The sequence below is a fragment of the Hyla sarda genome, chromosome 5 (assembly GCF_029499605.1).
Source record: "Hyla sarda isolate aHylSar1 chromosome 5, aHylSar1.hap1, whole genome shotgun sequence".
NCBI lineage: Eukaryota > Metazoa > Chordata > Amphibia > Anura > Hylidae > Hyla > Hyla sarda.
In genome coordinates, this window is record NC_079193.1 from 71809006 (window position 1) to 71953184 (window position 144179).

The 144179-nt window shown below is 43.5% G+C and overlaps 1 long non-coding RNA gene across 1 annotated transcript; it reads left to right on the forward strand.

The window, feature by feature from the left end:
- Positions 1–22594: 22594 nt before the first annotated feature.
- On the forward strand, positions 22595–94065 carry LOC130273229 (uncharacterized). Its single transcript, XR_008843919.1, has 3 exons — positions 22595–22707; positions 90569–90674; positions 90854–94065. It is a non-coding gene; the product is annotated as an uncharacterized LOC130273229 (long non-coding RNA).
- The last annotated feature ends 50114 nt before the right edge of the window (positions 94066–144179 follow it).

Sequence of the window (144179 nt, forward strand, 5' to 3'; positions counted from 1 at the left end):
AAAATTTGCCAACTAATACACATTGTTAGCTGATCACTGTGTCTATTATATAGGGCACGCGTTCTATAATTACACGTCTAATGCAATCCTTACTGACCCCAATAACAGAGATAGGCTTAGACCATTAGAGTGGTTATTCAGGAATAGAAAAACAGAGCTAATTTCTTTCAAAAACAGCTCCACACCTGTCCCCAGGTTGTGTGTGGTATTACTCCATTCACTTCAATGGAACTGAGCTGCAGAACCACACCCAACCTGGAGACAGATGGGGATTGGTTTTTGAGAGAAATTTTCTATTCCTGGAAACCCCTTTAAGGGGCCCATATACTTTATACTAAAGCGTACCATACGGTGTATGGGGACCTACTGACTCTCCCCATGTTGGATTTTAAACTCTTCTTCTGGAAGGGATAAGTCGGTGCCAGAGCTGTCTGGCTGCAGTTTATCCCTCAGTCGGTGATTGGCTGAGTGGCAATTGATGTATTGGTTGCAGCTTAAGGAAGCAAATTTCAGTGGAGACTGGGCACCGTGATACTAGAGGCTACAGGGAGTAAGGGAGGTAAGTACAGGATTTTTTTTCTCTTTTTTTTTATTTAACTCAGTACATAGAAATGATGTGAACTCAGAGCATGCAGAAGGCTTAGTACTTGTACCTTTCATAGTGTTTCTGCATATTTTATATTTTAACACTTCTATTGTTGTTTTACATTATAAACCGTGCAAAATGAATAACACTGAACAAACAAAATACAAAATAACCTATTCAGAAGGCGAATTTCTGGGAAAATCCTTTACAGTACACATGACTCAGAGGTTTATTTTTACCTTGCATATATTTTTCCTGAAACTCAGTTCTTCTTAAAATAAACTAGGTCACTGTTTGATTTTTTTTGGTAATGTTTGGAATATTTCAACAGAATATTTTTCCTTTACCTTGCTGGGAGGTGATCTTGCTTATTACAAGGGTATCTGAGATGAGAATCTTATCTACAATCTTCCTGATTGATTTTCTAAGCAGCAGTTAGTGATTAAAAAGAAATTAAAACAGATATCAGGAAATTGTGAAGTAATAAATTAGCAAATAAATTAAGAATTTTATGAATTAATTGATTCATTATTAATATCAGCTGCGGGTTGGACCAACTTTATTCGAATGCATGTGACCAAATTTAAAGGTCTTGTTCAAATCTTATGAAAACTGCAACTTCTGTTGAAAAAATTTCCACTTTTACTTGCCCTGTTAACTTATGGTTTAGAGACGACATATCAGAAGGAAGCCCACTAGTGAAATAGCAAAGTGTTCCATGGGCATTATAAATTAAAGCGAACCACCGCAGGCAGCAATAACAGGGACAGGCAGTGGGATGCTAACGCACTACAATTTACTCTGCAATGCTTGAACATGTCAGAGAAATCATAGCTTATAAATGCTACCAAGACCAGGGTAAGTAGTCCTTTGGGTGAGTCCCGGCATCTGCTTTCTGCCCAGCCAGCACTGATCCACAGATAGGGAAAGGCACCTCAATCAGGGCTGGTAGAGAGCAGCTGCAGTGAACTCCCCCCAGTCCCCGTCCCCCCCGTCCCCCCCCCCATGTGACTACTTACCCAGAGGCATTTTGGGACTTATCTGCGGTTTGGGCAGCATAAACATGGTGACATGTTTCCTTTAAAGACAGCCTACTGTGCTCTGAACAGAGAGTGCCCATTCCAGGTTGGTCTTCACAAATGTGCCAAATTAGGGTCTGTGTATTCTGCGCCGATTAGATGCGCAGGATTTATAACTGCAGATTAGAAGCTGTGCTCAGTCTTTTAGTTTACATTGAGATCTGCAGCAGAAAATCCTGCAAATCAAATCTGCGCAGGACACCGTACGTGTGAATGTACCCTTAAGGAGATATGTCATGCATAAAAACGTATCCCCTATCCAAAGGAAAGGGTATAATATCTAAAACCTATCCCCTATACTTTGGATAGGGGATACGTTTTTATGCATGATACTTCTACATTATATACTCTTTTTTATCCTTTTATGTCCCCTAATTCCAGGGTATATGTTAGTCACACTGCATGCAGTTCACTAAGGAGGAGGGGATGTTCACTTGGGCAAGCCTGACACTTGCCCTTAAAGCTCATGTGGGAACTTCCTCCTTTACTCTGCAATTTGCTGCTCTGTGCACTGAGGCTCTGTGACATGCCTTCTGCCCACAGAGCAGGATGATTGACATGCCAGGTACATGCACAGAGCCCTGCTTGTCCCGCCCACATTTCCTGTATTTTGTCTTGGCACAGAGACATACAGGTAATAGCTGCAGGGACAAGACCGTGTGCTGGATATTGGAGTTACCTCTAGCGGTAATAAGTATGGAGCATTTTTTCACCAAAAAATATACACATTTTTAACCAATGAATGCCCATGTAACATACAGATAATTTATTAATTTATGGGGGGAATTTATTAACTGGTGTGCACTTCAAAATTGCCTGAATAGTGTGTTTTTATTTTGCCCCAAAATATCATAAATTTGGCATTACTTTTATGTTGCTTTTCTGGTTTCCTCATTTTCCTTGTTGTGTGCTTCCAGTACAGCCGGTTAGCAGATGCACTGGTTAATGCGCTGAATTAATTGCTTTTGCACAATTATTTTGCACAAACGTACTCCAGTGACCAGCTGTAGGTAGGATGTGTGTGACCTTTTTTTACGCTTATTTGCACTATCCAGTGGCTTCTTGTCATTCGCACAAATTTACATACACAACATAAGAAATTTTACATACACAACACAAGAAATTTTGCATAGCAATTGGGAAAATGACACAAAACTGTGCCCTATAGATACATTTTCCCTAAAGTGTTCTATGAAAAAAAACCTTAAATGTCAGCTAAAGGGAAATACTTGGGGGAAAACTGTTGCTAAAAAATGGACCATTTCTCTGTATTGGTTAGCCAGGGGCTTCCCATCTGAGCAAAAGGGAGAAGTAATCTGATTATTTAAAGGAAAACAATTAATATACGGTAACTATTTTTGCCTATTTTTGCATACTGACAAGTTAATGGAAGTTCTCTATCTACCATAAGTGAAGGAAATACAGGCAGCAGGTAGCCCCGGAGTATTCTCGGTGCGGGACTGGGCTAGGTGAGAATTGTATAGTGTATTTCATTAATATTTATTTATTATAATACTTATTTATCACAGAAAATCCCTTTAATGATATTTTATTAATGTTTAGCTTTATGTGGTGTCTTTATGTTACTCACACTGAAATTGAAAGAAACCAGTCTGTTGATACTTTCCTGGAAGTTGTTTTTTCTGCAGATAGTCATGGGACCTAGCAGCTGAGCTCTCAAGGTGGCCATACACCAGCAGCAGCTGATTCCCCCAATTTCAGCAAAACCAGATGACCACATCATATGCATGAGTTTTTCGACCACCCTTCGCTCAGCAGATGTCAGGAAAAAAAATTTGTGCATGTTAAATTTTAACACGCCCAATCACTTAAAAAAGAGAAGGTTTTTAAATCACCTTACACTTACATTTTATTATTTGGTTTACCTTACATTTTATTATTTGGTTGACTATCTGTAATTTTTGTAGTATAGAAAGACATATATCCGGCGCAATGTCGATAAAAACTTGTTTTTAAATTTATTGTAGAAAGACCTTAAAAAATGATTACTGATACAATCTCCTGGGTGCAAGTTTTATGTCGACGCGCTTCAAACACAGGTGTTTTTGAATTGCTGTGACCTTGACTGGCAGGTTTTCGCCCATCTGACAATTAAGAGAAAAGTTCAGAAAATAGTAAAACCAAGTAGTAATATCCCTAAAATCTCAGCAAAAGAGCGGTGTAGCAACAGAATAAAAACAGTATTGGAATCAGGAGACCCGAGGCTACAAGGTGTTATAAAACTGGCCACAGGTGTTCCTTAAGAAAAATAAATGTTGATAAGTCACAGCCAAGGGTGTCTGGCAAAGTATTATTTAATTCTCCCTAGAGAACTCATGCACCATCGGTTGAGCTCACTGTGCATGTATAAAAGGGTTTCGGGAGGAATAGATGACAGCTTAATGAGCATTCAACCGACAGCTCACAAAGGTGTATACAGCCATGTTTAGGCAAATCATTCAAGAGTTATCTGCCCCATAGACATACACACTAAAGGTGCACATACACCCTATACTAAAGTCAGCCGCAACCGTCACCTTTGGATTACTATATTAGGTGTATTAAGTAACATGAAAAGACAAAAATGGGCCATTGATGGCGCTGGTCCTGATGGAAAGAAAGTTCTATAGACCCTTCTCAGTGTCTAAAACGTGGTTTATTAGCACAGAAAGCAACGCATTTCTGGTCCGAACTGGACCCTTCGTCTGGCAACGTGCACGTTGCCAGACGAAGGGTCAGTTCGGACCAGAAACGCGTTGCTTTCTGTGCTAATAAACCACATTTTAGACACTGAGAAGGGTCTATAGAACTTTCTTTCCATCAGGACCAGCGCCATCAATGGCCCATTTTTGTCTTTTCATGTTACTTAATACTGCTGGGACATCGCTGCTGCTCCAGTGGCTGCAAACCTGAGATCTTATCTAAAGCTATCAAAGGTGTTGTGCTCTGAGCACAACGCAAATCGGTGAGTGCAACAATTTAACCTGTCTCCATCTCACCTTAAACAGCCTTCACTACGGGCGCATATCCCTGTTTTTTCTTTACCTTTTCTATATATTAGGTGTATGGCAGCCTACTGGCTAATGCCTGACAGATGATGTCACTGGAGAGTAGGATTAGGTGTGTTGGATTTTTTCAACTAGATCCTATTATTCTAAGAAGGGATTAGCTGTCACCACAGGTGTCTGGCTGCAGCTCACCCCTCCTCTGCCCATAGAGAACACATGAACGCTCACCCATGCCAAATGCTCATGTGTATGGCAGATTGGCAGATATAACTCAGGTGATGAATGTTTGGCAGATAGCTATTGAAGATGTATTGACTGCCTAATCTAAGTGACAATCGAGTCTATCAAGGCTTGTAAAACTTCTTGTTTTTTCCCAACAACAGAATTAGGGGGGCAATCAGGTCCATCTCATACCAATGAAATTGGTGGATAATTCAATTCAGCATTTCATATAGATCTATGTTTACTTTAATGAGAAATGTTGTAAAAATGTTTTTGTGCATAAGTTTTTCTTTAAAGGGCATTTCCAGTGATCTGGGCTAAGAAAAAAATAAATCAATAAAAAAAACATTCTGGGGTATGTGTCAATAAATAATAAAAATCCCTTGTCCTTTAAAGAGCAAGTATTGTGATTTGAAAGTGCCCCACATAAGGCCTATACATGTTACTGAATGCCTGTCTTTTCCCCATGTGTTTTTATGTGCTTTGTGTCACCACACATGTGAACATAGATAACAATTTATTGGATTCCTTTTAAGGGATTTTACGATGATAAAATAAACACTTTATGATAGTTCACTCGTGAATGTAAGTCATTTTGTAGTTGACATTTCATGATGTGCTCAGTTCCTGTTTCCTGGTTATATCATGTGACTGACCTTTTCATTTCTTTCTAACTTCTTCTGATGACATGTACATGGCACCCAACATGCATTGCAGGGCAGTCTACATTGCGGGGCGGTCTTATGTTGCTGTGGTGTCCCGGTACAGGACCTGGCCCTGTCCCTTTGTCTAAAGTCCCCTCAGCCAGAGTCCCTCCATGCCAATGGGGCTCTGCTGTAGGACTAACCCCTAGTCGCCTCATATAAATGGTATTTAATGTATCTATATATATATATATATATATATATATATATATATATATATATATATTTAATAGGTTATATAGGAATACCTCTGTATAGGACCTTAGAGGTCACATGCCTTTAATTTAAATTGTACTATGGTTTAAGGACCTTTGGGTCATGTGATACCCAGAGTTCACTGGGTCAGGACTGACAGGTTTTGCTGACCAATGAGCTTTGTTCCACCCCCTTAATATATAAGGAGCTGCAGCCACTAAATTCTCGCTCTTACTTTCTCATTCTCTTAGTTACGGATTATGAAGCCAAGCACATCTAATCATCTCATCAGCAGCATTCAATCAAGTTAGGCCGAAAGCCTAAGAATCCGCAGCCACTAAACATGGGTTACTCAAAGCTCAAACTACTGAATCCTGTGTGACTACTAGAAACTCAAATCTCCTAAAAATAGTAGCACAGTGGCTAGCACCAAAGCTCATTGATCCCGGAGTCCCTGCAAAACTGTGAGGAACCTGTACCGTGGTTCTCTTTCTCAAAGACTGTTGTGTTATATGCCGTTGCATAAAATATGCAGTAAAGTTACTTCAAGTTTACTTAATAAAATCTGCTGTGGACATTCCGTTATTTCTCCCTGCTGTTTGTGGGACCGTTGGCGGTAGGACCATTACATTGAGGAAACCGCGTCCTGGCATCACGACAATTAAGGGTTAACACCAAGATACCCTACACCATTACCGCAACACCCAAGACCACCACATTGCCTGACATTAGACGGTGGTGGGAAGAAAGGGCTCATCTTCCATCATCTCATACTGAGCATGCGCTGCTAGTCTATCCAGACACATACCCAGTATGAATATTGAGTTCTGGGGTTATAACAGCTTCCCGACAATGTGAATGGTTATAAATCTGTCAGTCAGGCAGAATGGAGAAGCACCCGAGCTTCAATATGTAAATGTTCACATATCTATTGAAGCTAAGAAAGGTGTCAGTCAGTCATGACAATGGCCCATGAGCTCAGATATTGTTGGGAAGTTGTCAACCATATCCACGGAACTCACTCTTCATATTGGACATGTGTCTGGCTAGACTTCCATAGCACACTCAGTATGAGTTGATGGAAGGTGACCTATTTTTCCCCTCCTTTGCAGGGTGCATTGTATATGATATCAGCTGAAGTTAAAAAAAGAAATGAAAAGTCAGATAACATAACGGGGGAATGGGGCACTCAAAGTATTATTGAAGTAGTTATTTGGACATATACATTTTCTATATTCTGCAGTCATACTCCCCTTCAAGTGTAGTGTCATCCAGTCCTCCGGTCGCCGCTCGTCTTCCTACTTTTAAGACGAACTTATTTCAGCAGGAACTGCCTGCGCAGCCAACGACAAGCCTAAGCAATGTCCAGTCTCGAAATTATTGGCTGTGTAGGCCATGACTGCCAAGACATGTCTAGGAAGTAAAAAAAATAGTGATAACCGGGGGACCAGATGAGGTAGATATTTACCACCAGGTTTGTTTTGGAGTTGTATATAAAACATCTACAAAGAAAAGAATATAAAATAACAAAAAAAATGTGTATATATATATATATATATATATATATATATATATATATATCAACAGGAGATTACAGCAGCACACTGCTAGCGCAAAGATATAGATAAAACATGAGTATATAGATACAACATGAAAAGCTATAAGGCTATGGTGTAAGAAATGGAAATATAAAATTATGAAGTTATGAAATAGTGAGATACTTAGCTTGCGATTTGGTGGCCAAATAGCTTGGACCGTCCCACCACGGTAAGGTGACCTCATTGGGACGGACCCTACACTATGAATATGCCTCTGTGTGAATATATCAGCAGGCATTGCAGGATCTGAAACATCCAAGACACCTAATATACACCTGATAGAGGTGGGTGGGGTGCAAGAGCCAACATGGAGGTAGTCACTCCCCCATATGTGTAATACAAACAAAGGATAAGTCAGCCAGCACTATTGATTCCAAACTATTACATGGACCTGGCTTACAGGTTTAGGCTGCTAGGCTAAATATACAGCAACAGGAGAATACAGCAGCACACTGCTAGCACAAAGATATAGATGAAACATGAGTATATAGATAAAACATGAGTATATAGATACAACATGAGAAGCTATACAGCTATGGTGTAATAAATGGAAATATAAAATTATGAAGTTATGAAATAGTGAGGTACTTAGCTTGCGATATATATATATATATATATATATATATATATATAATAGTCCATATAAAGCAGGACATCAAGATAAATGCAGGTGGGTGCAGGCACACTAGAACCTTGGTGCTCCGGTTTCCTCTTGACAGGCAGTAGATATAGGCAGCACACCCGATTAGTGTTAAAAGATAACTGTGTTTTTATTCCATGACATCAGATCGCCGAAACGTTGTCAACCCTGTCATGGAATAAAAACACAGTTATCTTTTAACACTAATCGGGTGTGCTGCCCATATCTATTGCCTATATATATATATATATATATATATATATATATATATATATATGTAAAATACTATTATAAAAATACAGTATGTACATTTTACTGTAGCAAAACAGAATTGCTATGATAAATGAAATCCTTGGAGATAATACTCATTGCTTGCCAGAGGGTGATGTTAATATATGGTCTCCTGTCTCTGAAAGTGATAAACAAAGCCTTCCTAAGTGTTTAGCCTTAAATTCTGCTATTTAAGATTTTTATCAGCCATTAATACTCTGCTGCATTATTTATGCTTTAGGCCTTTCGTAATAAGATTGAATGCTTTACAAAAAAAAAAAAAAAAATGGGACTCGGATCTATTAGCTCTACAAGATATTAGAACCAGTAATCTAGATTATTCTTTCCACATTTGTTCGTCTTTGTCCTACAGCTAGCTATTCATGTGCTGATGATTTAGATGATAGGACTCATTTACACTCATCATATAAAAACGTTTTTCTCTAATCTCGTAACAATCAAACTCCCTTTCACCCTGCTGATGTGTAGTTATTGCTACCTTCTGCATGTTCTGATGACTCCTCTCCAGCTGTCAATCACTTCCAGAATTGGTGACCGCACTGTCTATACACGTCTAAAACAGAAACAATCCCTGCAGTCGCTGGTTGTATTGACTGTAGTACTTTCAATAGAAGCTTGTGGGTGTGGCATAACAGCAATGCTCAGCAGGGGCAGGACCCTCTCCACAACTGGGCAACTTTTCTTAATTGTCTGAACAATACTTTCAACTGTTTCACTGGCAATGTCCCCTCTATACCTAGGCTTGCATTGTCCCCTCTATACCTAGGCTTGAGGGGGCGTGCCCATGATGTCATGAGAGGGCGTGACCGTGACATCACGAACCTCCAGCACTGCACCCGATGCTCTAAAGTTTGAGTCTAAACGTAAGCCACGTGCAGCAGGGAGATCGTTGGGGCCCTCAGCAGCGGGACCCCCCACAATCAGACATCTTGTCCTCTATCCTAGGGGCAGAGTACCCCTTTAAACAATAGCCAAGTATACCTCAGAAAAGGTTTTATCTATGGTGGTCTAGAGTAGTAAAGGGGTCAATGCCAGCATCCATGGTGGTCTGTGGCTGTGAAAGCGCCAATGTCAATATTCCAGAACCCCTTCTGGTCTAGGGCACCGAAAAGGTTAATGTCAGTATACCTGGTAGTCTAGGACAGTGTGGGAGTTAATGTGAGAATCCCTAGTCATCTGGGGCACTGAAAGGATTAATGTTAGTATACCTGGTGGTCAAGAACAGTGAGAGGTTCAATTCCTAGTGGTCTAGGAAAGTGAAGTGATGCAAGAATCCCTGGTGGTCTAAAGCAGTAATTTGGTTCATTTTAAAGACCTGTGGGTTCCCTAGCTGTTGGCCTGGTGATTCTTATAGCTTCACCACTAATGTTCCATTACCACGTTTTTATGGTAAACAAAGTTTACAGCTGAGGTCTAACAGGGTCTCAGAGTTTCTCTGGAACAATGCTGTTCAGGTAAGTAAAGCACTTGGTGTACAAAAAAATGTAGTAAATGATTTGACTAGAGTTAGACTTTAAAGTTGCTTTCCCCTTTATCTTAGGGCATATGGACACATACTAGAAGGAGATTTTCCTGGAAAAAAAAAACTATCAACAGCCTATCCACAGTATTGGCCATAGATAATTGACCGGCTGGGTGCTGACACATGGCCCTCCTGCCAATCAACTGTTTGGTCCCCGCACTATGCTGAGGACTGAACCGGAAGTAGTTGGCTCTGTGCTCTATGTAGAGGTAATGTCGGGTTACTGCAGCCTCAGTTCTTATTCACTTTAATAGGAGCTAAAGATGGAGTGCCCCAGCACTGCCACTAGCTGATAAGCAGGGATCTGAATGTTGGCACCCCATAGATATCATCTTATGATATTCTATCCTGTGGTTAGGGCACCAACAGTTTTTTTGCCTTGGGAAACCCCTTTAAAGGGGTACTCCGGTGGTTAATTTTTTTGACTATGTGGCATCTTCTTTGTAAGTTTAGTTTTTTTGCAATATACGTGTGTTATATGTTTTGGCAGCATGTGTGTGTTTTTCTTACCTGTTTGTTGGGCAGGAAGTTCTGTAGTTCAGAGGGTCTTTACTTTTACTTTTACTGTTGTCCACAGTTCTGAGTCTGTTGTGGACAAGATGTCACAGCTTTTTTTCTCTCTCTGTCTGCATGAGAGGAATAAGCCACGCCCCCTCATCCAGCTGAGTACACAGCTCCTCCCCTCCCCCTGCTCTGTATTCTAAGGACACAGGTCTGCACAGGAGAAGATAAGTGTTATCTGAAGGGGAGGATGAGAAGGTGCACGGGCTGGGGATGTATGGACTGCAGGGAATAAATCTCATACTGGGAATGATCTCTATGGGGGAGATTTATCAAAACCTGTGCAGAGGTAAACTTGCCCAGTTGCCCATAGCAACCAATCAGATTGCTTCTTTCATTTTTCGCAGGCCTTCATAAAAATAAAAGCAGAAAGCTGATTGGTTGCTATGGGCAACTGGGCAAGTTTTCCTCTGCACAGGTTTTGATAAATCTCCCCCTATATGTGAAGTGGGGGACTCCTGAATGACACATGCTGGGAGTTGTAGTCCCTGTTGTGTGTGTGTGTGTGTGTGTATGCTAGTGTTTACAAACCAGTGTGCCTCCAGCTGTTGCAATACTACAACTCCCAGCATGCCCTGACTGACTTTGGGCATGCTAGGAGTTGTATTTTTGCAACAGCTGGAGGCACACTGGTTGGGAAATAATGTTCTAGTCTATTCAGCATACACATCATGTTACACCAGTGTTTCCCAACCAGTGTGCCTCCAGCTGTTGCAAAACTACAACTCCTAGCATGCCCAAAGTCAGTCAGGGCATGCTGGTAGTTGTAGTTTTGCAACACCTGGAGGCACCCTGGTTGGGAATCACTGGTGTATGCCCTACAGAGGTGTGGTGAACTACAACCCCCAGGAGACTACAGAGGCAGCATGCTGGTGTTATACCACAGACTGAAGACTCCTGAATGACACATGCTGGGAGTTGTAGTCCCTTTTGTGTGTGTATAACAGTGTATCCCAACCAAGGCTGATTATATTAGTGTGCTGTGTATAAGAGGGCTGACCCGGGAAAATAGTAGGGTGGGTAAAGGGCTGAACAAATAAAAACAAAAAAAAGGAGCCGCCCCAAACGAGCAAGGCATGTGGCATGCTGGGATTTGTAGTTTTCAGAACAGTAAGAAACAGGAAATAGAAGCAAAGATAGGAAAACAAAGTGGGGGATAAAAAGACAACAAAGAACAGAAATAGAGTAGTCTAAACAACAAGAATAGAAATGAAACAAAACAAATAGGGTAAGTCAAAAACGGAAAAACAACTTTACCACTGGAGTACCCCTTTAAGGAGCCAGATTTGTGACATATCAGCATATTGATGATTCAGTTTGCTTAAGTGAAAGGGATTGTCCACTTGGATGTTTCTTTTATTGAACAATCCTACTATACTGATTGTAACAGAATGTAAAGTGAGCTAATAGAATGGTTTACGAAAAAAAGAGATTGTTACTTGCCTTGTTCCATGTGTCCTATAGAGAGTATATCTTATGTTAAACTGTATAAAAGAGAAAGTGACATTAGGACCGTCAGAACAAACATATTTTTTCTAGTACAAGTTAGAAAACAAACTTTTGTTTTACATTTTCTACTAACAATTCTGTAAGACATTTTCCAGAATTTAACATGCAAAGTATTTTCTTGCAATTAAAATTTTTATAAGAAATATAGAATATTCCACTATCCCTATAAAATTGTAGCCAAATTATACCGACATGAGTTATAACAATTTTTTTGTTGTTGTAGCAAATCCCAATAGGTATAAAGGGAAAAGGTTAGGAAGAATTGCTTACAAATCTTTAAGGCAATACAGCAGCTAAAAAAAATAGAAGGGTGACTATGATGACCTTTGACATAACACAAGGCATGTTGGGCAGATTTTGTTAAATACAAACAGATCAGTCCTTTAGCTCAGTAATATAGCAGCTTTCATGTATATTAATTGCTTTCCTGCTTTTCCAACAAAGCATCCCTTTGACTTGGCAGTGACCTTGTCTTCTGGAATTCAACCAGAAGAACATTACAAAACATTGGCCCATATGTAAAAAAAATCTATTTCAGACAAAAACTGCAACTGCCATCAGATTTTAGGTTAGAAAATGTATTAAAAAGTAATCTGATTGTTATCTACAACTGGTTTTATGATTTTTCCCAATGGAGAACATTTCTAAAAACATTAAACATGCCCTGTAACTTTAAAAAACATTTTGATTGGTCGGTTCTGGGTGTTTAAACCCTGATCAATTGCTAAAACAAGCCAGGAGAAATGCCTACTATGCATATTTTCTCCCAGCTGTGCGCCATGTGACCAAGACGGACTCATAATCTATGGGATGGTCTTAGTTGCGCAGAGTGGTGACTTTACTTTTTCTAGTTATCGGTCAGAGACTTCGAGTGATCAAAACTTTTCACATGGATTTACAACATGTCAAAAGTTTTTGGCCTTCACGACCCAGACAATTTTAACTTTGCATTTTTGTTTTTTTCTCCTCGCCTTCTAACCCTTTTATATTTCTTTAGACCCATATAGGGGCTTGTTTTTTGCGCGACCAATTGCACTTTGTAATGACATCACTCCTTTTAGCATAAACTGTACAGCAGATCAATAAAATATCATTTGTGTGGGAAAGTTGAAAAGAAAACCGAAATTTTACTAATTTTGAGGGGTTTTGTTTTCACGCTATACACTTACTACGGTAAAAATGACATGTGTTCTTTACTCTGTGAGTCAATATGAATAAAATGAAACCCCTGTTTACATGTTTTGTATGCAAGTTCTTTTTGGTCTATTCCACAATTGAGGCTCCTCACTGGGTCTCTTTCTTTCAGCCTTGGCTCTGGACCTGGTCATTCCATCCTCTCTACAGCCATGTTAGAAATGGACAACAGCGATCCCAATAAACATATGCTGTTTTTCAAAACCCCATAAGTCCTGTTCTTTATCATAATTAAAATACATATAAAATATACATGCTTTTTACAGTATATACAAACTATATTAACATTCTAGAGGAACACTGCCAGTTCTTATGTTTCTCCTCTCAGTTTTCGCCATGGGCTGTTTCTGCTACTCGACAGGGTCACATAACCTCCAATTTCCCTATAGGTGGGAATCCCTGAATATATGCCATAAACGTCAATTTGTCAGAATATGCCTTTTAGCCTTGCAGTTTCCGGCGTCTCTTCAGAAAAATGAGCTAAACCCTGAGCAATGACATTCCATTGTTTTTCCCTTGATCGGTTATCTAGTAAATCACATATTTAGTGATCTATCCATGTAAAATAAATATGTTCCCGTTTACCCAGAGAACATGTAACAAGCTACATTGCAACCAGTCAAGTGCGTTTGCCTATAAATTGTAGTGACACCTTTATACAGTAGAAAACAGTTGTAAATGTAGTATATTGACCCAGATATACAGTAGAATAGTAGCACAGGCTAGTGATATGAGGATGTTTCGAAACTCGTGGAATATTGTGGTGCAAAGTTCTCTTCTTGCCTGTTACATCTAAGGCTAAGTTCACATCTGCATTGGAGCTTGGGTCGGGGAGCACAATTCGTTCACATAGCGCAGAGAAAAATACTGCAAGCTGTTTTTTTTTTCCCTCCCCATAAATGGATACCAGACGAAAACCAGATTGACCCAAATAAAAGCAAATGGAATCCATTGGAATCCAGTGGTGTCCGTTGTGCAATGAACCGTCCGACTCAGTTTTTTTTTCATGAAGTCTGAGATGGAGCTGTTGAACAGAGCTCTGATGCCATTATGCACTTGTTTTAATGGCAACAACTTAGGTTGGGATCGCACAGGGCAATACCATTGTCAGGCCTCAGAATAGATCATTTAAACTTGTGTGGTGGCCCAGTACGGGATGATGTTGCCCTGTACATTTCCGGCCCTGTCAGGCAGTGTCTCTGTGTCCCCAGGGCCCCCTGTAGTTGTTTACCCATTTGTATATATGTTGGATATTAAAAGATGTGTTATACCTTTAATAAAATGTACCATGTGATTGTTACCCAGGAGGTACCAGTGACCAGCTGACCCCCAGAGTGACCTATGGGCTCCCTGCTAGTCTCCCTCATATAAACCCTGGGTGGAGCTAGCTTCTCTCTCTTGTTCCTGCTGAGGTCCAGTCAAGTCGTGCCTACAGTGTGTGTGTCTAGAGTAGTGGAGGCCTCAAGTCCTGCATCCACAAGTTAAGTGCAAGTAAGATAAAGTCACCGTCCTGTCAGTCACAAGTCAGTCAAGTCAAGTCATCTGTCTATCCAGTGTGGCCTGCACTAAATTATTCAGTCCAACTACAAGTCCGAGCAAACCTGCGAGGTCTCTGTGTCACTGGTAACCTCCTTTGGCCCTGGCTGTACTGCATAGACTGTAACAACTGTCTACCCTCAGTAAAGTTACCGTCGTCTGTAACTTGGCGTCGGTGTCTTCATTGCCCCTGCACCTAGCCCAGGATACAGCGTTATACCTTCGGGTGGTTAAGGATAAACCACGCCATGGCGTCACGAACACAAAGGGTTAATGCTATCTGCCCCTAGGGTAATTACATCTGCCTTGCACCTCACACCCTGCCATACCACACTTGTGAGGAACAGCATATACAAATTCCTTATATGTCTTGTTCCATTGTGGCTCTTTTTTCCCCCCACTTGGTATTAGTACACAGTGGATCTCATGTATACCTGTAATAAAAGAAAGTATACTAGCTGCACAAGTAAACCAAGATAACATAACAATACATAAAAATGATTTTGAGGGCTTATTGTTCAAAGTGGTTAGAACTGAAAGAATTAAAGTTGATAAGAAGTTATGAATGACTGAAATATGGAGATATGCCCATTCACAAAGTTACACCAAGGTCTTTTTTCCACTATGTTTTTGTGGTGTCCATCATACAAAAAAAATTGCCCATCATAGTTAAAAATTTTGCACTGGATCCTGCTCTATGAAAGTCAACAGAAAAACAGAAACCCAACCAAACAGAGGTCAAAATTACACTTTTCTGGTTGCTGATTGCTGTCTTTGAATACATTTTGAGATTTCCCAATTCATACGATGAAAAGATAGCACAATCATTTTATTAAAAAAGCCTAACCTGAATGACACCCTTCTAGTGGTATCTCAATGTCATGTTTGTTCTGCTGAAGCTCTCTCTCCTGATGCCCCAATGCATGTTTGTAGACGGAAAGAGTATAAAAAAAGTGTTGCCAAACACCTCTGGTGGTGGCTTATTTCCCAGAGATTGTTCTATCCCCCCCAGACATGTGCCATTGAGTTAAAGGGGTTCTCCACCATAAGGTGATTTTAGTACGAACCTGGCAGACAGTAATGGACATGCTTAGGAAGGATCTGCGCTTGTCTTGGGGATAAATGGCTATGTTGTGAGATTACCACAATACTGTGGCTAGCTTTTTGTGAACAGGTATTTCCTGTCTGACTTTTCTTTTTTGCCTACAAATCCCATAATTCCATTTTCCTCCCTCTCACACATCAGCCACCCTACCCATTGAAACATAAATGAGCTGCATCCATCAAAAGACCTGTGGTTTTCAATCAGGGTGCCTACAGCTGTTGCATTAGTTGCAGACTGATCTCTCTCCCACCAGGCGATCGCTCCACCCATTGAAGCAGAGAGGCTCCCAGTCATCAGCTGACTAGTGAGTCAGGTCTCGGTCGCATTGCAACCTGGGAAAAATCTGAGACAGCAGTAATTTTGTATGCTGTTAAAAATAAATATTGGGGTGAAAATCACATAAGAATTGTGAGAAAACCATCACACACAGGTACAGACACTATATTATGAACTACACTAACTTTACAGCCCCTGGAGCATAGTCAAATAAAAAAGATCCCTGGAATACCCCTTTAAGTTGGGATGCCATAATACATATTAGATGGCTGGTCAATCCTGCTGATAATGTGGGGTTTGGCTAACTCAAAGGGGTATCACAGTTTCAGAATAAGCAATGCATTCTGGGAATTGTAGTACTGAGCAATTGTTCAACAGGAAACACGGTAGGGGGGGAGAGAACTACATATTCACATAAAATATCTTTTTTTTATATTTTCGAACTGGGACCGACAGGTAAGCAAGGCTATATACTTCTGAATTTTTTTTTTTTTTTTACCTGACGTCAGAGTTCCCCTTTAAATATAATCGGGGAGATTTCTTAAAACCTGTCCAGAGGAAAAGTTGTTGAGTTGCCCATAGCAACCAATCAGATCACTTCTTCCATTTTTCATAGGCCTTTTCAAAAATGAAGGAAGTGATCTTTCCCTCTGGACAGATTTTGATAAATCTCCCCCTATGCGTATTGACAGCTTTTACCTTAAGATAAAACATAAGCAGTTTATAACATAACATGAAAAAAACATAACAACTGGTTGACCTGATGAAGAGAACAATCCGGTCTAGAAATGCGTTTTATGAATGTGCACTAATAAATAGGACTGCGATATGTCTACCCTGGTAAACAGCACTTCCTTTACTAGCTTTATACTCCATTACTTATCATACTGTACCATCGCTAAAAAAAACAGCTGCCTCCTTGGTTTACTTGAACTCTTCCTAGTGTTGTGTCCTAGCCTGCAAAACCTAAAGGGGGACATTTATCAATGTTTGCTTATGTATTCCTTTTTTTAGTCATTTTTTTCTTACATTTTTTTTGCTTATGTGCGACTTATTCATCAACTGCTTTCAGCCTATTGAGAAATTTCTTTCACATAAGCAATTATTTTTCTTTTTTTGCTTTGGTAGTAGCTTTTTCTGCTCCCTGTCTGAGCTGGAGTAAATTTAGTTGTTTTTTTCATGCGATGCGACTTTTTTGCAACTTTCGCACTTGATAAATCTCTGATCACTGCAAGTCAAAAATCACTTTTTGCTTTGGTAAGCAAGATTTTTATTTTTTGCTTAGGACACTGCACACTCAAAAAGTCGCAGAAAAAAAGAGAGTAGTCGCACGTGCGGCTTTTTTGTGACAATTTTAAGCAAAAAAAAATCTACTAAATGCTTTGATAAATGTCCCCCAAAGAGCCTGGCCTGTGTGTCACTACTACTATTATACCATGTATTGCTCTATGGTGCGCTCTACACCTTTTCTTCTTTGCATTACAATACTCTCCTTGTCAGTTTCTTAAAGGGGTACTCCGCTGCTCAGCGTTTGGAACAAACTGTTCCGAACGCTGGAGCTGGCGCCGGGAGCTTGTGTCGTCATAGCTCCGTCCCCTCATGATGCCAAACCCCGCCCCCTCAATGCAAGTCTATGGGAGGGGGCGTGGCGACTGCCACGCCCCCTCCCATAGACTTGCATTGAGGGGGTGGAGCTATGACATCAAGAGCTCCCAGTGCCGGCTCCAGCGTTCGGAACAGTTTGTTCCAAGCGCTGAGCAGGGGAGTACCCCTTTATGTGCCCACAGCTCTATCATACAAGACTGTAAGGATCTTGCATTGAGGGGGCCGGGCGTGAAGTCATGAGGGGGTGGGGCTATGACGTCACAAGCTCCCGGCTCCAGCGTTCGGAAGTTTGTTCCAAGCGCTGAGCAGGGGAGTACCCCTTTATGTGCCAACAGCTCTATCATACAAGACCGTAAGGATCTTGCATTGAGGGGGCCGGCTGTGAAGTCATGAGGGGGCGGGGCTATGACGTCACAAGCTCCCGGCTCCAGCGTTCTGAACAGTGTGTTCCAAATGCCGAGCAGCGGAGTACCCCTTTAAGTAAGTGACAAGTATACTATACACTATAGCATGCTTGGCTGCAGCTCAGTGAGTGTGTAAGTGGCGCTTTTAAGTTCTTTTTAAAGTGTCTTGTCTTAAGTAACCCTACAAAAACACCAAGCTTGGCAATTGTAGAATTTTTGCCGAAATGTATTCTCTGCTCTCTATCACCTCCGTGTTTTTCCCCCTACAGTACAGAGAGCACATTCCATGCAAAGGGGAAAGCAGATGTAGACACGGTGGCATAACTCCTCTGGAATGTCTGCATCATACATACTCCACATAGTCGCTGCTGCAGCTAACAATCCTGATCTGACTGTGCCACAAAAGACACAGAAGTACAAAGCGTCCTCAGAAGTGATCTCATAAACACGACTCCACTTTGTGTAGACACAATGCTAGTACACAGTACATACAGTACTCTCCTGCTGCGCTGGATCACTATGTAGAGTCCTGTTCTGCCTCTTGTAAAGATTAAATGCCTCGCTGCGCCTTTTGAAAGCGAGTTGTTTTTGTTGTTTTTTTTTTATTTTTGTTATTCTTGATCAAGTTTTTACATGAGCTGCCATATATAAAGATTATTGACATGTATGGCAGTGAATACCTCTACTGAATTGTACATAAGTAATTTAAATTGCAAGTAGAAAACCACCAATAAGGCTCCAGATGCAGTAAGACTTAACCCCTTAAGGACAGAGGGTTTTTCCGTTTTTGCATTTTCATTTTTTCCTCCTTGCCTTTACAAAAATCACAACTCTTTCAATTTTGCACCTAAAAATCCATATGATTGCTTATTTTTTGTGCCACCAATTCTACTTTGTAATGACGTCAGTCATTTTACCCAAAAATCTACGGCGAAACGGGGAAAAAAAATCATTGTGAGACAAAATTTGAAAAAAAACTTTTGGGGGCTTCCGTTTCTACACAGTACATTTTTCGGTAAAAATGACAACTTATATTTATTCTGTTGGTCCATACGATTCAAATGATTCCCTACTTATATAGGTTTGATTTTTTCGCACTTCTGGAAAAAATCATAACTACATGCAGGAAAATTTATCAGTTTAAAATTGTCATCTTCTGACCCCTATAACTTTTTTTTTTTTCTGCGTATGGGGCGGTATGAGGGCTCATTTTTTGCGTCGTGATCTAAAGTTTTTAGCGGTGCCATCGCTTTTTATTCATTTTTTCATGATATAAAAAGTGACCGAAAATGCACTATTTTGGAGTTTGGAAATTTTTTGCGCGTACGCCATTGATCGTGCGGTCTAACTAACAATATATTTTTATAATTCGGACATTTCCACACGCTGCGATACCATATATGTTTATTTTTATTTACAAAGTTTTTTTTTATGGGAAAAGGGGGGTGATTCAAACTTTTATTAGGGAAGGGGTTAAATGATCTTTATTCACTTTTTTTTTCACTTTTTTTTGCAGTGTTATAGTTCCCATAGGGACCTATAACACTGCACACACTGATCTTTTACATTGATCATTGATCACTCGTTTCTCATAAGAAACCACTGATCGATGATTCTGCCGCTTGACTGCTCATGCCTGGATCTCAGGCACTGAGCAGTCATTCGGTGATCGGACAGCGAGGAGGCAGGTAGGGACCCTCCGGCTGTCATGTAAGCTGTTCGGGATGCCACGATTTCGCTGCGGCTATCCCCAACAGCTCCCTGAGCTTACCGGCATTGTTTCACTTTCACTTTAGACGCGGCGTTCAACTTTGAACGCCGCGTCTAAAGGGTTAAAGGGGTACTCCGCCCCTGGCATCTTATCCCCTATCCAAAAGATAGGGGATAAGATGTTAGATCGCCGCTGTCCCGCTGCCGGGGACCCTGGGGATCGCCGGTGCGGCACCCCGCCATCATTACTGCACAGAGCGAGTTCACTCTGTGCGTAATGACGGGCGATACAGGGGCCGGAGCAGTGTGACGTAATGGCTCCGCCCCTCATGACATCACGGCCCATCCCCTTAATGCAAGTCTATGGCAGGGGGCGTGACGACCGCCACGCCCCCTCCCATAGACTTGTATTGACGGAGGCGGGCCATGACATCACGAGGGGCGGAGCCGTGACGTAACGATGCTCCGGCCCCTGTATTGCCCGCAATTACGTGCAGAGCAATCTCGCTCTGTGCAGTAATGATAGCAAGGTGCTGCAGCAGCGATCTCCGGGGTCCCCAGCAGCGGGACCCCGGCGATCTGACATCTTATCCCCTATCCTTTGGATAGGGGATAAGATGTCTAGGGGTGGAGTACCCCTTTAATAGCGTGCGACACCGCGATCAATGCCGCGTGCTATTAGCCATGGGTCTAGCCCGCTATGGCCCCGCGTTATAGATCAGGAGCGGACTCATGACGTACCCGTACGTCTTGGGTCCTTAAGAGCTTAAAAGGGTTATCCAGGAAAAAACTTATATATATATATATATATAGAAAACAATGGCGCAGCACTCCAAATAGCAAAAAAGTGTAAAAATGTATTCCTTCATGTCAAGATTCAAAGCGATGTTTCAGCTCCCCACTGGAGCATGATGCTTGAAAAAAGCTCCAGTCAACTGGCTCCAGAAAGTTAAACTGATTTGTAAATTACTTAAAAAATCTTAATCCTTTCAGTACTTATGAGCTGCTGAAGATGAGTTGTTCTTTTCTGTCTAAGTGCTCTCTGATGACAAGGGTTTCAGAACCCGCCCAGTTTAGAAGCAAATCCCCATAGCAAACCTCTTCTACTCTGTACAGTTCCCGACACAAGCGGAGTTGTCAGCAGACAACTCAACTTCAGCAGCTGATAATTATTGAAAGGATTAAGATTTTTTAATAGAAGTAATTTACAAATTTGTTTAACTTTCTGGAGTCAGTTGGAATACCCCATTAACTTTTAAAATGACAGTACACAATACATTACAGCAAAAATTGCAGAAGGACGAGGAAAGGATGCAGGTGAATACCTACACTAAAACCCTACCTAGATAGGAGAGGTTCCTATCACAAAGTGTGGATCAGGGATGGGGTAATCAAAACACAATGGGCCTCATTTACTAAGCTGAAACCGACCAGTTTTTGTCGGGTTATTTTGGTGCAGTATGTCTGAGACATGTCTGCGCCAGTCTGCGACAGTGTGCGCCTGGAAAATCCGACAAACCCGACATTGCACTGTGAAAAGCCAAAAAGGGGCGTGGTCTGTCGCAAAAGGAGCGTGACCAGTCCAAAAGGGGGCGTGGTTTCACAACCCGACCGATTTACTATTGAATTCACAGAAAATCCTGTGGATAAATGGCTGGAAATATCCACCTAGAAAAAGCTGGTCAGAAAATGTTCCTGACTTTTCCCAATAGTAAATAGAGAGGAAACCTGCAAGTCTGAAACAACTTTTCCCGCTAGTAAAAACCCGAAACTCTTAGTAAATGAGGCCCAATATGTGCAATATACACAATTAGTGTCAAACCTCTTTTAGTGTCAAACCTCCTAGGCGAAATGCGTTGGCAAAAGAGGTTTGCCACTAATTGTGTATATTGCACATATTGGGCCTCATTTACTAAGAGTGTTGTGTAGTTTTCTTTGTGGGTTTTGATTTCCGACTGGTATTTTCCCACTGTATTTACTAAGGTTTCCCTACATTTTGCACTTTTCCCTATGTTTTGCTTTTTTTTTTCCTGATCTGTCGGGTTTTCCTCAGCTCAAATCCACCACATATTCTGTGGAAACCTTAGTAAATATGTTGGGATTTTTCAAAACTGCCGGGGTCACGCCCCTTTTGTCGGAGCCACGCCCACAGCCTTCAGTGGCTACGCCCCCTTTCCAGTTTTTTCCCTTGTAAAATGGAGGTTTTTTTTTTTTTTTGGTCGCAAATTGTGTTGCATGGAACGTGCGACACAATTTGGGCACAAAACCCGACAAAAAAGAGTCGGGATCACGTTAGTAAATAAACCCCAGTGTGTTTTAGTTACCTCTCCCATCTAGGTAGGGTTTTAGTGCAGGTATTATTCACCTGTATCCTTTCCCCGTCTTTATGCACTTTTTGCTGTTATTTATTGTGTATTGTCATTTTATTCTTTTGAAGTAAAAGTTAACTCTTCCTGCATCTGGAGCCTCATTGGTGGTTTTATACTTGCAATTTATGTTCTATCTTCTAATCACCAAGGGACATATTTTCATATGGGTCCTGGGTTTCCTGCATCAGTTTTTCTGATATTTGTAGTACATGTACATAAGTAAGAACTGAATAATCAATGCATTATGTCTAGACAGGACATGGAATGTATGTATTGGGGACACTTTGGCTAATAATGTTGCTCACCTCTGTTTTGAAAAAGAGAACATGTTACGGGGGAGATTTATCAAAACCTGTGCAGAGGAAAACTTGCCCAGTTGCCCATAGCAACCAATCAGCTCGCTGCTTTCATTTTTATGAAGGCCTGTGAAAAATGAAAGAAGAGATCTGATTGGTTGCCATGGGCAACTGGACGGCTTTTCCTCTGCACAGGTTTTGATAAATCTCCCCCGTTGTCTCCAAACATGTCTTCAAGAAGTTCTCTAAGGCGGACTTCTAATAATAGTCCTGCGTTCTTACAATGTACAGTAGGAGGTACATTATGTAATATGGAATATAATTATATGTGTCTCATACCGCAGTCTATGATTCTTTATATAAGCAGCACCTCTGCCAACATGTCAGCCAGGGACAGACCAGGAGCAATATATGTAGAGGCATTTCGTTGTCTTGGGGAAAAAAAAGAGAAATACCTTGTACAAGTTTCCATACATTTTTGTGACTATCATTCATATTGACTGTGGTGTACCAGTCCCAAGGTGTGTCAGCTTTGGCAAGTTTAAAAGTAAAGGAATTGTGGGCAGAAATAGCTAAAGAACTGGATTCAATCAAAATCTGTTGCTTATCAGATGACTTTAATATGACTTAACCCCTTAAAGGGTACCTCTCATCAAATAAACTTTTGATATATTTTAGATTAATAAATGTTTAATAACTTTCCAATAGCATGTTAATGAAAAATATGCTTCTTTCTATTGTATTTTTCCCGATCAGTCCTGTCAGCAAGCATTTCTGACTCATGCTGGAGTCCTAAACACTCAGAGCTGCCAGCCTGCTTTGTTCACAGCCAAACAGGCTATTAACAAAGCAGGCTGGCAGCGCTGAGTGTTCTCCTTTGTGAACAAAGCAGACTGGCAGCTCGTAGTGTTTAGGACTCCAGCAAGAGTCTGAAATGCTTGCTGCCAGGACTGGTAGGGAGACCCCTAGTGGTCATTTCTTCAAAGTGGAAAATTAAATAGAAAGAAGCATATTTTTTAATAACATGCAATTGTAAAGTTATTCTGCATACACTAATCTATAATATATCAAAAGTTTTTTTGACGAGAGGTACCCTTTAAGGACTCAGGGTTTTTCCGTTTTTGCACTTTCGTTTTTTCCTCCTCACCTTTTAAAAATCATAACCCTTTCAATTTTCCACCTAAAAATCCATATTATGGCTTATACTTTGCGTCACCAATTCTACTTTGCAGTGACATCAGTCATTTTACCCAAAAATTCACGGCAAAACGGAAAAAAAAAATCATTGTGCGACAAAATCGAAAGAAAAACGCCATTTTGTAAATTTTGGGGGCTTCCGTTTCTATGCAGTGTATATTTCGGTAAAAAGGACACCTTACCTTTATTCTGTAGGTCCATACGGTTAAAATGATACCCTACATATATGTCACGATGCCGGCTGGCAGGTAGTGGACCCTCTGTGCCAGAGAGGGATTGGCGTGGACCGTGCTAGTGGACCGGTTCTAAGCCACTACTGGTTTTCACCAGAGCCCGCCGCAAAGCGGGATGGTCTTGCTGCGGCGGTAGTGACCAGGTCGTATCCACTAGCAACGGCTCACCTCTCTGGCTGCTGAAGATAGGCGCGGTACAAGGGAGTAGGCAGAAGCAAGGTCGGACGTAGCAGAAGGTCGGGGCAGGCAGCAAGGATCGTAGTCAGGGGCAACGGCAGAAGGTCTGGAAACACTGGCAAGGGACACACAAGGAACGCTTTCACTGGCACTAAGGCAACAAGATCCGGCAAGGGAGTGCAAGGGAAGTGAGGTAATATAGGGAGTGCACAGGTGATAACTCTAATTGGAACCACTGCGCCAATCAGCGGCGCAGTGGCCCTTTAAATCGCAGAGACCCGGCGCGCGCGCGCCCTAGGGAGCGGGGCCGCGCGCGCCGGGACAGAACAGACGGGGAGCGAGTCAGGTAGGAGAGCCGGGGTGCGCATCGCGAGCGGGCGCTACCCGCATCGCGAATCGCATCCCGGCTAGCAGCAGGATCGCAGCGCCCCGGGTCAGAGGACGTGACCGGGGCGCTGCAGCGGAGGAGGTGAAGCGAGCGCTCCGGGGAGGAGCGGGAACCCGGAGCGCTCGGCGTAACAGTACCCCCCCCCTTGGGTCTCCCCCTCTTCTTGGAGCCTGAGAACCTGAGGAGCAGACTTTTGTCAAGGATGTTGTCCTCAGGTTCCCAGGATCTCTCTTCAGGACCACAACCCTCCCAGTCTACTAAAAAAAAATTTTTTCCTCTGACCTTTTTGGCAGCCAAAATCTCCTTGACCGAGAAGACGTCCGAGGAGCCGGAAACAGGAGTGGGAGGAACAGATTTGGGAGAAAAACGGTTGAGGATGAGTGGTTTGAGAAGAGAGACGTGAAAGGCATTAGGGATACGAAGAGAAGGAGGAAGAAGAAGTTTATAAGAGACAGGATTAATTTGACACAGAATTTTGAAAGGACCAAGATAGCGTGGTCCCAACTTGTAGCTAGGGACACGGAAGCGGACATATTTAGCGGAGAGCCATACCTTGTCTCCAGGGGAAAAAACGGGGGGAGCTCTTCTTTTCTTATCCGCGAACCTCTTCATGCGTGAAGAAGCCTGTAAGAGAGAATTTTGGGTCTCTCTCCATATAATGGAAAGGTCACGAGAAATTTCATCCACAGCGGGCAGACCAGAGGGCAAGGGGGTAGGGAGGGGGGGAAGAGGGTGACGGCCGTACACCACGAAAAATGGGGATTTGGAGGAAGATTCAGAGACCCTGAAGTTATACGAGAATTCGGCCCATGGAAGGAGATCTGCCCAGTCATCCTGGCGGGAGGAAACAAAATGTCGCAAATAATCACCCAGGATCTGGTTAATTCTTTCTACTTGTCCATTGGACTGGGGATGATATGCAGAGGAAAAATTTAATTTAATCTTGAGTTGTTTACAGAGAGCTCTCCAGAATTTAGACACGAATTGGACCCCTCTATCCGAGACAATCTGCGTAGGCAACCCGTGAAGACGAAAAATGTGTACAAAAAATTGTTTAGCCAACTGAGGCGCAGAAGGAAGACCAGGAAGAGGAATGAAATGTGCCATTTTGGAGAATCGATCAACGACCACCCAAATAACGGTGTTGCCACGGGAAGGGGGTAAATCAGTAATAAAATCCATACCAATCAGAGACCAAGGCTGTTCGGGGACAGGCAGAGGATGAAGAAAACCAGCGGGCTTCTGGCGAGGAGTCTTATCCCGGGCACAGATAGTGCAGGCTCGCACAAAGTCCCCAACATCCGTCTCCAGAGTTGGCCACCAATAGAAGCGGGAGATGAGTTGCACAGATTTCTTGATGCCCGCATGACCTGCGAGATGGGAGGAGTGACCCCATTTGAGGATTCCGAGGCGTTGGCGTGGAGAAACAAAGGTCTTTCCTGGAGGAGTCTGTCTGATGGAGGCAGGAGAAGTGGAGATCAGGCAGTCAGGTGGAATGATGTGTTGCGGAGGGAGATCAACTTCTGAGGCATCCGAGGAACGAGAGAGAGCATCGGCTCTAATGTTCTTATCGGCAGGACGAAAGTGAATCTCAAAATTAAATCGGGCAAAGAACAGAGACCACCGGGCCTGGCGAGGATTCAGCCGTTGGGCCGACTGGAGGTAGGAGAGGTTCTTGTGGTCGGTGTAGATAATAACAGGAAATCTTGATCCCTCCAGCAGATGCCTCCATTCCTCAAGTGCTAATTTAATGGCTAGAAGTTCTCGATCCCCGATGGAGTAGTTCCTCTCCGCTGGAGAGAAGGTCCTAGAGAAAAAACCACAAGTGACAGCATGCCCGGAAGGATTTTTTTGTAGAAGAACAGCTCCAGCTCCTACTGAGGAGGCATCAACCTCCAATAGGAAGGGTTTGGAAGGGTCAGGTCTGGAGAGCACGGGAGCCGAAGAAAAGGCAGACTTGAGTTGTTTAAAGGAGTCTTCTGCTTGAGGAGGCCAGGACTTGGGATCAGCATTTTTCTTGGTTAAAGCCACGATAGGAGCCACAATGGTAGAAAAATGTGGAATAAATTGCCTGTAATAATTGGCGAACCCCAAAAAGCGTTGGATAGCACGGAGTCCGGAGGGGCGTGGCCAATTTAAGACGGCAGAGAGTTTGTCTGGATCCATCTGTAGTCCCTGGCCAGAGACCAAATATCCTAGAAAAGGAAGAGATTGGCATTCAAACAGACATTTCTCAATTTTGGCATAGAGTTGGTTGTCACGAAGTCTCTGAAGAACCATACGGACATGCCGGCGGTGTTCCTCTAGATTGGCAGAAAAAATTAGGATATCGTCCAGATATACCACAACACAGGAGTATAATAGATCACGAAAAATTTCATTGACAAAGTCTTGGAAGACGGCAGGGGCATTGCACAGTCCAAAGGGCATGACCAGATACTCAAAGTGTCCATCTCTGGTGTTAAATGCCGTTTTCCACTCGTCCCCCTCTCTGATGCGGATGAGGTTATAGGCGCCTCTTAAGTCCAATTTAGTGAAGATGTGGGCACCTTGGAGGCGATCAAAGAGTTCAGAGATGAGGGGTAAGGGGTAGCGGTTCTTAACCGTGATTTTATTAAGACCGCGGTAGTCAATGCAAGGACGTAGGGAGCCATCTTTTTTGGAGACAAAGAAAAATCCGGCTCCGGCAGGAGAGGAGGATTTACGGATAAAGCCCCTTTTTAGATTCTCCTGGACGTATTCGGACATGGCAAGAGTCTCTGGGGCAGAGAGAGGATAAATTCTGCCCCGGGGTGGAGTAGTACCCGGGAGGAGGTCGATAGGGCAATCATAAGGCCTGTGAGGAGGTAGAGTCTCAGCTTGTTTTTTGCAGAAAACATCCGCGAAGTCCATATAGGCCTTGGGGAGACCGGTTACTGGAGGAACCACAGAGTTACGGCAAGGGTTACTGGGAACCGGTTTTAGACAGTTCTTGGAACAAGAGGACCCCCAACTCTTGATCTCCCCAGTGGACCAATCCAGGGTTGGGGAATGAAGTTGAAGCCAGGGAAGTCCAAGGAGAATCTCCGAGGTGCAATTGGGGAGGACCAAAAGTTCAATCCTCTCATGATGAGATCCGATGCTCATAAGAAGGGGCTCCGTGCGGAAACGTATGGTACAGTCCAATCTTTCATTATTTACACAATTGATGTAGAGGGGTCTGGCGAGACTGGTCACTGGGATGTTGAACCTGTTGACGAGAGAGGCCAAAATAAAATTTCCTGCAGAACCAGAGTCCAAGAAGGCCACTGTAGAGAAGGAGAAGGCAGAAGCAGACATCCGCACCGGCACAGTAAGACGTGGAGAAGCAGAGTAGACATCAAGGACTGTCTCACCTTTGTGCGGAGTCAGCGTACGTCTTTCCAGGCGGGGAGGACGGATAGGACAATCCCTCAGGAAGTGTTCGGTACTAGCACAGTACAGGCAGAGGTTCTCCATACGGCGTCGTGTCCTCTCTTGAGGTGTCAGGCGAGACCGGTCGACCTGCATAGCCTCCACGGCGGGAGGCACAGGAACAGATTGCAGGGGACCAGAGGAGAGAGGAGCCGAGGAGACGAAACGCCTCGTGCGAACAGAGTCCATATCTTGGCGGAGTTCCTGACGCCTTTCAGAAAAACGCATGTCAATGCGAGTGGCTAGGTGAATAAGTTCATGTAGATTAGCAGGAATTTCTCGTGCGGCCAGAACATCTTTAATGTTGCTGGATAGGCCTTTTTTGAAGGTCGCGCAGAGGGCCTCATTATTCCAGGACAATTCTGAAGCAAGTGTACGGAATTGTACGGCATACTCGCCAACGGAAGAATTACCCTGGACCAGGTTCAACAGGGCAGTCTCAGCAGAAGAGGCTCGGGCAGGTTCCTCAAAGACACTTCGGATTTCCGAGAAGAAGGAGTGTACTGAGGCAGTGACGGGGTCATTGCGGTCCCAGAGCGGTGTGGCCCATGACAGGGCTTTTCCGGACAGAAGACTGACTACGAAAGCCACCTTAGACCTTTCAGTGGGAAACAGGTCCGACATCATCTCCAGATGCAGGGAACATTGGGAAAGGAAGCCACGGCAAAACTTAGAGTCCCCATCAAACTTATCCGGCAAGGATAAGCGTATCCCAGGAGCGGCCACTCGCTGCGGAGGAGGTGCAGGAGCTGGCGGAGGAGATGACTGCTGAAGCTGTGGTAGCAACTGTTGTAGCATAACGGTCAGTTGAGACAGCTGTTGACCTTGTTGCGCAATCTGTTGTGACTGCTGGGCGACCACCGTGGTGAGGTCAGCGACAACTGGCAGAGGAACTTCAGCGGGATCCATGGCCGGATCTACTGTCACGATGCCGGCTGGCAGGTAGTGGACCCTCTGTGCCAGAGAGGGATTGGCGTGGACCGTGCTAGTGGACCGGTTCTAAGCCACTACTGGTTTTCACCAGAGCCCGCCGCAAAGCGGGATGGTCTTGCTGCGGCGGTAGTGACCAGGTCGTATCCACTAGCAACGGCTCACCTCTCTGGCTGCTGAAGATAGGCGCGGTACAAGGGAGTAGGCAGAAGCAAGGTCGGACGTAGCAGAAGGTCGGGGCAGGCAGCAAGGATCGTAGTCAGGGGCAACGGCAGAAGGTCTGGAAACACTGGCAAGGGACACACAAGGAACGCTTTCACTGGCACTAAGGCAACAAGATCCGGCAAGGGAGTGCAAGGGAAGTGAGGTAATATAGGGAGTGCACAGGTGATAACTCTAATTGGAACCACTGCGCCAATCAGCGGCGCAGTGGCCCTTTAAATCGCAGAGACCCGGCGCGCGCGCGCCCTAGGGAGCGGGGCCGCGCGCGCCGGGACAGAACAGACGGGGAGCGAGTCAGGTAGGAGAGCCGGGGTGCGCATCGCGAGCGGGCGCTACCCGCATCGCGAATCGCATCCCGGCTAGCAGCAGGATCGCAGCGCCCCGGGTCAGAGGACGTGACCGGGGCGCTGCAGCGGAGGAGGTGAAGCGAGCGCTCCGGGGAGGAGCGGGAACCCGGAGCGCTCGGCGTAACAATATATAGGTTTGATTTTGTCATACTTCTGGAAAAAATCATAACTACATGCAGGAAAATTTATATGTTTAAAAATGTAATCTTCTGACCCCTATAACTTTTGTATTTTTCCACGTACAGGGCGGTATGAGAGCAAATTTTTTGCACCGGTATGATTTTTGTTTTGAACTGACTTTTTGATCACTTTTTATTCATTTTTTAATGGTATAAAAAGTGACCAAAAATAAGCTTTTTTGGAATTTGAATTTTTTTGCGCGTACGCCATTGACCGTGCGGTTTAATTAATAATATATTTTTAGAGTTCGGACATTTACGCACGCGGCGATACCACATATGTTTATTTTTTATTTTATTTACACTGTTTTATTTTTTTATGGGAAAAGGGGGTGATTCAGACTTTTATTAGGGAAGGGGTTAAATGACCTTTATCAACACTTTTTTTTTACTTTTTTTTTGCAGTGTTGTAGGTCCCATAAGGACCTATAACACTACACACACTGATCTCTCATGCTGATCACTGGCATGTATTAACACGCCTGTGATTAGTGTTATCGGCACTTGACTGCTCCTGCCTGGATCTCAGGCAAGGAGCAGTCATTCGTCGATCGGACACCGAGGAGGCAGGTAAGGGCCCTCCCGGTGTCCTGTAAGCTGTTCGGGACGCCGCGATTTCACCGCGGCGGTCCCGAACAGCCCGACTGAGCAGCCGGGATACTTTCACTTTGCCGTGTCTGAAGGGTTAATACAGGGCATCACCGTGATCGGTGATGTCCTGTATTAGCCGCGGGTCCTGGCCATTGATAGCCGCCGGGACCGACCCGATATGACGGGGGGACACCGTTCAGGGGTTAAAGGGGTTCTCCCGTGGAAAACTTTTTTTTTTTTTTTTAAATCAACTAGTGCCAGAAAGTTAAACAGATTTGTAAATTACTTCTACAAAATCTTAATCCTTCCAGTACTTATTCGCTGCTGAATACTACAGAGGAAATGTTTTTTTCTTTTTGGAACACAGAGCTCTCTGCTAACATCACGAGCACAGTGCTCTCTGCTGACATCTCTGACCATTTTAAGAACTGTCCATTTAAGTAGGAGAAAATCCCCATGCTGCTCTGGACAGTTCCTAAAATGGACAGAGATGTTAGCAGAGAGCACTGTGGTCATGATGTCAGCAGAGAGCTCTGTGTTCCAAAAAGTAAACCATTTCCTCTGTAGTATACAGACCCTATAAAGTACTGGAAAGATTAAGATTTTTTAATAGAAGTCATTTACAAATCTGTTTAACTTTCTGGCACCAGTTGATTAAAAAAAAAAAAAAAAGTTTTCCACTGGAGTACCCCTTTAATCTTGAGTCTATATTACAGCTGCAAGATATGGATCTCATGTGGATCTACCACTCAAAGCTATAGTGCCGTAGGTTTATCTGGAGATTTAGGCCCAATGCACACTATGGAAATTCCCCAAGAAATTTGCTCGCTGATTTCTGCCAGTGGATCCAGTTTGGATAAATTGGATAAATAAGTGAACCCCTGCAATACAGAGCCCATTGACAAGTGACTTTTTCCTAATTTCAAACAAAACAATGAACATGTAAATCCGGATCTGTGTTGGAAGTTCCGCTGTGGAGCTTCCATAGTGTGCACCGAGTGAGAGAATCCCATTGAGATCGATAGGATTCTGCTGCAAGCGGATTCTCTGAGCAGAAAATCTAAAGTGTGCATGGAACCTAAGAGAGAACCTAACACCACAAGGAAGTGTTCATTTTTTTTTCAATTTATAAATAATTATTCCCCTGTTGAATATAATAACAATGAGGGGCATTTACTAAGGGGTTTAGTCATTTTTTTCTGACTATTTTTGGCGCAAAATTGTCGCAATTGCGCCTACCCTATAAATTGTGCGACTTTCCCTAGCAAGAGCTAGAAAGTAAAAAAAAAATTTCCCGCTTAATTTACGCAAGTTTTCATTTTTGACTTGCAGTGGTCAGGAATTTATTAACTGAGACAGTCGCAGTTGCGCAATAAACTGTCGCAACGGCCATAAAAATTGACTAAATTTACTCCAGCTCCAACATGGAGCAGGAAAAGCTACTGCCGCCCGGGCTCCGACATACTTTCTCCCCGCTACCCTCACTGCGCTACCGGGACACTACAGTGATTTACATCCCCCCCTCTCACCTGCCAGCGCCACACAACTCCCATCTGTCTGCTGTTGCAAGACTACAAGTCCCAGCATGGCCTTACAGTGAGGACACGCTGGGAGTTGTAGTCTTGTAGCAGCGGGAGCTGAGCGGCGTGGGCGGGAGACAAGGGGGTGGGGGGGCAGCGGGGAGGCCGTATGAGGAGCCCGGGCGGGAGACAAGGGGGGTAGCGGGGAGACTGTATGAGGAGCCCGGGCAGCTGCACTGTAATGTCAGCCCGGGCTCCTGCCCTGAGAGCCATAGGCTTTGACTGTCAGGGCATGCTGGGTGTTGTAGTTTTGCAACAGCTGGAGGGCCACAGTTTGCAGACCACTGGTGTGTGGTCTGTAAACTGTAGTCCTCCAGCTGTTGCAAAACTAAACAGCTGAAGGGGACCGGCGAAGAAGTTCACTTACCCTTCCGAGGCTCCAGCGACGATCGCTGACGGAGATCGTCGCGCTGCAGTGTCGCGCGGCAGTGTCACGCAGCGCTGGATCCTACGGAAGCCGGTAAGTTGCGCAAGCTTCCCAACCAGGGTGCCTCCAAATGTTGCAAGACTACAACTCCCAGCATGCCTGGACACTCTTTGGCTGTCCGGGCATGCTGGGAGTTGTAGTTTTGCAACAGCTGGAGGCACCCTTGTTGGGAAACACTGGCCTAAAACAGTTGGGAAACACTGGCCTAAAACAGTGTTTCCCAACCAGGGTGCCTCCAGATGTTGCAAGACTACAACTCCCAGCATGCCTGGACAGCCTTTGACTGTCCAGGCATGCTGGGACTTGTAGTTTTGCAACATCTGGAGGAACCCTGGTTGGGAAACACTGTTTTAGGCCAGTGTTTCCCAGCCAGGTTGCCTCCAGATGTTGCAAAACTACAACTCCCAGCATGCCTAGACAGCCTTTGACTGTCCAGGCATGCTGGGACTTGTAGTTTTGCAACATCTGGAGGCACCCTGGTTGGGAAACACTGTTTTAGGCCAGTGTTTCCCAGCCAGGTTGCCTCCAGATGTTGCAAAACTACAACTCCCAGCATGCCTAGACAGCCTTTGACTGTCCAGGCATGCTGGGGCTTGTAGTTTTGCAACATCTGGAGGCACCCTGGTTGGGAAACACTGGCCTAAAACAGTGTTTCCCAACCAGGGTGCCTCCAGATGTTGCAAAACTACAAGTCCCAGGTTGGGAAACACTGTGCCCGGCCTCCGCCCCACCTTACTGTAAGGGCATGCTGGGAGTTGTAGTCCTGCAGCTGGGGGCAGGGGACAAGCTTGTCACTTGCCCACACATCTCCTGCACCACACAACTACAACTCCCAGCATGTCCTTACTGTAAGGGCATGCTGGCAGTTGTAGTCGTGCGGGGCGGGAGATATGTGAGCAGGTGATAATAAATGTACTAACCCATTTTTTTTTGTTTTCTTCTCATTTCAGATCCGTGTATCCTGTGGACTCCTTCGGATTCGGTGGACTACTTCGATGACCAGCGTTTTTCTTTGTTTGATTTTAATAAAATGGTTAACGAGGGCTTGTGGGGGAGTGTTCTTTTGTAATAAAATTTTTTTAAAACCTGTTGTGTTTTTTTCTTACTTTACTAGACAGGCTTAGTAGTGGAAGCTGTCTTATAGACAGAGTCCATTACTAACCTGGGCTTAGCGCTAGCCACAAAAACAGCTAACGCTAACCCCCTATTATTACCCCGGTACCCAACGCCACAGCGGTGCCGGGAAGAGCCGGTACCAACAGGCCTGGAGCGTCAAAAATGGCGCTCCTGGGCCTAAGCGGTAACAGGCTGGCGTTATTTAGGCTGGGGAGGGCCAGTAACAATGGTCCTCGCCCACCCTGGGAACGTCAGGCTGTTACTGTTTGGTTGGTATTTGGCTGAGAATGAAAATAGGGGGGACCCTATGCGTTTTTTTTTTAAATAAATAATTAAATATATTAAAAAAACGCATAGGGTCCCCCTATTTTTATTCTCAACCAAATACCAACCAAACAGTAACAGCCTGACGTTACCAGGGTGGGCAAGGACCATTGTTACTGGCCCTCCCCAACCTAAATAACGCCAGCCTGTTACCGCCTAGGCCCAGGAGCGCCATTTTTGACGCTCCGGGCCTGTTGGTACCGTCTCTTCCCGGCACCCCTGTGGTGTTGGGTACCGGGGTAATAATTGGGGGTTAGCGCTAGCTGTTTTTGTGGCTAACGCTAAGCCTGGCTTAGTAATGGACTCAGTCTATAAGACAGCTTCCACTACTAAGCCTGTCTAGTAAAGTAAAATAAAAATAAAACACAACAGGTTTAAAAAAAAATTTATTACAAAAAACACTCCCCCACAAGCCCTCGTTAACCATTTTATTAACATCAAGCAAAGAAAAACGCTGGTCATTGAAGTAGTCCACCGAATCCGAAGGAGTCCACAGGATACACAGATCTGTAGAAGAAGTAACCAAAAAAAAAAAAAAAAGTGTAAGTACATTTAGGGAGAAAAAAACTGTGTTAAAAAAATTTAATAAACACACACACTAAACGCCGTTTACCACTTCTGAGCCATGACTACAATTTACAGTGATCCCTCAACTTACAATGGCCTCAACATACAATAGTTTCAACATACAATGGTCTTTTCTGGACCATCGTAAGTTGAAACCAGACTCAACATACAATGCTACAGACAGTCCAGATCTGTAAAACATGTCAATGGCTGGAAGAACCAACCAATCAAAATGGGCATTCACTGGTAAAACCCCTGTATTACTGAAGTGTATGCACTGACTGGTGTCTGGTATTACAAGTTCTGTACACTTTACCTGTATCAGGGTTAGCTGCTCTTTTGGACACCAGGTGAGGGCGACTCCATTACTTGTTTGGGACATTGCCTGTACTGTACAGGACCCCTGAAGAAGCTCCTGTCCTCTACATAGACCAGTGTTTCCCAAGCAGGGTGGCCCCATCTTTTGCAAAACTACAACTCCCAGCATGCCCGGACAGCCTTTGGCTGTCCAGGCATGCTGGGAGTTATAGTTTTGCAACAGCTGGAGGCTCCCTGCTTGGGAAACACTGACATAGACAGTAATTTACAGCTCCCAGCAGATCTTTATTACTTTTATATGTAGGGATTTGCTTTATCTATATCAGTTATCTGCTTATTTTTCTTTGTCACTTTTTCCTATTTTGGATGACATTTTGGTGCCTTTAGAACCAATTACCACGTTTCCATAGAGTTATGGTCTCAACATACAATGGTTTCAACTTACAATGGTTTTCCTGGAACCAATTAATATTGTAACTTGAGGGACCACTGTAGTTATTGAATTATTTAGATGTGGTGAAAAAGCTAAAAAAAAACTCAAAAACAAAAGATCCAGAAGGAAACCAGCAGCCAAACCAATTCAGACAGCAGGAAAAAGGAACAGACTATTTTTTCTACTACATGAAGTAAATTTCCAACTTTTGCCTATGTGTGCCAAATTTATTAATGCCGTGCAGCAATTTAGTACATTTGTCGCACATAGTCAAAAAGGAAGTAGAAAAAAACAGGGTAAAAACCGGACTACATAGTAAAAGATTAGTAAATGCCCCTCAATAATAGTACGGTAGTAGTAGCAATGATAATAATAATAATTCTATATATACCTAATGAAAGTGCAAAAAAATGTATAATTTGTCGCAAACCACTTGTTAAATTTGGCGCAATTGATGCGCCTATAAAATGCACAGAATCCTGCCCCAGAATTCCAGGCAACATTTTCTGGCTGTGTTGTAGCGGCTGAAACCTGTTAATTCTCCACTTGGATTTTGCGCTGCTTCACAAAGGTAAATCTAACCCAGTTAGTTCCTTTTTCCAAGGCTTGATAAATGTTTGACTGGGATAAATGTTTCTTTTTACCTCAGCTAAACATCATTTTTGGGGTTTTTTGCTTTGTGGTCCTTTTAAACAAGCTCTTTTCTTTTTCTTTACATGGGTTAAGGTTTTTGTTTTGTATGTGAACTTGAAAGCAGCCACGTACTAAGGGGGAGATTTATCAAAACCTGTGCAGAGGAAGAGTGGTGCAGTTGCCCATAGCAACCAATCAGATTGCTTCTTTCATTTTCCACAGGCCTCTAAAGAGGCCTGTGGAAAATGAAAGAAGCAATCTGATTGGTTGCTATGGGCAACTGCACCACTCTTCCTCTGCACAGGTTTTGATAAATCTCCCCCTAAGACATTGGTAAGCCACTGTGTTTGGCCTGAGTTCTACCTTATAATGTTGTTTAGCTACTTTCTGTGTCACTTTTTTCTTGGTGCAAGTTTGCGACCTAACGGGCATGACTGCGCCCTAAAATGCGCCAAAACAAAAGTCGCAAATGATGAATTTCATACCAAGGCATGATTGTAACTGAAATCACGACTAACAAATCGAAATCAGTGATTTTGTTCTAAACCATTTGGCGCAAACATTTGTCGCAAAAAATGACATAAAGGAAAAACTGCAACAAATGACAGACAAAAAAACTGGGTAAAAAGCTTCATACATACCCCCCACTGTCTATATAGGCCATGGCCTCTCAGGCTGCTCCTGTTATGCCTAGTGCCACCCATCTTCTCATAAACCCAGGCGGATCTCTCCAGGTATTTTATCTCCTATTTAACAATGTCCCTGATGACTGGTAATTAAAGGACAACTGCAGCGGAAAACATTTATCCCCTATCCACAGGATAGGGGATGTGTTTGATCGTGGGCGGTCCGATCGCTGGGACCCTCGCAATCTCCTAAATGAGGCTCCGGCATTAGCGCTCGACGGTTACGCCCCCTCCCCATACAGTTTTCTATGGTAGAGGCGGTGTGGCAAGAACACTGTCTCCCCGCCTCTCCAATAGAGTTACATGGAGGAGGCGTTGTTCCTCCTGCACGGGAGAGCTGCGGCAGAGCCGTGGCCCCATGCAGGGGATCCTGTGGATAGGGGATAAGTGCAGATGTCCTTTAATAATTTAACAGCCGCTCTACCCTAATGTCAGGTTCTGTTCATGACTAGTGTTGAGCGGCATAGGCCATATTCGAATTCGCGAATATTCGCGAATATATGGACGAATATTCGTCATATATTCGCGAATATTCGCATATTCGTTATATCCTCGTTTTATTTTCGCATATGCGAAACTTCGCGTATGCGAAAATTTGCGGATGTGAAAATTAGCATATACAAAAGTAGCATAAGGTAAAATTCGCATATACGAAAATTCGTATATGCTAATTTTCGCATATGCGAATTTTCGCACGCCAGTCTCACACAGTAGTATTAGAGCCTTCTTTACACCACACAAGCTGGAAGCAGAGAGGGGTGATCACTGTGATGTGTACTGTGAAGAAAAAAAAAAAAAAAAAAAAAACGAATATTCGTAATTACGAATATATAGCGCTATATTCGCGAAATTCGCGAATTCGCGAATATGCGATATTCGCGAATAATATTCGAATTGCGAATATTCGCGAGCAACACTATTCATGACTACGTCTGTTCAGCTTGTGTAACAAAATGCTGAAATCTCTAGGTCATCCATTCTGAGCTATGTAGGATTACACTGCTTCCTATGTACTATAAAAAGGAGGTGTTATTGTAATTCTGATAGATTATGATTACATAGAAGTGATATCACACTTATTGTTTCTCTGTGTAGGCCCTGACATATGCAAAGAAATTAGCTGACTCTGCTAATGCTTAAAGGGGTACTCCACTGTAGAAGCATCATTTCTTTTCTGTGATATATCAGGTATGCTTTAGGGGTACTCTGGAGGGAAACAATTTTTTTCAAATCAACTGGTGCCAGAAAGTTAAACAGATTTGTATATTACTTTTATTTAAAAATCTTAATCCTTCCAGTACTTATCAGCTGCTGTACGTCCCAGAGGATGTTCTTTTCTTTTTTAATTTCTTTTCTGTCTGACCACGGTGCTCTCTGCTGACACCTCTGTCCATGTCAGGAACTGTCCAGAGCAGAAGAGGTTTTCTATGGGGATTTGCTCCTATTCTGGACAGTTCCTGACATGGAGTAGAGAGCACTGTGGTCAGACAGAATTTTTTTTATTCAGGAGCATACAGCAGCTGATAAGTAATGTAAGGGTTAAGATTTTTCAATAGAAGTAATTTGCAAATCTGTTTAACTTTCTGGCACCAGTTGATTTGAATAATTTTTTCCACCAGAGTACCCCTAAAGTATACCTGTCATATCACAGAAAAGAAATTATGCTTCTACAGTATATGTTACTTACTAGGTCATGCAGTTTTTTATATGTCTTCATGTGTCTAGCTTCTGTATTTGGCTTCCAAATGCTTCTGATCTGCTGCTCACTAAATCTAACACCCACTGCTCAGGAAGGGGCGTGTCTAAGACACACATTAAACCCACCCTCTCTGCTGTTAGACAGGATTCTGATAGACAGGACAGGAGTGAGCACAGGCATAGCATTGATTAGTGTTATCGGCACTTCACTTATACAGACTGCCATGGCTTCCTATACTCCGATCGGGCAGCACAGCGGAGGGTAAGTGATCTAATTGTTATACTAGCTGGGACCCCACAATTACCCAGTGGAAGTCCTGATGAGCTTCATCCTGCATTAAAACGGCAGGGCATAAATATATGTCCTGTTGCGTTTCTGTATTCCTGACCATGACGTAATTATATGTCCTAGGGCAGAATGGTTTAAATAGGTCTTGGTCTGTATGAAAACTGAAGATGTTATTTTTTTTTTTTGCTTCCTTGTAAAATCTGAGTTTCCCAGTAAGCGATTTGGACTTTTTCTAGAAGTTGCAAAAATCATGAAAATGTCTTCCATTGCTACGTTCATAGGCCATAGGGAACGTAACAAGCTAAAGCTGTATTCCTGTGTATAATGGATAGTGTTGAGCGGCATAGGCCATATTCGAATTCGCGAATATTCACGAAGATATGGACGAATATTCGTCATATATTCGCAAATATTCGTAATATTCTCGTTTTATTTTCGCACATGCGAAAATTCGCGTATGTGAAAATTAACATATGCGAAAATTTGCATATTCAAAAATTAGTGTAAGTGAAAATTCGCATATGCGAAATTTAGCATATGCAGAGTTTGCATATGCGAAAATGCGCACGCTAGTCTCACACAGTAGGAAGGCAAACAAGGTGAAAGCCAGCTCACCCCGCCCCAGACAGCAGAGCGAGTATCCAGGTGCTGGACGGCACCAGCCAATGACAAGAAAATGAAGGAGATCGGATCCAGCTCAATGCAGGTAAAATCAGGTTTAATCCATAGGACAAGGAAGGAACAAGTAACGCGTTTCAAGCGCTATGGGCGCTCATAGTCAGGCTGACTAAGAGTGCCCATAGCGCTTGAAACGCGTTACTTGTTCCTTCCTTGTCCTATGGATTAAACCTGATTTTACCTGCATTGAGCTGGATCCGATCTCCTTCATTTTCTAGTCTCACACAGTAGTATTAGAGCCTTCCTTACACCACACAAGCTGAAAGCAGAGAGGGATGATCACTGTGATGTGGACTGTGAAAAAAAACCAAAAAAAAAAAAACCAATATTCGGAATTACGAATATATAGTGCTATATTCGCGAATATTCGCGAATTCGCGAATATGCGAAATTCGCGAATAAAATGTGTCCATTACTAGTGTTGCTCGCGAATATTCGCAAAGCAAATATTTGCGAGCAACACTAATAATGGACACTCGTAAACAGGATATTTAGCAGTTATGGTGCTCTTTGTTCTGCTAGCCCCTTGGATTGTGTTTCTCTTGTAAAATATCAGTGGATGTGGGGTAGTTATGGGGTTAATAGTATTGAGGACATGGGAGCGCTTCTTCACAGACATGCCAATATGTGGCTGCCGCTCTATCAATGCAGACTAAGTAGTAACCCCCCCGGGGTGAATTCGGCAGAGTGAGTCAGGAGAGACAAAATACTGACTGCATTGTATGCCTGTCTCCTACAATAATGCTGTCTAAGATTATTCCAACAATATTACTCTGCATTTCTTTGTATAAACAGAAAAACTTATTGAACACTGTGATGTCTGGAATAGAGAGAGGCAAAATAAATCAATGTCTGCCGCAAAGACTGCAGGGACTCAGTATGGCTGCCTCATTTAAAAGGGAACTCCGGTGGAAATTTTTTTTTTTTAAATCAACTGGTGCAATAAAGTTAAACAGATTTGTAAATGACTTCTATTAAAAAAGACTTCCAGTACTTTTTAGCAGCTGTATGCAACAGAGGAAATTCTTTTCTTTTTTAATTTCTTTTTTGTCTTGTCCACAGTGCTCTCTGCTGACACCTCAGTCCGTGTCAGGAACTGTCCAGAGCAGCATGGGTTTGCTATGGGGATTTTCTCCTGCTCGGGACAGTTACTTATATGGGCATCAGGTGTCAGCAGAGAGCACTGTGGACAAAACAAAAAAGAAATTCAAAAAGAAAAAAATTTCCTCTGTAGCATACAGCTGCTAAAAAGTACTGGAAGGGTAAATATTTTTTAATAGAAGTATTTTACAAATCTGTTTAACTTTCTGGCACCAGTGAGGGTATGTGCACACAAGGTATTTCGATATTAATTCATTCATTTTAAAAGGCAAAATTAATCTTAAGTTGATGTTTTTTGGCGTTCAATTCAAGGAATGAACTGTAATTAGGGTTGCCACCTTTCTTTAAAAAAAATACCAGCCATGCTAATTAGCATAATTCATTATATATATATATATATATATATATATATAAATATCCAATAAGAACAGCATCTCCAGAAATGTCAAGAAAAAAAGAAATTGGGGTGCCCGCATATTCTGAACCTCGGTCCACTGGTTCCTCAATGCATACAAAAATATAGAAGCAGCACACCACAGGTAGAGTTCAAAAGAACGGTGAATTTATTCCATGATGTGAGAGACTACGTTTCTCCAGCCTCACGCTGGCTTTCTCAAGTGCTTAATGAGTGACATATATGAGGCTTAAATAAGCCAACCAATTACAGAGTTTGTGACATCATCACATAGTGATTATCATATATAAACAATGTATAAAACCATAAATTATTAAGACATCGTATACAAAATGTGTTACATAAATACAGATATATGTGTGTCCAGTGCAGATCCACACCTATTTGTCACCCGATCGTGACGTGTAATAAAGTGTCCATAAAAAAAGTCCAAAAGTCCACAAGTCAAATGATGAGGGCAAGACGGATCATCGAGAGAGAGGATGAATTGGAACCAGCTCTGGATAAAATGATTAGAAATTTTTCCCAACGTGGCTACCCCTCCAAACTTTTGGAGGAGAGCAAACAGCATGTCATGCAGATGGATAGAACAAAATTGATTCATGAATCTAGAACTAAGTCTTCTGTGCCCCGTGTCCCTTTTGTATCCACATTTGGTGATCACTCGGGATTAATCTCCAGAGTGGTCAACAAACATTGGAGATTACTGGGTGAATCTTTTCCGCAAATCCCTGAGTTTGCGAGTCCGCCCCTTATGTCTTATCGGCGACCTCGCAACCTCAGGGATAGATTGATTAAGGCTGATGTGTCTCGCCAGACCTCTACTCAGCGTTATCTTACAGTACAAAACAAGGGTTCATACCCTTGCTGCCGGTGCATTAACTGTCCCCAGATGGTCAAGGGTCCACAGTTTACGCATCCCACTAGCGGCAAGGTATATGACCTTAAGTACTATTTGACCTGTACTTCCACATTTGTTGTGTATGCCTTGGTTTGCCCATGTGGTCTCATCTATGTAGGTGAGACCACATGGGATTTTAAAACTCGGTTTAATCATCACCGGTATACGGTTAGGAAAAAACGGCTAGACCTGCCAGTGGCAAAACATTGCACTGAACATGGTCATACCGAACGGGATTTGCATTTCACTTTGATCGACCACGTACCCCAACAAAAGAGGGGAGGTGATCGGATTAGCAAATTGAAAAAATTAGAACTGAAATGGATCTTTGAACTACAGTCACTTCGCCCAAAGGGTCTCAACGTGGATTTTACTTTAACACCCCAAATATATAGTGCATAAACCCCACCTCACTGAGAACCTAAGCATCACGAATGTATAGGAAATGTGATCACTTACCAAACTTTACAATACTTTGTATTGATCTCAGTTTTTTTTCTTTTATGTTTTTCAGGTTGGCGAGAGGAGAACGTTGCAGCCACCCTATAAATTTTGTTACCTTGACACATTATTATTTAGCTCAGTGCGACCTATATTTAACTCTATTATGCTATTATTATGGTGACTCTTTTCCTTAATAAATGATCTTTTTATCTCATTTTTCTTTTCTGACTTATTTCATTTTTTTATTGCTTCTCTTATTCCTCTTTTACATTATCTCCATTATTTTTATTATTTTTCATTTTTTATTTTCACTTTTTTACATTTTTCTTCATTTTATTTCATTTTATTTTATTTCATTTTATTTAATTTTAATAATTTTTTTATTTTTTTATATTTTTTTATATTTTTTTTATATTTTCTTTTGGACACATTGAGCACTAGTCTGACAAAGTACGGATGTCTTTATGGATGCAGTGGCCACTAAAGGGGGTGACCCAACCTCATGATTTGGCCTTCCATGGTTGGCGAGATGACGTCTAATTGCGCCTTCACGTCTCCTGTGGTTGGGCTCACCTGGGTGAGGATACACCACCTTCCTGGGTGGCCCTATAATAGGCATAGAGGTATTACTATATATATAAAAAAATCTTGGCCCTGAGTGATTGATACACATGCCTGGTTAACAGACAGTAATGTGCATCTTTGTCCATTTCTATTTATTTTACATTATTCTTAATTTTATTTTATTCTTATTTTATATTTATTTTTGTTACATTTTTTTATATTTTTTTTATATATATTTTTTATATATTTCTTTTTTTATACATTACTTTAATTTTCTTTTTTACTTTCTAATTAATTTTGCATTATTTATTTAATTATTTATTCTTCATTTTCATTTCATTTATATTTCTTTATTTTTCTCCACTCTACTTATACTTTCTTCTATTACTCCACATATTTGATTTATCTTATTCCAATTTTTCTTCCACCTGTTACTTCTCAGACTCTATTCTGACCTCTTTTGCGGTCGTTGCGAACCGCACCTAGAGTCACAACGTTGGACATGCGCACATGCGCATTTGTTCCAATGTAGCCGTTCATTGTTTACATGCTGGTGCGCATGGCTGGAAGTGCGCGCGGACACGTGACGCGGTGGAGGAGGATCATGTGACTTGGCGTGTCACGTGGCCGCGCGCTCGGACGCCCATGCTGCATCGCTGGTTACACTGTATGCATGATCTGAATATAACATATAGGGTGAGTGCAACTGAACCATCCCGCCTCCCGTATTGCCATTAATTATGCAACACATGTTTGAATTTAATGATGTAATTACTGTATTATGATATTTTCGTCTGTATAACGTGGCCTTTGTAAAGTTTTTATTGTGTTTTTAACACACACGGTCCACTATGCACTTTATTATTATAGTGGTAGCTTTTACCCTATATCCTATTGCACTCTACATGGTATATACCTCTTAATTTTTTGATTAGTTTCTTTATTGATTTGTTTGTGCATTTACATATATATAGCACCCATGTGATCACTGTTTGTTGCTTGAAAAAGGCTGCATTGGCAGCAGAAACGTTGCACTTTTTGTATTGATATAGAATAAACACCTTTTTTACACTCATAACCTTGAGTGCTGCAGCCTCTTCTTGGATATATATATATATATATATATATATATATATATATATATATAAATATCCAATAAGAACAGCACCTCCAGAAATGTCAAGAAAAAAAGAAATTGGGGTGCCCGCATATTCTGAACCTTGGTCCACTGGTTCCTCAATGCATACAAAAATATAGAAGCAGCACACCACAGGTAGAGTTCAAAAGAACGGTGAATTTATTCCATGATGTGAGAGACTACGTTTCTCCAGCCTCACGCTGGCTTTCTCAAGTGCTTAATGAGTGACATATATGAGGCTTAAATAAGCCAACCAATTACAGAGTTTGTGACATCATCACATAGTGATTATCATATATAAACAATGTATAAAACCATAAATTATTAAGACATCGTATACAAAATGTGTTACATAAATACAGATATATGTGTGTCCAGTGCAGATCCACACCTATTTGTCACCCGATCGTGACGTGTAATAAAGTGTCCATAAAAAAAGTCCATATTTCTACTAAATGTAGAATACCTTCTGAGCCGCTCAAAATGCCCTACAAGAAGAAATAGAATGTTCAAAGAACAAGACTGTGGTAAATATCTCCTCACATATATTATCTGAACAACAGTTATGTCTTTTGTCTAAGGGTTTGAGTTTTTGTCCTACCTCATATAATGATTGGTTCCAACTTGAACTAGATACGGTTTGGTTTATCAGGAAACTTAAATTGAAAATTTGGTTCCACAATCGCTCTGGGGTGCGTCAGGAGGATGGTTCTGTTCCATCATGTACCACACCACAGAGCGATATGTTCACCTTTAAACAATATGAGTTACCAGGGTATAGTGAATTTCAACCACCTATAGAATCACACGCTGTTTCTACCTATTTTGATTGTATTAAGAGAGATTTTGCTACATTTAGACAAAAACAAACACGCCTCAAACATCCAAATCTGTCACATGATGAAATTCTGGCAATGCAGGAACTGATCCATGACCACAGCCTCATCATCAAATCCGCTGATAAGGGTGGTGGGGTTGTGGTCATGGATCGGAGCATGTATCTTAGGGAGGCATTGAGACAATTGGGTGACACAGAAGTTTATAAAATTTTACAGAGAGATCCGAGAGGAATAATGATGCAGAAGTTGGAACTCATTTTGGGTGAAGCTATAGAAAAGAATATAATTGACAAGAAACTTAGGGATTTTTTACTGGTAGAGTTCCCCATCACACCGGTATTATATCTCCTGCCGAAAATTCATAAGAGCCTCATTGATCCCCCTGGGAGGCCTATAGTTTCCGGCAGGGGTTCTCTTTCTAATCATGTTTCAATATTTCTTGATAAAGTATTGCGCTCACTGGCCACTAACACAAAATCGTACTTGCAGGATACAATACACTTTTTATCTGTTATCTCTAATATTATTCTCCCAGACAATTGCATTATTGCGACATTTGATATAGTCTCACTCTATACCTCGATACAACATAGTAGAGGCATGAGGGCCGTTGATAGAGGCCTTAGGAAAACTAACTTTAGCAGCAAACAAGTGGATTTTATTCTCACATTATTGGCTTTTGTCTTGGAGAATAATTATTTTACATTTAATGAGACCTTTTATCTCCAATTACGTGGGACTGCCATGGGCAGCAACGTGGCGCCCACGTACGCCAACATTGTGATGGCGGACTTCGAGGAAGAATACGTCTATGTGTCCCACCACTCCAGGAATCTCCTGGGGTGGTGGAGATACATAGATGATATCTTCCTCATTTGGAAAGGCAACATCAGTGAGCTAGAAGAATTTAAAACTTTTCTGAATAGCATTGTCCCTGACTTACAATTCACTCTAACTTTTTCAGATCAGAAAATTCACTTTCTGGATACAGAAGTTACAATTGTAGGTAACAAACTTTCTACAGATCTATATCGGAAACCAACTGACTGCAATACCTTACTTAAATTCAATTCTGCACATCCTAGACCCATGATCTCATCTCTCCCATACAGTCAGCTATTAAGAGCAAGCAGGATCACTGATTCTGACATAAAATTTGACCGAGCGATCAATCATATGGTAACACAATTTAAAGATAGGGGTTATCCAACCAGAGTAATATCACAACATGTGAACAGGGTGAAAATGGAAAGACAACGTAATCATACACCTAGCCGCAAAAAAGACCAATCCAATCGCATTCCATTCATTTCCACTTATAATGAAATCTCGGGCAACATCGCACAGTCAATTAGGAGACATTGGCATCTAATCCGGGATAGCTATCCTGACATTCCCGAGTTTAGATCGCCTCCACTAATGTCATACCGTAGGGCACGTAACCTAAAAGATTGCCTAGTGAAATCAGACATTATGGGGAGTTCTTCTAAAAAAAACTCAAAAGTACCTAACAATTCAGTCCAAGGGTTGTTTCCCCTGCAGAAGGTGTGTCAGCTGTAGGTACATACAAAAGGGTAGTGTATTTACACATCCAATGACACAACGTACCTATCCTATTACATTTTACCTCACCTGTGAAAGTGAATATATTGTGTACATATTATGGTGCCCGTGTAAACTTATATATGTTGGGGAAACGAAATGTGATCTAAGAACTAGACTCAACCAACATAGATACTCGATCAGAAAACAACGGGTTGACCTACCGGTATCCAAACACTTTTTGGATGCCGGTCATGTTGAAACGGATTTAAAATGCATGATAGTTGATCATATCCCTCCACTTAATAGAGGCGGTGACAGATTAACTCAATTACAGACAAGGGAACTTAAGTGGATTTTCTTACTTGACAGCTTAAAACCGAAAGGACTCAATGTAGAATTCACAGTTCTACCTAAAATGATGAAACGTTAACAGATTGAGCCCCTCTTGTTTGGTCAGGACTGTCCTATTGTATGTTATAAAGTGACATGTAATATGTATGTTTTTCTCTTTTTAATACTTGTTTCCATTACATTTCAGTATTCTATCGATATCTGAGCCTGCCCATGATGCCATCCTCACCGAGATGATCTTTGTAACATTAAGAAAAATCATCATTTTCAAATGGATAATTCCTGTGTCATCACCTATAGCAACCCGGTACTAAACGCCACACACTGTTTTCTATTGCTTTTGCCTGTCTTCTTCTTTTGGAGAATCGCCCTGATACCTTCTTTCATTCAAGGGGAACATTGACATTGCCATATGTATGCTTGTACTCTACGAATGCTGGGACAGTTAATTGACACTTCCCTCTAACTGTGTGGGTAAGGGATGAAAGAATATGGATGATGAGACCTGGCCTAGGCCGAAGGTATATCTCCTTTTCAATGCGGGTGTTATCCATGTCCATGATGTACACCTTTTAAGCATGTCCCTTTACACCCGTTACACAGGGGATTGCCGTGTCAAAGTCCTGAAGTGCTTGTCTAGTATGAATGATGTGGCTTAATTGTTTCCCTTGTAATGAAGTAAGTTGCTTTACCTGAGCGATGCACTCCCTGATCGGAACAGCGGTGCGCTCGACGATCCGGGACCGCTCCTGTTGCTATGGACGCCCTCGGAGGTGTTTGGCAGAATATTCCTTTCTCATCACCAGTGCGCATGCGCTGGAACACGGCCGAGTCTAAGTTACTATGGACGCTAAGCTGCACAGTATTTCTCGCTGATCGCGAGACTGGCGTGATGATTCGGAGGTTGCTATAGACGCTTGATGACGCACCTCGATCCCGGAAGCCTAATCAGCTGTAACCACGAGATATCGGCGTCCCGGAAGGATGGTGTCATGAGAGCGGCTCAGAAGGTATTCTACATTTAGTAGAAATATGGACTTTTTTTATGGACACTTTATTACACGTCACGATCGGGTGACAAATAGGTGTGGATCTGCACTGGACACACATATATCTGTATTTATGTAACACATTTTGTATACGATGTCTTAATAATTTATGGTTTTATACATTGTTTATATATGATAATCACTATGTGATGATGTCACAAACTCTGTAATTGGTTGGCTTATTTAAGCCTCATATATGTCACTCATTAAGCACTTGAGAAAGCCAGCGTGAGACTGGAGAAACGTAGTCTCTCACATCATGGAATAAATTCACCGTTCTTTTGAACTCTACCTGTGGTGTGCTGCTTCTATATTTTTGTATATATATATATATATATATATATATATATATATATATATATATATATATATATACACTTTTTTATTTCTCCTTATACGGGCCTGTATAAGGGCACATTTTTTGTGCCCAGATCTGTAGTTTTTAACAGAACCATTTTTGTTTTGATGTGGCTTTTTTATCACTTTTTTTTTAATTAAATTCGGGAGTTGCAATTAGTAACTAACTACAACTCCCAGCATGCCCTGATACAGCCCGTGGCTCAGCAGCTGCCCCAAACAAAAACTACAACTCCCAGGATGCTGGACTATATAGTAGTATATAGCATAGGTCAGTGTATCCCAACCAGGTGTGCCTCCAGCTGTTGCAAAACTACAACTCCCAGCATGCCCAGACAGCAGTTGGCATGCTGGGAGTTGTAGTTTTGCAAAAGCTGGAGGCGCTTTGGTTGGGAAACACTGGTATAGGTTATGATGCAACATTCCGGGAGTTGGAGGATTGGTTGGATAAATACCGGCCATTGAATTGCAGGTATTTTTTATCTGTCAGGGTGGCCAAAATGCCGGCCAGGTGGCAACCCTAGCTGTAAAGGCAGCAGGTAAACAGACAATTCATAAAGGTGATCTTAGGGACTATGACAAGGACCAAGTCGTAAAAGTTGTGGTAAGGGGTGTGATGTAGGGCAGATGGAATAACCCTAGGGGCAGATGGAATTAACCCCTTGTATTTGTGACGCCAGGGCATGGTTTATCCTCAATACCACCCGAAGGTATACCGCTGGATCCTGGGCTAGGCACGGGGGCAATAATGACTCCGACGCCAAGTTACTGACAATGGTAGCTTTACTGAGGTTAGACAGGTGGAAAAGTCTATACAGTTCAGCCAGGCCCACAGAGGTGACCAGGGACTCAGAGACCTTAAAGGGGTACTCCGGTGCTTAGACATCTTATCCCCTATCCAAAGGATAGGGGATAAGATGCCTGATTGCGGGAGTCCCGCCGCTGGGGACCCCCGTGATCTTGCATGCGGCATCCCGTTTGTAATCAATTCCCCGGAGTGTGTTCGCTCTGGATCTGATTACCGGCGACCACAGGGCCGACGGCGTGTGACATCACGCCTCCGCCCCCGTGTGACGTCACGCTCTGCCCTTCAATGCAAGCCTACGGGAGGGGGCATGATAGCTGTCACGCCCCCTCCCATAGACTTGCATTGAGGGGCAGAGCGTGAGGTCACACGCCGCAGGCTCCGTGATCGACAGGAATCAGACCTGGAGCAAACACGCTCCGGGGACTGATTACAAACAGAGTGCTGCGTGCAAGATCACGGGGGTCCCCAGCGGCGGGACTCCTGCGATCAGGCATCTTATCCCCTATCCTTTGGATAGGAGATAAGATGTCTAAGCACCGGAGTACCCCTTTAAGGACTTCCAGGGACTTGTAGTAGATGGGGTCACTTTAATGCAGGCCACGTTGACTTGACAAATGATGACTGTGAATGACTTGACTGGTGACTGACAAGACTGTGACTTACTTGCAGGTTTGTAGCTTGTGGCTGCAGACTGGACTTGAGGCCTTCTATGACTCTGGACACACACTTAGGCTCGACTAGACTGGACCTCAGCAGGAAACAAGAGAGAGAGAGCAGAGGCTCCACCCAGGGCTTTTATGGGGAGGCTAGCAGGGGTCCTATAGGTCACCCTTGAGTCACCTGGTCACTGATACCTCCTGGGTAACAATTACATGATAACATTCTTAAAGCCATAACACCTTTACATATGTAACATAGGGATAACACATAATGACAATAAAACAAGTGCAGGGGGGGCCCAGAGGACGCTTCAGGAGGCTGCCTGACAGGGCATCAAGGGTACAGGGTAACACCTCCCATACTGGGCCACCACAATAGCTAGTCTGGACGGCAAGCTAAGTGGCAGGTCTTGTGTGGAGAGCCCAGTGTGAGGCGGGTCATAGGAAGGACAACTGGTGAACAGCTGACAAGGTCATGGGTGCCCTGGGCTTTTTCATGTGCTTGGGAAGTGACAGACTGCCGAATTTCTTTAAAAAAAAAAAAAAAGGCTAATGAGAGACGCAGAGTGCATCTCAGCTTACTTTGTGTCTGGTCAAAGTGCAAAATATTCCTACAATGGCCATGTGAGCATCACAACTGGACCATGGAGCACTAGAAAAATGATGGCCTGGTCTAATGTGTAAGACTGGTGCATTTGTGTTACTAACCTGGGGAAGAGATGAAACCTGGATACATTATAGAAGACAAGCTGGCAGTGTGATGTCCAGGACAATGTTCTTCTGAGATACCTTGGGTCCTGACATTCATGTGGATGATACTTTGACAGATACTACTTACCTAAACATAGTTGCAGATCAAGTTCACCCCTTCATGGCAGCAGTATTTCTTAGGCTGCGTTCACACGGCCGTCTAGACCCGTCCCGTTGTTCTCCCGTCAAAGATAAAAAAACGGACTTAAAAAAACGGACAATAACGGATGGAAACGGATGTTATCCGTTTGCATCCGTTTTTGTTCAGTTAATAAACCCCAACATTTTTTTTTGTTCTGAGCATGCTCAAAAGTCAAAACGGATCAAAAAACAGATTGAAAAAATGGATGACATTAAAGGCTCATCCGTTTTCCATAGACTTCAATGTTAAATTTACTGTTTCCGTTTTTTCTTCCACTTTTTGGATGGAAATAAAAATACTACATGTGCCGTTTTTTCTGCCGTCAAAAAAAAACGGAAATTAGTGCAAACGGGTGCAAAATGATTTAAAAAAAATCCCATTCAAATGAATGGGATTTTTTTTTAACCGTTTTAAATCCGTGCTTGCAAGAAAGGAAACAAAACGGGGATAAAACAACGGGGACAGACAGCCATGTGAACGAGCCCTTAATGGCATCAGCCTCTTTTAGGCTTCATTCACATCTCGTTTTTTGGCTCAGTTTTGACACGTATCCGGTTTTGGACCGGACCTAAAACTGCAGTATACAATGGTTTTAGGTCTGGTCAGGAAACCGCATACGGGTCAAAACTGAGCCAACCGGAGTCCGATTGACTCCGGTCGGCTTATAAAAGTAAATGGAGTCATGGGCTGATCTGGCTGGGGTACGGGAGTGCCCGGTTTTCCCCTCCCCATCCGGATCCGGCACCCGTGTGTAAAAAACATTGTACACATTGTTCAGGAATGGTTTGTGGAACGTGACAAAGAGTTTAAAGGGGTATTTGGCCAAAGACACCTTATCCCCTATCCAAAGGATAGGGGATAAGATGTCTGATCGCGGGGGGCCCGCCGCCGGGACCCCCGCAATCTCCGCATTTTATGCGGGGCTGCTGCTCCAGTCTCGGAAACCACTGTGTCCCACCACATTATGGACTTAGTTGTCAATTCTCCAGAGCTAAATTCAATTAAACATCTGTGGAATATGCTGGAAAAACATAAGAATCTGAATAATAGAATGATAGCAGAATCAGAAAGTTTTAAGGTAACATCCAGGTAAGTAAGAACAAGTTTAGCTTAGTTTATATTTTGGAATATTACTACGTAGTCTACACAGAAAGTATGAGCACGTGACTCATCTTGAAGAGTTCCTTGGAAGACCACTTAATCATTCTAGAATACTCATATGTGAATCATACCTGACATTTATACATCACTCTGTGAAAGGAAACTTAAGGGTTCGTTCACACTGCAGACATTCCGCCAGTTGAATGTCCATTTGCAGCAGGCTCTGTGGATATCATGGGTGGAAGGACCACACGGAGATGCACTGTCTCATAGACCGCAATGCAGTCTGGTGGAATCCCACCCAAAGTATGCACATGTTTATTCTTTAAGCAGATGTCCATTCCGCCAGCAGAATTCCACTAAAACCAATGGGACTGTGTCCCTGTGTCAAAAGAATTGCGTCAATTAAACCTTTTACTGATTAGATGTAGGGGACATTTATCATTGCTTACTCCAGGCACACTAAATGTTGTACATGCGCCTAAGCACATTTTCATGCGACTTTTGTGGGTAGGCCTAAAGAAGCAAACACCCTCACCTAAGCTAATTTCAGTTTTCACTTTGCAATAGTCCAGGATTTATGATGTGCGAACGTCACACGTAGGCTTTTCAAAAAAGTTGCAACCCCCCCCCCAAAATAAAAAAGTAGCTAGTCAAAGCTAGGTCAGGCCTGGCTTACAAAAATGTCTTTGGAGGGCACTTTTACAAAGTCTCAAAAAAAGTCGCAACTAAGACTTTTTGTGCAGAACACTCACAGAGGAGACGAGGAATCATACAAAATGGTGTTCTGAAGAGATTTATTGTTTTTTGTTTATGTGCGCCAAATTTACCAACCCCCTCCCCCTTTATAGTCTGACAAATGTGTGACACATAAGCAAAACAAAGGAAAAAAAAATAATAACTTCAAAACTCACTTTTCCAAAGACAACAATGATAAATCTCCCACAAGGAACATGATATTTTTTTAAACTTGTTTTTATTTTCTGATTGTACATTTTTTTTATTTAGTTATTTATTTATTTTTTTGTAATGGGGATAGCCATATTGCCTAAACTTCTGCTAATGCTCTGTTATCAGCATTTAGAGAGAAGCTTTACAGCAGTTCATGGACATACAGTAGGTATCAATAGACTGAAGAGTACTCACTACCTTCTATGGGGGACATTTATCTGGTATTTAGAGAGCTTTTTTTGCCTATTCCGTGTGGGTAAGCAAAAAGTTGCCAACAACCTTGCATAAGCAATTTTCAGCTTTCACTTTACAGTGGTTACGAATTTATCATGTGCGAATGTCATATGTAGGCAAAAAAATGTCACAAACCCCTTAAAAAAAAGTTGCAAGTCTACTCCAGGTCTGACCTGGAGTACAAAACTCCTGTACGTGAGCAAATTTAAAAACGGGGCCACACCGCATCACACCAGGTCGGTCCCGGCTGCTATTCATAGCCAGGACCCTGGGCTAAAAGCGCGCGGCACCGATCGTTGTGCCGCGCGCTATTAACCCTTCAGACGTGGCGATCAAAGTTGAAAGTGAAAGTATGCGCTTCAGTCGGGCTGATCGGGACATCGCGATTTTATCGCGATATTCCGATCAGCTAGGAGGCAAGCGGAGGTCACCTTACCTGTCTCCGCTGGATCTGATCAGGGTTTGATTGCTCCAAGCCTGAGCTACAGGCTTGAGCAATCGAGCCCCTATCTCGCTTATCCATACAAAGCTATGGCTTTGCAGGGATCAGCATAAGAGATCAGTATGTGCAGTGTTATAGGTCCCTATCGGAGCTATAACACTGCAAAAAAAAAGTGGAAAAAAAGTTAACAAAGGTCATTTAACCCCTTCTCTAATAAAAGTTTGAATCACCCCCCTTTTCCCATTAAAAAAACTGTGTAAATAAAAATAAACATGTGGTATAGCCGCGTGCGGAAATGTCCGAACTATAAAAATATATTGTTAATTAAATTGCACGGTCAATGGTGCACGCGTAAAAAAATTCCAAATTCCAAAATAGCGTATTTTTGGTCACTTTTTATATCATGAACAAATGAATAAAAAGCGATCAAAAAGTCTGATAAAAACTTCAGAACACGGCACAAAAAATTAGTCCTCATACCGGCCCGTACACGGAAAAATAAAAAAGTTATAGGGGTTAGAAGATGAGAATTTTTAACATATAAATTTTCCTGCATGTAGTTATGATTTTTTTTCGAAGTACAACAATACCCAACCTATATATGTAGGGTATCATTTTAACCGTATGGACCTAAGGAATAAAGATAAGGTGTTATTTTTACCGAAAAATGTACTGCGTAGAAACGGAAGCCCCCAAAAATTACTAAATGAAATTTTTTCTTAAATTTTGTCGCACAATTAATATTTTTCTACTGCAAAGTAGAATTGGTGGCACAAAAAATAAGCCATCATATGGAATTTTATGTGCAAAATTGAAAGCGTTATGATTTTTAGAGGGGGATGAGGTAATAATGAAAATGCAAAAACGGAAAAACCCTGCGTCCTTAAGGGGTTAAATGGGTCCACAGACAGTCAGTAGTAGTGTCAGATTTGCGGACTGTCCGTGGACCAATTCAAACGAATGGTAGCGTAACTCGCAGCAGGAAACTTGCCGCTAGTTACTAGCGTGTGAACGTACCCTGAACCTGAGTTCCTGGGATCAGACTTGTAACGAAAGCTCCGCTGACTATACAGGAATGTTCAGGAAGGAAGATGCTGGGCTCCACTAGGCTTGCACATGTGCACATTTTTCTGCTGCGTTGCTACACACACACACACACACCCATAATGTGGACAAATATTTACTTATTCAATTGGTGAGTGATCATAATCCCAGACCGGGCTACAAGGAGATCTGAAGATTCTCCTCCGGGGCCACACCTATGCAGCTGAAGCCATGGGACACTTGTTATTTAAGGAGCAGGCAGCAGAGGTGTAAGGGCGGTGATCTGACATCCCCTGACTACACGGTATGTGGAAAATTGACATTCCATAAGGCAGTTCCTCAGCATCTTCCTACATTTCAGAGTTCTGACGCATGTATAACACATTGGGACCAAAATACAAGAACTTTATAGATCAGGGTCGTTTTGATGCAGCTCAACCCTTTGATAGCCAGATGGAATACATATTTCAGATTTGTCACTAGTTAGTTGTCAAATTACTTCAGAAAATGGTTACGTGATGTCATAACAACATACCTAATATTTACTCTCAAAGACAAAATGCTTTAAAGGGGTACTCCGGTGGAAAACATTTAAAAAAAAATTTTAATCAGAAAGTTAAACAAATTTGTAAATTACTTCTATTAAAAAATCTTAATCCTTCCAGTACTTATCAGCTGCTGTATGCTTCACAGGAAGATCTTAGCTTTGTTAATTTCTTTCCAGTCTGACCACAGTGCTCTCTGCTGACACCTCTGTCCATGTCAGGAACTGTCCAGAGCAGGAACAAATCCCCATAGCAAACCTCTCCTGCTCTGGACAGTTCCTGACATGGACAGAGGTGTCAGCAGAGAGCACCGTGGTGAGATAGAGAATAGAAATTAAACAAGAAAATAACTTCCTGTGGAGCATACAGTAGTACTGGAGGGGTTAAGATTTTTTAAATCAAAGTAATTTTACAAATCCGTATAACTTTCTGGCACCAGTTGATTTAAAAAAAAAAAATAAAATCCCACCGGAGTTCCCCTTTAACCCCTTAAAGGGTAGCTCCCACCATTTTTTTTCTGTCCCTGCCTATTGCCCATCTGTCCCTGCTTGAAATTATTTTTTTTACTATATTAAAATACCTTTTTGTCTGCCTGGTAGTGTGCTCACTACCAGGCAGACTTCCCCAGCAGGCACCACGTCACTGATGCCTGCTGGGGGGGACTTCCGCCCTTACTTAATCTATACAGGGTGCCTCCAGCTGTTTCACCACTACAACTCCCAGCTTGCCCTGACATCTATTGGCTGTCAGGGCATGCTGGGAGTTGCAGTGGTAAAACTGCTGGAGGCACCCCGTGTTGAAAACAATAAATGCTGGCGAACTACCCCGTTCCCTCTCCCCCACCCCTGTTGTTAAAACCCCGAGCCCCGCTCTCCCCCAACCCCTGTTTACAATCATGATCCCCGCTCTATTATTCCATACTTACATACTGCAGAGTCCGGCAGCGGCATGCAGGGGCGGCAGCAGCAGCTGCTTCATGTGCGGGAGGCGGGGCCGGCATGTCAGGCCAGGGAGCCAATGCGCTCGCTCCCACCTGTCTGATTGACAGGCAGGGAGCGAGCGCAGGCTGAATGAAAAAGGACCGATGCCAGGCCGCATCAGTCCTTTTTCAGGCGTGACGTCACGCCAGCCTGCAGCCGGCCACTAGGAGGGAGACCTTGAACATCTGACCACTGTCACTTTAAACATTAATAACTCTGGGATGCTTTTAGTTATCATTCTGATTCTGAGACTGTTTTTTCGTGATATATTCTACTTTAACATAGTGGTAAAATTTTGTGGTAACTTGCATCCTTTCTTGGTGAAAAATCCCAAAATTTGATGAAAAATTTGAAAATGTTGCATTTTTCTAACTTTGAAGCTCTCTGCTTGTAAGGAAAATGGACATTCCAAAATATATTTTTAATTCACATATACAATATGTCTACTTTATGAATACATCACAAAGTTGACATGTTTTTACTTTTGGAAGACACCAGAGGGCTTCAAAGTTCAGCAGCAATTTTCCAATTTTTCACAAAATTTTGAAACTCGCTTTTTTTCAGGGACCAGTTCAGGTTTGAAGTGGATTTGAAGGGTCTTCATATTAGAAATACCCCATAAATGACCCCATTATAAAAACTGCACCCCCCCCCCCAAAGTATTAAAAATGACATTCAGTCAGTTTAGGTGTTTCACAGGAATAGCAGCAAAGTGAAGGAGAAAATTCACAATCTTCATTTTTTACACTCGCATGTTCTTGTAGACCCAATTTTTGAATTTTTACAAGGAGTAAAAGGAGAAAATGTATACTTACATTTGTAGCCCAATTTCTCTCGAGTAAGGACATACCTCATATGTCTATGTACATTGTTCGACGGGCGCAGTAGAGGGCTCAGAAGGGAAGGAGCGACAAGGGGATTTTGGAGAGTGCGTTTTTGTGAAATGGTTTTTGGAGGGCATGTTGTATTTAGGAAGCCCCTATGGTGCCAGAACAGCAAAAAAAAAAAAACACATGACATACCATTTTGGAATCTTGACCCCTTGAGCAACGTAACAAGGAATTAAGTGAGCCTTAATACCCCACAGGGATTTCACGACTTTTGCATATGTAAAAAAATAAATATGTTTTCCGCTAAAATGTGTGTTTCCCCCCAAATTTCAAATTTTTGCAAGGGTTAATAGCAGAAAAGCCCCCCCAAAATTTGTAACCCCATCTCTTCTGAGTATGGCAGTACCCCATAAGTGGACCTGAAGTGCACTACGGGCGAACTACAATGCTCAGAAGAGAAGGAGTAATATTTGGCTTTTTGAGAGCAAATTTTGCTAGGGGGGCATGTCGCATTTAGGAAGCCCCTATGGTGCCAGGACAGCAAAAAAAAAAACCACATGGCATACCATTTTGGAAACTAGACCCCTTGAGGAACGTAACAAGGACTTAAGTGAGCCTTAATACCCCACAGGGGTTTCACGACTTTTGCATATGTAAAAAAAATAATAATTTTTTCACTAAAATGTGTGTTTCCCCCAAATTTCACATTTTTGCAAGGGTTAATAGCAGAAAATACCCCCCAAAATTTGTAAACCCATCTCTTCTGAGTATAGAGGTACCCCATAAGTGGACATCAAGTGCACTGCAGGAGCGTCACAATGCTCAGAAGAGAAGTCAGGAGTCAGAAGTCAGGAGTCACATTTGCAAACTTTGCTGAAATGGGGGGGACATGTCGCATTTAGGAAGCCCCTATGGTGCCAGGACAGCAAAAAAAAAACACATGGCATACCATTTTGGAAACTAGACCCCTTGAGGAAAGTAACAAGGGGTAAAGTAAGCCTAATACCCCACAGGGGTTTGACGACTTTTGCATATGTAAAAAAAAACTACTTTTTTTTTCACAAAAATGTGGGTTTTCCCCAAAATTTCAAATTTTTACAAGGGTTAATAGCAGAAAAGATACCCCACAATTTGTAAATACATTTCTTTGGAGTAAGGACATACCTTTTTTTTTGGATGATTTTGGCTCCGCGGGTGCACACCAGGTCTTGGAGTGGGAGGTCAGTCAGTGGCCTTGAGCTTTTCATAGCAGCCAGGATGTGGGACCCCCCTCAAGGGGGAGCACTGAGCCCTAAAATAGGGGAACACTATGGGGGACAACGGGCCGTAACTGGGGTAGAAAGGTAGGGTACAGAGGCCCGTAATATGGGGTACAGTGGGCCAGAAAACTATAAAACATAATAAAACAGGATATGTTCCCAGAATGATGACCCAGAGCATAGCCAAAACAAAAAAAAATATGCCCGTCCCAAACCCTATGCTCTGAGTCATCATTCTGGGAATGTGATGTGTGTGGCCGTCCCTAACCTGTTGCCTCAAATGCGCACCCCGCTCAGGTGGAGAGAGAGTGCTGCGCATTTGAGGCAACATAAAAAAGTCCCCGATGATAGTGACTCAGTGACCTATGACCCATTTTTGAAAAACCACCCCCAGAGGTCTTATCAGGTTTTTTTTTTTTCAGTTTTTTTTTGGGCAATTTAGTGATATATGGGGGTTATATTTTGGAATGTACTCTGGACTTGGTACATTGGTCAAATTATGGAAAATTCAAATGAAAAGGGAAAATTTTGTGCTCCATGGAAGTGTGATAGTCCCTGAAGCAGCCTATGCAGAGGCCCGGATTATCTGGGCAAGTGTCACATTGATACCTGGTGTCCCTCCGCATCCCCTTCCTGTAACACACACTGCATTTTTTCTGGGATCGCCCCTTCCTTCCAGTGGGGGGGGGGGGGGGGGGGGGGGATCTCACCTGGAAAGTGTTGGCCTGGGACGATCCTGGCACCTATATCTCCAGACCCTTGGGAAGTCCGCCCTGATCTTTCCCGGTCAGCAAAGATCAGGAACCTTTAGACTTCTTCTTGGTACTGGAGGAATGTCCCTGTGTTGTCAGCGTACTGGGATAGTACAAAGGCGTTGTACATGGAAACCTGTACCAAGTAGACCGCAACTTTTTTGTACCATGCCCGTGTTTTCCGCATGGCGTTATATGGCTTGAGGACTTGATCTGAGAGATCAACTCCCCCCATATACCGATTGTAGTCCAGAATACAATCGGGCTTGAGGACCGGTCCCACGGTACCTCGCACAGGGACAGGGGTGCTGCCGTTCCCATGAATAGTGGTGAGTATAAGGACATCCCTCTTATCCTTATACTTCACAAACAACAGGTTATCAAGGGTCAGGGCACGGGACTCACCCTTGGGGATAGGCGACTGGACCAAATTTAGAGGAAGGCCTCTCTGGTTCTTCCGCACGGTCCCACAAGCGGACGTGGATCTGGCGGAAAGTGATTTGAACAGAGGGATGCTGGTATAAAAATTATCCACGTACACGTAGAAACCCTTATCCAGCAATGGATGCATAAGATCCCAAACGAGTTTCCCGCTAACACCCAGAGTGGGGGGACATTCTGGGGGTTCAATACGGGAATCTCGTCCCTCAAATACTCTAAACTTGCAAGTGTACCCAGAGGTACTCTCACAAAGTTTATAGAGCTTCACGCCATACCGCGCCCGCTTCGAGGGAATATACTGGTGGAAGCTGAGTCTCCCCTTAAAACTGATGAGAGACTCATCTACCGAGAGGTCCCTGAGGGGTACATAGGCCTCCAAAAATTTGGCCCCAAAGTGATCGATGACCGGCCTCACTTTGTAAAGCCGGTCATGGGCGGGATCACCTCGGGGCGGACATACCGCATTATCTGAATAATGCAGGCATTTCCGAATGGCCTCGAACCGCCTCCGTGTCATCGCCATACTGTAAAGCGGGGTCTGATAGAGGACGTCCCCCCTCCAGTACTGACGAGCACTTGGTTTTTTGACCAGGCCCATATGCAGCGTGAGGCCCCAAAATTTCCTCATTTCCGCTGCATCAATGGCGCTCCATTCATTGGGCCTGGCCAAAAAGCAATCTGGGTGGTGGGCAATGAACTGCTGGGCATACAAGTTCGTTTGCTCTACCATGTGAATGACCAGGCTGTCACTGAAAAAAAACTTTAAAAAGTCAACAAACTCAGGAATCCGTGGCTGATAACCCTCTGGGGGGCTCCAGACAGGGTCATCGGAAGGGGGCTCCGGTGCACTTGTCTGGGGGGCCGGACTCCTATTACGAGCGGCATTGCCACTCGTACTAGTTTCGGCCACTGGGTCACTCTCATGGGGGGTGCGTGGCCTCGCCTGGCGGCGTCTCCCCCGCCGTACAGGGTACTCATTATCACTACTAGATGATGAGGAGGGCGAGGAAGAACACAAAAAAGTCGTATCTTCCTCGTTTTCACTGGCAGATTTGGAGTCGGAGGCTAAAAAAGCGTAAGCCTCCGCTTCCGAAAATGCCCGGCGGGCCATCGCCTTTTTTCTACAGTGGTGGTGGGGGGGGGGTGGCGGGGGCAGTGGCGGGGGAAGGGTGTGTGTGCGGGGGGCGGGGAAGTATATACTGTGTGGTGCTTGGTGTAAAAAAAAGTGGGGATGGCGCACGCAGCTCCCTGAACCCCTAATAGGTCCCGGGGTCAGGGATCAGACCCTAATAGGACCCTGGGGACCTATTAGGGGTTCAGGGAGCTGCGTGCGCCATCCCCTTTATTTTTTTGGCCGCAGCTTTTTTTTTTTTTTTTTTTTATAAAAAAAAATCCCCCCCTGACCCCCTAATAGGTCCCCCAGGGTCCTATTAGGGTCTGATCCCTGACCCCGGGACCTATTAGGGGGTCGGGGGGGGGGTACATTTAAAAAAAAACTTTTTTTAAACTTTTACTTAACTTTTTTAACTAATAAACTCCTACCTGTCCCTGCAATTAGCTTTCCCTATTCTAAGGCTCCTGAGGGGGATCTGGAGCTCCGAGCGGGGATCCACAGCTTCTTCTCACTGCTGCACCCGCTGACTGAATGAAGAGAGCGGGTGCAGCAGCCAGAAGGGACCGTTAACCCCTCCTCTGCTGCTCTGCTATTGGCCGGATGATCGCCGGCCAATAGCAGCGTTGCTGGGGCGGTGACAGTATTGTCACCGCTCCCCAGCAATGGCAGGTGATTGGTGGTGTATTGTACACTGCCGATCCCCATTTATTTCCAGGTCATCGGGTCACAAGTGACCCGAATGACTCGAATTGCCGAAGATCGCTTGCGTGATTTCGCAAGCGATCTCCGGCGATCCATTTGCACGGCATGCCTGCTGAAGGATTTCAGCAGGAATGCCGTTCCGATCTCTGCCCGGCGCGTGGCAGAGACCGGGGAAACACCAGGACGTCAGGGGACGTCCTTGGTCCTTAAGAGGTTAAGGTTTGTATCACACACAAGCAAATTTACTATTGTAAATGCACCAGAACTGGAGAAGAAAAAAATTACGTTTTATATCACTTGTCCCCCATTTATTATGAATGTTGGACCTTAAAGGCACTTTTAGACACTTCGGCACCTTGACAAGGTGTGTGGTGTAAACTCAAACTAGACAGTCTTAAGATGTGCCAGATTTATTAACCCCTTAACGATGCAGGACGTATAGTTACCGATATGTGAAGCTCGCTCAGGGGCTGAGTGCGCTTCATACCCGGCAGGTCCCAGTTGCTATAAGCAACCAGGACCCGCGGCTAATACAGGACATCACCGATTGGGCTGATGTTCCGCTATTATCCCTTTAGATGCTGCGATCAAAGTTGATTGGGCATCTAAAACGGGGAAAACTGTTGCCGGTTAGCTCAGTGGTCTGTTCGGGACCGAACAGCTGAGAGGACAGCGGGAGGCTTCTTACCTTGCTTCCCGCCGTCCGATTGTCACTCTGCTGCTCCATGCCTGAGATCCAGAGCACCGATAACACTGATCAATGCTTTGCTATGGCATAGCATTGATCAGTGTCTGCAATCAGACACTGGGGGCTATAAATGTGCAAAAAAAAAAAAATTGTTAATAAATGTGATTTAACCCCTTCCCTAATAAAAGTTTGAATTACCCCCCCCCCCCCTTTCCCCATAAAAAGTGTAAATAAAAATAAACATATGTAGTATTGCCGCGTGTGTAAATGTCCAAACTATAAAAATATGACGTTAATTAAACCACATGGTCAATGGCGTACATGTAAAAAAAATTCCAAAGTCCAAAATTGCGTAATTTTGGTCACTTTGCATTCCCTAAAAAATTTTATAAAAAGCAATCCAAAAGTCCCATCAAAACAAAAATGTAATGGGAAAAACATCAGATCACGGCGCAAAAAATGAGCCCTCATACATCCCTGTATATGGAAAAATAAAAACGTTATAGGGGTCAGAAGATGAAAATTTTACACATATTAATTTTGGTGCATGTAGTTATAATTTTTTTCAAGTAGTAAAATAAAATAAAACCTAAATAAACAAGGTATCCTTGTAACAGTATGGACCTACGGAATAAACATATGGTGTCAAGTTTACCAAAAAGTGCACTGCATAGAATTGGAAGCCCCAAAATTTACAAAATGGCATTTTTTTTCCAATTTTGCTCCTTAAATATTTTTTTTTATGGTTTTGTCGTAAATTTTGTAGTGAAATTATTGATGTCATTATAAAGTGCAATTGGGGGCGCATAAAATGAGCCCTCGTATAGGTCTGTAGGTGCAAAATTGAAAGCAATGATTTTTAGAAGGAAAAAACGAAAATGCAAAAAACGGAAAAACCCTGAGTCCTTAAAGGGGTACTCCACTGGAAAACATTTTTTTTTTTAATCAACTGATGACAGAAAGTTAAACAGATTTGTAAATTACTTATATTAAACAATCTTAACCCTTCTAGTACTTATAGGCTGCTGTATGCTCTACAGGATTTTTTTTTCTTTTTTAATTACCTTTCTGTCTGACCACAGTGCTCTCTGCTGACACCTCTGTCCATGTCAGGAACTGTCCACAGCAGGAGAGGTTTGCTATGGGGATTTTCTACCACTCTAGACAGAGGTGTCAGCAGAGAGCACTGTGGTCAGACAGAAAGGAAATTCAAAAAGAAAAGAACTTCATGTGGAGCACACAGAAGCCTATTAGTACTAGAAGGATTAAGATTTTTCAATTGAAGTAATTTACAAATCTTTCTTGCACCAGTTGATATAAAAAAAAAAATGAATGTTTTCCAGCAGAGTAACCCTTTAAGGGGTTAAACAGCATGAGCCATTGTAGAAAATCTAGAGCATTTTAGACTGTCTAGTATGACAAGAGTTATGTTACAATAGTATCCATGGTGTAAGCATGAACTGCTGTATCTCTGCAACCAACCCCGTGTGGGTAAAACCACCACAACACACACACATGCAAAGTCACCACTGATACTCACACTAACAGAAGACACACCAACCCCTACGCTGTTTCGCTCTCGCTTCGTCAGGGAGTGTCTATGGGTTAGCAATGCATTCTATTTATAATGCGGTGGACCACTTGTATAGACTGCAGAAGACCATACCAGTGGATGGAAGACGAACAGAGTGGAACATGTAAGCAGAGCTCCGGTCACCATCTTGACTCATTGGACCCCCACAGTTGTTCTGCAGGTGGTCTGATGAATCTCCTCTAGTGGTTAATTTGAATATGACAAAGGAGTAACATTAAACCTAAAGTGTACCTGTCATTTAAAGAACTTTTTCAGTGTCATAGTCACATGCCAAAAGTCTTGATTTATCAGGGTCTCAGTGCGGAAGCCCCTGCAGAACATTAAAAGGAGAGGGGAGAAAAGAATCACCATCTTTCTTCACTGGACGTCCCTATTTGGAGTCTATGGGGCCATCCAGTAAAGCAGAACTGAGATCGCTATGAACAAGGGATTGAAGCCTGCTACCACACAGGCCAACATAGAGATAGTCTCCTATTACTACAGTCATGTAGACACTGGTGGTGCACGCTGTAAATCCATCTTCATTCCGAAGCCTGAATTGAATAGGTGAAATGCCTCTAGTAACAGCCAGTCACAAACATGGAGTAATGAGAATAAATAACATCTCATTGCCTCTGTCTACACTATATGGTCTACACTAAAAAGAAAAACACCCTGTCACTATTTGTAAAGGAAAAACATGTATCAAATGCTGTTATAGAAGAGGAAGATTGAATTACTGGCCTTTTATCTTGCCATTTACAAACAGCTCAATCTTAATATTATAACATATATTTCTTAGCACCTATAAAGAATATGAGGTTGTGTTATATTATGTAGGAGGATCTAATGGTGTCCCTGGAAAGTCATTTTTTCTTTTGAGGACTGAAATTAACCAGTTTACATTTTTCTTCTGCTCACTTCTAAGCTTATTGATTTCCTCTTGGCCTATCCTCTTATCTTCTTGGAGCCTGATGCCAAAATAATTACATTTATCCAATTTTTTTCCTGACTCATGAAATAGCTGGATAGAGTGCTGTTGCCAAACTCGCTTGGATAACATATTATTACACATTATAGTACACCAAATAATCCAGAATTACTATACGCTCCACTCTAGGATTTTATTCTCTTTCCGCTCTTAATTATTAAGCATGTAGTTAATTATTCAAGAGCATTTGCCACCAGGGAATTTGACGTACACATCAGAGCTACGTACATAGCGCTGTTTGCATACAAAAATGAGGCATGTATAGTCACTATTATATCACTCGCCGCAGTCGTTCTAATAGGTTTTGACATATAATTGCCGATGTAGTAAACAAATTGTGTCATACACTGTATGACCTAGGAATGTCATTTGAAGAAACGCTTCTAGTAAGTATCTGAAGGATGTTTTGGAATTAGCTACGTTTGTATTGGGAAATGTATTATTCAGACATAGCCTGATATTGTATTATGTGGCCTCATATCAAGCAGCTGCAGGTGATCCCAATTGGCCTCCAAGTGAGACTTATTTTGAAACCAGTATTTCTGGAAATAACCTCAGTGTTATCTAGTTTTATGTCATAATACCAGTTAACATCAAATGTATGGAGAGATTGGCCAAATAATCACCAGGTTCATAGTATAAGTGATGTTGTAACATCTAGGGTAGGAATCAGTGTAGACTAGTGCTCACCCAAACCACTGCCCCTACCTACCTAAACTGCGCAGGCCAGGTCAATAACACATAGGCAGATAAAGTACAATATCAGAAGACAAGCAGTAAACCAGGGACAAGCCAGACATCAGAAACCAAGAGGACAGCTTAGCACAAAAACACAAACCAGAGGCAGAATCAGAACAAAAAAGGGTCAAACCTGAAGAGCAGTGAAGTACAAAGTCAGCAGACAAAGGGATGGTTGGGTCACAAACAGTGGTCAGAATACACAGGTAATGTAACAGAACAAACAAGGAACAAGAACCCTAAAGTAGTGTATAAACCCCTTTCATGGGCACAGGTTTGAGCAGCTGCTCAGTTTAAATCCCCCACCACCAGTAGGTGTGAGCACCGGCATCCCATGATCCACCTTTGGCTCTTAACTCCTGATAGGCCTGCCGCTCTTACCTCCTGGCCTGCTATGTCACTTAGTGACGAACAGCCATGTAACATGAAGGACTGTTGTCTGTATGATGAGGGAAGCTGTCGAATGGAGGACCGAGGTGGCCCTGGCAATGTACGTATCTGACAGGTGTACTCATAAGGGAAGTGCTCCCCCCACATCTTCCCTCTGCCCTCCACTCCTTTTAGCTGTGATTGACAGCTGACTGCTGTGTATGTGCATACAAAGCAGCCTGGGATCACTGTGAGAAGGGTGAGGGAGGTGGGGAGATTCGATGAAAGCAGGAAGAGGCAGGGGAGTGCTCAGGAATACATCAGGTTTAGAAGAATAATCCTGGTGTATTCTTCGATTGCCCATATATTAGCCAAACACTAGATTTTTTTTATGCCATTTTGTTTTGTGGGAGTGCTGACCTGTCTCCATAATATACCATTCTCTCATAGTGTAGCATTATCTATTGAGTTGCAGATGGTTAATTGCTTAATAACTTAGCATAGGAGGTTGGGATCAAGTCTTTCGGTCCTATTACATGGGGCAATTTTTGGCCAAATATGCTAACAACGTCCTGTATAATAGGGACAGCGATCAGCTGATGAATAAACAAATGCTTATTCTGCGTCTTTTTTGAGCATGTAAAAAAATGACTGTCCATCAGCTGCACATTTCCTTGTGTAATAGGACATATGCGAGCAATGAGTGATGGCAGTAAAGGGATGTAAGATTTAGGAATTGTTTGCGCCCTCCCCACACGCACAGTGCTTGAGTCTTGTAATAGGCTCTGTGAACAAGCGCCAATCTTTAAGATCAGTGCTCGTTCACTGTGCAGGTTTGGGGTATCTAATAAGGCCCATAATAACCAAACTTGATAATACATAGAACATGTCTTGTCTGATGGATTTCAAAGGAGTCAAAAAGGCTAACATCTCTTCAGGTAGATTATTGGTTCTAGACAGTGATATAGGTCACTGGTAAGAATGCATGCACGAAAAGGCCAAGGTCAAGAATTCAGGACATCAATTGCTCCTTACATATGGGTAAACCATTGCAGGACTAGACTTGAAAGGTAACTGGATTGTCTTAGCAGTCCTGGTTAGGTCAAGTCAGCACCTGAAGATGTAAACATGTAGATGAGTTTGCAATATACCTCATAGCTATCATAAAATACTAATGACTGGTGTTTTCAGGTTTAGGTTCAATAAAGCTATAAAGGCAGCCACAGAGCTTTAATAACTGTCCACCTCCCCATACACAAGACTATGGGGCAGAGAATAGGATTATAAGGGATAACATAATTTTATTTAGGATAGAAGTTTTCAAACCAACCTGATTTATTGTTATGACAAGGAGAGTAAAAGCCGGAACAAAAGGGTCGATAAATGGGAGAATTTATTAAGGTTTGCATGCTAGGTTTCTGTGGAAAATTCTGTGTATAGAAAGTTGTAATATTTTTAATACACCTTATTTTGGAGAAAGTGTAAGCCTGAAAACAGGGGGGAAAAAGTTGAAAATGATAAATTCCCTCAATAGTGTTTTCGGACAGGCAGGTTTCCTTAAATCTCCAGAGACAACAAGCCTTCTTACCATAGCGCCGGGTTCACACCATGGAATCTCCGGCTGGAATTTCCACCAGAGATCCCGAGAGGAAAGCTAGGACCGCGCAGACTTTATTGACGTCCCCATAGACATCAATGCATTTCTAAGCGGATCCGCAGAAAGAATGTTCATGTATACACATGCCAAGGACAAGGATATCTTTTATCTTGGGATCTCCGGTGGAGATTCAGTGGTGTGGACCCAGCCTAAAGGCTATGTTCTCATGTCGGAATTTCCGTGCGGAATTCTGTTTGAAATGTCCGTAAGGAAATTCCATTGCAGCAGAGTCCTGTTGAATTCAATGGGATTCTGCTGGGCTGTGCACATGGCAGAATTTCCCTGGCCAGATGATTCCAGCATGGAAATTCAGTTTTCCGTGTCTGCAGAAAGAATGAACCTGTTCATTGTTTCTGCGGACAACACACGGAATGCATAGCCGTTTATGAGTGGACGCATTCCTGTGCGGTCCTATCCTGTAGTCTCCATTTTCCACGTGGACATTCCGAGGTGTGAACATAGCCTAAGGCTAGGTTCAGACTACGGAATTTCTGCCAGTAATTCTGCTTTGAAATTGCAGGCGGAAATTCCGCTTGCTAAAATGTATTGTATAGTGAATGGGTTTCCGTTCACAAATTCACTCTTGGGAATTTGTGAAGCGGAATTTGCGAACGGAAAATCCGCTTGGAAATTTCTGCCTAAAGAATGGCTTTGCTCTTTCTTCAGGCGGAAATCCGCGCGGAACACATTCAGTCAGCACTGGCTGCACTCAGAATCTCTGGGCAGAAATTTTCTGCCTGGAGATTCCATAGTCTGAACATAGCCTAAAAGTTTTGAATTTGTGGGATACGTTACCTAAGGAGCTGGTCACAGCAGTAGCAGGTGCTGCTTTGATAAAGTCATTTTTAAACATAATAACAATGAACATTTATGAAAATTTTTCCTCTGGTTCATGTCTTATGTTTTGATATACCTACACCCCTTAGGCTGAGTTTCTACTTGTTTTTTTGTCCTGTGTTTTTTGGTTTGAAAAAAACGCAAGAAAAAGTAATTTTTTTTCTGGCATTTTTTCTGGCGTTTTTTCATTTGTGTGGAAATTGCATTTTTGGCCCCTTTGGTCCAAAAGAGAATAAAAACCGCCTGAAAAAACTCCAAAGTTAAAACCCACATGGCGTTTTTTTATTAACATAGACTTCTATGGGAGAAAAACGCCACGATTTCAAGGAAAAAAACGCAAGTGGCTCAATATGCTGCGATTTTGCAAAACCGCCAAGGAGCTGAAAAACGCCAAAAATAGTGAAAAAACGCCAAACTGAAAAAGAAAAATAATTTTGAGATTTCTCATTGATTTACAACTAACATCTGGCCGCAGCGTTTTTTGGCCAAAAAAACGCCATGCGGCAGGATAGGTGTTTTTCTTGGCTCCCCCCCCCCCCCCCCCCCCCAAAAAAAAAAAAAAAAAAACAAGTAGAAACTTAGCCTAAATAGGATTATAGCTACTATGGGTGAATAACAAGTTTCCATTGCATTATGAAGCAGACACACGACAGGAATCTGTAGATTAATCGGTGGAAGTCATTACACCCGTGAGTCATTAATTGTGGACACAATAGGAAACAACAGTCACCGCTTCTGTTATGTCATAAACAAGTCCTCTTGAGTGTACAAAAAGTCTAAAACACTAAAGTACACTCTCAGTAATAGTTCTATATCACACACACCCTTTTGTTGGCCGCCTTTCAGCGCTCAGATTGCTAGAATGATATCTCATTAGGTTGGCATGAGGTTATGTGACAATCTGACATGATCTCAGCTACTAGTAAAGTGATCTCATGACTCCACTGCCAATTTGGTAGCAGTCATGGAGAAAATCATGTTAAGATCTAAGAAGACACTCATCTTTACTCGGTACATTATTATTACCACTTAAATATAATACATGGATCCTGTATTCATGCACATCCAGGCCAGGCTCATTTGTTCTGCACTTGTTCTCCAGGGAACATTGGCATGTGAGGCCAACCTGCTCCGTGTCTGAGGGCTGACTACAAGATTTCTATTGTAAAATATTGTATAACTTCCCTCTGCTTACATGGCTCCAAAATGTAGACCCTGTAGTGATTCACATCAGTCACTGTCCCCAGTAGTCTCAGAATCTTAATGGGGTACTCCGCTGCTCAGCGTTTTGAACTGTTCCCAATGCTGGAGCAGGGAGCTTGTGACGTCATAGCCCCGCCCATTCATGCCATCACACCCCGCCCCCTCCTTGCAAGTCTATGGAAGGGGGCGTGATGGCTGTCACGCCCCCTCCCATAGCCTTGCTATGATGTCACAAGCTCCCGGGGCCAGCATTAGGAACAGTTTGTTCTACACGCTGAGCAGCGGAGTACCCCATTAAAGAGAACCTGTGGTCAATTCCCCCAAAATGAGATTGCCTTAAAGGGGTACTGCGCCCCTAGACATCTTATCCCCTATCCAAAGGATAAGGGATAAGATGTCAGATCGCCGGGGTCCCGCTGCTGGGGACCCCCGGGATCGCAAGTTCGCTCTGTGCGTAATGACAGGCAATACAGGGGCCGGAGCATCGTTACGTCATGGCTCCGCCCCTCGTGACGTCACAGCCCACCCCCTCAATACAAGTCTATGGGAGGAGGCATGGTGGTCGTCACGCCCGCTGCCATAGATTTGCATTAAGGGGGAGGGCCATGATATCATGAGGGGCGAAGCCATGATGTCAAGCTGCTCCGTCCCCTGTATCGCCCGTCATTATGCACAGAGCGAACTCGCTCTGTGCTGTAATGATAGTGGGGTGCCGCAGCGGCGATCCCGGGGGTCCCCAGCAGCGGGACCCCGGCGATCTGACATCTTATCCCGTATCCTTTGGATAGGGGATAAGATATCTAGGGGTGGAGTACCCCTTTAAATAAACAGATAGTCCTGATCACACACCTTTTTACAGTTTATTAATTCGCCCCCATATACTTAAGATAAGAGGGTTTAGAATTTGTCCTAAAATTCAGTGATTCAGTCAGATGGGCGTGATTTTATTAGTTTGGAGTAAATATCAGGTGATTATATGTATATGTCCATGTATTTGGCTCACAAATCCTTCTGTTCTGCTCACTCATTCTGACATTCACTGCTCAGAAAAGGGTAAGTCAGCACTGAACCCACCCTTACTCCCCATGCATTCACTTCCTCCCTGAGTCTGTTGTGCTGGGTCTCTTTATCCAATCACTGCAGGCTGCTCTGTAACCTCCTCCTGTTTAACCCTTTAAGGGCCAAGCATTTTTCTATTTTTGCACTTAAATTTTTTCCTCCTTACCTTTTAAAAATCCTAACCCTTTAAATTTTGCATCTAAACATCCATATGATGGCTTATTTTTTGCGCCACCAATTCTACTTTGTAATGACATCAGTCATTTTACCCAAAAATCTATGGCGAAATGGGGAAAAAAATCATTGTGCGACAAAATTGAAGAAAAAACGCCATTTTGTAAATTTTTGGGGCTTCCGTTTTTACGCAGTAATTTTTCTGTAAAAATGACACCTTATCTTTATTCTGTAGGTCCATATGATTAACATGATACCCTACTTATATAGGTTTGATTTTGTCGTACTTTTGGAAAAAATCATAACTACATGCAGGAAAATTAATACATTTAAAATTGTCATCATCTGACCTTTTTTTTTCTTCTGCGGATGGGGTGGTATGAGGGCTCATGTTTTGCGCTGTGATCTGAAGTTTTAATTGGTACCATTTTTGTTTTGATCAGACTTTTTGATCGCTTTTTATAAAAAAATTTAATGGTATGAAAAGTGACCAAAAATACGCTATTTTGGACTTTAGAAGTTTTTTGCGCATACGCAAACGGTTTAATTAACAATATATTTTTATAGTTAAGACATTTACACACCCAGAAATACCTTTAATTTTTATTATGTTTATTTTTCATATGGAATTCTGGAAAAGGGGGGTGATTTTAACTTTTAATAAGGAAGGTGTGTGTTTTTAAACTTTTTTTTTACACTATTAGTCCACTTAGGGGACTTTTAGAAGGAATCATTTGATTCCTCATGCAGATCAATCTGGTTCTATAAAACCACATTGATCTGTGTGCTCTGCGCTCGATTGGTCCTGCCAGGCTTTATCATTGTCAGAGCCAAAGCAGCAGCGATTGTGCTGTGGGGGGGCGATCCACCCCATTGGACCACCAGGGAAGGTATAAAGGCACCTTTAGATGCCACTGTCAGTTTTGACAGCAGCAATCTAAAGGGTTAATAGCCGGCCGCGGCAATCGTCGCATGCAGGCTATTAACATCGGCCCCCAGCTACAGGAATCAGCTGGGGGCCGGCCGGTATGACGTAGGCTTGAGTCGGGAGCCAGCGCCACACCCCATTAACGGCACATGGACGAGTATACACTTCCATGGTTATTAAGGGGTTAATGCTGCAGTCTGATAGGACAGGAGTAAGCACAGAGGAGTGCTAGTCCTACCCTAACTTCCTGCACTTTGTCCATGCTTGTGCTTCAGCTTGGACAAAGATGATGTCGCAACCGGAAAGTATTATGTTCTGGAGGGTATGGAGACCCCTAGTGGTCTTTTTTTCTTTCTTTATAACTTAACTAATAAATTACAGTAAAATCAAAAAATATTTTGGGTTAGCCATAGGTCCTTTTAACTATTTACAGTGCCCATACACTCTCAATAGCTCTCCAATAGGCAAATGTTCATTGTGCTGACAGCTGTCACTTTAGATTCCCCTATAACCCCCTCCTCTGCAGTCTGCTGCAGTCTGATAGGACAGGAGTGAGCACAGAGGAGGGCTAGTCTCCCCTCACTTCCTGGACTTCCGGGACCCGTGGCTAATAGTGTGCGGCACTGATCGCGGTGCCGTGCGCTATTAACCCTTTAGACACGGCGTTCAAAGTTGAACACCGCGTCTAAAGTGAAAGTAAACAAATGCCGGTTAGCTCAAGGAGCTGTTCGGGATAGCCGCGATGAAATCGTGGCATCCCGAACAGCTTACAGGACAGTCGAAGGGTCCCTACTTTCCTCCTGGTGTCCGATCGCCGAATGACTGCTCAGTGCATGAGATCCGGGCATGAGCAGTCAAGTGGCAGAATCATTGATCAATGGTTTCCTATGAGAAACCATTGAACAATGTGAAAGATTAGTGTGTGCAGTGTTATAGGTCCCTATGGGAGCTATAACACTGCAAAAAAAAGTGAATAAAGATCATTTAACCCCTTCCCTAATAAAACTTTTCCCATTTAAAAAAAACAAAAAAAAAAACGGTGTAAATAAAAATATGTGGTATCGCCGCGTGCAGAAATGTCCGAATTATAAAAATATATTGTTAATTAAACTGCACAGTCAATGGCGTACATGCAAAAAAAATTCAAAAGTCCAAAATAGTGCATCAATAAGTCCTATCAATGCAAAAATGGAACAGCTAAAAACTTGAGATCATGACGCAAAAAATGAGCCCTTATACCGCCCCATACGGGGAAAAATAAAAAAGTTATAGGGGTCAGAAGATGACAATTTTAAACGTATACATTTTCCTGCATGTAGTTATGATTTTTTCCAGAAGCACGACAAAATCAAACCTATATAAGTAGGGTATCATTTTAATCGTATGGACCTACAGAATAAAGAGAATGTGTCATTTTTACCGAAAAATGTACTACGTAGAAACGGAAGCCCCCAAAAGTTACAAAATGGTGTTTCTTTTTTTCAATTTTGTCTCACAATGATTTTTTTTCCACTTCGCCGTATATTTTTGGGTAAAATGACTGATGTCCTAACAAAGTAGAATTGGTGGCGCAAAAAATAAGCCATCATATGGATTTTTAGGTCCAAATTTGAAAGAATGATTTTTTGAATTGAATGATTTTTTAAAGGTAAGGAGGAAAAAATCAAAATCCAAAAACGGAACAACCCCGGGTCCTTAAGGGGTTAAGGTCATACATTGTGAAAATCATTAATGATCTATATAAAATGACATAACCCTTGTGTTAAATCCTTCGAAATAACATTATGGCTGATCAGAACACGAAGCCATTGTGCTCTACCAGAAATGGAGGAAGCACCTGTAAGTTCCCATGTGGTCAGTATGACCCATCTATCTGTGAGTGCAGACCCTTTACTCTTCATGGTTGCTCAGATAACTCACAGCTCGGCAGCAGACGGTGCAATGTTCTGCTCCTTGTGTTGACCTTAGATCTGAAAGGTCATATAGACAACATCCGCAACAAACACTGCTCCTGCCCTGACCCCACTGCTCCACCACGCAGCACTCCTCTCCCCACACTTCCTGACTGCTGTGGGAGATGATCGCACTTTTTTACATTCCACAGCTGTGTCTGGGAACATAGGTTCATGAGAACCTTGGAATTCATCAGATAAATAACATGTCTGAATCATTTCAGCTATTTGTCTTTATGACATTTTACCTGTCTGCAAGGCTCTGTTCACACCATATTTATGTTGTCTAAAAAAAAAAAAAGAAAAAAAAAAAAGTACTGTCTAAAACAGGGTTTTCCAAAGAGTGAGCCTCCAGCTGTCGCAAAACTATAAATCAATCAATAAATAAATATATTATAGAACTATTTCAGTGATTAAAGGGGTACTCCGCTGCCCAAGTGTCCAGAATATTTTGTTCCGAACGCTGGGTGCGAGCTACGGGGGTCGTGATGTCATGCCCACGCCCCCTTTTGACGTCACGCCACGCCCCCTCAATGCAAGTCTATGGGAGGGGGCATAGCCCCCTCCCATAGACTTGCATTGAGGGGGCGTGGCGTGACATCATGACCCCCGCAGCGGCACCCAGTGCTTGGAACAAAAATGTTCCAGATGCTGGGGCAGTGGAGTATCCCTTTAAAGGGGTATTCCAGGAAAAAAATTTTTTATATATATCAACTGACTCCAGAAAGTTAAACAGATTTGTAAATTACTTCTATTAAAAAATCTTAATCCTTTCAGTACTTATGAGCTTCTGAAGTTAAGGTTGTTCTTTTCTGTCTAAGTAATCTCTGATGACACCTGTCTCGGGAACCGCCCAGTTTAGAAGCAAATCCCCATAGCAAACCTCTTCTAAACTGGGCGGTTCCTGAGACACATGTCATCAGAGATTACTTAGACAGAAAAGAACAACCTAAACTTCAGAAGCTCATAAGTACTGAAAGGATTAAGATTTTTTAATAGAAGTAATTTACAAATCTGTTTAACTTTCTGGAGCCAGTTGATATATAAAAAAAGTTTTTTTCCTGGATAACCCCTTTAAAGCCAAAATGAAGCCAAGTCCATGCCTGCCACATGAGTTAAAACAGGTAAGCACAAGGCCTACACAAGAACCTCTACATTATTTCCTAATCATAGCCTATGATCCACTTAAAAGTGTTTCTCTAAGGGTAACTAAACTATTGTCAGATGTTTCTAGCTAAAGTGTTACGTTCATGTTGTAACCCATGAAATTCGAAGCATTCCTAGTTCTCAGTTCACTCTTTTTTTTCCATGCAATTGACAGTATACATCTGGAATCAACCTAGACATATGGTTAAAACATATGCTTAAATTGTCTCCTTTTGGCATATGTCTGGCAGGTGTACAAATGGATACTTTGCTTTACTGCATCGAAAGTCGTGGGCTACAGATCTTCAAAGGGTTAAACAAGTATAGAAAAATAAAGCTACTGTTTTTCCCCAAAATAGTGCCACCCCTGTCCTTGGGTTGTGTGTGGTATTACAACTTGGCTCCATTTATTTCAATGGGTCTAAGCTGCAATACCACACACAACCTGAGGACAGTCATGGTGCTGTTTATGGAAGAAATCAACTTTGTTTTTCTATTCCTGGATAACTCCTTTAAAGGGGTACTCCGCCCCTAGACATCTTATCCCCTATCCTTTGGATAAGATGTCTGATCACGGGGGTCCCGCCTCTCCTGCAGCACCCCCTGTCATCTGCTGCACGGAATGAACTTCGTCCCATGCCTGATGATGGGCGATACAGGGGCCGGAGTATCGTGACGTCATGGTCCCGCCTCCTCAATACAAGTCTATGGGGGGGCTGTCACGCCCCCCCATAAACTTGCATTGAGGGGGCAGGCCGTGACGTCATGAGGGGGCGGGGCCATGACGCTACGATACTCCGGTCCCTGTATCACCCGTCATCAGGCATGGAGCAAAGTTCGCTCCATGCAGCAGATGACAGGGGGTGCTGCAGGAGAGATTGCGGGGGTTCCCAGCAGCAGGACCCCCGTGATCAGACATCTTATCCCCTACCCTTTGGATAAGATGCAATAAGATGCGGATATGTTCAGATGTATAGGATCGCAAATTGTGTACAATTGTATGTCAACAAACCTTTTTTTTCACGCATACATACATTCTGCCATTCTTTACATCAGTGTTTTCCAGAGAGTGCGCATCCAGCTGTTGCAAAACTACAACTCCCAGCATAACCGGACATAGATATGTATATTATTTATTTAGTTATTATTTATTTTATTTTTTTAATTTTGTTTTCCTTAATATTGTAAAACGTTTTCTTTAACTTATAAAGACATGGAGGAAGTGAGGGCATGCTGGGAGTTGTAGTTTTGCAACAGCTGGAAAAACGCAGGAAAACCCTGATGTAAAAAAACATGTCTTTTTCTATTCTTTACATTAACATTGGCAAAACTACAATTTCCAGCATGCCGAAACAGCCTTTGGCAGGAGATGCACTGTTTGAAAAACATTTTAAACATTAAATAAAAACACTGTTTATTAAATAAAATAAATATAATAATAATAACAAAACAACAATAATAATAACAATAATAATAATGAATAACAATATATGCATATATATATATATATATATATATATATGTGTGTGTGTGTATAAATTGTATTATTATTATATATATTTTTCCTTAATATTGTAAAACATTTTCCTTTAAAGTGTACCCGTCAGATCCAACAAAATTTTTTTTTTAAATATATCACTCAGTACCTAATCCTGACCATGTACATCTAATTTTTATGTGTCTAGCACCTTTATTTATTTTTTTATTACACTTATAAATTTAGGTCACTAGTCTAAATTCCTCTCAAAGGGAGGGGGTGTGGCCTCACTGTGCAGGTCTCCGCCCCCTCCCTCAGTATACTGTCTGCTCACATCTCCCCTAGCATTAGCAAAACTACAACTCCCAGCTTGTCCTCACTGACAGTAGCAGGACACAAGCTGACAGTGGGAGGATTTTTCCTCCAGCTCTGAGCCCTGCGCTCACAGCTGTCAATCAAGGAAGTGTGTCCATGACATAGGTGATGATGCATGGACACGGCAGGACTAGTATGTGTCAAGCAGGCGGGGGGGGGGGGAGTTGTTTGACTGGATTTTTCAGCATGAAATACTGAAAATTTTCTAATGAAAGCAATTGCAAAACCTATTGTTTTCATTCGTTTTTGTATCTGACAGTGCCCATTTAACTCATAAAGACATGAAGAGAAATTGAATGGTTGAATTGCAAACAATGACCTACTTTTTCTGTTGATCAGTTTGAATGAATGAAAAAGAAATAAAATAAATAAATAAATATTAAAGTGTACTGTATATTCACAGTTAAACAAGTACAGTAAAAGCCTCCCCTTATTTATTGGTAGCTCCTATTTTTGTAAATGTTCCTCACATGTGTAGAGGGAATAGCAGTGTGTATTTGTTTTGTACAGTACTCGTACATCCCCAGATTAATTATAGTCTGCAGAGTCCTATGAGATCACTGGAGGTGCCTCAGATATCTACACACCCAAATGACTAATTGTTTTTAGCGCCACCTGTTACAACCTGCAGCTGCGGAGACATTTTCATGAGCGATAATCATGGCGTTTAATTTAGGAGCCAGAACTGAGTATAAACAAGAATTAGACACAAGTACAATACGTCCCCAAAGGTCTGGGCTCACAGGGAATCTATTAAACCCACACAAACTGTTATGAGAAGCCGAATTTGTCAGCTCCCAGCCACATACTTCCAGATTACTTTCATTCAGACTCCAAGGCACTGACAAGTAGTTCCCCCGACCTTCTGCCCCACAACAGCGATGATTCTGTGTTGCTAGAAATAGAAGATACAGTATATACAGTGACTCTGAGTAAGGGTGCACATAAATAGAGTTCCAGGTTCTGTTACAAGGATTATGTCATTCTAATTCCTGGAGTACTTCTGGAGTCTGCTAATATAATTCAGGACAGAAAAGCCCTTTAATTCAGATTGTTTACTGAAAAACTTAAATGGGCACTGCCAGATCCAAAAACTTTGTATATGTTGTTTCCAATTAAAATTAAAGACCTTTGTTTAATTTTTTGTTTGAAAATTTCATAAAGAAAATGGCTCCTGAAAATCCCACCATTAGGGGTTCCCATACCTACTGGGACACTAACTAGTCCTGTGGTAGCATTAGGCTTGTCCATGAGTCATGGACAAGAGATGACTCATGGACGAGGCTGCATGAGCAGACACACCAATCACCTCCCACCACCACAAGGGAGGGACACGCCCCTTCCCCTTAGAGGATTTATAACACTGTGAGCTAATGAAAAGAGGGATTTTTATAATAAATATAGGTGATAGAGGCATACAAATTATGTACATGGTCAGGATTAGGTACTGAGTAACATACAAATTTTTTTTTTGTGTGGTATCTGACAGGTACGTTTTAAGCTGTGAAATTAAAGGGGTTCTCCGGTAGAATTTTTTTTAAATCAACTGGTGTCACAAAGTTAAACAGATTTGTAAATTACTTCAATGTAAAAATCGTATTCCTTCCCGCACTTATCAGCTGCTGTATGCTTCAGGGGAAGTTGTGTAGTTCTTTCCAGTCTGACCACAGTGCTCTCTGCTGACACCTCTGTCTGTGTCAGGAGCTGTCCAGAGTAGAAGCAAATCCCCATAGCAAACCTCTCCTGCTCTAGACAGTTCCTGACACGGACAGAGTCGTCAGCAGAGAGCACTGTAGTCAGACTGGAAAAAACTACACAACCTCTGGAGCATACAGCAGCTGATAATTACTGGAAGGATTAAGATTTTTAAATAAAAGTAATTTACAAATCTGTATAACTTTCTGGCACCAGTTGATTCAAAAGAAATGTTTTCCACTGGAGTACCCCTTTAATTTCACAGCTCAAAACATACCTGTCAGATCCCACAAAAAAAATGTATGCATGTGTGCACTGCATGTGTGTGTATATCTATAGATATGTGTGCACTGCATGTGTGTGTATATCTATAGATATGTGTGCACTGCATGTGTGTGTATATCTATAGATAGGTATGCACTGCATGTGTGTGTATATCTATAGATATGTGTGCACTGCATGTGTGTGTATATCTATAGATATGTATGCACTGCATGTGTGTATATCTATAGATATGTATGCACTGCATGTGTGTGTATATCTATAGATATGTATGCACTGCATGTGTGTGTATATCTATAGATATGTGTGCACTGCATGTGTGTGTATCTATAGATATGTGTGCACTGCATGTGTGTGTATATCTATAGATATGTGTGCACTGCATATGTGCGTATATCTATAGATATGTGTGCACTGCATGTGTGCGTATATCTATAGATATGTGTGCACTGCATATGTGCGTATATCTCTAGATATGTGTGCACTGCATGTGTGCGTATATCTATAGATATGTGTGCACTGCATGTGTGTGTATATCTATAGATATGTATGCACTGCATGTGTGTGTATATCTATAGATATGTGTGCACTGCATGTGTGTGTATATCTATAGATATGTGTGCACTGCATGTGTGTGTATATCTATAGATATGTGTGCACTGCATGTGTGTGTATATCTATAGATATGTATGCACTGCCTGTGTGTGTATATCTATAGATATGTATGCACTGCATGTGTGTGTATATCGATAGATATGTGTGCACTGCATGTGTGTGTATATCTATAGATATGTGTGCACTGCATGTGTGCGTATATCTATAGATATGTGTGCACTGCATGTGTGTATATCTATAGATATGTATGCACTGCATGTGTGTATATCTATAGATATGTATGCACTGCATGTGTGTATATCTATAGATATGTATGCACTGCATGTGTGCGTATATCTATAGATATGTGTGCACTGCATGTGTGTGTATATCTATAGATATGTGTGCACTGCATGTGTGTATATCTCTAGATATGTGTGCACTGCATGTGTGCGTATATCTATAGATATGTGTGCACTGCATGTGTGTGTATATCTATAGATATGTATGCACTGCATGTGTGTATATCTATAGATATGTATGCACTGCATGTGTGTATATCTATAGATATGTATGCACTGCATGTGTGCGTATATCTATAGATATGTGTGCACTGCATGTGTGTGTATATCTATAGATATGTATGCACTGCATGTGTGTATATCTATAGATATGTATGCACTGCATGTGTGTATATCTATAGATATGTATGCACTGCATGTGTGCGTATATCTATAGATATGTGTGCACTGCATGTGTGTGTATATCTATAGATATGTGTGCACTGCATGTGTGTATATCTATAGATATGTGTGCACTGCATGTGTGCGTATATCTATAGATATGTACGCACTGCATGTGTGTGTATATCTATAGATATGTGTGCACTGCATGTGTGCGTATATCTATAGATATGTGTGCACTGCATGTGTGTGTATATCTATAGATATGTATGCACTGCATGTGTGTGTGTGCATAACATGTTAAAAGTCTTGCCAAGTTGTGTCAATTTGGTGCTGGATTGTTGTGAATTTCGGTGTTGAATATCTAAAAATAAAAAATCTATATGAAGGAAAGTTATTGGGGCTTCTTAACCATAAGCCGTGAATGCAGCTTTGAAAAAAGGTTTGGTTAATAATGATTTTAATTGCTTTTCATTAAAGCTGATATCATTGTGCCACTCACCTTAGGATATCTCATGCCAAGACAAAAGGTAAGGAAGGACACATCTGTATAATATTTAGTCAGCTCTCTGGCCATTGTTATTGCCTAGACAGCCAGTTACCTTGTCTGCCCCTGTAATGGGGAGTATTCAGACTTCTTGACTAGGGAAGTAATAAATTATGCCCAAATAGGCTAATATTTCTAATAACATATTCAATATATATATATATATATATATATATATATATATATATATAACTCAACGTGTGTATGTATGTTCCAGCATCATGCCTAAATGGCTAAAGATATTAACATGAAACTTGGAACACGTTACTTATATGTCAACAACAAACATAGGATAGGTAATTTAACCCTTACTCACCCCCATTTGCCAGGGGCGGGATTTATGTTTAAAGTCCCATACAAGTCTATGGGAAATATATGTTACTGCATAACTTCCAACCGGCTGGAAATATTTTGCTAATACTTAGTCACATGTTACTTATATGTCAACTTAAAATATAGGATAGTAAATTTAACCCTTAACTACCCCCATTTGTGAGGGTCAGGGTTTTTGTTTAAAGTCCCATGCAAATCAATGGGAAATGTACGGCTGGAGATATTTCAATACCTGGTACACATATTACTGGTCGGGATAGGAGGTCGGGATATGAGGCCGGGATAGGAGGATGGGATAGGAGGACCGGGATAAGAGGACCGGGATAGGAGGACCGGGATAGGAGGACCGGGATAGGAGGTCGGGATAGGAAGTCGAGATAGGAGGTCGAGATAGGAGGTCGAGATAGGAGGACGGGATAGGAGGACGAGATAGGAGGACGGGATAGGAGGTGGGGATAGGAGGACGGAATAGGAGGACGGGATAAGAGGACGGGATAGGAGGTCGAGATAGGAGGTCGAGATAGGAGGTCGGGATAGGAGGTCGGGATAGGAGGTCGGGATATGAGGATGGGATATGGGATTGGGATATGACAATAATATATGAGGACGGGATATGAAGTCAAAAGCTTCCTCCTTTGTTTATTTTCCTCCCCAACAAGGATTAGGAAGGAAAAACCGGGCAACGCCGGGTACTCCGCTAGTATATATATATATAGACAAAGAATAAGTCAGCCAGCACTTTAGTTGATACCAAACTATTATATGGACCTGGCCTACAGGTGCACGCTACTAGGCTAGATATACAGCAACAGAAGAATGCAGCAGCACACTGCCAGCACAAGGATATAGGTGCAACATGAATATGCAGTTAAAACATGAAGAGCTATACAGCTATGGTGTAATAGATGCAAATGTGAAACTATGAAATAGTGAGGCACTTAGCTTGCAAATTTGTCTCCGCCGGCGGTCAAATAGCTTGGACCGTCCCACCGCGATAAGGTGGCCTCCTTGGGATGGACCCTACACTGTGAATATGCCTCTGTGTGAACAGTTCAGTAAGCATGGCAGGGTCTGGAACATCCAAGACAACTTATATACACACACCTGATAGAGGTGGGTGGGGTGCAAGGCCAACATGGAGGTAGCCACTCCCCCGTATGTGCAATACAGACAAAGAATAAGTCAGCCAGCACTTTAGTTGATACCAAACTATTATATGGACCTGGCCTACAGGTGCACGCTACTAGGAGGCCACCTTATCGCGGTGGGACGGTCCAAGCTATTTGACCGCCGGCGGAGATAATTTGCGAGCTAAGTGCCTCACTATCTCATAGTATCACATTTGCATCTATTACACCATAGCTGTATAGCTCTTCATGTTTTAACTGCATATTCATGTTGCACCTATATCCTTGTGCTGGCAGTGTGCTGCTGCATTCTTCTGTTGCTGTATATCTAGCCTAGTAGCGTGCACCTGTAGGCCAGGTCCATATAATAGTTTGGTATCAACTAAAGTGCTGGCTGACTTATTCTTTGTCTGTATTACACATACGGGGGAGTGGCTACCTCCATGTTGGCCTTGCACCCCACCCACCTCTATCAGGTGTGTATATAAGGTGTCTTGGATGTTCCAGATCCTGCCATGCTTACTGAACTGTTCACACAGAGGCATATTCACAATGTAGGGTCCGTCCCAAGGAGGCCACCTTATCGCGGTGGGACGGTCCAAGCTATTTGACCGCCGGCGGAGACAAATTTGCGAGCTAAGTGCCTCACTATCTCATAGTTTCACATTTGCATCTATTACACCATAGCTGTATAGCTCTTCATGTTTTAACTGCATATTCATGTTGCACCTATATCTTTGTGCTGGCAGTGTGCTGCTGCATTCTTCTGCTGCTGTATATATATATATATATATATATATATATATATATATATATATACAGTGGTCCCTCAAGTTACAATATTAATTAGTTCCAGGACGACCATTGTATGTTGAGACCATAACTCTATGGAAACCTGGTACAGTAACCCCCCGACCTACGATGGCCCCGACATATGATAAATTCGACATACGATGGCCTCTCTGAGGCCATCGCATGTCGATGTCAGCATCAACATACGATGCTTTTATATGTCGGGGCCATCGCATTAACTGCTATCCGACAGCGCAAAATGCTTAAGCTGCTGTCGGATAGCAGGGTAATGTGCCCCAGCAGGTTCACTTACCTATCCCCGCTGCTCCGGGTCCACTTCGCGATCCTCCGGTGTCTTGCGCATCTTCTTCAGGGTCCGGGCCTTGCTTTCCGGAGTCGTTGTTACGTCACTACGCACGCCGCGCCGGCGCAGCAGCGTAATAACGTCACCGGAAAGCAAGGCCCGGACCCTGCAGAAGATGCGCAAGACACCGGAGGATCACGAAGAAGACACCGGAGCAGCGGGACAGCATCGGGAGCCCCTGGAACAGCAGCGGGAGCGGTGAGGACCTGGTCCGGAGCGACGGGGACAGGTGAGTACAGATGCCTATACTTTACATTGCACGGATCCCTCAACATACGATGGATTCGACAAACGATGGGTCGTTTGGAACGAATTACCATCGTATGTTGAGGGACCACTGTAATTGGTTCTGAAGCCACCAAAGCCACCCTGTACTGTAGGGGGCGCTACCAGACACCAGTTAGTGCATGCACTTCAGTAATACATGGGTTTTACCAGTGAATGCCCATTCTGATTGGTCAGACCTTCCAGCCATTGACACGTTTCACAGATCTGGACTGTCCGTAGCATTGTATGTTGAGTCTGGTTTCAAGTTACAATGTTCCAGAAAAGAACATTGTATGTTGAAACTGTTTTATGTTGAGGCCATTATAAGTTGAGGGATCACTATATAATGTCCCAGTACAGGACATGGTCCTGTACTACCCTTAGGCCCTGTCAGGTGGAGACCCTCAGTGACCTTGGGGCTCCCCTGCAGGGTCTTCCCGTGTTATTTCCAGATTGTTGTGTATACTGCTTTAATTTATAGACAGGATCCTAATGTATAGCTAGTCTAGAGGACCTGTGAGTGGTTGTCTCAAGGACCTGTAAGTCTGTCACATGTTATGTTATGCAGTCACATGATTTGTTGTCACATGTTCTACCAAAGAGCACCAGCTTAACCTATGACCCGCAGCTTGACCAATGGGCTTTAGTCCAGCCCCCATACTATATAAAGAGGTGGTCATTACAAGTCACTCTCTTCTTTTTGAGATCAGTCTTTACTAGGGTTGCCACCTTTCCCTCAGAAAAATACCGGTCATGGGTGTGGCTATGTGGGGGTGGAGCTACAAAAGGGGAGGGGCCAGATTGCACAGGGGCTGAGGGATCAGGGGTTTAAGAAACGGCACGGGGGATGGGAGGGGGGTTTAAGAAATGGCATAGGGGATTCGAGGGATACAATATATATGCGGGGGGAATTTTCCTATATCGCACAAAAAATTTACATTTAGAGAATACCTACCAAAACCCTATTTATGCCAGCGGCGGCAGTAGTGGTGGTGCGCGACAGCAACGCTGGCTCTCTGTGATGACGAGTGACGTCCCCCTGCGCAACGTCAGATAAACAGGCTAATCAGACAGTATCACACATGACAGGATTAGCTACACAGGCTCAGCTCACAGTATCACACATGACAGGATTAGATACACAGGCTCAGCAGACAGTATCCCACATGACAGGATTAGATACACAGGCTCAGCTCACAGTATCACACATGACAGGATTAGATACACAGGCTCAGCAGATAGTATCCCACATGACAGATTTGGATATACAGGCTCAGCAGACAGTATCACACATGACAGGATTAGCTACACAGGCTCAGCTCACAGTATCACACATGACAGGATTAGATACACAGGCTCAGCAGACAGTATCCCACATGACAGGATTAGCTACACAGGCTCAGCTCACAGTATCACACATGACAGGATTAGATACACAGGCTCAGCAGACAGTATCGCACATGACAGGATTAGATACACAGGCTCATATCATACATGACAGATTTGGATATACAGGCTCAGCAGACAGTATCACACATGACAGGATTAGATACAGAGCGGAGCAGATAGTTTCACACATTAAAACATTAAATCAGTGTTTCCCAACCAGGGTGCCTCCAGCTATTGCAAAACTACAACTCCCAGCATGCCCGGACAGCCAAAGGCTGTCTGGGCATGCTGGGAGTAATAGTTTTGCAACAGCTGGAGGCACCTTGGTTGGGAAACACAGCATTAAATACACAATTTTGCAGAGAGGTCTCACCAGTCTCTTGTCTTCACTTTCTCCTTTCCCCGGGCGGCTCCAGGTTAAGGAATGTCCAGGGTTGAGGAGGAATGGGGTGGGCAATTATTTATCCCATGGGGCCACATGAGAAACTAAAAGTATTGTGGAGGGCCGGGTAGTTTTTCCCCAGATTAGGCAGCATAGTTGTCCCCCAGATCAGGCAGCATAGTTGTCCCCCAGATTAGGAGCACAGATGTCCCCCAGATTAGGCAGCATAGTTGTCCCCCAGATCAGGCAGCATAGTTGTCCCCCAAATTAGGAGTATAGTTGTCCCCCAGATCAGGCAGCATAATTGTCCCCCAGATCAGGCAGCATAGTTGTCCCCCAGATCAGGCAGCATAGTTGTCCCCCAGATCAGGCAGCATAGTTGTCCCCCAAATTAGGAGCATAGTTGTCCCCCAGATTAGGCAGCATAATTGTCCCCCAGATAAAGCAGCATAGTTGTCCCCCAGATTAGGAGCATAGTTGTCCCCCAGGTTAGGAGCATAGTTGTCCCCCAGATTAGGCAGCATAGATGTAACCCAGATTAGGCAGCATTGATGTAACCCAGATTAGGCAGCATAGATGTAACCCAGATTGGGCAGCATAGATGTAACCCAGATTGGGCAGCATAGATGTAACCCAGATTAGGCAGCATAGTTGTCCCCCAGATTAGGAGCATAGTTGTCCCCCAGATTAGGCAGCATAGATGTAACCCAGATTAGGCAGCATAGATGTAACCCAGATTAGGCAGCATATTGTCCCCCAGATTAGGAGCACAGTTGTCCCCCAGATTAGGAGCACAGTTGTCCCCCAGATTAGGCAGCATAGTTGTCCCCCAGATTAGGAGCACAGTTGTCCCCCAGATTAGGAGCACAGTTGTCCCCCAGATTAGGAGCATAGTTGTACCCCAGATTAGGCAGTTTACCCCCCCCCCCCCCCCACACACACACACACACACACATACACATATATATATATATATATATATATACACAGAGACACATGCACAGACACATATAAACACAGACACTCACCCGCCCTGCGCACCAGAGGGAGACAGGATACAGGGCCTCTCCTCTCCTCTCCCTGCTCTGCCTGTGGAGGGTTGTAAGACTGCACGGGGCAGAGAGAAGGAGGGGGAGGGGGAGAGAGGAGACAGGAGGTGCACGCCCCCTCCCCAGCACTGTACAATCTCTTCCTGTCATCGCACGGAGCTCTCCCTGTCACAGGCTGGTGGTGTCAGACCTGGGCATTGTACGGCCGGTCATGAAAGCAGTGCTGTTCTGGGGATGCTGCTCCGTCCGCCCCTGTCAGTGAATAAAAAATACCGGCCATTGCATGGCCGGTATTTTTCATCCAAATTTACCGGCACAGCCCGGAATGTAGATGAAAATACCGGCTGTGCCGGTAAAATACCGGCAGGGTGGCAACCCTAGTCTTTACTGAGAACCAGCAAACACCAGAGATTTCAGTACTAGTGATCAGCTACCTGGAAGGTCACAAAGCTACAGTCATTCCAGTAAGTCAAAAGTCTATGTCTGCTGTCAATACCAGTAGTCAAGTCCTGCATATAGTCAAGCCTCAAGATAATTGTCTCAAGTCTATTACAAGTATAATTGGTCCTAGTAAGCTGTGAGGTCTTCTGTGTTCCTGGCCACCTCCCTGGGAATCTGGCCTAGCTGTGAAGATAATTCCATCTGTCTTAAACTCAGTAATGCCTCTGTTAGACTATAACTGGTTGTGGACTCTCCTTTCCTTAACTAGCCATTGGAATAGCGGAGATACCGTTCGTGTGGTTCCGGTATCAAAAACCACTCTGGCGTCACAAACACTAGGGGTTAATAACATTTTGCCCCAGGGTTAATACCATCTGATCTCACTACCTACACCGCTACACTCGTGGTCCACACACACACACACACACACACACATATATATATATATATATATATATATATATATATATATATATATGTCCAGATATAAAACATACATAGGCCTCATAGATTAACACCATCTCAGAGAAAATGTTGACTTGTTGCCATTTTCTAGTTAACGTATAATATTTCCAGTTCAGCTCAGTAAATGTTATCAACATGAATGTGATGTGACAGTCACAGAGAGTTGGAGCTTATTAAACTTGTCATTACTATCATAGAATAGACAACAATACAGAGTATGAAATAAACATAAATCTAAAATGCTGATGTCTGGCAACCAGGGATAAGAAGGATCAGCTATGTGGGGTGTAAACATCAGTTGATTCTTGTCTAAACAATTGTGTTTCATTTATTAGTTGCTGATAAAAATGAAAGAAGCGAGCTGATTGGTTGCTATGGGCAACTCCCATAGGGGGAGATTTATCAAAACCTGCGCAGAGGAAAAGTTGCTGAGTTGCCCATAGCAAGCAATCAGCTCTCTTCTTTCATTTTTTATCAAGGCCTCTGCAAAATGAAAGAAGCGATCTGATTGGTTGCTATGGGAAACTGGGCAACTTTTCCTCTGGACAGGTTTTGATAAATCTCCCCTATGTGGCTATTAGAGATGAGCGAACTTACAGTAAATTCGATTCGTCACGAACTTCTCGGCTCGGCAGTTGATGGCTTTTCCTGCATAAATTAGTTCAGCTTTCCGGTGCTCCGATGGGCTGGAAAAGGTGGATACAGTCCTAGGAGACTCTTTTCTAGGAATGTATCCACCTTTTCCAGCCCACCGGAGCACCTGAAGGCTGAACTAATTTACGCAGGAAAAGTCATCAACTGCCGAGCCGAGAAGTTCGTGACGAATCGAATTTACTGTAAGTTCGCTCATCTCTAGTGGCTATGTTCACACAGCAAAATGAATTCAGCATGAATCTTCCGCACGGACATTCTGCAGCAGCAGAGTCCCATTGATTTCAAATGGAATTTGAATTCAATGTTTCCGCAAGGAAATGCATTGCCATCTATGAGAAAGTGCATTTCCCAGTGGTTCTAGAGCCAGCATGTTCTGCCGGTGCTCCGCTGTCTGTGGAATGTCCGCACGGAGATTTTCTGATTCCACCATGTGAACATCTAGAGCCTGTCTAGGTACTAATGTTTTTCTGCTGCGTATTTAGCTACATGTTAAAAATCTTGTCCCACATTTTGCATGTGAATATCGATCTCCTAATATTTGCGGATTTTGTCATTCAGGCTTTGATGTCATAGCAACATCTTGTTCTAAAACATTGCACAATCCAAAGTCCCCACAGCTGTCTGACCCTTACTCCTCGCCTACTTCATATGGTAATGAGGTGTTGTTCTTAGTGCAACAGGTCTGTCATTTAGTTTTCTTGTGGGTATTCTCCTTTTAAAACGAATTGTTAAATCCCTCCACCCCAGGGGTGCAGCTTTTCACTTGGGAAATCCTTGCCTGACTGCAGGAGGGCAAACTTTTAGCTATTGTCTCATCTGATTCTCCACTAGAATTTACTGTAGACAAAAAAAATAATAACTACGGTAAACCTTCTTCTAGCTTATTCACAGGATATGCCATAGATAGGTGGGGAATGGGGATCCCCTGCTCTACCTGGTGGGTGACCGATGCATCCAGGTGGAGAATTTTAGAGGAGGTGGCTGTCCATGTGTGTGGATCTCAACAATAGATCACCATAGCGATCCAAAAAAAAAAAAACCTATTTCCCTTATATAAAAACTTTTATGGACATTTATCAACGGGTTTAGTCAGGTTTTCTTTACTTTAATTGTCGCAAAATTGTCGCAGCTGCGACTACGCGATTTTTCGGGCGACATTTTGACTGGAAAGCGAGAAAAGCAAGTTTTCCAAAAATTAACTACGTAGTAATCATTTTAAAATGGACTACGGGTAGTCAGGTGTTTATTAACTGCGACAGTCGCAACTGCGCAAAAAAAAGTCGCAACATGGTTAAAAATTGACTAAATTTGCTCCAGCTCAAACATGGAGCAGAAAAAGCTACTACCAAAGTAAAAAAGGAAAAATTGCTTACGTGAAAGAAAATTATCAACAGGCTGAAAGCAGTTGATAAATAAGTCACACATAAGCAAAAAAAAAAAAAGTAAGGAAAAAATTACTAAAAAAAGGAATGGTAAGCAAAGATGTATGTAGTCCAGCTCACTCCCTCAGCCCGTCGCGCCAGGACCGGCGTGGGCAACGCCGACTGGAACCAACAAACAGAAGCAAAATGTCCAGCGCGAGTATCAAGGAACAGGATGTTTTATTCCAATAAAAGCCAAAAAGACCAGGAGAACATGACAAGGTGACGCGTTTCGGTCCTAAAACTGGACCTTAGTCATAAAAAAGGAATACATAAGCAAACATTGATAAATGTCCCTCTTTGTACTTTATTAATTTTTACTTCACACTTAGAACAAACAGATTCAAATTCCAGTGCCAATCTCTCCATGTAGTAGACACAAAAGGTGCCAACCTGGCTACCTGAAACTACCGTAGTTATATGAATGTCGCATGCACCTGCAGTGTGCGATGCGAATGGAGACAGCACTGTATTTAAAATCAGTTCTCAGCCCCCCTCTGGGGGGCTGAGAACTGATTTTAAATACAGTGCTGTCTCCATTCGCATCACACACTGTGCAGGTGCATGCGACATTCATATAACTAGTTTCAGGTAGCCAGGTTGGCACCTTTTGTGTCTACTACATGGAGAGATTGGCACTGGAATTTGAATCTGTTTGTTCTAAGTGTGAAGGAAAATTAATAAAGTACAAAGTTTTTATATAAGGGAAATAGTTTTTTTATTTGGATCGCTACGGTGATCTATAAGTAGTTGGGATTAAGCTCACCCGCCATATATAGGTCTATTGGTTGTTTGGAATGGATCTCAACAATAACTATCGTTGGAGTGATGGAAAGATCTGAGCTGTAGGGAAGGGTAAAATTTTCTTGCAGCGGCCCCACAGGGTACTCCGCCCATAGACATCCTTTGGATAGGGATGAGACATCCTTTGGATAGGGGATAAGATGTCTTGGGGCGGAGTACCCCTTTAAGCAGTACAGTGGCCTTTTGACAGGGAAGGATAGGACAGGTCCTCCAGAGAAAGAGCACTGTCCAGAAGGTGAAGCTCCTGAACAGGGGAACCCCTCTATTAATTCAGAGTGACTAAATAGGGTATAAGATAAAGCCCCAAACAACTTTCTTTCTTGACTCCCCTTTAAGTTCCTATGGAGGAGAAAGGGATAAGTGTATTACAGCATGTGGAAGTAATAGAAATGGTGGGTCCCCACTATTAGCCATGGTAGAGAGACTCAGTAAGACTTCTGGAATAGGCCGGATCATGTATTGCTGGGTTACCCTGTAACTCCTAGATGCCAGGTGGCCCCAGGGACGAGAACTGTTGGAGCTGAAGGAGACTCATCTGTTATTTCTGACACTGGTGGGTAGACCAGCTGCCTGGACCAGTGTATACCTGGAGGGGATAGCTTCACCTAAAGCTGCTGTGATCTCCCCAGGATTGACTTTCTGCCCAAACAGAGGAGGTCGTCACCTTGAGAGAGGCGCCTTATGGAAGGTTAGGGGCCTGCAGCTGAACAAGTCCATTGGGATAAAAGGCTGGAACCATTCATGGGAAGAAGGGGTCCAGGTTCAGGGACCAACTGCAAAGAAAGTGTATTTACATAAATTCTGCATGAGCTGGGCCACTATGCTCAAAACTAGGGTTGCAGAGAATGTGAGCTACCGGTGTTACCTGTCCTCCAGAGTCCAGACTCAACTATGCTGGACAAGTGGTGGAGGAGGAGGCCAATAGACTCCTGACTTAGGTCTTCGTGGTGAGACCGAGTGCAGCTTTTGGACTTTGGGATGCCCCTGCCTGTGTACATACTGTATGCCCGCCTCTGCAGGAATGGTGCATGGCAGAGGGGTACTGTGCACTAGAGGACTGGCATTGCAATACAGGTTCTGTGTCTATTCCCATCACTGTCACCCCTATATTTAAAGGGGTACTCCTGTGGAAAACTTTTTTTTTAATCAACTGGTGCCAGAAAGTTAAACAGATTTGTAAATCACTTCTATTAAAAAATCTTAATCCTTCCAGTACTTTTTAGAAGCTGTATACTAAAGAGAAATCCAAAAAAGAAATGCATTTCCTCTGATGTCATGACCACAGTGCTCTCTGCTGACCTCTGCTGTCCATTTTAGGAACTGACCAGAGCAGAGGAAAATCCCCATAGCAAACATATGCTGCTCTGGACAGTTCCTAAAATGGACAGCAGAGGTCAGCAGAGAGCACTGTGGTCATGACATCAGAGGAAATGCATTTCTCTTTCGGATTTCTCTGTAGTATACAGCTTCTAAAAAGTATTGGAAGGATTAAGATTTTTTCATAGAAGTGATTTACAAATCTGTTTACCTTTCTGGCACCAGTTGATTTAAAAAAAAAGTTTTCCATGGGAGTACCCCTTTAACACTAGGTCTCAGGCTAATGGGTCGGGATCTAGAATCCAATAGATTAAGGAGAGCCTGTGGGGGGGGGGGGGGCAATGCTGGGGACATAATTTTAAAAACTATGAGTGATTTAGACACGTGGCTGAAGTATTCAAGCGTGACATCGGAGTAGATTTGTCATATCACATTTTTTACGCTACACATGCTAATCCCTTACTCTCATCTCTATTATTTAGAACGGCATCAACACTGACAGCATCAAGGCTGGGGCAGGCATGGTGCGGGTCCGTTGGCAACCAGAAGGCATACATTTAAGATATTTTGAACATTTTTGTTGCATGGGTAAGATTAATCACTTAAAGCTTTTAAGCATTGGCTTATGTACTGCAGTATACTAGGATATCTGTGGTTTACCTATTGCATTCTATACAGCACTGGGTATGTTTGCCTTTAATAAAGGGGATTTTATTCCATGAATACCATATGTGCCTTACTTATTATTTTCACCCCCTCTAGGATAGATAGGAGATATTTGAAACTCGGATCCATCCAATTCAATAGGATGAGCTGCAGTACCAGGCACAGCCTGTTGGCAGGAGTGGCGCTGTTACGGGGGGGGCAGACTTTTTTTTCAATTATTATTTAAAAAATTCTCTGCAGCCTTTCTAATCCATTCTGCTCCCTAATGACAAACAGCATAAACATGTCGTTGTGGAAGCAGCCAGGAAGTTCTGCTTGGTCTATAGTACAGAGGTGTGACAGGATCCTGCTGTGTTTCTAACTAGAATTTAGGGGGATTCTAAGCAAGAAGATGGCAGAAGATAGTGGTTAAACAATGCCTCTATTGACACAAGCAACAAGATGAATCTTGCTTCAAAAGCTTTGCAGATGAAGAGCCCTGGGGCAGAAGGCCGCCTGCAGAGAGCGAGGGAGCCAAACTGGGAACGAGGGTGTGGAGATGATAAAAAGACATTTCATTCAGTCTACAAAGATGTGATGGGACCGCCAGGATTCCTGACCAGTGCAGGCTGGGGGTATCTGCCCTAGTGGAGGAATCAATATAGAAACTGACAAATATCTTCTGGGACAGATACAGATGTGTTCCCCAGACTGTAAGCACCAACAGATCCAGATCCACTACAACCCTCAGCGGGAATGCTGGACACCTTTTTTGGATTTCACACTTGTTAGCAATAGGACTGCTACCTCTACTGGTGGGAGAAGGGCGCAGCATATACAGCTATAAATATATATATATGTGGTGAACCAGTACAGAATCACGTGTTCTTCTGTACTTCTGCCCATCCTGTGTGGCAGATGCTGCTTTGGTGTCCATCTTGGGCCCACTCTCCTCAGGACTCTGTATAATTCACTATATAATGTAATGTTATGCAGGGGTTAATGTATTTTCTTTGCACCTGTTACACCTGTTTTCATGAGCCTTGTTGTTAGGGGAGTATGCAAAGGTGAACCATGTGACTTATCTGGCCAATGGGAAGGCTCTAAATACCTCCCATCTATCTCTCTCTCTTGCTGTGGTACAGTTTGGTGAAGTGTGAAGTCTGTCTATGAGGTGATTCTGAAGGAGGCCTGAGGCCTAGTCCAGCAACCATGCATCTACTACCACTTAGCCCCTGTACACAGGTGAAAGTCAAAGCCTTGCGGTAAGCCTTACAGTCCAGGGATCAATTCAAGTCAAGTTAGTCAAGTCCAAGTAACTAAAGTCTAGCGTGGACTGCATACAAATCTAGTCAGTCAAATACAGCACAATCAACTATAAGTCCCAGCAAGCCGATAAGCTTCCTAAAGTTCACCCTGCATCCCCTTCATGCTAATCTGAGCTGTAACCTATTGTACCATCTTTCCAACCTCATCCGTAACCTTGCGTCGGAGTAATTATTTGCCATATGCCTGGCACAGGAGAAACTGGTCTACCTCAGGTGGTGTATAGGTCAACCATGCCCTGGCATCTCAAAATGATTAATTACCCTTACCCAACACCACACACACACATATATATATATATATATATATCCTGCATCTAGGAATACTAGTGGCATATAGTAAGGCTGGGTTTACACGTTGGACACCGGAATTGGGATTTACGCAGCAGAAACATTCTGTCATGTGCACAGTGCAGTAGAAACCAATTGAGATCAGCATGTAGAAAAGGGATCACATTGATCCATATTATTGTTGTTAAGTTACTAGTAAAATTCTACTATATTAGGACAATTTAAACGTTGCCATAGATATACAGTATGTGGAAGATAAACAGTATTAAAATATGTGTGGAGTGTGTTGTGGAATCATCAGTACAATGTATGGCGGTATTAGTAGCACAGTGTATGGTGCCTATATATGTACAGTATATTGTGGTATCATGTGTGCAGTGTTTACGGGATAAAGTGGTATTGTGAGTACAGCATATAGTAGTATTGTGATTATAGTATATGGTGGTAATGTGATTACAGTTGTATAGGGGTATATTGAGTACAAAATATGGTGATATTGTAAGTACAGTATATATTTAGTATAGTATATGGTGGTATTGTGAGTACAGTATATAGTGGTATTTTTGGTACAGTATTTTGTGGTATTGTAAGTACACTATATAGTGGTATTGTGAGTACAGTATATAGTGGAATTTTGAGCACAGTAAATGGTGGTATTGTAAGTACACTATATGGTGGTATTGTGAGTACAGTATATAGTGGTATTTTTGGTACAGTATTTTGTGGTATTGTAAGTACACTATATGGTGGTATTGTGAGTAGAATATACAGTGGTATTTTGAGTACAGTATATGGTGATATTGTAAGTACAGTCTATAGTATAGTATATAGTGGCATTTTGAATACAGTATATAGTGGTATTGTAAGTACACTATACAGTGGTATTGTGAGTACAGTATATAGTGTTTTTTGAGTATAGAATATGGTGATATTGTAAGTACAGTCTACAGCATAGTGAGTATAGTATATGGTGGTATTGTGAGTACATTATATGGTGGTATTATGGGTATAGCATATAGTGGCATTTTGAATACAGTATATGGTGGTATTGTGAGTACAGTATATCTGATGGTAAGAAATGTACTGCATGCTGCATTACTCTATCACATGGTTTCCCAAGCAGTGTGCCTCCAGCTGTTCCAAAACTACAACTCTTAGCATGCATGGACAGCCTTTGGCTGTCCGGGCATACTGGGAGTTGTAGTTAGCTAGAGGCACCCTGCTTGGGAAACACTGCTCTAGTATCTGGAAGTGACAGAAGCATGTAATGGAATACGATTGGTCCACCCTATATCTTCTGTTTTGGTTGGTAGTAGACATTGTTCTGGTGGCTTTGTACTATTGAAACCAAAGATCAATTATCCCAAGATAGTAATGATGATTAATTCTTGTGAGTCTCCATCCCAGACCCTTATACCGCCGACGCTCAGCCTAAAGACTGACTTTATCTCTCTCTGCGTTATGAAACATCTCTTTATTGCTTGTAATACCATTTTAGATCCACTCGATTTCACAGTTTCTATTTTTAACTATAAAGAGCTCTATTTTTAACTCTTTTGTCAGTTTCTATTAGCGATTTGAAAACATCTCGGTCGTCAGCATCGTGCTGTATACAGACTGGAGAAGTCATTGTTACTTTACAGGTCCATTTAACAAAATAAAAACTAATTGAATCGTCATGGAGGCTGGAGAATAGTGGTGCTATACTGCTATGTAGAACATTATTATGATCACTATTGGGCACATATTTACCCCCTGATATATATATATATATATATATATATATCATTTTTCCCCAGTGTATATATATATATATATATATATATATATATAATAAATATAGAAATCCAAATGGTAGGTAATTAATCCAGTAGGTGCCCGCGGTCATATGAGCCTTGTTAAGGGACTCCCAGTGTGAGACCACTGAAACGTCTTTTCTTGTTAAGATGGAATAAATCACCTTTATTTGCACTTATTTTGGTGTGCTGCGGTCCTTTTCCTTTTTTATAGTATAAATATATATTTTTTATGATATAAATATATTGTTTATATTAATAAATATAAATGTGTGTGTGTGTGTGTATATATATATATATATATATATAATATACTGTATATATGTGTGTATGTATATATATATATATATATATATATATATATATATATATATATAAAGCCAAACCTTCATCTCATTCTTATATATCATAATATTGGGGATAAATGGCCCAAAACATAACCCTCGAAGCATAACTGAATATTACGTTATTGATCCTGTTGGACAGTTCCCATTAGGGCTACATTTATACAGGAATTTTGAAGGGAATGGCTAACTGTGGGGGCCACTGGGTGTTAGTAGACGTACCTTGTTCACTTCATGACGCCAGGGCACTGTTTATCTGATCCACGGTCAGAAGGAATGAAGCAGTCTTCCTGGGCCAGACACGATGAGCCAATAAACACACTGACGTCAGGTTACGGTTAGCAGCATTTACTGGGCTTGTGAAGGTGGTAAAACACAAACAGCTGGTGTGAGAGTGCAGCGTACCCCTTGCGAGCCTTGTTACTGTTCTGAGACTTGTGGTGCTTTTTCACCAGACGGAATTGTAGAATTTGATCTTCTGGTACCTATTATCCTTCCAGGGCACTGTAAACTATTCTGCAGGGGCATGAATCTTCCCCGCGAGTGACACTTGTAGGATGACCAGTAGTGAACTGAAGTAGCTTAGGACACACGACACAGCACACCTGAGCTTGGCTGTTCAGGAGCGCACACTGGGTGAACTATCTGGGCACTCACACTAGAGGGAACTGACTCCTCCCCTGTACCTCACTATACAGAGGGGACTTTTGGGGTCTCATTGGCCCACATGGTAACATGGGGTTCACTGCTCACATTTTTAAAGGCACAGTAACATATCTAACTTACATACATGAAAAAATAACAAAATTAATTTAAAGAAAATATATGACTTATTTCACAATACTCACACAATTGCTCTACTGAAGAACGTCAGTGGGTCCAACACTCTGTGCTGCCAGGCTGCCCGAGTCAGTCCTCAACCACGGGACAGCCACTTGTGCTTGGACACCACATAACCATCTAATGTGTATAGTGACATCCTGACACTCCCCTGATGGGAGATGTTGGGAAGAGAGGAGGATCTCATCTTGCATTACTTTTTTTGTCTTTGAGAAGATAAACCACCATCAGAGGTGTCTGGCAGCTGCTTTCTCCTCTCTCCCAGTTCTGAAAACATGCGCAATTGGATGAGCAGAATACACATGTGCATAAAATGTATGGCCAGATAAAAAAAAAAACAACTTTTGACACGTCTTAGCACAGTGTTTTCCAACGACTGTGCCTCCAGCTGTTGCAAAACTACAACTACCAGTTTTAAACCGTATGCGTTCTGAATTTAGATGTCCAGTTGCATCAGTTTTTGAAAAAAAAAATGTGTAACACTTTCTTCCAATAAAGTTCAGATTGTTGTATTTAAAATTTCAAGGAAAGTAGGTGTGGTTTAACTTGTGCAAGAAAAAAACGTATCCCACCTGAGAGCTCCGGCTGTCAGGATCCGGATACTGTGAGGATACTGGTGGTGGATCCTCTGTGTCAGTGAGGTGATGACGTGGGCCGTACCAGGGGAACCGAGTCTAAGGGGTTACTGGTATTCACCAGAGCCCGCCGCAAAGCGGGATGGACTTGCAGCGGCAGGTAACCCCCAGGTCGTTCCACCCGATAGCGACTCAACCCCAACTGACGGCTGAGACAGGCGCGGTACAAGGGATTAGGCAAGAGCAAGGTCGGACGTAGCAGAAGGTCAGGGCAGGCAGCAAGGATCGTAGTCAGGGGCAACGGCAGGAGGTCTGGAACACTGGCTTGGGACATGCAAGGAAACGCTTTCACTGGCACTGAGGCAACAAGATCCGGCGATGCTGGGAAGGGGAAGTGAGGTTTCATACTGAGGCCACAGGTGAGAGCACTGATTGAGCCAGGCGCCAATCAGTGGCGCACTGGCCCTTTAAATCGCAGAGAGCCGGCGCGCGCGCCCTAGGGATCGGTGCCGTGCGTGCCGGGACTGAGCCGACGGGGGACAGGAGAGGTGAGGTGACCGGGACGTGAGCCGCGAGCGGGCGCGTCCCGCTACGCAGGTCGCGTCCCCGCCGGTGACATTGATGCAGCGCTCCCGGTCAGCGGGTCTGACCTGGGCGCTGCGAGAAGGTGAACGCCGCGAGCGCTCCGGGGAGGAGCGAGGACCTGGAGAGCTCGGCGTAACACCGGCTTTTTGCTCCCCGCACATCCAGCTACCTGTATGCCGTTTGCTGTACAGACACTGAAAATAAAAGCATCGCTTGGCAACTTACATTTCTGGGTGAGTGCAGCTTTATTCTCTTCTACGTTCTTGTGTATCCCACCGTAGGCCCGTCCGCTTTTCATTGACTTTAATGTAAAAAAAAATAAAAAATGTATACGGCTCGTATACGGGTTTTAAACAGGACACAAAACCATAGTAGACTACCATTTTGTGTACAGTAAGACAAATGCACAAAACCCTACACGACCAAAAACTTACACAAACGGATGCTTCTTGTTGAGTACAGAATATAGTGGTATTTTGAGCACAGCATATGGTGGTATTGTCAGTACAGTCTATAGCATAGTGAGTATACTTTTTAGCATGGGATGTCTATGTATACAGATTTTTATTTGGTTGTACAGTGGTCCCTCAACATACGATGGTAATCCGTTCCAAACGGACCATCGTTTGTTGAAATCATCGTATGTTGAGGGAACCGTGCAATGTAAAGTATAGGACAGTGGTCTACAACCTGCGGACCTCCAGATGTTGCAAAACTACAACACCCAGCATGCCCAGACAGCCGTTGGCTGTCCGGGCATGCTGGGAGTTGTAGTTTTGCAACATCTGGAGGTCCGCAGGTTGAAGACCACTGGCATAGGAAGTTGTACTCACCTGTCCCCGCCGCTCTGGACCGTCACCGCTCGTCACCGCTGCCCTGGATGTCACCGTCTATCGCTGTTGCCGCGTCCCCGGGGTGTCCCCGACGCTCTGGCAAGGCCTCTGCTTCCCCGGCATCCTCGCTCTCCGTCGCCGCCATTGAGTCGCTACGCACGCCGCTCCTATTGGATGACGGGAAGACGACAATGGAGAGCGCCGGCGATGCAGGGGATCCCGAAGAGGACGCGCCGGAGCCCCGAGGACAGGTAAGTGATCATCAGCGGACCACATGGGGCACCGTAAACAGCTATCTGGTGGCAGCTGAAGAAGTCTGCGCTGCCGGATAGCCGTTTATGCGATGGCCCCGACATACAAAAGCATCGTATGTTGATGCTGCCTTCATCATGCGATGGCCTCTGAGAGGCCATCGCATGTTGAAATGATCGTATGTCGGGGCCATCGTAGGTTGGGGGGGGTCGGGGGTCACTGTATATGATTTTCCTATACAAAACCGTATATGGGAATTGTATAGCAAAATCATGATGTAAATGTAGCCTAACAAAAAAAAATTCTAATACGTTGCTACAGTGAGACAAAAAAAACCCCTAAACAAAGGGATACATTTAACAGCACTTGACACAAAGTGGACTGCGGAGAGATATGAGCGTCCTGTATTACATGTAACTCGGTATTTGGAAATGTCTCTGGGTGGAAAGATCAGTGATGGCACGCTCTGTAGATCTGCACTTAGCTGCTGAAAAGCCGGAGCTTGTCAATAATTAACATTGTGTCACAACTATTACATTTTCTGGCTCCGGACAGACAAGTTACAGATTACTTTACATTACATGGCATCCCACCGAAATGTCAGTCATGGAGGTGGAAAATCCATAGGATAAGATCTGCGCTGTACGTACAAGACTGATAATATTAGGGAAAAAACATAATAAAAAGCAGATTGTGAGGACAGAGGGCCACATCAGGGTGAAAAAAGGTGCAGCCTTCTCATTACAGAATCACTGAGGAAAAGAAGAGATTAACCCAGTTTGACGTCTGGCGGTGATAATCGGTCATGGCTTGTAATCTTTACAGACAAAACTGTGTCTACATTCGAGGGAGAGCGCAGAGTGTCTGGGCGTCCATGTTCCTCAAGTCACTTTTAACTATTAGTGCTACAGCCGCTACCCCGAGAAGAAGCAAAGCTCTGTCTAGTGGACAATAGTGGGGCTGCCAATCTGTCACATGTCAAAGATTCCTCTGGGTGCTCCAAAATTGTAAAAAAAAAAAAAAAAAAAAAAAAATTTCAATCTTTAATTTTGAAGTTTTAAATATTTTTTTATGATACATTTTTAGCTGATGTGTGCAGAAGAGTTCTCTGGGTGTTTGAAAACTTAATTTTATTTAATTTTTTACTTTTTGCTGACGCATGCAGAAGAGTTCTCTGGGTGCTCAAAACTTTTTTTTTTTTTTTTTACTTTATTCTGACACATGCCGAAGATTTCTTTGGGTCCTTCCGAAACTGAATATACATTTTTTTTTTTAACTCTCTACAGACACCAAATTTTGCATTTAAAAAAAAAATAAAAATTTTGCTAACACATGCAGAAGATTTATCTGGGTGCTCCAAAACTTAAAAATGTTAAGAACAATGTTTTAATTTGTAAAACTTTTTTTTGCTGACACATGCAGAAGAATTCTCTGGTGCTCCAAAAATTTTGATTTTTAAACAGTTTTATTTTTTTATGTTTAAAATGTTTAACTGAACTACACACGGATATCTATTTAAAAATCTTGATCCTTCCAGTACTTATCAGCTGCTGTATGCCCCAGGGGAAGTTGTGTAGTTCTTTTCTGTCTGACCACAGTGCTCTCTGCTGACACCTCTGTCCATGTCAGGAAATGTCCATAGTAGGAGCAAATCCCCATAGCAAACCTATCCTGCTCTTGACAGTTCCTGACATGGACAGAGGTTTCAGCAGAGAGCACTGTAGTCAGACAGAAAAGAAATTCTAAAAGAAAAGAACTTCCTGAGCATACAGCAGCTGACAAGTAATTTACAAATCCGTTAAACTTTCTATCACCAGTTGATTGAAAAAATAAAAAAAAAAAAAATACTGTTTTCCACCTGAGTTGACAAGCAATTTACAAATCCGTTAAACTTTCTATCACCAGTTGATTATAAAAAAAAAATAATAATAATTAAAAAAAATATCAAAAAATTCTATAAAAAAAAAAATTTATAAAAAAAAAAAATAAAAAAAATAATATATATATATTCCACCGGAGTACCCCTTTAAGCAGAAGTCGAGAAGTGTAAATATTGGCCAGTGAGTTAGCAGTTTGGCAGCCAAGTAGCTGTTATGTCACCCAAGAAGCTAAGTTAGGTTTGGATTTGGGAACAATAAATGGCAAATCTGCATTTGGTCGCCTTTGCTTTAACCAAGAACCGATCTACCGTCAATGTCACGTATTAGTAAAATGGTATAGGAACATCCTTTACAAGAGTTGCCCTATTAGAACAGTCCTTATCCTTTTGTCTTGATGTAACATATGGATGTCAGACTGTGGGGAGGGGTTGGGGGTCTTCCATTATAAACCCTCCGTCATAAGACAGAGTGAAGAGCAGCAGAAGCTTTTGCTCTCACGGACTTAAGCCATGGATGTATTTAAGATACATCTATTCATCCAAGTGGAAATATTCGGCCAATGGCAGTTCCCTGGGCAAAACCAGCAGGGTCTGTAGCACTTACAGTAGGTAATGGTTGCAGTGACTCCTATATTGAAAGGGTCTTTTAATGCATTGTGTGATAGGTCAATTTCTGTTTTTTTACCCATACCAGTGTTTCCCAACCAGAGTGCCTCCAGCTGTGGCAAAACTACAACTCCCAGCATGCCCGGACAGCCTTTGGCTGTCCGGGCATGTTGGGAGTTATAGTTTTGCAACAGCTGGAGGCACACTGGTTGGAAAACACTGAGAATTATGCATAAGTCAATGTTGGTGACCAATAGGATCAAATCAGATGCCAGTGTGAACAAAGTCTGTTATAGATTATGCTGGGTGTTGTAGTTTTGCAACAGCTGGAGGCACACTGGTTGTAAAACACTCTACCCTTACTACGGCCTATGCATATACTACAGTGTCCCATCCATCCGGATGGATGTCATCACAGGGGCCTGACGAAGCACCAAAGGGTGCGATACGGCTGTGGCCCTGATGTCTGATTCCCCCCGTAACATCTCAGCCTCCCCGTCCTCCTGTCGCCTGACCACGATGTCACAGACCTGATCCCTTGGAACTGGTGAGCTGCTCCGCAATTTCTTTTTTCTTATGTGTGTAGATATTTGCCTGTTTTTTTCTCAGCGTGAAGCACCAGCCATATTGATCTATGGACTTTTAGTGATCAGCTAACAGCACACATTGGTTTAATATTACATATTTATGGAAGGAATTATAACAGTGCACGATTTTTCTCTGTTTTTCTTTTGTGGAGTGGAGGAGAATATACAGTTAGAGGAGAACTCCGGAATATAAAAACTGTGGCCCATACTGCCGGCAGTAAAAAAATAAAGATGTACATACCTTCCTCCGCTCCCCCGGGGCCTCCGGTAACCGGCTCCGGTCTCCGCCGCGATCCACTTCCTGGTTCACGGTGGTCGGATGAGTCATACTGCGATCAGCCAGTCACCAGCCGCAGCGAAGTCAGACTCGGCCGGCGATAGGCTGAGCGGCAGTGTGAAAACGCTTCAGGACACAAAATTCTTCACTACACCGGCACCGGGGCCGAAAATATCACACTGCCGCTCAGCCTATCGTCGGCCGAGTCGGGACTTCACTGTGGCCGGTGATTGGCTGAGCGCAGTATGACTCAGCCGACCACCGGCAACCAGGGAGTGGATCGCGGCGGAGACCGGAGTCGGTTACTGGAGGCCCCGGGGGAGCCGGCAGTATGGGCCACAATTTTTATATTCCGGAGTTCTCCTTTAAGCATGAAGCAATAATGTTATCGTTAATGCTGGGTACCTGCACCCCAGTATCAAAGTGGGGCGTGTCAAAGGGCAGGCCAATGGGCGGGGTCAAGGGGGTGGCAAAATTAGATTTTGCCTAGGGTGATAAAAATCCTTGCACCAGCCCTGGAAATAATCTCCTGAAATTTCTCCTGAAGGATATTCCTTATGCTAGGTATCCACATTTTTCAGGAGGCAAAAACGCCTTCCCCCCAAAAATCCATTAACTGACACAAAATTTTTTTTTACAGCAAAAATGCCACGACTAGATGTTAGCTGAAAGTCAATAGAGATTTATGAAACATTTTTTCTGTGGTTTTGGGCTCACTGTCAGTTTTCCAAAATCGCAGCATGCTGAGTCTGTGGCCTTTTTGGCAGCAAAAACATCATGGTCTCAGCATCTACAGGGTAAGTAGTGATGCATAGCAGCAGTGCTACTTAACTCTTTCCTTGTAAGCCCCGCCCATAGCACTCAGCCCAGCAAACAGTTTTAGTAAACCAGCGGCCTATATAGATCTCTGGGTTACTGTATGGTGAAAGGATAGAGGAAACACTTTCAATAACTGGATAAACCCTTTAAGTATTCAACAAGTTACTAGTTTGACTACCGTATTTAAGGATTATACTTTTGCAATACTATGTCATTACTAGGCTTCATAACTGGGTCGGTCATTGTTTAGCCAAAATAAAGTATTACATAAATGTGTAATACTTTAAATAATTGGAGTGATCCATGTACGACCAGTTCTCCTTACACTATAAACATGCCAGAACGTAGTTTATTGCCCATTTAGGTGAAAATAAACACTGTTCATTAGTAAAGAATATCTTCTCCATAAGACATTAGCCGTTTACTGCAGTAAAATAAATAGTAATATATAATGAAGAGTCAGCAGCTATTCCTCAAGGCTAAAATTATACTCTTCAATAGAAAACAAGCCAAAGAATGTTGAGCTGAACTGGACCTATTATTAATCTGCAACAAGGGCGCTTAAGTGGATGTTTGCCAGCTCTAAACCCCTCTGAATTCACAAAGGTACAATTTACACAGCAATTTCACGTATCGGAGCAGTATGCGCCCGTCCTTGTATGATAATTAACCCAAAAGACAGACGTGATCCAGATGTTTACATTTTCTGCAAAAAACATATAAAAAAGATTCATTCATCTTTAAGCTCATGTTATGTTTCAGCACTACAACTGATCCATGTTACCAGCCTGGAATATAAAGTGTCCCTATTAGAGACATACAGTAGGTCATGTAAGACCATGTTCAGACATGGGGGAATTATTGGATCTTTAAAGGGGTACTCCGCCCCTAGACATCTTATCCCCTATCCAAAGAATAGTGGATAAGATGTCTGATCCCGCCGCTAGGGACCCCTGCGATCTCGGCTCTGGCACCCTAGACATCCAGTGCATGGAGGGAACTTTGCTTCATGCTGGATGACTGGAGATGCAGGGCGGAGGCTCGTGACGTCACGGCCATGCCCCCTCAATGCAATTCTATGGGAGGGGGCATGTCGGCCGTCACACCCTCACCCATAGACTTGCCTTGAGGGGGCATGGCCGTGACATTATGAGCCCCCGGCTTTGCACCCGACGCTCTAAACGAATGCCGGGTGCAGCAGGGAGATCACGAGGGTCCCCTTTAAGGTGAGGAATTATTACTAAAATCTGGTAAATTAAGGGTAAAGCAATGTAGGATGGAATGGGTACTCTAATATGCACTCACTGGCCACTTTAATAGACACACCTTTCTAGTTAAGGGTTGGACCCCCTTTTGCCTTCATTCTTCTCTGAGATTTAATCTAACTGGACATGATGAGATCACACAGTTGCTGCGGATTAGTTAGCTGCACATCCATGATGTAAATCTTCCCTAAGATGCTCTATTAGAGTAAGATCTGGTGACCGTGTATGCCATTGGAGTACAGTAAACTCATTGTCATGTATGAGATGTTGTGATCTTTGTGACATGGTGCTGGAACGAGCCATCAGAAGATGTGTCCACTGTGGTCATAAAGGGATGGACATGGTCAGCAACAAGACTGAGGAAGGGTGTCATGTGCTCAATTATTACTGAGGGGCCCAAAGTGTGCCAAGACAATGGCCCCCACACCATTACACTACTACCACCAGCCTGAACCGCTGATACAAGGCAGGATGGATCAAAGCTTTCATGTTGCTTATGCCAAATTTTGACCGTCATCTGAATGTCATAGCTGAAATCCAGACGTAATTAACCAGGCATCTTTCTTCCAGTCTTTCATTGTCCAATTTTGGTGAGCCTGTGTGAACTGCAGCCTCCGTATGCTGTTTATTGCTGATAGGAGGTGCACCACTGTGCATGTTGTTTGTAATGAGTAGTTATTTGAGTTATGGTTGCCTGTCATCTCAAACCAGTCTGCTCATTCTTCTCTGACCTCTGACATCAACAAGGCATTTTTGGCCACACAAGTGCCGCTTACTGGACATTTCCTTTTTTTTTGTACCATTCTCTGTAAACTCTAGAGATGGTTGTGAAAATCCGAGCAGATCAACGCTTTCTGAAATACTTAGACCACCATGTATGGCACCAACAACCATGCCATGTTCAGAGTCACTAGAATCCCATTCTGATGCTCAGTTTAAACTTCACTTTGTCTTACCCACGTCTACATAATTAAAGGGGTACTCCGGTACAGAACATCTTATGCCCTTATCCCCTGTCTCTATGGGAGACTTGAACAATGTATCTCCGGCTCTCCCATAGAGATGCATGGAGGGACGTGTTGGCCACTGCTTCATGCCTTGGTTGGTAATCCGTGAATGGAGGTCACTAAGTGCATGGAGACAGCCAGGTTGGCAGATCAGACATTTCTCCCCTATCCTGTGGATAGGGGATAAGATGTTCTGTACCGGACTACCCCTTTAAATGCCATGTTGATTTGATTTGAATTGATTTTGAATTGATTTACCTTTTTGCTGGTACAGCAACATATTGGCACAATAGGGCCCAAAACGAGATGTGAACCCAGCCTTACATTTATGCTATTGTTCACTATTTATTTCTTACATTTTTTTTGCCACTCTGGAAGCTTTTTGAATAACTTTTTCAGGATCAGCTGACCCAGTTGCCATATGCCTTTAAATATATCTGAAAAGGTGGGATATGGGAGAGTTCAAGATTAGTCTTTGCATTGTTGCCTTGCAGCACTGGTTTTCTGGGTTTGAACTTGATTTCCACAGACTTTGTCTGTTCTTCCTTTGTGTGCATGTGTCTCCTCCATACTAATAATCATCTCAGAGCTCAATTACACCAGCCGAGGAAAGCTTTAAAAGGAACCTGTCATCACTTTCATGCTGCCTGAACCATAAGCCATTAGGGTGGTCCCTGGCGGCTTCTCCCCACTAGCCTATAGACATTTCATTGTAAACCGTATGCCAACGGCACACCAAACGTAGTCTACTACGGTTTTGTGTCCCAGTCAAAAACCGTATCCAACCTGTATACGGTTATTTTAAAATGGAGTTCTATGGTAACCGTATTGAACCGTATGTGCGTACTGTTACATCCGGTTTAAACAATATTGTTTTTCATTTTTGGGGGGGGGGGGGGGGATTTTTTGGGAAATTCAATTTAAAAAAGAACTTTATTTAAAATGTTGACAAACATAAAACCGTATCCATTTAGTTCAAGGAAAACGTATTAAAACGTATGCAAACGGACATCAGTTTTCAAACCGTATACGGTTTAAAAACGTGAGGAGGCATATACGGTTGCATACGTTTCGGTCCAGTTTGGAGACATACGTTTTTTGCACAGAAACGGGATATGGGACCCGTATTGCAAAAATGAGATGTGAATGCAGCCTAAACTGTATCAAAACATATGTACAAATTTCAAGCCGTATACTGTTTGAAAAATGATGTCCGGTTGCATCCGTTTTTTTAAGAAAAAGACGTGTACGTTTTTAACTTTTCACTCCATTTTGAATAAAGTTTCACTTGTTTGATTGAAATTCCATGAAAAAAAAAAACCTGTGCAAAGTCAAAAACCGTATAGTGCAAACCGGATGGAACAGTACGCACATACGGTTCTGTACGGTTCCCATTGACTCCCATGTTAAAACAAAAAAAAGTATACGGTTTTATACGGTTTTTCACCCGGACCAAAAAACGTGGTAGGTTACGGTTTTGGGTACGGGTGAAAAAACTAACAAAACCGTATAAGACGCAAATGCATTAGTGCTGAATTGATCAAAAGTGACTTTTCAGCGACAAGTCGCATCGGCTGATAGTACGCCGAAATGTCAGACCATGCTAGAGCAGGTTTAAATACAGTCTAAAGCATAGATCCCGAAGTCTGTGCACAGAATTTATCAAGAGCCGTGCGCCTTTTAGACCGACCAATAGACTGGCCTAACGCTCTGTAGTTTGGTCTATATTGATGCAGGACATAGACAACTTTGATAAATATCCCCCTATATGTATAAGCCATATAAATAAATAAATGCAATAAAGCCTTGTTACTCTGCATCTATCTGCACTGAATGAGAAACATGACAGCCATGAATGTGTCCAACAGCTGGACTAAGAAACAGCAGCTGAGAGGCAGGAGGCACCAAGGCTATAGAAAATCTACACTACAGATACATGCTGACTAGTAAAAGAGCACTTACAGCTTCTACATTGTATAGCAGCGTTACTGCCATTTAAAGAAGCACTCAATGTTTTGTTTTCTTTTTACCCATATCATGCACACTCACCATCATTAGTCCTACAGTGCGATATGTTTTATTCCAGCACAGCTAAATCCATGTGTTTTTTTAATGTAACTAGGTCATGTAATCACAAGTCTGACCCACAGAAAACATAATCTCTTACCAGATTTCTTCTGGTTGTCCAAAGACCCCTCCCCACCAGCTCTATCTGTATACTTCTGCTGCTTTTGATTAGGGTCATCATATATAGTAGTTATACACCTTTCTTCCAGATCTGTATACAGCTGCTATCTCTATGGGACAGGATATGTATTAGGTATACACCTCCCCTTCAGCTTTCTATATATGTTGCAGCTATCTCTATGGCATCAGGATATAGTAGGTATACACCTCCCCTTCAGCTCTATATGTATGCTGCTGCTATCTCTATGGCATCAGGATATAGTAGGTATACACCTCCCCTTCAGCTCTATATGTATGCTGCTGCTATCTCTATGGCATATATCTCTATGGGATTTTGAGGTGTGTTTAGGATCATTATCCATTTGTAGAAGCCATCCTCTTCAGCTTTTTCACAGTTGGCATCAAGTTAGCATCCAAAATTTGCTGAAATTTTATTGAATCCATTTTTCCTTCTACTCGTGAGATGTTCCTTGTGCCACTGGCTGCAATACAACCCTAAAGCATGATTGATCCACCCCCATGCTGAACAGTTGGACAGAGGTTCTTTTCATTAAATTCTGTTCCCCTTCTTCTCCAAACGTACCTTTGCTCATTCCGGCCAAAAAGTTCAATTTTAACCTCATCGGTCCACAGAACTTGTTTCCAAAATGCATCAGGCTTGTCTATATGTTCATTTGCAAAGTTCAAATGCTGATTTTTGTGGTGAGGATATAGAAGAGGTTTTCTTCTGATGACTCTTCCATGAAGACCATATTTGTACAAGTATCTCTTTATAGTGGAATAGTGTGCCACAACTCCAGTGTCTGCCAGATCTTTCTGGAGGGATTGTGCAGTCAAACGTGGGCTTTGAATAGTTTTTCTCACAATCCTGCAAGCTGTTCTGTCTGATATTTTTCTTGGTCTTCCAGATCTTGCTTTAAATTCCACTTTAACTTCCAATATTGCCATTTCTTAATTACTTTCCGAACAGAGGATATTGACATCTGAAAATGTTTTGCTATCTTCTTATAGCCTTCTCCAGCTTTGTGAGCGTCAACTATTTTCAGTTTCAGATTTCTAGACAACTGCTTAGAAGAACCCATGGTACTGATTGTTGGGGCAAGGTCAGATGAGTCTGGGCATCTAAAACCTTTGAGATTGACATCACCTGGTCTTCCCAGATGATGATTGAGAACAATCCATGACACTGGCAGGTCTCAGCTTTGCAAAGGGGCAGTGCATGCTATAAATTCTGCAGGGTGCCCAAACGTTTGCAGACACCATTTTTTTGTTTTCTGTTATTTTGAAAGTGTAAATGATGGAAATAAAATCAAACTTTTGTTGACATATTATAAGAATGTCTAATCTGTAATTTGATGCCTTTTGGAGATTTTTCCATCTTTCCTTGGCTTCTTTATGCACATTAATACACATTTTTACCTGGGGTGCCCAAACTTTTGATCCCCACTGCATATGTTGCTGGTAACTCTATGGCATTATGATATATATAGTAGGTATACACCTCCCCTTCAGCTCTATATGTATGCTGCTACTATCTCTATGGCATTAGGATATATAGTAGGTATACACAGGGGCATAGCTAGAAACCATGGGACCCCGGTGCGAAAAATTGCCCTGGGCCCCCTACCACATAACGACCCTCTTCCCCAATCCCGGACGACCCCTTATTCGGCTGCACAAAGATATCAGTGACTACAGTCAGGGGAATACACAACAATATAAGTGACTAACAGGCAGGGCCAGACAGACAAAACAGGCATTTAAGAATAAGCAGCCCATTTTTCTGGAGGGGGTCCAACTGCTGGGACCCCCACCAATCAACAATCAGCTGTTATAAAGCTATAACTCCCATCATGTCTGGAGAGCCTCAGGCATTATAGGAGTTGTAGTTTTTCAACAGCTGGAGAGCCACAGATTAGGGTACAACATCACCCATCATCACTGCGGAACTTACAAGTGACTCCAGCTCTGATGGGACAGTCAGAAGAAAACACAATTATATCAGTGACTTGAGTGACGTCTTCTCTGTTGTCTTTTCTTCTTCATCTGGTCCAGATGTCAGGACTTCTTCCAGCTCCATCTTCTCTGCAGAGTCTGACACCCGGACATCATAGGTTCTCACTTTGTCAGTAGATCCTCATCCTCTGTATGAAGACAATAATCATTATTATTGCTAAATACTGTACCCCCTGAATATAATACTGCCACACACTGCACCCCCTGAATATAAAACTATCATTCACTGTAGCTCCTGCATATATACTCCCTGAATATAATACTGACACCTACTGTACCCCCTGAATATAAAACTACCATCCACTGTACTCCTTGAATACAATACTGCCACCTACTTAATCCCCTGAATATAAAACTACCATCCACTGTACTCCTTGAATATAATACTGACACCTACTTAATCCCCTGAATATAAAACTACCATCCACTGTACTCCTTGAATATAATACTGCCACCTACTTAATCCCCTGAATATAAAACTACCATCCACTGTACTCCTTGAATATAATACTGCCGCCTACTGTACGCCCTGAATATAAAACTACCATCCACTGTACTCCTTGAATATAATACTGCCACCTACTGTACCCTCTGAATATAAAACTACCATCCACTGTACCCCTTGAATATAATACTACCACCCACTGCACCCCCTGAATATATAACTACCATCCACTGTACCTCCTGCATATAATACTGCCACCCACTGCACCCCCTGAATATAATACTGCCACCCACTGCACCCCCTGAATATAAAACTACCATCCACTGTACCCCTTGAATATAATACTGCCACCTACTGTTCCACCTGAATATAATACTGCCAGCTACTGTACCCCCTGAATATATAACTACCATCCACTGTACCGCCTGCATATAATACTGCCACCCACTGTACCCCCTGAATATAATATGCCCACCTACTGTTCATCCTGAATATAATACTTACCTCTTAAATATAATAGTGCCACACACTGTGCCCCTGAATATAAACCCTCAAAATAACCATGCTATTCGCTGTACCCTCCCACACATCATACATACATACATCTTGCTTACACACATCTATCATTCATACACACATTATTCATACATATATCATACATACAGTGACATAGAGAAACAGAGAGTCGGCACTGATTGACCTCTGCTAATACTGCACACCTGCAAAATCCATGTTAGTGCTTGTGGAAACACAGATCCTAACTGTATGCTCCGTGGTGCTCAACCTTCAGAGTACAGGAATTGCATTCACATAAAGACAATGAAGAAAATCAGGTGGCACTCACTGCATTGTGAACAGTACCTTCTTTATTCGGTGCGGTGCATAAGCAGACAGCGGGGCGCTTGGATCAGCAGTGTAACGGACGACAGCTATTTCACGCCGCTCCCGGCACTTCTTCAGGTCACCTGAAGAAGCGCCGGGAGCGGCGTGAAATAGCTGTCGTCCGTTACACTGCTGATCGAAGCGCCCCGCTGTCTGTTTATGCACCGCACCGAATAAAGAAGGTACTGTTCACAATGCAGTGAGTGCCACCTGATTTTCTTCATTGTCATCATACATACAGTATATATACACACATCATTCATACACACACCACCTCCGGACCCCCCAAACACATACATTATACATACATACACACACATCATACACACACATACATCATATATACACCCACCGCCTCCAGATCCCTCTGCATAATTCATCTCCATACATCATACATACATCCTTATAGCTTACACACATTTCCACACATCATACATATACATCTTGCTTACACACATCATTCATACATCATACATACAGTACATACACACACATCATTCATACACACACCACCTCTGGGCCCCCCACACATGCATAATACTTACACATCATACATACACATACATCATACATAAACACATATCATACATACACCTGCTGCCTCCAGATCCCCCAACATAATACATGTCCACACATCATACATATATCCTTCTAGCTTACACACATCATACATTCATCTTGCTTACACAACATCTATCATTCATACATCATACATACAGTACATACACACACATCATTCATACACACGCTGCCTCCAGACACCAAACTCCCCCATGCATATATACATCGCATAACACATACATGCAAACATCATACATACACATGATCCCCCCCATACACACATCATTCATACATCATACACACACATCATTCATACACACACATCATTCATACACACGCTGCCTCCAGACACCAAACCCCCCATGCATATATACATCGCATAACACATACATGCAAACATCATACATTCACATAATCCCCCCCCAGTCCTCGGCCTCCTCACCTACATACGCCGTGAGTTCAGGGTGATCCGGTCCCGGGAATCCAGCATCGGAGGCAGGAGGCCGCATGGAAGCTTTAGTGCCCTGGCCAAAGCAGAGTCCCGTGCTACAGCGCGGCCCAGGGGTGCGGGAGGTTGGGTTTGGGGCTCCGGGTTTTTAGGGGTTTTAGTTCGGAGGGGGCACTGCTGGGGGCCCCTACATAGACGGAAGGCTACCAGGAACATGTTGCAGCAGATGTTGGGCTCAGAGGCAGATAGGGAGCACCGGCTCCCATCTACTTGCCGGCCTCCACTTCTTCCTAGGCGCCAGGAGCAAGAAGATGTTCGTGCCTGCGCGGCGCACGTTTGCCTCCAGCAGCCAATCCGCTGCGGCAGGAGGAGGGGTAAGAGCAGCCGCAAACTTAAAGACAAAGAAAGTTTTTAAACATTGCATTGAGGCAGACAGCCCCCTGGACGGCCCAGCCCCACCGGGCAAATGCCCGTTGTGCCCGATATGCAGTCCGCCCTGGCTGCGGCATAGCATAGTATAGTGAAGTGGCAGGGGGCCCTGCGGGCGATTGCGACCCTTGTGACCTCTATAGCTACGCCACTGGGTATACACCTCCCCTTCAGCTCTCTACATGTGTTGCTGCTATCTCTATGGCATCAGGATAAATAGTAGGTATACACCTCCCCTTCAGCTCTATTTGTATGCTGCTACTATCTCTATGGCATCAGGATATATAGTAGGTATACACCTCCCCTTCAGCTCTATTTGTATGCTGCTACTATCTCTATGGCATCAGGATATATAGTAGGTATACACCTCCCCTTCAGCTCTATTTGTATGCTGCTGCTATCTCTATGGCATCAGGATATATAGTAGGTATACACCTCCCCTTCAGCTCTATTTGTATGCTGCTACTATCTCTATGGCATCAGGATATATAGTAGGTATACACCTCCCCTTCAGCTCTATTTGTATGCTGCTGCTATCTCTATGGCATCAGGATATATAGTAGGTATACACCTCCCCTTCAGCTCTATTTGTATGCTGCTACTATCTCTATGGCATCAGGATATATAGTAGGTATACACTTCCCCTTCAGCTCTATTTGTATGCTGGTACTATCTCTATGGCATCAGGATATATAGTAGGTATACACCTCCCCTTCAGCTCTATTTGTATGCTGCTACTATCTCTATGGCATCAGGATATATAGTAGGTATACACCTCCCCTTCAGCTCTATTTGTATGCTGCTACTATCTCTATGGCATCAGGATATATAGTAGGTATACACTTCCCCTTCAGCTCTATTTGTATGCTGCTACTATCTCTATGGCATCAGGATATATAGTAGGTATACACCTCCCCTTCAGCTCTATTTGTATGCTGCTACTATCTCTATGGCATCAGGATATATAGTAGGTATACACCTCCCCTTCAGCTCTATTTGTATGCTGCTACTATCTCTATGGCATCAGGATATATAGTAGGTATACACCTCCCCTTCAGCTCTATTTGTATGCTGCTACTATCTCTATGGCATCAGGATAAATAGTAGGTATACACCTCATAGACTTCAAGGGGGAGATTTATTAAAATCTATCCAGAGGTAAAGTTGCTGAGTTGCCCATAGCAACCAATCAGATCACTTCTTTCATTTTTGAAAAGGCCTCTGCAAAATGAAAGAAGCAATCTGATTGGTTAATATGGGCAACGCAGCAACTTCCTCTGCACTGGTTTTAATAAATCTCCCCCAAGTCTTTATAAAAATGCCTCAATTGTGATTATAGGTCAAATCGCTTTCTCCTCATGGCAATATTTAAAAAAATATATACATTTTTAATAAGAAAACACATCAAAACTGCATGTAGTCTGAATTGACGCAAACACATGTATGAGTCTCAGCAGTTTAGGCTTCTGGTTGCTGGAATCTGGTCAGGTGATTAGATTGGTCTCATTTGGTGCAAAGCCGGAGGATTCATGAGAACCTAATTTCTGTTCTGAAATATGGCTTAAAAGCCGTGCTAACATTTTTTTTTTTAAATCAACTGGTGCCAGGAAGTTAAACAGATTTGTAAATGACTTCCATTGAAAAAATCTTAAACCTTCCAGTACTTATCAGCTGCTGCGTAATACAGAGGAAGTTGAGTCGTTCTTTTCTGTCTGTCCACGGTGCTCTCTGCTGACACCTCTGTTCATGTCAGCAACTGTCCAGAGCAGGATAAGTTTGCTATGGGAAATTGTTCTTGCTCTGGACAGTTCCAGACATAGAAGAGGTGTTAGCAGAGAGCACTGTGGACAGACAGAAAAGAAATTCAAGAAGAAAAGACCTTCCTCTGTTTTATACAGCAGCTGAAGTACTGGAAGGATTATGATTCTTTAATACAAGTAATTTACAAATCTGTTTAACTTTCTGGCACCAGTTGATTAAAAAAAAGAAAAAAATGTTTTCCACCGGAGTACCCCTTTAATAATAGTCTATGTTGCACTATATAAGGAAAACAATCCCTGGAGTGCTTCTTTAAAGGGGTACTCCACTGCCCCAGTGTTCGGAACATTTTGTTCCAAACGCTATGTGCGTGCTGCAGGGGTCGTGACGCCACGGCCACACCCCTCGTGATGTCACACCACGCACCCCTCAATGCAAGTCTATGGGAGGGGGCGTGGCAGCTGCCACGCCCCCTCCCATAGACTTGCATTGAGGGGGTGTGATGTGATGTCACAAGTAGCGTGGTCGTGATGTCACGACTCCTGCAGCCCACACCCAGCGTTTAGAACAAACAATGTTCCAAATGCTGGGGCAGCGGAGTACCCCTTTAAATAAACTACTGACATGACGCACAGAAATGTTTGCAGTCTGTACTATGCACGTCACACCCTGGGTCCCCACTTAATCTTACTGATTGCAGAAGACGGGCTCCATTATAAGTCTATACAATGACACGGATTGAGCAGCGAGCCAGAGCGTGAAACGCACATCTGTACACTTCGCCCGGCTATATCTAACGATCGGAGGGGGTCTCAGCACTGAGACTGCGACCGATCTAAACTTTTAACACATCTGTGTGACATGTGAAATGTTTATTTAAATGACTATAAGGCTGATAAATAGCAGTCCTATTGATTTGTTTTCTCGCTAACAGCAGAGTAGCGGTCAATTTTTATGGCAGAATACACTTTTCTTATTGCCAACATTTCCTGGCTTGTTTTCCATGCAAAATGTTGAATTCGGAAAGACATGGACAAAATCTACAGCTGTCACTTCTCCATGGCATGAACTTATCCAACACATGTAGCAGTGAGAATGAATCAACGCATTAACATTTCGGGTTTATGCTGCCACGTCAAGAAGTTTGTAATACCAGGGATTCCATTGATATAAGCTCATTCCATTCTCTGCCTTAGTCTTATGTGATCCCTGAATTAAAGTCAAGCTACACTTGTCAGCCGCCTACGGGGTCTGGTGGGTGACACAAGCTGCCGGAGGCCAAACTAACACTTCAAGACGTCTCAATTTTTAAGGAAAGATTGTCAATAGCAGCCTATAGTAGTTACAATACACGCCACTGGTGATGCTGAATAAAATACTATATAACAGTGGTCTCCAACCTGCGCACTTCCAGATGTTGCAAAACTACAACTCCCAGCATGCCCGGACAGCCGTTGGCTGTCCGGGCATGCTGGGAGTTGTAGTTTTGCAACAATTGGAGGTCCGCAGGTTGAAGACCACTGCTATATAAGGACGGAACATCAGAATTCCACACTATTAGGGAGATGTATTTAAAACTGTTTTTTGTTTACACTAGTGTTAATATAAATCCACTGGAGAAAGCAGGGCCGGCTCTGACTATAGGCAAAATAGGCAGAAGCCTAGAGTGCACTCTTTTGGGGGGCGCGCCGTTAGCTAGCATCTGAAGCACCCACCCATCAAGCAAAACCTTGCCACCCCAGTAGTAAGGAGATTACATGAGGAGGGGGTTTGTTACAGTGTCCCCCCCCAGTAGTAAGAAGATTACATGAGGAGGGGGTTTGTTACAGTGTGTCACCCCAGTAGTAAGGAGATTACATGAGGAGTGGGTTTGTTACAGTGTGTCACCCCAGTAGTAAGGAGATTACATGAGGAGGGGGTTTGTTACAGTGTGCCACCCCAGTAGTAAGGAGAGAACATGAGGAGGGGGTTTGTTACAGTGTGCCACCCCAGTAGTAAGGAGAGAACATGAGGAGAGGGTTTGTTACAGTGTGTCACCCCAGTAGTAAGGAGAGAGCATGAGGAGGGGGTTTGTTACAGTGTGTCACCCCAGTAGTAAGGAGATTACATGGGGAGGGGGTTTGTTACAGTGTGTCACTCCAGTAGTAAGATGATTACATGAAGATGAGGTTTGTTACAGTGTGTCATCCCAGTAGTAAGATGATTACATGAAGATGAGGTTTGTTACAGTGTGTCATCCCAGTAGTAAGATGATTACATGAAGATGAGGTTTGTTACAGTGTGTCACCCCAGTAATAAGTGTTAAAGGGTGGAGATAATGGACGGAGTTAAGGGGAGGCAAAATTAGCTTTTGCCTAGGGTGAAAAAATCCATGATTACATGAGGAGGAGGTTTGTTACAGTGTGTCACCCCAGTAGTAAGGAGATTACATGAGGAGGGGGTTTGTTACAGTGTGTCGCCCCAGTAGTAAGGAGATTATATGAGGAGGGGGTTTGTTACAGTGTGTCATCCCAGTAGTAAGGTGATTACATGAGGAGGTTTGTTACAGTGTGTCACCCCAGTAGTATGGAGATTACATGAGAAGGAGGTTTGTTACAGTGTGTCACCCCAGTAGTATGGAGATTACATGAGAAGGAGGTTTGTTACAGTGTGTCACCCCAGTAGTAAGGTGATTACATGAGGAGGTTTGTTACAGTGTGTCACCCCAGTAGTAGGGAGATTACATGAGAAGGAGGTTTGTTACAGTGTGTCACCCCAGTAGTATGGAGATTACATGAGAAGGAGGTTTGTTACAGTGTGTCACCCCAGTAGTAAGGTGATTACATGAGGAGGTTTGTTACAGTGTGTCACCCCAGTAGTAAGGAGATTGGAGGGTCAAGCTGTGCATAACTAGCTTGCCCCCTGACTGGTGAGCAGTAAGGGGTTAAGAAATATACAGGCAAGGTTTTTAGCCCCCTCCCCCGCCTGTAAAACTTGCCAGTGGCTATAGTGGTATGTCCCATGGGTGGGGGGGAAGAAGTGCACCAATCAGGGGTTCAATAGTTTCCCGGGCTTTCAGGGCCCCTCCCCTGGGTACTTATAGCTGTGGTGCCTCCCTTCCCCCCTCAATCTGCCCAGGACCCGGAGTTTTGCCCTCCCTCCCTCCCTTTTTTGTATCTTTGTTTATTGTAAGTCACAGCTTGGCGGCAAGAAGACGGTGAAAGCGGGGTCAACCCGGGGTAGACCTCCACACAGGACAGTGTGGCAGCACCTCTCGGGTTGGTAAGAAGCCAATCGGTGTCTTTGTTACAGTTAAATTGTTATTTATATAAGTAATTTTATAAATAAAGCTGTGGCCGATCCCCACCCATAAAAAGTTAAATTGTTGTTGTGTCAGTTATTATTTCATTATTTATTGTAGTAAGGGGGAGGGGTAGTTATAGCCTGCTAGGAGCTAATTGGGTCTCAACAGTCTACATGAGGAGGAGGTTTGTTACAGTGTGTCACTCCAGTAGTAAGGAGATTACAAGAGGAGGAGGTTTGTTACAGTGTGTCACCCCAGAAGTAAGGATATCACATTTGGAGGAGGTCTGTTACAGTGTCTCACCCTAGTAGTAAGCAGATTACATTAGGAGGGGGTTTGTTACAGTGTGTCACCCCAGTAGTAAGCAGATTACATTAGGAGGGGGTTTGTTACAGTGTGTCACCCCAGTAGTGAGCAGGGGCATGTCAAAGGGTAGAGCCAATGGGCGGGATCAAGGGGCAGCAAAATTAGCTTTTGCCTAGGGTGACAAAAATCCTTGCACCAGGCCTGGGAGTATGGCAGGTAAGATGTTAGACTTACACCTCTAAATACATTGGACCAGATTTACTATTGCAAATGCAAAGCAAAGTTTTGGCACAGTTTGCAGCTAGTGCAAGTGACTTGCAACACATTAATTATGAATTTTACACACTTTTTATACTTTTTTTTTTTGTCAGGTCTGACAAAAGGGGTGTGGTATAGCTCAAATGGATGTGGTCTAAATGTGCCAAAATTTTGGTGCACCATTTCGGTTTGAAGTGTGCCAGCTAAAAGTTAGTGTAAACTTAAAGGGGTACTCTGATGGAAAACAATTTTTTTTAAATCAACTGGTGCCAGAAAGTAAAACAGATTTGTAAATTACTTCTATTTAAAAATCTTAATTCTTCCAGTACTTATCAGTTGCTGTATGCTCCAAAGTTCTTTTCTTTATGAATTTATTTTCAGTCGGACCACAGTGCTCTCTGCTGACACCTTTGTCCATGCCAGGAACTGTCCAGTGCAGGGGAGGGTTGTTATGGGGATTTGCTCCTACTGTGGAAAGGTCCTGACATGGACAAAAGAAATACTCAACTTTCTCTTTAGTATACAGCAGCTGATAGGTACTGGAAGGACTAATATTTTTATATAGAAGTAATTTACAAATCTGTTTAACTTTCTGGCACCAGTTGATTTACAAAAAAAAAGTTTCCACCGGAGTACCCCTTTAAACTAGACAGTTAACAGATACACCAGATTTATCAATTAGTCTGGGACATTTAAATACTGTCCATCTACATTTGTACTGTGAAAGCCCCTGGAGAGAAGGGGAACATTCCAGGTTTGTGTTGACACTAATGTAATGGGTGCTGAGAACCTTCACAGTAATGCCTTATACACAGGTTCTACAATGCTGGCAAACAAAGGGGAAAATGTACTTGAGTCAATGGAACGGGAGCATCGGATTCAGGGAGAGTGATAGTGTCAAGCAGCTGCTGCAAGGGGTCTCATTTATATCTTTATGGGCCCCCTCTCCTTCAGGTTAGTTGTATATTTATATTGGTAGTCTTTAGGAAATAACATATTTTTCAATCCGACAGAAGGAGGATAAACAAGCGCAGCTGATCTCTGTGATCAGTGCTTATTTACTGAGCCTTTGCACCACATGGGTCAATTATCAGGAACGAGCTTTCCTAAAGACACTCATTTTCATGGTTCGGGTAAAAGGGCCTTTATGCACATTTGCAATTCACACCTGTTTAAAAAAAATAATAAAATAAAAAAAGAATAATCGCGCCTTCCTGTACTTGCCAGCTGCTTTATACTCTGAAGGAAGTCATGTAGTATTTACAGTCTGACAACGTGCTCTCTGCTGCCACCTCTGTCAGTGTTAGAAACTGTCCTCACCTGCTCTCTGGTCCCCACTCCGGTGTTCTCCCCTCTTCCAATGATGTGCGTGTGTGGGGGTGGGGGGGAGCAGGACATCATTGGAAGAGGGGCGAACAAAGTGCAGAGCAGAGCATCACTAGAAGAAGGAAGAACAACAACACAGGAGTTGCAGCCAGAAGATTTGACAACAGCAGCACAGGAGAAGCAGGTGAGTTACAGGGGTTATCCAGCATAAGGTGATTTTAGTACGTACCTGGCAGACAGTAATGGACATGCTTAGGAAGGATCTGCGCTTGTCTTGGGACTAAATGGCCATGTTGTGAGATTACCATAACACTGTGGATAGCTTTTTTTTGGACTGGTATTTCCTTTTTGAGTTTTCTCTTTTGCCTACAAATCCCATAATTCCATTTTCCTCCCTCCCACACATCAGCCACCCCACCCATTGAAACATAAATGAGCTGCATCCATTCAAAAGACCTGTGTTTTTTAATCAGGGTGCCTACAGCTGTTGCATTAGTTGCAGATTGATCTCTCTCACACCAAGCGATCGCTCCACCCATTGAAGCAGACAGGCTCCCTGTCATCAGCTGACTAGTGAGTCAGGTCTCAACCGTATTGCAACCTGGGAAAAATCTGAGACAACAGTCATTTTGTATGCTGGTAAAAATAAATATTGGGGTGAAAATCACAGAGGAATTGTGAGAAAACCATCACACATTTTATGAACTACACTAACTTTACAGCCCCTGTAGCATAGTCAAATAAAAAAAAAATCCTGGAATACCCCTTGAAGTATGTGGGCTTTTGTTGTTTTAATGCACAGGCAGGGCAAGGGTTAACTATTGGTAACAGTGGTAATTTACAAATCTGTATAGCTATATTTCTTACATTAGTTTATTTAAAAATATGTATTTTTCCCCTCACATGAATAGCCCTTTATAAGTATTCCTAGCAATTTATTGGGGAATATTGACCTTTATATTATTTTGTTCTCTATATAGGGAAAAGTATGGTAAACACAAACGTTGTAGATTCAGCCAAAAGCTACTGAAGGTGTATGGGTCGCCTCTTCAAAATTCTTGTTCTGTTATAAGGCAAGATGGCATGTGGTGTAATATTATACAATTTCTTTTTGGTACTAGACTAATGTTGGATCGACAAATATTTTGCACTGTTGAGTGGTCACGGAATGGCAATACATCTTATTTTTGAAGGTAAAGAATCATTTCTCTTCCTTTGAAGGGACGGTAACAATTAGAAAGCTATCAGGAGTTATATGTAGGCTGACTACATGATGCCAAGAAGCCTTTCCCTGAAAATTCTTCAATCACTGGTGTCCACTTTATCATAGCAGCTTGGCACACGACACCTCTTGTTACCATGAGCTTCTAGAGTTACCTATTAACCTGCGACAGTTCTCGTCTTCCAGCAAAGTGTAAGATCAAAGTCCTTCAGGTAACACGAAATGCAAGAGAACAAAGCAGAACACCGGGCTAAGAAACAGTTTTCTTTATGAGATTTAATCGGTTTGGTTAATTTTCTAATCTTTGATGTAGACAACATATGTTACTTTTCTTATATGCTTCCATATAAAATCCTATGAACCTTTTACATGCAACACTGTTAGCCATTCTGACAGCAAACAGTAAAAAAGAGTGTAGAGTACATTGAATGTTCTTGTAATGACCCTGTTTGGTGTCAATTAGAGATGAGCGAACTTACAGTAAATTCAATTCGTCACAAACTTCTCGGCTCGGCAGTTGATGACTTTTCCTGCATAAATTAGTTCAGCTTTCCGGTGCTCCCGTGGGCTGGAAAAGGTGGATACAGTCCTAGGAGACTCTTTCCTAGGACTGTATCCACCTTTTCCAGCCCACCGGAGCAACTGAAAGCTGAACTAATTTATGCAGGATAAGTCATCAACTGCCGAGCCGAGAAGTTCGCGACGAATCGAATTTACTGTAAGTTCGCTCATCTCTAGTGTCAATGTATATTGGCCATTAAGTTACATAAGAAAAAGAAGTTAGCAATTTGCACCAAATTTATCGTGCCATGTGCTTAGTTTTGATACATTTAGTGCTATTTGTCTCCTAAATGCAGGGATCATACATCACTGAAACATTTCAAAATAGACGTCCTGTTCCCATGGCTGTCATTTTACATACTGTAGGTATTTACTGCCTGTAGCCCATTAAAGGGGTACTCTGCTGCTCAGCGTTTGGAACAAACTGTTCCGAACGCTGGAGCCGGCGCCGGGAGCTCGTGATGTCATAGCCCTGCCCCCTCATGACGTCACACCCCACCCCCTCAATGCGAGTCTATGGGAAGGGGCGTGACGACTGTCACGCCCCCTCCAATAGACTTGCATTGAGGGGGTGGAGCTATGACATCAAGAACTCCCAGCGCCGGCTCTAGCGTTCGGAACAGTTTGTTCCAAGCGCTGAGCAGGGGAGTACCCCTTTATGTGCCCACAGCTCTATCATACAAGACTGTAAGGATTTTGTGTACTGCCATATTAGCTTGGTCATACCCCTCTGCTATATGCACAAGCCTTAACCATCTTAGTGCTTAAATGGGCACTGTCGGATTCAAAAACTTTTTATATGTTGTACATTTTGGCAAAAACATTAACCTTTTAAATATACTTCATATTTTGTATCTACTTTTTATAGAAATCATGGCTTATAAAAAAATAAATAAATAAATAAAAAGACCACTAGGGGTCACCAGAGAATAATCCTGGCCGGATGTAGCATCATCTTTGTCCCTGCTGAAGGACAGACTTGGACAGAGTCCAGTAAATAAGGGTGGGATTAGCATTCTTCTGTGCTCACTCCTGTCCTGTCTATCAGACTTCTGTCTGAAAATAGAGTGGAGGGGGTTACGGAGCATCCTGCAGTGATTGGAGGAAGAGACCCAGCACATCACAGCAGGCTCAGGGAGGAAACACCCCTTCCTGAGCAATGGATGTCAGAATGAATTAGCAGCATAAGGGATTTGTGAGCCAAATACAGAAGCTAGACACATAAAAAAGCATCTACATGATCTGATGATATATATATATGTATATATATATAGCCAGCACAACAGCCTAATACATGGGTGCACACTGCCATGGCAGATACAGAGTATACAAAAAAATAGGATTGCAGCAGCACACATTGGTCAAAAAATTGAGGCTCTTAGCGCACTTTTTAATCAAAACGTGTCCCCCATCCACCACGGGGAGGTGGCCTCATTTAGGATGGGACCCCAGCACAAATTCTGAGCCTAACGCTCAACTATCCACTCACCTCTGCTGGGCATATAGCCTCTGACTGGATGACATGTTGGATCCATTTAAAACTCCACCTGTGAAAAAGGGGGAGGGGTGCACAGCTAAAGAGGGCGCCATTTCCCCCTCAATTGTACATATAAGAAAAAAGAAAGATAGCCAGCACAACAGCCTAATACACGGGTGCACACTGCCATGGAAGATACAGAGTATACATCCTAAATGAGGCCACCTCCCCGTGGTGGATGGGGGGCACATTTTGATCAAAAAGTGCGCTAAAAGCCTTAATTTTTTGACCAATGTGTGCTGCTGCAATCCTCTTTTTTTGTATACTCTGTATCTGCCATGGCAGTGTGCACCCGTGTATTAGGCTGTTGTGCCGGCTATCTTTCTTTTTTCTTGTATGTACAATTCAGGGGGAAATGGCGCCCTCTTTAGCTGTGCACCCCTCCCCCTTTTTCACAGGTGGAGTTTTAAATGGATCCAGCATGTCACCCAGTCAGAGGCTATATGCCCAGCAGAGATGAGTGGATAGTTGAGCGTTAGGCTCAGAATTTGTGCTGGGGTCCCATCCTACATGAGGCCACCTCCCCGTGGTGGATGGGGGACACGTTTTGATCGAAAAGTGCGCTAAGAGCCTCAATTTACACACACACACATATGTATATATAAATTTCCCATCCCATAAAGTAATTACTTATTCATAATGGGGGGCATTTACTAAGGGGTTTAGTCATTTTTTTCTGACTATTTTTGGCGCAAAATTGTCGCAATTGCGCCTACCCTATAAATTGTGCGACTTTCCCTAGCAAGAGCTAGAAAGTCAAATTTTTTTTTCCCGCTTAATTTACGCAAGTTTTCAGTTTTGACTTGCAGTGGTCAGGAATTTATTAACTGAGACAGTCGCAGTTGCGCAATAAACTGTCGCAACGGCCGTAAAAATTGACTAAATTTACTCCAGCTCCAACATGGAGCAGGAAAAGCTGCTGCCGCCCGGGCTCCGACATACTTTCTCCCCGCTACCCTCACTGCGCTACCAGGACACTACAGTCACTACAGTGATTTACATCCCACCCCTCTCACCTGCCAGCGCCACACAACTCCCATCTGTCTGCTGTTGCAAGACTACAAGTCCCAGCATGGCCTTACAGTGAGGACACGCTGGGAGTTGTAGTCTTGGAGCAGCGGGAGCTGAGCGGCGCGGGCGGGAGACAAGGGGGGGGGGGGGGGGGTAGCGGGGAGGCCGTATGAGGAGCCCGGACGGGAGACAAGGGGGGTAGCGGGGAGGCCGTATGAGGAGCCCGGGCGGGAGACAAGGGGGGTAGCGGGGAGACTGTATGAGGAGCCCGGGCAGCTGCACTGTAATGTCAGCCCGGGCTCCTGCCCTGAGAGCCATAGGCTTTGGCTGTCAGGGCATGCTGGGTGTTGTAGTTTTGCAACAGCTGGAGGGCCACAGTTTGCAGACCACTGGTGTGTGGTCTGTAAACTGTAGTCCTCCAGCTGTTGCAAAACTAAACAGCTGAAGGGGACCGGCGAAGAAGTTCACTTACCCTTCCGAGGCTCCAGCGACGATCGCTGACGGAGATCGTCGCGCGGCACTGTCGCGCGGCAGTGTCGCGCGGCAGTGTCGTGCAGCGCTGGATCCTACGGAAGCCGGTAAGTTGCGCAAGCTTCCCAACCAGGGTGCCTCCAAATGTTGCAAGACTACAACTCCCAGCATGCCTGGACACCCTTTGGCTGTCCGGGCATGCTGGGAGTTGTAGTTTTGCAACAGCTGGAGGCACCCTTGCTGGGAAACACTGGCCTAAAACAGTGTTTCCCAACCAGGGTGCCTCCAGATGTTGCAAGACTACAACTCCCAGCATGCCTGGACAGCCATTGGCTGTCCGGGCATGCTGGGAGTTGTAGTTTTGCAACAGCTGGAGGCACCCTTGTTGGGAAACACTGGCCTAAAACAGTGTTTCCCAACCAGGGTGCCTCCAGATGTTGCAAGACAACTCCCAGCATGCCTGGACAGCCATTGGCTGTCCGGGCATGCTGGGAGTTGTAGTTTTGCAACAGCTGGAGGCACCCTTGTTGGGAAACACTGGCCTAAAACAGTGTTTCCCAACCAGGGTGCCTCCAGATGTTGCAAGACTACAACTCCCAGCATGCCTGGACAGCCATTGGCTGTCCGGGCATGCTGGGAGTTGTAGTTTTGCAACAGCTGGAGGCACCCTTGTTGGGAAACACTGGCCTAAAACAGTGTTTCCCAACCAGGGTGCCTCCAGATGTTGCAAGACTACAACTCCCAGCATGCCTGGACAGCCATTGGCTGTCCAGGCATGCTGGGAGTTGTAGTTTTGCAACAGCTGGAGGGCCACAGTTTGCAGACCCCTGGTTTGTGGTCTGTAAACTGTAGTCCTCCAGCTGTTGCAAAACTAAACAGCTGAAGGGGACCGGCGAAGAGGTTCACTTACCCTTCCGAGGCTCCAGCGACGATCGCTGTCGGAGATCGTCGCGCGGCACTGTCGCGCGGCAGTGTCGCGCGGCAGTGTCGTGCAGCGCTGGATCCTACGGAAGCCGGTAAGTTGCGCAGGCTTCCCAACCAGGGTGCCTCCAGTTGTTGCAAGACTACAACTCCCAGCATGCCTGGACAGCCTTTGACTGTCCAGGCATGCTGGGGCTTGTAGTTTTGCAACATCTGGAGGCACCCTGGTTGGGAAACACTGTTTTAGGCCAGTGTTTCCCAGCCAGGTTGCCTCCAGATGTTGCAAAACTACAACTCCCAGCATGCCTAGACAGCCTTTGACTGTCCAGGCATGCTGGGACTTGTAGTTTTGCAACATCTGGAGGCACCCTGGTTGGGAAACACTGTTTTAGGCCAGTGTTTCCCAGCCAGGTTGCCTCCAGATGTTGCAAAACTACAACTCCCAGCATGCCTAGACAGCCTTTGACTGTCCAGGCATGCTGGGACTTGTAGTTTTGCAACATCTGGAGGCACCTTGGTTGGGAAACACTGTTTTATTCCAGTGTTTCCCAGCCAGGTTGCCTCCAGATGTTGCAAAACTACAACTCCCAGCATGCCTAGACAGCCTTTGACTGTCCAGGCATGCTGGGACTTGTAGTTTTGCAACATCTGGAGGCACCCTGGTTGGGAAACACTGTTTTAGGCCAGTGTTTCCCAGCCAGGTTGCCTCCAGATGTTGCAAAACTACAACTCCCAGCATGCCTAGACAGCCTTTGACTGTCCAGGCATGCTGGGACTTGTAGTTTTGCAACATCTGGAGGCACCCTGGTTGGGAAACACTGTTTTAGGCCAGTGTTTCCCAGCCAGGTTGCCTCCAGATGTTGCAAAACTACAACTCCCAGCATGCCTAGACAGCCTTTGACTGTCCAGGCATGCTGGGACTTGTAGTTTTGCAACATCTGGAGGCACCCTGGTTGGGAAACACTGTTTTAGGCCAGTGTTTCCCAGCCAGGTTGCCTCCAGATGTTGCAAAACTACAACTCCCAGCATGCCTAGACAGCCTTTGACTGTCCAGGCATGCTGGGACTTGTAGTTTTGCAACATCTGGAGGCACCTTGGTTGGGAAACACTGTTTTATTCCAGTGTTTCCCAGCCAGGTTGCCTCCAGATGTTGCAAAACTACAACTCCCAGCATGCCTAGACAGCCTTTGACTGTCCAGGCATGCTGGGACTTGTAGTTTTGCAACATCTGGAGGCACCCTGGTTGGGAAACACTGTTTTAGGCCAGTGTTTCCCAGCCAGGTTGCCTCCAGATGTTGCAAAACTACAACTCCCAGCATGCCTAGACAGCCTTTGACTGTCCAGGCATGCTGGGACTTGTAGTTTTGCAACATCTGGAGGCACCCTGGTTGGGAAACACTGTTTTAGGCCAGTGTTTCCCAGCCAGGTTGCCTCCAGATGTTGCAAAACTACAACTCCCAGCATGCCTAGACAGCCTTTGACTGTCCAGGCATGCTGGGGCTTGTAGTTTTGCAACATCTGGAGGCACCCTGGTTGGGAAACACTGGCCTAAAACAGTGTTTCCCAACCAGGGTGCCTCCAGATGTTGCAAAACTACAAGTCCCAGGTTGGGAAACACTGTGCCCGGCCTCCGCCCCACCTTACTGTAAGGGCATGCTGGGAGTTGTAGTCCTGCAGCTGGGGGCAGGGGACAAGCTTGTCACATTTATTATCACCTGCTCACACATCTCCTGCACCACACAACTACAACTCCCAGCATGTCCTTACTGTAAGGGCATGCTGGCAGTTGTAGTCGTGCGGGGCGGGAGATGTGTGAGCAGGTGATAATAAATGTACTAACCCATTTTTTTTGTTTTCTTCTCATTTCAGATCCGTTTATCCTGTGGACTCCTTCGGATTCGGTGGACTACTTCGATGACCAGCGTTTTTCTTTGTTTGATTTTAATAAAATGGTTAACGAGGGCTTGTGGGGGAGTGTTTTTTGTAATAAAAATTTTTTAAAACCTGTTGTGTTTTTTTCTTACTTTACTAGACAGGCTTAGTAGTGGAAGCTGTCTTATAGACAGAGTCCATTACTAACCTGGGCTTAGCGCTAGCCACAAAAACAGCTAGCGCTAACCCCCTATTATTACCCCGGTACCCAACGCCACAGGGGTGCCGGGAAGAGCCGGTACCAACAGGCCTGGAGCGTCAAAAATGGCGCTCCTGGGCCTAGGCGGTAACAGGCTGGCGTTATTTAGGCTGGGGAGGGCCAGTAACAATGGTCCTCGCCCACCCTGGGAACGTCAGGCTGTTACTGTTTGGTTGGTATTTGGCTGAGAATGAAAATAGGGGGGACCCTATGCGTTTTTTTTTTTTAAATAAATAATTAAATATATTAAAAAAAAGCATAGGGTCCCCCTATTTTTATTCTCAACCAAATACCAACCAAACAGTAAGAGCCTGACGTTACCAGGGTGGGCGAGGACCATTGTTACTGGCCCTCCCCAACCTAAATAACGCCAGCCTGTTACCGCCTAGGCCCAGGAGCGCCATTTTTGACGCTCCGGGCCTGTTGGTACCGGCTCTTCCCGGCACCCCTGTGGTGTTGGGTACCGGGGTAATAATTGGGGGTTAGCGCTAGCTGTTTTTGTGGCTAACGCTAAGCCCGGTTTAGTAATGGACTCAGTCTATAAGACAGCTTCCACTACTAAGCCTGTCTAGTAAAGTAAAATAAAAATAAAACACAACAGGTTTTAAAAAAAATTTATTACAAAAAACACTCCCCCACAAGCCCTCGTTAACCATTTTATTAACATCAAGCAAAGAAAAACGCTGGTCATCGAAGTAGTCCACCGAATCCGAAGGAGTCCACAGGATACACAGATCTGTAGAAGAAGTAACCAAAAAAAAAAAAAGTGTAAGTACATTTAGGGAGAAAAAAACTGTGTTAAAAAAATGTAATAAACACACACACACACACACACACACTAAACGCCGTTTACCACTTCTGAGCCATGACTACAATTTACAGTGATCCCTCAACTTACAATGGCCTCAACATACAATAGTTTCAACATACAATGGTCTTTTCTGGACCATCGTAAGTTGAAACCAGACTCAACATACAATGCTACAGACAGTCCAGATCTGTAAAACGTGTCAATGGCTGGAAGAACCAACCAATCAAAATGGGCATTCACTGGTAAAACCCCTGTATTACTGAAGTGTATGCACTGACTGGTATTACATGTTCTGTACACTTTACCTGTATCAGGGTTAGCTGCTCTTTTGGACACCAGGTGAGGGCAACTCCATTACTTGTTTGGGACATTGCCTGTACTGTACAGGACCCCTGAAGAAGCTCCTGTCCTCTACATAGACCAGTGTTTGCCAAGCAGGGTGGCCCCATTTTTTGCAAAACTACAACTCCCAGCATGCCCGGACAGCCTTTGGCTGTCCAGGCATGCTGGGAGTTATAGTTTTGCAACAGCTGGAGGCTCCCTGCTTGGGAAACACTGACATAGACAGTGAGTTACAGCTCCCAGCAGATCTTTCTTACTTTTATATGTAAGGATTTGCTTTATCTATATCAGTTATCTACTTATTTTTCTTTGTCACTTTTTCCTATTTTTGGATGACATTTTGGTGCCTTTAGAACCAATTACCCTGTTTCCATAGAGTTATGGTCTCAACATACAATGGTTTCAACTTACAATGGTTTTCCTGGAACCAATTAATATTGTAACTTGAGGGACCACTGTAGTTATTGAATTATTTAGATGTGGTGAAAAAGCTAAAAAAAACTCAAAAACAAAAGATCCAGAAGGAAACCAGCAGCCAAACCTATTCAGACAGCAGGAAAAAGGAACAGACTATTTTTTCTACTACATGAAGTAAATTTCCCACTTTTGCCTATGTGTGCCAAATTTATTAATGCCGTGCAGCAATTTAGTAAATTTGTCGCACATAGTCAAAAATGAAGTAGAAAAAAACAGGGTAAAAACCAGACTACATAGTAAAAGATTAGTAAATGCCCCCCAATCAGTGGGAGTCTGACCTCAGGGCCTGTAAGGCTTGTAGTAACATGCATAGAGGCTATTGGAGAATAAGCCCATACAAAGTGATGTCATATAGAAGTAATGGGCGCAACAAAGGCAGAAGCAAGGGGTAGTGTTGCTCTCGAAAATTCGCAATGCGAATTTTATTTGCGAATATCGCATATTCGCAAATTCGCGAATATTCGCGAATATAGCACTATACATTCGTAATTACGAATATTCGTACTTTTTTGTTTTTTTTTGTTATTTTTTTCACAGTACACATCACAGTGATCATCCCTCCCTGCTTCCAGCTTGTGTGGTGTAAAGAAGGCTGTAATACTACTGTGTGAGACTGGCGTTCAAATTTTCGCATATGCCAATTTTCGCTTATGTAAATTTTTCTATATGCTAATTTTTGCATATGCGAATTTCCGCTTATGCAAATTTTTGTATATGCTAATTTTCACATATGCTAATTTTCTCATACACGGAAATAAAATGCGAATATTACGAATATGCAAATTTAGCGAATATATGACGAATATTCGTCCATATATTCGCGAAATATCGTGAATTCGAATATGGCCTATGCCGCTCAACACTAGCAAGGGGGGGGGAAAGAAAACTAAAGCGCAAACATTTTATTTGCTGATTTCCATGTTCTTTCATTTCCCATCTTCCCTTTACACAAATAACCTGTTACACCGGGCAGATTTGCCATCTAGGGGAGAACATTACAAAAATGAACATTTTATAAATTTTCTTTATTCTAGTTTTATCATCAAAATTGATCTTTTGTTAATTCTTTTCTTATACAGCAGAGGCAGCTCAGATTATTCAGAATATTTTTACCAGAAAATAACAATAAACACAATTCTTTTGTTTCTTGAGAACCCGGGAGAAAACAAGTGATGCAAGACGTCTCCGAAATCAACATCTGGATGCTTGTAGCTGCTGAGCGGCCAGCGCCTGGCCCAGCTGTCTGACGATCTCTACTGTTCTGTACAACTCACATCCGTAAAGAGGAACATGGAACAGCTGCAAAACAAGTGCACAGAGTAAACACTTGCTACGTGTATTCTCCCTGAGGCTGGTCAACAACTCTTCTCAAAGTTTATTGGAAATCCTAATTGTCCATTAAAGGGGTACTCCGCCCCTAGACATCTTATCCCCTATCCAAAGGATAGGGGATAAGATGTCAGATCGTTGCTGCAGCACCCCGCTATCATTACTGCACAGAGTGAGATCGCTCTGTGCGTAATGACGGGCGATACAGGGGACGGAGCATCATTACATCACGGCTCCGCCTCTCGTGATGTCACAGCCCACCCCCGTCAATACAAGTCTATGGGAGGGGACGTGGCGGTCATCACGCCCCCTGCCATAGACTTGCATTAAGGGGACGAGCTGTGATGTCATGAGGGGCGGAGCCATGACATCACGCTGCTCCGTCCCCCGTATCGCCCGTCATTACGCACAGAGCGAACTCGCTCTGTGCAGTAATGATGGCGGGGTGCCGCAGCGGCGATTCTCGGGGTCCCCAGCAGCGGGACCGCGGCGATCTAACATCTTATCCCCTATCCTTTGGATAGGGGATAAGATGCCAGGGGCGGAGTACCCCTTTAAGGAACCAGAGTACATGACATGGCCAAAAATAAATCCATTCGCCAATGAAGTAGATCTTCTCAATGGAACAGGATAATAGATAGAACACTAATAAGAAGCTGCTCTTTGGACTGGGAAAATAACTGAGAAACCCCCAAGGAATCTGCCGAGCCTTTTGTTGGGGTACAGTGAATAACTACCGTATTTTTCGCCGTATAAGGAGGTCCGCAGGTTGAAGACCACTGGTATAGGAGGTAATACTCACGTGTCCCCGCTGCTCCGGACCCCTCACCGCTCGTCACCGCTGCCCTGGATGTCGCCCTCCATCGCTGTCGCCGCATCCCCGGGGTGTCCCCGTCGCTCCGGAACGTCTCTGCTGCCCGGGATCCTCGCTCTCCATTGCCGCCATCACGTTGCTACGCACGCCGCTCCAATTGGATGACGGGAAGGCGTGCGCAACGACGTGATGACGAAGATGACGCAGGGGATCCTGGCCTAGTCATTCGCCGATCGGACACCAAAGAGGCAGGTAGGGTCCCTCCCGGTGTTCTGTAAGCTGTTCGGGATGCCGCGATTTCACTGCGCCGGTCCCAAACAGCCCCACTGAGCAGCCGCTTTAGTTTCACTTTCGCTACAGACACGGCTGTTAGCTTTGATCGCCGCGTCTGAAGGGTTAATACAGGGCATAACCGCGAACGGTGATGTCCTGTATTAGCCGCGGGTCCCAGCCGTTGATGGCCGCAGGGACCGCCGCGATATGACAGGGTTTTAATGCAGGTAAAATGTGTATTTGCCGTATAAGAGGCACTAATTCCCTCCCCCCAGGTTTGGGGAAGAAAAAGTGCGTCTTATACGTCGAAAAATACGGTAAGTGTATATGATAATTCATCATTAAATGTAGGTAAATATTAGGGGGAAAGGGAAAATGTACAGGAAGTGTATGCACCACTTAAAAATCTAAATATACCTATAATGTTCCATTGAATAGCTGATATATAATCTAATATATTAAAGGGGAACTCCGGTTCTTTCCATTCTGACCACAGTGCTCTCTGCTGATACCTCAGTTCGTGTCAGGAACTGTCCGGAGCAGGAGAGGTTTGCTATGGGGATTTGCTTTAACTCAGAACAGTTCCTGACACAGACAGAGGTGTCAGCAGAGAGCACTGTGATCAGACTGGAATGATTACACAACTTCCTCTGTAGTATACAGAAGCTGATAAGTACTGGAAGGATTAAGTAATTTACAAATCTGTTTAACTTGCTGGCATCAGTTAATTTGAAAAAAACAAAACCAAAAAAATCATTCACTTGCTTTGCACTGGAGTACCCCTTTAACCCCTTAACGACGCAGGACGTATATTTACGTCCTGCGCCGGCTCCCGCGATATGAAGCGGGGTCGCAGCGCGACCCCGCATCACATCGCGTCGGTCCCGGCGCTCATCAACGGCCGGCACCCGCGGCTAATACCACACATCGTCGATCGCGGCAATGTGCGGTATTAACCTTTTAGAAGCGGCGGTCAAAGCTGACCGCCGCTTCTAAAGTGAAAGGGAAACTATCCCGGCCAGTCAGTCGGGCTGTTCGGGACCGCTGCGATGAAATTGCGGTGTCCCGAACAGCTGGCAGGACACCGGGAGGGCCCTTACCTGCCTCCTCGGTGTCCGATCGACGAATGACTGCTCCGTGCCTGAGATTCAGGCAGGAGCAGTCAAGCGCCGATAACACTGATCACAGGCGTGTTAATACATGCCAGTGGTCAGCATGAGAGATCAGTGTGTGCAGTGTTATAGGTCCCTATGGGACCTATAACACTGCAAAAAATTTTTTTTTTTAAAAGTGTTAATAAAGGTCATTTAACCCCTTCCCTAATAAAAGTTTGAATCACCCCGCTTTTCCCATAAAAAAAAATAAAAAAGTGTAAATAAAAATAAAAATAAACATATGTGGTATCGCCGTGTGCGTAAATGTCCGAACTATAAAAATGCATCATTAATTAAACCGCACGGTCAATGGCGTACGCGCAAAGAAATTCCAAAGTCCAAAAAAGCGTATTTTGGTCACTTTTTATACCATTAAAAAATGAATAAAAAGTGATCAAAAAGTACGATCGAAACAAAAATCATACCGATAAAAACTTCAGATCACGGCGCAAAAGATGAGTCCTCATACCGCCCCGGAACGTGGAAAAATAAAAAAGTTATAGGGGTCAGAAGAGGACATTTTTAAACGTATTAATTTTCCTGCATGTAGTTATGATTTTTTCCAGAAGAACAACAAAATCAAACCTATATAAGTAGGGGATCATTTTAACCGTATGATAATGATAAGGTGTCATTTTTACCGAAATATGCACTGCGTAGAAATGGAAGCCCCCAAAAGTTACAAAATGGTGTTTTTTCTTTGATTTTGTTGCACAATTATTTTTTTTCCGTTTTGCACTGAATTTTTGGGTAAAATTACTAATGTCTCTGCAAAGTAGAATTGGTGACGCAGAAAATAAGCCATAATATGGATTTTTAGGTGAAAAATTGAAAGGGTTATGATTTTTAAAAGGTGAGGAAAAAACAAAAGTGCAAAAACTGAAAAACCCTGAGTCCTTAAGGGGTTAAACAAAATAAACATATTCTGCTTCCAGTTCTGCAACAAATTTGCATGATTTGGTAAGGAATTGTTGCAGTGGATTTACCTAAGGAAAGACTGTGCCTTTTCCAGAATCTGCCGCATTTCTGTCCCAGGATTTAAGAAATTGTGCCACTCTTGTCTATCGGCTATATCTGGTTAGTTTAGCAGCTGAGACACATTTAACACGTTAACGACCACAGATGTGTATGCACGTCCAGGCAGGATGCACGTTCCTGCACCAGGACGAGTATACACATCCATGGTTCTTGTGGGTGCTGCCCAATGCACCCACGAGATTGTGGCAGGGACTCGGCTGTAACACACAGCTGGGACCCTGCTGCACTGCCAGGACCAAAGTAAACTTCGGTTCCGGCAGTTTAACCCTTACAGGGGGACAAGCCCCCTGACGAAGCGACAAGCGAAAACGCGTTCGGGGTAGGTGAGCTGTCCCAGGATAGGGTGCATGACCAGAATTTGTTTGCTTTTTCCATTCTTTGTTTACCCTGTCTTTTTTTCTTCGCATTTGATTCCTGTTCTTCATAGTCTCATTCTCATACATATTGTGTATTTGCATATTGACATACCCTATGTGGTATGCCACCGTTTTGGATTAGACTTTTTTTGTATTACGTGCATTCTGTTTATTCATACGGGACATTCTCATCATTTTTTTTGCAGTGTGTGTTGTATGACCACCGACTTATTATTGTCATGTAATTTTTTTAGTACAAGTCTTTACTGTATTTCCAATAAAGTATATGAATTTTTTCCATATGTGGCCTCATTGTTTTTGGTGAGAGTATGTTATAGTGGCCTATGGTACTATTATTTAGATAGTTCTTTGGCTAACATATATACACCTATTCATATTTCCCACAGAGAGTTATGATTGGCTGGAGCCATCTGGCCAATCACAGCTCTCTGCGGGAAATATGAATAGGTGTATACCGTATTTTTCGCCGTATAAGACGCACTTTTTCTTCCCCAAAACTGGGGGGGAAAAGTCTGTGCATCTTATACGGCGAATACACCCCTATCGCGGTGGTCCCTGTGGCCATCAACGGCCGGAACCCGTGGCTAATACAGGACATCACCGATCGCGGTGATGCCCTGTATTAACCCTTCAGACGCGGCGATCAAAGATGACCACCGCATCTGAAGGGAAAGTGACACTAACCCGGCTGATCAGTCGGGCTGTTCGGGACCGCCGTGATTTCACCGCGGCGGTCCCGAACAGCCCGACTGAATAGCTGGGTTAATGCTTACAGGACACTGGGAGGGACCTTACCTGCCTCCTCGGTGTCTTCTCCGTTCAGGGATCCGTATGGCCGGCGCTCTCCTTCCTCATCATCACGTCGTCGCGTACGTGCGTCGGCGTGCGTAACGACGTGATGACGGCGACGGAGAGCGAGGATACCCAGCCGCCAGCAGAGACGTTCCGGAGCAATGGGGACAGCGATGGAGCGACATCCAGGGCAGCGGTGAAGGGTCCAGAGCGGCGGGGACACGTGAGTATTAAATCCTATGCAGTGGTCTTCAATCTGCGGACCTCCAGATGTTCAAAACTACAACTCCCAGCATGCCCGGACAGCCAACGGCTGTCCGGGCATGCAGGGAGTTATAGTTTTGCAACATCTGGAGGTCCGCAGGTTGAAGACCACTATTGGGTTCAAAATCTTTATTCTTTTAGATTTTGCCCCTAAAAATTGGGTGCGTCTTATACGCCGGTGCGTCCTATAGGGCGAAAAATACGGTATATACGCAGTGCAGGGGACCATTGAAGAGCGGCCAGCCGCATCTATACATTATACAGGAGGATCGCAAAGGGCGATCTGTCATTTAGTACAGGTACTACTACTCCCATCATGAAACAGTGTGTGTTCCATGCTGGGAATAGTAGTACCACCTAAAAAACAAAGAATAAAAAGTGAAAAACACGCACACACTACATTTTTTATTATTGTCAGCTACATTTTTAGTGCCCTGCCCCCCACATAAATTGATCCCTGTTTAAAAATTTATAAAAATGTTGTTATAAAAAAGAAAAATTTCATTAAATAAAATTTTTTCCATCACTACTGTATCATTTTCATGATTTTTTTTAATGGCACGCTATTAAATTTTATTAAAAAAGGAGAATAATATGGGAGAAAAACACCACGATTTCAGGGGAAAAGACACCAGTGGCTCAACATGCTGCCATTGTGCAAAACTGCCGAGGAGCTGAAAAACACCAAAAAAGAGTGAAAAACCGCCAAAAGGATTTAAAAAAAACCCGCCAAACTGAAAAACACCAAGTGGAAAAAGAATTTCGAGATTTCTCATTGATTTACAGCTAACATCTGGCCACAGCGTTTTTTGGAGGAAAAAAACACCATGCGGCAGAATTGACCTTTTTCTTGCCGTTTCCCCCCCCCCCAAAAAAAACAAGTAGATACTTAGCCTAAGGGAGGAGAAGTGTAAGTTCTTCCTTTTATATGTCCTATTCCTTTTGAATTCACTTCTGGCTTTGGCTCAAAAACTGCAGTGGCAGTATTCCAAAAACTGCCAGAAAAAAAAAAACAAGTGGAAACTTAGCCTTATAAAGTCAGACATTCCCAATTTGAAAAAACAGGCCTGGTCTTTCAGGGGCATATAGGTTTACTTGTATTGGTCCTTAAGGTGTTAGGGTATGTTCACATGAGCGGATTTACAGTGGATTTTACCCTGTGGATCTGCTCGTGAAGGCTCGCTCTATTCTGTCTTTACATGTGCCTGTTCGTAGCTGAAATACGCCGTGATGAGCAGACACACTACAGCGATGAGCAGACACACTGAGCTAGGCAGAGAACTCCTGCGATGTGCGAGTATACTGCGACTCGCACATCGCAGTGTGTCTGCAAGTAGCGGCATATTGCCGTTATGAGCAGGCACATGTAAAGCCAGCATAGAGCGGGCAGACATATTGTTACAATAATATCTCATTAAATGAGTAATGCTGAACTGTAGTACATAGTGGCCGGCATTTATCATTGTAGGTGTAAGTGAAGCATTTATCATTGTAGGTGTAAGTGAAGCATTTTTCTACACCTTTGTTTGTGTGCTGTAATGTGTGGGAGAAAAAAATAATTATTAACTGGTCAAAGGGTATTTGATAAATTTTGTACAGGTCACATTTTCAGAAATTTCTCTTTTTACATACACCAAAAAGCGAAGCTAAGTCTGGGCTGGTTTAGTTTTAGAGATTTTTTAGTGGCTTTGCGCCTTTTTTGCGCCTTTTCACAAAAAGGCGAAGTTCATAAAACCCTTCCATATCATGTGTATTGCCAAAATCAGTGGATTGCAACTCAAAATCAGCAGAAATGTGTAAACCAAAAGGCGCAAAAAAGGTGCAAATAAACCCTGCTTTTGCCTTTTTAGCGCCTTTTGTAGACATAAAAACTGTCTAAAGACGATGATAAATGTCGGGCCACTGTATACACGTGAAGCAGTGATTCCAAACGAGTGTGCCTCCAGCTATTGCAAAACTACAACTCCTAGCATGCCCGGACAGCCTTCGGCTGTCCAAACATGCTAGCAGTTGTAATTTTGCAACAGCTGGAGGCACCCTGGTTGGGAAACACTGCCCTAAAGGGAACCTCTCATCACTTTCGTGCTGTCTGTACGGGGGTGGTCCCTGGTGGCTTCTTCCCTTCCCACCAGCTTTGATTCATAGATCTCTCCCTGTCTTGCTCTAGAAAAAGATCTATCAATCAAAGTCAACAGGGCAGGGAGAAAACTCCGGGGACCACCTTGATGACTGGTGGTTCAGGCAGCATGAAAGTAGTGACAGGTTGAACTGCAATACTAGACACAGCTCAAGTACAAGAGTGGTGCTGTTTCTGGAAAACAAAATACTGTTCCATACTGATCATAGCACATTTCATCAGATTCTGTATATAGAGAAATATTTCACCGTAGAAGTCTCTCTGTACACATGGGGGGAGATTTATCACAACCGGTGCAGAGGAAAAGTTGATGAGTTGCCCATAGCAACCAATCAGATCGCTTCTTACATTTTTCAGAGGCCTTTTCAAAAATGAAAGAAGCGATCTGATTGGTTGCTATGGGCAACTGGGCGACTTTTCCTCTGAACAGGTTTTGATAAATCTCCCCCATGGAGTCCAGAGTCTCTACAGCTTTGCTGTATGCATGAGCCCTTACTATTTATGTTATGTTACGTTCTATTTTCCAAACTATTAAAGCATCTAAATGTTATTTCCCCACCTATTAAAGGAATATAATGTGTGAAAGTAATCAGGTAGGGGAAAATCCTTCTGTGGCCTAGATACCGCTGCCCGTTTCAGGCTTACAGCTTTCCTCAGCATCAGAAAGAGAACAATATAATCAATTGTGCCGGAGCCAGGAGAGATCATTAAATGCTAATGTGACCTAATCAACTCTACTGTTCCACTTACCACCTACATGTCACACCCAGCCCTCTTCCTCAGGAAGGAAAGCTGGAGACACATCGGATTACATTACACTTCATGAATAAAAAAAAAAAAACATCAATGCTTTATTGTTCGCACTACTCCCAGTACGAAAAAGGTGTAAATTCATATTCTACCCTGTACAGCCGCCACCAGTCTGCACGTCTGTAGAGCTAAGCATAGTTGACATAGTGAAGTATTCACAGTCACGGCGATGTCGGTGGAATGGATCAGCGCTGTACGATGGGGATTATTAGTGACAAGTGAAATACCTAAACATGAAGAGGAATTGTCTGGACTTTTAACACTATCCAGCTTTCTGGAGCAAAATATTAAAGCCACACAGAATAAGGGAATAGGACAGACATCCTGGTGGCATGGACACCCACAAAACAAATTTCAGGGGGAGGGTGTGATGTGCCACAGGGGTACGATGAGAGGTGGATGGGGCAGATGTTGTAGCACAGGGGCAGATGGTGCTAAAACCCTAAATGTTTGTGACGCCAGGGCGTGGTTTTAACCGAGAACCACCCGAACGGTAGCACCGCTAGTCTTAGTTAGGCAGGGCAAATAAGAGTTCAAGGCCAGGTCAGGGTTAACGGTAGCTTTACTGAGGTAGACAGATGGTACAGTCTTTACAGCTAGGCCAGGATCCCAGAGAGGTGGCCAGTAACACAGGGGACCTCACAGCTTGCTGAGACCTGCAGTGACTTGGATAGACTTTAGGACAGGCACTCTGACTATAATAGACTTGACTTGACTGAAGATAGTGACTACAGATGAGCGAATCGAAGCTGACGAACCCGAATTCGTTACGAATTTCATGAAATATTCGATTTGCAACGAATGCGAATATCGCCACGATTCTATGGCGCGAATCACTTCATTAAACTCCATTTATTGCGGTCCAGGCACAAGGGCATCTAAAATGGCGGATCCACATGTCAGTACATGGGGCAAGGAACGCTGGGAAGGCAGAAAGGCAAGGCGGGAAGGGAAGTAGGTGAGATGACCCTGAATCACATGCAGGATGCAGCCTATCAGCAGCCAGTCACCCCTGTGATGTCATAGCCCTATATATTTGGCAGCCATCTTGCGGCTCGTCATATCATTCATTACACTGCATAGAGATGGGACGGACATCGCTGTGTGTGTTACACAGAAAAGCTCATTCCAGCAGCGTTTCACCTCCTAGTCACATCAGCGTTCTGGTTGACAGAGAGCAGTGTTTTTTTTTCACTGAAAAGGATTTGTACTGCAGCCATTAACCTCCCAGTCACTTTCTTCAGCATTGTATTACAGAGAGGGGCAGATAGCTGTGTGTTGCCTCATACATTTCAACAAGCTGCCTCAACTTCATAAACCTTAGCAGAGGAGGCAGGAAGTATTTTTCAGCGCAATTCTTTGTCTTTGTTCCACAACAAATCATCTGCTGGTTATACTAGTCTGTAGATGGTATAATACCCAGCAGTCCATTCCTAATAGTCTTTGACAGAGTGAAATTTTGTGTTTAGTACACTCTTTGTGCTGCAGCACTGTTGTGTACTGCTGGTGTTGTGCAAAAATACGTTTTTTTTAAGTGTACTGTACCGCACTTTTCTGCCCTCATAAATGCATACCACATTCGTACATCTAAGTAGTGTACTATTTTGTACCTGTTAATCTGTCAAGGGCCTACATACTGTGAAAGTCCAGGCAAAAGTAATCACCGGCTGGTGTTTTACTAAAATAAGTTTTTTTAAGCGTACTGTACCACATTTTTCTGCCCTCATAAGTGCATACCACATATGTACATCTAAGTAGTGGACTATATTGTACCTGTTAATCTGTCAAGGGCCAAGATACTGTGAAAGTCCAGGAAAAGTAATCACCGGCTGGTGTTTTACAAAAATATAGAGTTTTTAAGCATACTGTGGAGCATTTTTCTGCCCTCATAAGTGCATACCACATACCTACTGTCACGATGCCGGCTGGCAGGTAGTGGATCCTCTGTGCCAGAGAGGGATGGCGAGGACCGCGCTAGTGGACCGGTTCTAAGCCACTACAGGTTTTCACCAGAGCCCGCCGCAAAGCGGGATGGTCTTGCTGCGGCGGTAGTGACCAGGTCGTATCCACTAGCAACGGCTCACCTCTCTGGCTGCTGAAGATGCTGAAGATAGGCGAGGTACAAGGGAGTAGGCAGAAGCAAGGTCGGACGTAGCAGAAGGTCGGGGGCAGGCGGCAAGGATCGTAGTCAGGGGCAACGGCAGGAGGTCAGGAACACGGACTAGGAACAGACAAGGGAACGCTTTCACTAGGCACAAGTGCAACAAGATCCGGCAAGGGAGTGCAGGGGAAGTGAGGTGATATAGGGAAGTGCACAGGTGGGAGCCAATTAAGCTAATTGGGAAGATTGGGCCAGGCACCATCATTGGTGCACTGGCCCTTTAAATCGCAGAGACCCGGCGCGCGCGCGCCCTAGGGAGCGGGGCCGCGCGCGCCGGGACAGGACCGAGGGAGAGCGAGTCAGGTACGGGGGCCGGGGTGCGCATCGCGAGCGGGCGCTATCCGCATCGCGAATCGCATCCCGGCTGAAGGCGGGACCGCAGCGCACCCGGTCAGTGGATCTGACCGGGGCGCTGCAACAACGAAGATGAGGCGAGCGCTCCGGGGAGGAACGGGGACCCGGAGCGCTCGGCGTAACAGTACCCCCCCCCTTGGGTCTCCCCCTCTTCTTGGGGCCAAAGAACCTGAGGAAAAAAAACTCAATTTTTCCGTGATGAGGTCCGATGCAAATTAGGAGGGGTTCTGTGTGGAAACGTACGAGACAGTCCAATCTTTTATTGTAAAAACAATAGATGTAGAGGGGTCTGGCGAGACTGGTCACAGGAACGTAGAACCTGTTGATGAGAGAGGCCAAAAAAAATTTTCCTGCAGATCCGGAATCCAAGAAGAGCATAGTAGAGAAGGAGAAGGTAGAGGCAGATATCCGCACAGGCACAGTAAGGCGTGGAGAAGCAGAGTTGACATCAAGAACTGTGTCACCTTTGTGCGGAGTCAGCGTACGTCTTTCCAGGCGGGGAGGACGGATAGGACAATCCTTCAGGAAGTGTTCGGTACCGGCATAGTACAGGCAAAGATTCTCCATGCGGCGTCGTGTCCTCTCTTGAGGTGTCAAGCAAGACCGGTCAACTTGCATAGCCTCCGCGGCGGGAAGCACAGGAACAGATTGCAGAGGACCAGAGGAGAGAGGAGCCGGAGAGAAAAAACGCTTCGTGCGAACAAAGTCCATATCCAGGCGGAGCTCCAGACGCCATCCGGAAGAACGCATGTCAATGCGAGTGGCTAGATGAATGAGTTCATGTAGGTCAGCAGGAGTCTCTCGTGCGGCCAGAACATCTTTAATGTTGCTGGATAGGCCTTTTTTAAAGGTCGCGCAGAGAACCTCATTATTCCAGGACAACTCGTAAGCAAGAGCACGGAACTGAATGGCGTACTCGCCAACGGAAGAAACACCCTGGGCCAGGTTCAGCAGGGCAATCTCGGCTGAAGAAGCTCGGGCAGGTTCCTCAAAGACACTTCGAATTTCCGAGAAGAAGGAGTGTACAGAGGCAGTGACGGAGTCATTGCGGTCCCAGAGCGGTGCGGCCCATGACAGGGCTTTTCCAGACAGAAGGCAGAACACGAAAGCCACCTTAGACCTTTCAGTAGGGAACTGGTCCGACATCATCTCCAAGTGCTGGGAACATTGCGAAAGAAAGCCACGGCAATACTTAGAGTCCCCATTAAATTTGTCCGGCAAGGACAGGCGGAGGCTAGGAGTGGCCACTCGCTGCGGAGGAGGTGCAGGAGCTGGCGGAGGAGAAGATTGCTGGAGAAGTTGCGACTGAAGTTGGTGCGAAATGGTGGACATTTCCGACAGCTGACGGGTTAGAAGGGCGATCTGTCGGGCTTGCTGGGCGGCCACCGTGGTGAGGTCAGCGACAACTGGCAGAGGAACTTCAGCGGGATCCATGGCCGGATCTACTGTCACGATGCCGGCTGGCAGGTAGTGGATCCTCTGTGCCAGAGAGGGATGGAGAGGACCGCGCTAGTGGACCGGTTCTAAGCCACTACAGGTTTTCACCAGAGCCCGCCGCAAAGCGGGATGGTCTTGCTGCGGCGGTAGTGACCAGGTCGTATCCACTAGCAACGGCTCACCTCTCTGGCTGCTGAAGATGCTGAAGATAGGCGAGGTACAAGGGAGTAGGCAGAAGCAAGGTCGGACGTAGCAGAAGGTCGGGGGCAGGCGGCAAGGATCGTAGTCAGGGGCAACGGCAGGAGGTCAGGAACACGGACTAGGAACAGACAAGGGAACGCTTTCACTAGGCACAAGTGCAACAAGATCCGGCAAGGGAGTGCAGGGGAAGTGAGGTGATATAGGGAAGTGCACAGGTGGGAGCCAATTAAGCTAATTGGGAAGATTGGGCCAGGCACCATCATTGGTGCACTGGCCCTTTAAATCGCAGAGACCCGGCGCGCGCGCGCCCTAGGGAGCGGGGCCGCGCGCGCCGGGACAGGACCGAGGGAGAGCGAGTCAGGTACGGGGGCCGGGGTGCGCATCGCGAGCGGGCGCTATCCGCATCGCGAATCGCATCCCGGCTGAAGGCGGGACCGCAGCGCACCCGGTCAGTGGATCTGACCGGGGCGCTGCAACAACGAAGATGAGGCGAGCGCTCCGGGGAGGAACGGGGACCCGGAGCGCTCGGCGTAACACCTACATCTCTAAGTAGTGTACTATTTGTTACCTGCTAATCTGTCGTGGGCCTACATACTGTGAAAGTCGAGGGAAAAGTAATCACCGGCTGGTGTTTTACTAAAATACATTTTTTAAGCGTACTGTACCGCATTTTTCTGCCGTCATAAGTGCATACCTGATACCACATATGTACATCTAAGTAGTGTACTATTTTGTACCTGTTCATCTGTCAAGGGACTATATATTGTGAAAGTCCAGGCAAAAGTACTCACCGGCTAGTTTTGTACTCAGGTACTTTTTTAAGTGTACTGTAGCACATTTTTCTGCCCTCTTAATTGCATACCACATACCTACATCTAATTAGTGTTGCTCGCGAATATTCGCAATTCGAATATTATTCGCGAATATCGCATATTCGCGAATTCGCGAATTTCGCGAATATAGCACTATATATTCGTAATTACGAATTTTCATTTTTTTTTTTTTTTTTTTCTTCACAGTACACATCACAGTGATCACGCCTCTCTGCTTCCAGCTTGTGTGGTGTAAAGAAGGCTCTAATACAACTGTGTGAGACTGGCGTGCGAAATTTCGCATATGCGAAAATTAGTGTATGCTAATTTTCGCATATGCGAATTTTCAAGTATGCGAATTTCCTATATGCTAATTTTCACATATGTTAATTTTCGCATACGCGAAATTTCGCATATGCGAAAATAAAACGAAAATATAACGAATATGCGAATATTCGCGAATATATGACGAATATTCGTCCATATATTCGCGAATATTCGCGAATTCGAATATGGCCTATGCCGCTCAACACTACATCTAAGTAGTGTACTATTTTGTACCTGTTAATCTGTCAAGGGCCTATATACTGTGAAAGGACAGGTAATAGTACACACCTGCTGCTGTTCTAGACAAATACTGTTTTAAGTGTAGTGAAGCGTATTGTACTCTCCTGATATATGCAATAAGTATGTCAGGCAGAGTAGTGCCAGGACATGCACAGTAGAGTGGCAGAGGCCTAAATTCATTTGGCGCAGGCAGAGGTTGCAGCAGAGTAGGGGCGTGGTCTGAGGTCTGAGCTCCCGGTGTCAGCTAGCAGTCGTGTCTCGACCAGCAACCCAGCAGCTGTGATTGATTCGTTCACTCGGTCATCCACTTCATCCCAAGTGAGATCCGACACCCCCAGTCAACAGTCGGTGGGTTCCTCAGACTCAACCCTCACTTGGCATGGCCCTCATGCTAGACATGTGCAATTCGTTTCGGAACGAATACTAAACTTAACGAATTTTCCCGTTTACGGGTGTTCGTTACAATCCGAAGGCACGAAAAAAAACAAAAGGAATATTTCCAAAAAAGAATACAAATACAAATATACAGTTAACGAATGCATTCATTAAATAACGAATAATGCATGTTAATGAATAACGAATGCATTCGTTATCAGTAAACCGAATCTAAGGAATGAATTAGATTTTTTTTCATTGGGTTTACCTGAGGAAAACTTGCCTTCCTACACAGAGAAAACTGCAAAAAAAGGTGAAAACAACAAGAATCCTAAGGTAACACCTGCTATTTATTACAAAAGAGGATCAGCAAGTCAAACTAATGTGCATTTCGTTTAGTAACGAATGCTAAATTTAACGAATTTTACAGATATAACAAGAGATCCGAATTAACAAATGCATTCAATGTTATTGGCGAATGCATCCGAAAATGAAAAACAATTTTGCGGATGCATCCGAAAAACGAATATGACGAATGCACGGCATTCGGAATATTCACAGAACCGAAAATAAAAAAATAAAAAAAACGAACAAAACGAAAAAAACAACATTTTTGGTTCTGCACATGTCTACCTCATGCTGCTGCTGCCACCTCAAGGCTCTGTCATTGTGCTGCTCTATGGTCTCCTCATGCTAATGTTACAACCTCCTGGCTCTGCCATTGTGCTGCCATATGGTCTCCTCATGCTGATGCTGCCACCTCCAGGCTCTCTAATTGTGCTGCTGTATAGTCTCCTCATGCTAATGCCACCTCCTCCACACTCTTTCATTGTGCCACTATATGGTCTCCTCATGCTGATGCTACCACCTCCATACTTGGTCATTGTGCCGCCATATGGTCTCCTCATGCTGATGCTGCCACCTCCAAGCTCTCAAATTGTGCTGCTCTATGGTCTCCTCATGCTGATGCTGCCACCTCCAGACTCTCTCATTGTGCTGCTCAATGGTCTCCTCATTCTGATGCCACCGCCTCCACGCTCTGTCATTGCGCCACCATATGGTCTCCTCATGCTGATGCTAATCACAAATGTCCCCTAAAAGGACAATCCCGGATCTGATCAATTATACAACACAATTACCCCAAAGCACATAGCCTGGGGTACAGATATCCCTATATGGTAGGATTCCCTAAAACATAACTTTTATTACTAAACTTTTAAACTTAATAAATCAAAATTGGTGCTCAAAGGTGAGTTTAAAATGACATGTAGTATATGCCCATTCTGAGCATATTAACAGGTGGAACACCACTCTCATATGTAATAGTAGTGGGAAATACGTGTGTTAACCCACTTAGATTGGCATATCTCTCATGCGTTTAAAAACAGGGGAGGCATCTAATGTTTTTAAACGCATGAGAGATATGCCAATCTAAGTGGGTTAATGCACGTATTTCCCACTACTACTACATATGAGAATGGTGTTCCACCTGTTAATATGATCAGAATGGGCATATACTACATGTAATTTTAAACTCACTTTTGAGCACCAATTTTGATTTATTAAGTTTAAAAGTTTAGTAATAAAAGTTATGTTTTAGGGAATCCTACAATATAGGGATATCTGTACCCCAGGCTATGTGCTTTGGGGTAATTGTGTTGTATACTCATGTTGATGCTGCCACCTCCAGGCTCTCTCATTGTGCTGCTCTATGGTCTCCTCATGCTAATGCTACCTCCTCCACGCTCTGTCATTGTGCCACCATATGGTCTCCTCAAGCTGATGCTACTACCTCAAGGCTTGGTCATTGTGCCGCCATTTGGTCGCATGCTGATGCTGCCACCTTCAAACTCTCTAATTGTGCTGCTCAATGGTCTCCTTAGGCTGAT